General features: G+C 35.9%; 1 protein-coding gene across 2 annotated transcripts; it reads left to right on the top strand.

Annotated features, from left to right (window-relative positions):
* The first annotated feature begins 66,682 nt into the window (after positions 1–66,682).
* Positions 66,683–131,699, top strand: svp (COUP transcription factor 2). Of its 2 annotated transcripts, none has more exons than XM_090164066.1 (4): positions 66,683–67,078; positions 67,233–68,015; positions 70,249–70,776; positions 128,274–131,699. In XM_090164066.1, the coding sequence occupies exons 2-4, from the start codon at positions 67,646–67,648 to the stop codon at positions 128,546–128,548; spliced, it is 1,173 nt and encodes a 390-aa protein (XP_090020192.1). In that variant the 5' UTR covers positions 66,683–67,078; positions 67,233–67,645; the 3' UTR covers positions 128,549–131,699. The 2 variants fall into 2 exon arrangements, with proteins under 2 accessions (XP_090020192.1, XP_090020191.1); XM_090164065.1 differs by having other exon boundaries at positions 67,233–68,027.
* Positions 131,700–144,179: the final 12,480 nt, after the last annotated feature.

Here is a 144,179-nt window from a genome sequence, read left to right as displayed (position 1 = left end):
GCAAGAGATTCCTCTGTCGCTAGAGATTCCTCTGTGGCAAGAGGTCCCTCTGTTGCAAGAGATTCCTCTGTCGCTAGAGATTCCTCTGTGGCAAGAGGTCCCTCTGTTGCAAGAGATTCCTCTGTCGCTAGAGATTCCTCTGTGGCAAGAGGTCCCTCTGTTGCAAGAGATTCCTCTGTCGCTAGAGATTCCTCTGTGGCAAGAGGTCCCTCTGTTGCAAGAGATTCCTCTGTCGCTAGAGATTCCTCTGTGGCAAGAGGTCCCTCTGTTGCAAGAGATTCCTCTGTCACTAGAGATTCCTCTGTTGCAAGAGGTCCCTCTGTTGCAAGAGATCCCTCTGTCGCTAGAGATTCCTCTGTGGCAAGAGGTCCCTCTGTTGCAAGAGATTCCTCTGTCGCTAGAGATTCCTCTGTTGCAAGAGGTCCCTCTGTTGCAAGAGATCCCTCTGTCGCTAGAGATTCCTCTGTTGCAAGAGGTCCCTCTGTTGCAAGAGATTCCTCTGTCGCTAGAGATTCCTCTGTTGCAAGAGGTCCCTCTGTTGCAAGAGATTCCTCTGTCGCTAGAGATTCCTCTGTTGCAAGAGGTCCCTCTGTCGAAAGAGATCCCTCTGTCACCAAAAAACACTCTGCCGCAAGATATACCTCTGTCGCTAGAGATTCCTCGGACGTAAGAGATACATCTGCCACAAGAGATACCTCAGTCGCAAGAGATACTTCTGTCGCAAGAGATACCTCAGTCGCAAAAGATACTTCTGTCGCAAGAGATAACTCTGCCACCAGAGATTCCTTAGTCGCAAGAGATACCTCTGTTGCAAGAGATACCTCTGTTACAAGAGATACCTCTGTTACAAGAGATACCTCTGTTACAAGAGATACCTCTGTTACAAGATATACCTCTGTTACAAGAGATACCTCTGTTACAAGAGATACCTCTGTTGCAAGAGATAATACCTCTGTCGCTCCTTTCGTAAGAGGTACTTCTCTCGAAAGAGATTATACGATATATACTTTTGATAAGGCAGACAAATACATGTAATCAGCAAACCCTTAATACGTTCACGGCGAATATCAAAGACATATTGGGCCAGACGGGGATCGCCAATTTTTGATTAACACCGGGGGTTGGGGGGGGGGCACTTTAGAGCCGAAAAATAAATAATTACGATCGGGAGGTGTTGTGTGAAATGTCCATTAACATTTGCTGTGACCGGTTCTAGTACGAACGGAGGAAGTCAAGTCAATTTAAATGATGAGCCGAACCAGTGAATTTTTTTTCATTTATAATTTTCATAAAAATAAAAAAACAAGATGGTTATGCGTAAATATGGAGAGATTTAAACCCTCGCAATTTAACTTGTGGCGTAGACATCTTGTTCATAAAGGGAGTGCATTCTTCATCGAAGAACGTCTGCTTAGACGGACTAACTTGTTTTACCGTAAATTGCGCCATCTACTCCAAGTTTCTGCTAAACCTTGTGAGATAAATTTTAAATTCGTTAACGCAAAATAAATATGAATCTTTATACTTCCTTATCTTGTTCCACGCCGCCATTTTTTTCATCGATACCCTGACAAGTTTTATCTGGCAGAAGCGAGCCTCAATAAGTCGGGAACAGTCCGTGAATGGCGTCAACTACCATCTGAGTCACGGGTTCGATGCAATTGTCTAGACTCTACCTAATTTATTGACTTTTGCACTTATATATGCATTTTTATAGTACCTTTCTTCAATAAACTATAGTTATAAATCGAAATCGGCGATACATAATGAACATTTGAATTATTTTATTGATATATTTTCAAATAGACCCGGTGTTTTAAGTTTAGTACAAGACATCGAGCGCAACGGTTTGGTTAAACTGTTAAACATTTATAGCTATAGCCAATCCCAAAGGGCCCCAAAGGGTGCCAATACTGCTGTTTCTAAATGAAGAAATTTATTTAAGCCTGGGATCTAAGCTTTGAACTTTCGATTGATGGATCTCGGCCAGCAGCCGTTGCCTCCAAAAAATTAAAACTGACGACGTAGACTCATAACATCAACACACCAGAACATCCATAAGAAACCCCACAAGAATTTTATCATTAACGTTTAATTTAAAATTGTATTCACGACAGATAGTTAGAAAAAGAGAAAAATATGTATTAATTTGAGCCAAGTCTAAATACCTCGCTCCCTGTGAAACCAGGGCGATTACCTTATAAGCTCAATCCCAAAACAAACTTCTGTCGAAGGCTACAAGACCCTTGTCCGTGTAATCTTTTAATTTTATATAAATTTGATTACAAGGGCGTCAATTTACATAATAAAGGTAGACATAGTCGCCTCAAACATTTATTTTTTTTGTAAGGGAATAGTGTTTTGACGTATCGAGCGGAACAAGTGTGAACTTCGTGTGGTTTTGCCAAGAATGTATATATTTTTGCTTAGGCAGAATGACTTGGTTGAGATGATTTTTATCGGTGCCCCAAATCCCCCCTTCACTTTCTAACAGGTGGGTTGGCAGAGTGGTTAGCACTTTACTCTCGCCGCCAGAGGAACCATGTTTGATTCCAGATTTTAGCACTGGGTGTAAACTCAAAACTCCGCGTAGAGTTTGCAAAGTTTTCTCCCCACTGGTAAAAGCGGTTTTTCCGAGTTCTTCGGTTCTTCCTTTCCATAGCAACTTGTAAAGGTTAGCGGTTATAGTTAGTGTAGGGAGCTTTTGGCTCACGTGGCATGGAGAGCTGGCCACCACCCTCCTACGAATTGTAACCCGGACACCTGAATTAATGACCATAAAAGTCGTTAGATGACTTGGGCCTTGGCGGGTGCCTAGCTGATTTTTAAACTTATGCGGAAAAAATCAAATCATAGCTTCGGAAAATCATTCGCCTTTTTGGGCCGGAGTAGAATTGGCCAAGAAACCGACGAGTTGTAAGCGTCAAGTTGAGAGCGCCCAAGTACGAGGGGCCGCCTAATAAAAAGTTTTCACGAGTTGGCCACCAGGGGGCGGGTTCGTCACGTTCTAGCGTCTCTTTAATTATTTGGCGCGCTAAAATAGAAGAGCACGCCGGGATTAGGGACTAATTTCCTTTGACTGATCGACTACCAGTAATCTTCCCAATCGACCCACTAGAGGGAGCCACTTACGGAATTTCCCCGATCGAAAACGGTTAGAAAAACGTACTTGGCGCCCCCTTTAAACTACCTAAAAAATATAATCTTCATCTACGGTCAATTTAATCACCTCGTCTATTAACTTATTTTAATTTCTTAATTTTTAACATTAAGTAATTTATAAAAAAAAATGATTGAATTCTTTATGAAAGGCCCCTATTTTGATTGAGCATTTTAAGCATAAAAAAAAACACATTTCGTAGGTACTATGATATTAATGGTTGAAAGTGTGATGTGTTTAGAGAGGTAATCAGTTTACGTCAAAGAAATGGGTACCGCTGAAATTTTCGCATTTGTTAATTACATTTTTTAATTCCTTTTTTAAAGCCGTGAAACTGATGTTGGAAATTCCTCAATCAATATTCTTTGATCTTAAAACGATATCAATCAACATTAAATATTAATTTTAAAAATTATTTAAACCGTATCGACTAAATAAACAAACTATTTTAAAAAATACATTATAAAAAGATCTATTAAATAATAAAAATTGAAAAATAAAAATTATATTAAACAGCATCGAAAAAATAAACAAACTAAATTAAAAATATTTGGAAAAACAATAAAACAAAATAAAAAATATGAGACGATATTTCAAACGCATCTTTAAAATACACTATGTTAAAAATATATTAAGAAAAATAATGTTGAGACGACAAAATAAACAAACTAAATAAAAAATATATGGAAAGATAAATAAACAAAATAAAAAATATGAGACTATATTTAAAACTCATCCTTAAAATACACTATATTAAAAATATATTAAGAAAAAAATCTTGAGACGACAAAATAAACAAACTAAGTTAAAAAAATATATTAAGAAAATAAAAAATAATAAAATTAATGAGAAGATTCCAACCGCATCAATAATCTATAATAATTAAGAAGTTCATCAGTTCAACGCTCGTTGTCAATTAAACTAGGATACCTAATTGAAAAATTATTAATGATAAGACATCATTAAACTAGCAGTTTTACGGGAGGAAGTATCACGCTTATCCGGTTTGACTATAATCTCTTTTAAATGAAACTTCTAACAAGAATTTTCAATTTCATCAAACAACCATAAGGCACGAGAATAAAATAAGGTGATTAGCCGCAGTTCACACGATTTAAATTAGCTGCGGTGATACTAAAAATTATATGGCCGTGAAATTAAAAAATACGCTGTTAGCCCTTTCGTTTAAGTTATTAATCACAGCATTAAAATAAATTAATTACGAAGAACAACGCTGTTTTCCAATTTATAAAATTTTATATCCCGGAACTGTTTTATCGGAATGATTAATTGATAATTTTCTTCTAACGTATATTTAATTTCATTTAGGTGTTTCTTGTCATTTAAAATATTATGATTTGAATTGGTAATGCAATATAAACTATATGGATCACATACATAACTTCAATATATTATTTAACTTAAGATAATAAACATTATTTAACTTATGATAATAAAAATTATTTAACTTATGATAATAAAAAATTATTTGACTTATGATAATAAAAATTATTTAACTAATGATAATAAAAATTATTTAACTTATGATAATAAAAATAATTTAACTTATGATAGTAAAAATTATTTAACTTATGATAATAAAAATAATTTAACTTATGATAATAAAAATTATTTAACTTATGATAATAAAAATAATTTAACTTATGATAATAAAAATTATTGTTTATAATTATAATTTGTAAATATTTATTTATTTTAATTAAAATTTTTATTTTTATAATTATAATATTTAATTATCTATTTAATTGTAAAATTGAAATTGAAATTGAATTGAAATACATTTTTACAATATTTGTAAATATTTTTTTACAATAATGGTAAATGTATTTTTACAATAATTGTAAATATGTTTTTACATTATTTGTGAATATGTTGTTACATTAACTGTAAATATGTATTTAAATTAATTGAAAATGTGTTTTACATTAATTGAAATTGTGTTTGACATTAATTGCAAATGCGTTTTACATTAATTGCAAATGCGTTTTACATTAATTGAAAACATGTGTTTTACATTAATTGAAAATGTGTTTTACATTAATTGCAAATTTGTTTTACATTAATTGAATATATGTGTTTTACATTAATTGAATATATGTGTTTTACATTAATTGCAAGTATGTGTTTTACATTAATTGCAAGTATGTGTTTTACGTTAATTGCAAGTATTTGTTTTACATTAAATATAATTTTTTACATTAATTTTACATGTTGTACATCAATTATAAGTGTTTTACATCAATTATAAAAGTTTTACAATAATTATAAATATTTTACATTATTTTTAAATGTTTTAGATTAATTATAAATGTTTTACATTAATTATAATTGTTTTACATCAATCATAAACGTTTTACATTAATTATAAATGTTTAACACTAATTTTACATGTTATCATAAATGATTTACATCAATTATAAATGTTTTACATCAATTATAAATGTTTTACATCAATTATAAATGTTTTACATCAATTATAAATGTTTTACATCAATTATAAATGTTTTACATTAATTGTGAATAGGTTTTTTACTATGTTGAAAAAAATCAAGTGTTAAATATTGAAACATAAAAAATGAACTATTCTCCTGCTTCAAGGATACTAACACATGTCATTATTAATTATTTCTTTCATGTGGCGTTTCTCGCTTGATTTAAATCGAAGTACTAAATCAAATTGGCTTAAATTAAACAAGGCGGAACCGAAGTGGTTTTGTATTATGTAATCACAGGGACACAATTTCTAGAATTATTTCGTGAAAAAAATGCATTCAAACGCAAAGTAAGAACAAGAATCATAAATATCATACGAAAGCGTTATAACTAGCCATTTCAACTGAAATAAATCGCAGCTTATGAATAGAGCCAGGTTTGTCCGTCAATATTATAAACAAGGCTAGTATTAAATTAATAACACAATAGAGTCCCACACGGGTGAAATTGGGCACAGTTGAGTGGACACTAGCCCAAAACTTGTCCATTAGGCCCGTATATTAAAAATAAGAAACAAGCTCGTCTAAAACCCAAGAAAGCGGAAAAAAGGTCGATTCGGTCGGACGATTTCCGGACTTTTAAAACAGAGAATGATGTTTTTAAACAATGGCAAAAAAGGGGTGTCCGTAATTAGTAGGGGCCGCGCGACGTCAATGACATAAGCCCAACCGATTATATAGCCTCGTCGTGGGTCCCGCGTGACCCTGATCTTGAAAAAAAATACTGAAAGAGACCGACAAATTTAAAAAGCCTAAACATTAAATCATTTTTTCCCTTAAAGGAAACAGGTGATAGAAGAAAACTGGTTGTTTTTTTCTATGGTGGGGCATTATTCGTACTTGATTATATTAAAAGCCAAGAAGAAAAGATTCTTATGATTAAAACGAAAGAAAAACTAAACTATGAGAAATTTTTCGAGGAAAAATTACGGACGTCGGAAAATAGGGGGTAGGCCTAGGGTGCAATTTTAGAAACGCGCGTGAATTTCATTTTCGAACGTGGACTTTTCGACTTTATGCCGCAACTTTTCTTGGCGGGGATTACTTTCGAGGAGACATCCCGATTTTTGTCAAACTCGGGGGTTAAGTAGACCTTCATGTACCTTGAAAATCACTGATTGAAAGGTTCTCCACACCCCATTTACCATTTAAAAAAAATAAATTTTGGGTAAAATTGATAAAATTGGGTAAAATCGAAAAAAATGTGCCAAATCAAAAAAATTCGGTAAAATTATAAAGGTTTAGAATCCGTTATTTTTCCATGTTACTTTACGTAGAGAAAGTTTAAAATTGAGTTGTGAAAAACATTTTTGGTTGCCATGGCAAAACGAATAGCCATTGAAACTTTTGCCTTTAGCCGCTTTCAAGGTACATGAAGGGCTACTTAACCCCCGAGTTTGAATAAAATCGAGGAGTAACACCTCGGGATGTCTCCTTGTTAGTTTACATGGATGTAAGTCATACAGAACTAATTTAATAATAAAAAAATATATATTTTAATACAGAAAGACGCTAAATTAACCTTTTTTAAAAAGCTTTAATATAATATTCGAAACGGTACATAATTGAATAAAACAAATTTGTGATCAAATTTTGATTGGTTACGCCAGTGATTATAAAGTATGCTTTGGTTGGTACAGTTTCGGAGTGCGTGTCAATTTAACTAAGACTCCTAGTCAGAGCCTTCCCACTTGGGACATTTAAAAATTTGTTGATTCCCTTGCTAAATCTTTGGATAAGCCACCGGGGGCACGGGTCTTAAAGTTCTTTGTAGAAGAGGTATGGGATCTTAAACAAACGACGAAGAATCTTATTATTAAATATAAAAAATATTTTATACGAAGTCATATATTTTTTAGTGATGTCTATCTTCGCATTATTTTAAGTTTTATTTCAGTTCTCCAAAAAATATAATATACTAAGAAAAGTTGATGTAGCGCTATCATTTCCACCTTTTTGGAGAAATCTACCTTTAGCAATCAAAAACGCAAAAACGATTGGCAAGGCGTATTCTCTATGGCAAAAAAATAAGTTACAATCTGACAATGCAGCGTCAAAGACGTTTAAGAGGCACCCATTGCATTAGTCTACACATACAATTTTCCATAAAATCTTCAGAACACAGTTGGCAGAAAAAATTTCATTAATAAAAGTCCGGCGAACACGTATTTGAAATAACTTTCCGTTTCATCAATTTTTCTCTCGAACCCCGTCGCCATTACCCGCGCAAGGCTCTCATTTTTTTTTCAAATTGAAGTTATATTTTCCCCCGCGCATGATCTTCGCGCGCAATTTTCCGTTGAAGAAAAAAAGGCGACGCGTAGCCGGCTCGTGACGCACGTGACGCCACTCGGCCACGCCTCTCGCCGCCGCGCGTGACACCGTGTAAAATCTTTCGAGTAGTTTCCGAAGGTAGCTAGTCTCTCTTTCCGAAAGGAAAACCTTTGAAGACTCGCGTAATAGTTTTGCCCTTATAATAAGTAATAAGTAAAGTTTAAAAGAATGAAAAAAAAAGTAAAAACGTAAGGGAAATAGCTGTCTCGCTAACCCGGACCCAGGTTTGACCTTGGACGCGCCTTTTAAAGTATAGAGTCGGGAAAATTGACATACGGGGTGGTCGGGCTTGCCGCCTAAAACTCTCCAAATGCGCGATAGAAAGCAACAACGGAACCTTTTTTTATCGTTAGAGGGATCCAAAAGTTACGAAGTCATAGGAGCTGTACTGTCGGATGGGCGGTCGTTTCTCAATATTTAGTATTAGTTCCGTTACACTTTTCAGAAATATTCTTAGGAACCAAAATGGTTAAAGAGTTTATAAATATTTTTTCAAACCGAATATTAGAATATAGAATTTGTAAGAATGCTTTGGAGGTAATTTTCAATAAGAATTAAAAATGGAAGCTTCTTTAAAACTTTTATTAAAATTACAGTTTAGAAGGTAAAAAAATTGCGATTTATAGATTAACGTTATTTATATTAAATTAATGTAATTTATATTAAATTTATCTAATTTATATTAAATTAAGGTAATTTATATTAAATTAAGGTAATTTATATTAAATTAAGGTAATTTATATAAAATTAAGGTAATTTATATTAAATTAAGGTAATTTATATTAAATTAAGGTAGTTTTGTTTGTATTATACGAACTAGTTTAACTTATATTAAATTTATATTAAATAAATAGTATTTTATCGCTATTTTAAGTAAACTTCACGTTACGCTCGAAAAATCAAAATACAAGCTCATTTATGATTCGCAAAGTATAACGTAGCTTGCCCACCTTTTTTCCTTAATATCTGCCCCTTAGTAATATAATAGAAACTGTATTATATTTTGTAATGGTATAGTCGCAACTTTGACGATCATTGCAACCCCAGCACCTCGCCGTAGCGCCGTCGGTGCGGTATCGTCCCAGGTACGGTACGAAGTTGCCACGGGCTACTGTCTTTTAGAATAATGGCGGGCTACAACGTCGTGAACAACAGTTTGTTTATGAAGTTATCAAAAAACCATTACACGCGGGGAAAGGTAAACAGCGCGCAGATTTCCCGGCGGAGTCGCTTTCCAAGCTAAGCTTATAATTAAGGCGGGAAAGTCTATTTACAGGAGTTGACTTTAAGCTTTTTTTCTCGCGGGTAAAGCTTCGAAGTAATGCATTTTCACGTAGGGTGGTCGCTCTCGTCGCTTTAAACTTCGCCATCCGATTTAATGTTAATAATCAACGCCTGGTGTAATGTTTCTATCTCGCAGAGGACAATGATTTAAACCGGCGCGCGGACAATTTCCTTTTGGGACGTTATTGAAAATTGTTTTACGGTCAGTTCTGATTAAACGGTTTGATTAATGTTTTGATCGGTATTTAATTTGTTTTGGAAAATAATTATATATTATAGAAAAGTTTTATTTAGCGGGGAAAAAATCAGATGAGACCAAATTTCATGCATCCAAATTTACCAGAATTTTACCCTAAATATTTTTTTGGGAAAATTTTGTCTCCCAAATTTTTAACAAATTTTGATATTAATTTGAAAATATTTTAAAATTTCAATTTATTTAGAGGACAAAGGAAAGCAGTAAACTTAATTTCTCAAAATTAAATTTTTTTCCAAGATATTCTGTAATAATTAAAAGGTTTTGGTAAATCAATCTAATGACCGGAATTTAATAGAACCTTCTTACTAGTACAATTTTTATAGAATTATAATTTCTATCAAGAAATTGGACTATGTTATTTTCGAAACAATAATTTACGAAGGAACATCTTCAGAAGTAAATGCTATCTTTAAATCCAGCGTGTTGTCCGAGAAAATCGTTTCGAACGTTGTTAAATCCAGTCATTTCTCTCGGTGACAACACGCTGAAAAATAAATGATCTTTCTGTCAGTCGGTCCCCTCATATCGGCTCTAAGGACACCTCCTCCCATAATAATCATTCGTCTGTCGACGCGCTATAAGCTTCGTCCAAAAAGAAGATGACAAAAAAATGTCGTTAAAATCAAAAAAGTGAGTTCGCCATCAAGTCAAACACTTTGACCGTTCCGATCCGGGCGACTGACCCGAGCCCGACTATTCCATTCGAACCCTCCCGGACATTCGATGGAACCCTACTTGATACCCTGCAGGGTGCATCTTCTATTAAAGGGGGTGGAAGGGGCTACGTGAGCGAGCCAGATACGTTATTTAGGAGCTGGTCGAGTCTTCAATGAAGGACATAAGACTTCCACTCGGCCGTGTCGACGTTCATTTATTTTCTTATCAATGAAGGTGCCCAATGAGTCGCTTCGCTACGCCCAGAGATTCGAGAGTCCAGTTCTTCGGGTGTACTATTTCCGGCCGCGTTAATGAACTCCGTTCAATTTGACTGCGTTTAAGAAATGAATTTATGACTTTGTAATACGCGTTGGACATTTTAACGACCTTGTTCACACTTAACAGACTCGTTTGAATTATTCATTCTTTTCATTTACGGAAGAACGTCGATTTGTAAAGTGTCTTTTTTATATTGTGATTTTATACGCAAACTGGAAAAAGTATAAAAAATAAAAACCATACAATTAAGATTGGAATTTACTTTTCAACCTTCTTTAGGGTTTTTTAAATGACTTTAAGAAAAATTATTCGGTCGCCTCAAATTTTGTATCGTCCAAAATCTTTGAACAGTTTGTTTTGTTGAAATTATTTAGGTGAAAAATATACTTTTTCGACAACAGAAACATATTTTCTTAATTTGTCATTATAAATGCTCTACTAAAGCACAAAATAATAAAAATAAATTTTTTAATATTTTTAAATTTAAAAAATACTTTTATATACACACTGAATAGATTTTGAAGAAAACGTCTGGTAGAACAAATTTACGCGATCGTGTCAAAACAAATTGAGATACGAATGGAATTATTTGAAAAGTAAGGAATCTACGAGCGTAGAATCGCATTCCAGAGTGAAAATGATGCGCGAATATCCAGCGGAGACAATGAATTATGGCGATTAACGCGCGTGTTTTCACGTTTGGTCTCCAAAATACAAGAGTGTGTTTTGTTCGACAAGCGAGCTTAACGAACAAGCCACAAAACGCTCTTTGGCATTTTTATAACAAATTTGCTCTTTAAAAAAATCCCTAGAGGGGGAGCTGTTTTTTTACACATTACGGAGGTCAGTGGAGCTTACGATTGGTCGATCTGGTCGACTGAACGCCAAAATCTGTTGCCCCTGAGCGTGAACACGAAGACGGAGCGATCCGGCGGATACAGTAGAGAACGCGACGATGGAAAAATTTATACCCAAGGTTGCCAAAAAACGTAACTACGCGAGAATGCTAGAGGAGTAAATAGAAAAAAAAAGAGAAATATATTTCTTATCTTAGAAAGATTTACTTTGATATGTCAAAGACGGGGAGAAATTTTCGGAAGATTTCTCAATAAAACGTTCGCTACACAAAGAAACCTTGGACTTGAAAATGGGAATTCCTTTCCCCGTCACTAAGAGGGGCGGGGACGTAAGCCTCGGAACCGTAAGTAGGTAGAGAGGGCATTCCGTAGAAATGAACTACTTCGTCTTTAATCTTTCATAATCTGAAATGATTGTTCCACTGTTAACGGGTACGTCGCCACAGTGCTCCCAGGGACGAATCAAAAAAAGGTTATCACGACTTTAAAGGGAAATTTGTTCTCCAATATATTACAGTGTGTTCCAAGCTTTGTTTCGCAGCTAGTGCGAAAAATATACTACACTTTGATCTTAGACAAATGATGATGAAGCTGGTTATTATTATAGAAGTTTCTTTTAAACCAAGGATTACTTCTGCGCCATGAATCCATACCAGAGTGACTGAGAAAAATCCTATCACTTCGGGCAGGTTTTTGAACCTACAGCCTTTGGGTTACCGTCCTAACACCACTACCATTATATGTATATATAATAATCTCATTAACCTTATTATTAATTTAACAAATATTTAATTTTTTGTGCAAAATATAATATTTTTCGCCGAAAAATATCAATTTACTTTCTTAATATTTTGGCGGAATACGAAAATGTGTATAGTGCTCGGCATTCGATTAATTTTTATCCATGAATAAAATAAGCTCGGCGATATTTAAATAATATTTAGTTAAATAACCAATAGCTGAATAAAAATTGTAAAATGTTTAAATAATCGAAAGTTAATAAGCATATTATTTAAATAAAACAAATAATTATTTAAATAAATACCACTTTCATTCAAATAAATGCTTGGTTGCGTAAAAACATAATTAAATATGTTAAAATGATATTCTTTTTACCAACGTTTTTTAAATAAATCGGAAATTTTGTGGATAATGAATAAACAATTCCGAGCACTAAAAATGGGCCATTTTCGGTGTATTTCAAACAAAATAATATGAATCTGACAACAGTGCTATCTTTTTGTCTGGATTTGTATTTGGTTCGCCGGGCAGCGCTGCCTTCACCGAAAACGGTGGACGTTTGCGCCGCCGAAATATTATCATAAGCTGAGCGGCTTTTTTCGACCTATATTTTGAATTATCGACTGTTGACGTATTTCTAAAATTTCTACATTTTTGGTGAATTTCGCGTCCGGACAAAACAAAAAAGATTTCAAGTCTACTAATTATCCTCGCTCACTCGGTCAATTAACTAGGATAATTATATTTCATTTTGTCGCGGGTAACAGCATAAGCATATAATATACCTCGTACAGAGAAGTATTAATCGGTCTATATGGCTAATCTTATTAGATTGAAACATGCACCTTCAAAGGTTCTATTTGAAAAAATAAACACTTACATAAACTAGAGACTAGTATTTAGCACACCATGATATCCGCCCCGGGTGTCACCCATGCTAGCTACACCACTGTGCTTCCGCGCTCATTAAGAGAAAATTTTAGTCCATTGAAAAGGTACATGCTTTATCTAACAAAACGAATCGGAATGCAGTGGCGTAGCTGGGGGGGGGCATTTTGGGGGTGACACCCGACCGTTAAAAAAATAAAAATTTACACAAACTAGAGAAATTCTAAAAAACGTTTTTTACACGTTTTGACTAGTAAGTAGCACACTATAATTACCGCACCGGGTATCACCCATGGTAGCTACGCCACTGAAGAATGTTAATATTACATACCTTATTTAAAAGAAATTGACATATATTGTCTTAGAAAAGGTATTTATATAAAACTTGTTGAGGTTAACGGTAATAGTTAGTGTAGGGAGCTGTTGGCTCGCGTGGCATGAAGGGCTTGCCACCACCCTCCTATGCATTGTAACCCGGCCACCTGAATTAATGGCTTTAAAAGTCGCTTGATGACTTGGGCCTAGGGTGATGCCTTGGTTATTACCCTAGCTGATTATTATTATTATTATTATTTATTAATGACTTAGAGTAATTTTCTAACCCGGTTAATTCGTGAAATCTCAGGGCCATCAACAGTGGGCTCGGGTTAAGTAAAATTGTAATTCCGGGCCCCAAGAGAGCCTCTTCTACTGGACATAGCTTTACTTCATCGAGGAGAAACCTGGGATAAGTATAGCTCGTTTGTTCAAACCTGGGCCCTTAGGCTGCAAGGGCCCCTAGGCTGCAAGGGCCCCTAGGCTGCTCGGGCCCCGGTAATTTGTACTGCCCCCCCTCTCTTGCAGAAAACTTCTTGAAGCGTATGGATGAAAACGCAAACTTGTTTTGCTAAATCTATACTCAGCAAAAAATTTAAACACAAATGTTGGTTGACAAGAACAGACTTTAATGGTCAGTACCTCCACCAAAGCTTCAATTTCCGGCGTCTGCTTATATCGAGGATGTTGAGACACGGCTTCCACGATCACCCAGTACAGGGGAGACGTCTTAGGACGAAAGTCCTTTAAGACGAGCTAAAGAAAGGAGGATGACGAAGATGTGAAATGGTAATTGGTCGTTTCCTGGCCCGGAGGCACGCGGAGGCCAGTCACCTTCCCGCCCCTCCGCGACTTCCAGCTCGCACCAGCGCGCCAAGTACCATTAGCGACCAACGATTGTCCGCTGGTGGCGTAACAGCTCGCGGGAAATGGTGAATACTACACACGAAACCCCTTTTTTCTTCTTATACCGTCACCGTGGTTTACGAGATAATGTTTGCCATTAAAAGCTAAATGTTGATTCACATCCTATCTTCTTAATTAGAGTAATTATGGATTTTTAGAACATACGTTGATCATTAAAAGAGTTTGCGATTAACTGGGTCTTTGGTTCGGATATCCGCGAGATTTAATTGGATACATTTTCGAGCGAGGAAGACCCTTTAATAAATACGTAATGAGATAAATAGCGTTTGAGGTGGTGTTTTTTCGTGGGAAAAAGGATGGCCACTTTATAACTTGATTGCGCGAATGTAGATGGCGCTGGAGAATTAAGAAGACAGTGTTTTATTGTGGGAATTCCACTTTCATTAGGTTGGTCTTTGGTGAACGTTTCGCCGGGGCAGATTTGCCAGCATCCGGAAAATTATCGTACAGGGTTCAGAAAATTAACAATACGCCTGAAAATTCTTGGTTCATTTAAAGTTTTAAATTTGTGGAACCCTATCGAAGTTATATTGATGATAAATAAAAAAAATATTAACTCTTAAATCGAGTTGAACATATTGGAAATTGTTTTGACTAAAATAGAACAACTAAAACAGTTTTAACATGATTTCTTTCAAATTTAAATATTATAGTAAATCATGGAACGCTGAAGTCGAATTTATTGAAAATAGGGGAAATTATCGTACTGAACAAAAATTATCGTACGATTGGCAGTGCTGGGTTTGTGTGAAAAGGTGTTTACATTTATTTAAAAGATTTGTAACACAAACCCGAGAAAAATTTGCAATTTCCAGTGAAATTCTTGAAGAAAGGAATTGTCAATATATTTATACATAATAATATTAATCAGCTAAGCTAATACTCAATGCACAACCTTAGGCCACAATCATCTAGCGACTTTTAAAGCCATTAATTCGGGTTACCGGGTTACAATGTGTAGGAGGGTGGTTACAAGCCCTTCATGCCACGTGAGTCAACAGCTCCCTACACTAACTATTAACAATGACTCCGAAATGGACATGGTATTCCTTGTCTTCACTAGCTGAAGTGAAAAGCTTGGAAATTGTGAAATTTAAATTTTAGCAGACAACAATGCAGAATTTCACAAATACGCAAGGGAGAGTTCTATATGGGTTAGGTTTATGAAAACCAATTACCATTTAACCATGAAACTTAATATTATTGCTAATTAGAGTTGTAAGTCGGAAAATTTTCCAGAAAAAAAGGCCTCGGTCATTTTCCAGAAAAATTACCTACTTAGGTATTTTTCGAAAAAAATAAAAAAAGTTTTAATTAGACTAATATTGTTTGCAAATTTAAATAAAGCGGTATTTTCGCCTAATTTTTTCGAATCTAGAAGGAAAAGACTAGGTATAAACTGATTAACAATGTAGCACTATTAATGTTTCGTAGTATGTTTTCTCTTATTAGTTATTTTATATCGATAAAAACATTAAAAAGTAATTTATGTTTCAATTTTAAATTTTCGGGAAATTTTTCCGCATTTTATTTTATCGGAAAATTAACAACTTTATTGCAAATATTTTTTGAAGATTTATAAATTGATATTATTTTATAGACACACTTTATTTAAGCAAACAATTATTTTGAAATTGAAACTAGAATTTTAATGGTGAACTAATGCGACAAAATACTACACATTGATCTTAGACAAACGATATAAAATATAAAATTAATATATAAAGAAATTGTTTTGTACAATTAATTTTTTAAAAAGAGTGTTACAAAATTACACTAAAAACTAGACTTTGTTTAGTGTCAAATGTGAGGTGACCATTTTTTTGTACAATATTTTTTCAGAATATAGCTTTGTTATAAATGTAATATTAACACAACATTGAGATGTTGATTTTTTTATCGTGTACAAAAAATTGTTATAAATTTGTCTTCGGTAAATGAGTGCAGTTTGATTCTCATATTTAAAATCGGGTCAAACCATTTGGGCCTTTCATACTCAAAAGGAAACATTCTTAAAAGTGAGAAATCACTTAGCCTAGCTGATTATTATTATTAGATCTATTAGAATCCTGCAGGGGTACTATAGGAACGTGAGATAAATTTTCCAAAATCAGCACCTACCAGTATAGTCTTATAGTCGATAGCTACGCCGCAAAATTTTCGCTTTGAAAACGAAAACATTTGAGAGAGTTGGCCGTTTTCGGTCTATCGAAATCTGGCAGCCTTGCCTGCCTTTCGGCCTGTATCTCCATACCGAAAATGGCCGACGATTACGCCGCCGAAAATATTTTACTAAACTGATAGGCGGCGTTTTTGACCGTTATTTTGAATTATCGACTAAGACTATTGCTAAAATTTCAACCGTTTTTGGAGAAATAGTTTTAGGGTCAGGTTAAAACACGCAAACACAACAAAGATTTCGAGTTGACTAATAGTCCTAGCTAGCTGTTCCAATTAGCAACGTTAATTTTCCCCCGTGAGCTTTAAAAGCAAGTATTTCGAAATTCTCGTAACAAACACGAACCCAATTACCCACACGCACCGAGAGAAATCATCTATTTGAAATATGATGTTTGCGAAAGGATGGGGTCAGATAGGGGTCAAACTTCCAAATCAAATCGGCGGTGACTGAGTATGTCCCGCCAAAACTAGAACAGGGGCTCGAAACGTCGAAATACCGGCAAATCTTTCATCTTCGAATCAAGCGAATTACGACGGGGTGTGATTAGACGAAAGGGGAGCTCGACCCGCGCATCGGGGGTGCACCGGGGGCGCGCGGTGGTTCCGAGTAACACGGGGCAAAAAAGGGAGAGATTTGGGCGCTAATGAAGGTTACCTCACTCTCCTAATATCGGCATTCTTTCCCCTTTCGTGAATACGGCCACGGCTATAATATGTTTGCCCGCTTTTTCCCCGCGAAATGACCTTTGACCCGCGACGCGATGCGTCATTGTCGGACGGCCGTATTCTACGCTGCCAGCGCGGACTACTTTTTCGGGAGGTTGAGGAACTTTTTCCGAGAGCGGTCCGCTTTCCTTTGAAGCCCGCCTTCCCTCGAACAGACGGCCAAAATATTACCCGGGACACTGGACTAGGGCTAACAGCCAAAACAACCTAAGTCCAAATAAACACATTTACTAATCAATTAAAGGGTCATAAAAACATTTATTAATAAATTAAAGGTCAATAAATCATTAATCAATAAATTAAAGGGTCTTATAGCATTTATTAATCAATTAAAGGGTATTAAAACATTTATTAAACAATTAAAGGATCATGAAAGCTTTTATTAATCAGTTAAAGGTCCTTATACAAAATTTATTAAACAATTAAAGGATCATGAAAGCTTTTATTAATCAGTTAAAGGTCCTTATACAAAATTTATTAAACAATTAAAGGATCATGAAAGCTTTTATTAATCAGTTAAAGGTCCTTATACCAAATTTATTAATCAACTAAAAGGTATTAAACCTTTTATTAATCAATTAAATTGTATTCAAATATATATTAAACAATTAAAGGATTATGGAAACTTTTATTAATCAAATAAAGTCCTTATAATCAAATACACGGTCATAAGCACATTTATTAACTAAATAAATTGCCTTAAACAAATTTATTTATTAAATAAATTGCCACAAACAAATTTATTTACTAAATAAATTGCCACAGACAAATTTATTTATTAAATAAATTGCCATAAACACATTTATTTATTTTATTAAATAAAAGGCCATAAACACATTTATTTATTAAATAAAAGGCCATAAAACATTCATCAATTAATTAAAAACCACAAAAGCATTTTTGGATCAAATAAAGGCCCATAAAATATTTTTTAATCAATTAAAGGACTACAAAGTTTGAATATTGGGGACGGGGCTAAATAATAACAGACATAGGGGTGGAGCCCCTTAAATTCGGACAAAAAATTTCAAACAATTCTGTGGCTTTGTAATTTATTAATTATCGTGATAATGAAACGAATATATTTTATTTAAAAATAAAATGTTATTTTCGGAGTTCGTATTTGAATCTAATGACTCCCAAGAGCGTACGCTTTAAAGGCCACGCCAAGAATTAAAACGCTATTAATTACAAAAACCACAGTTAAATGCGTAAACAACTTTAGTCCAAAAATGCATTAATTAATTATCACAATGACACATTAATTTAAAAGTAAAAATATTATTTCCGTAGTCAGAAATTGAACCCGAGACCCAGAATAACAGCAAAATATTTAAACGTTATTAATTCAAAAAGTATAAAGTGAAATTAAACATAATTTTATTCAGAAAATGACCGTATATTTATTAGTCTATGTTTAAAATTTCAAGCATTTCTAGCGTTAGTTATGGTGACAAGAATCACACACGAGCGATAACGAAAAAGAGCCCAAAAACTGACATAGTACATTGTTGCTATCAAGCAGAGACTAGTTAGCCGAATGTCCAGGAGAGTCCCGACAAGGCTCCGTCTCCCGTACGATAAAGGAAAAGTGATTTTGTCCGCACGGTACCGGATATGGGATAAGTATTAAGCAGCGTGAATAGACTGGGTTAGAAGAGTGGGCGGTGATTGTGATGGGTCCTAGTGACGTAATGAGGCTGACCACGGGAGAAGGCGCATTAGAGAGCGCCGCGTCGTCAAAAGGTAATTAGCCAACGCCACTGGGGGACGTCGGGGGCTGACCGACCCCTTATATTCTTGGGGCCACGCTGCATTGGCGTCAACTTCTCCCAAACTACCATCAAACTTCTCGAGAATTGAGATCAAGCCCCCGTGAAAAGTTCTCTTCCCCCCGTCACCATTATTCTTCAATTTATCTTGAGAGCATTATCCAATAGATGGCGCGCTAGACTTTGAAGAAAATATGGGTTGCTATCTAAGACACTAGCGTAAATTGTTGGATATAGAGTTGCCAATTGTTTTAATATTTCGAAATAAAAATTTATCATTTGGTAGTTCTAGACCGGCTGGTTGCAATTTTTAAAAAAAATTGTAGTTTTTCCAATTAATCAAAATAAAATTAAGGATAATTCGCACATTGGTTTTCGATTTAAAAATATTACATATATAATAACTAAATCCAAAGAACTAAATCTAAGAAAAACAATAGTGCAGAGAGTTCATGAAATATCATAATCTGAGATTTATAGTGCAGTGTTTAAAATTAAAATGTGTAACAGAAAAACGAAGCTATATTTAAATAACTTTGATATACAGTGGTGTATAGTAGTCCTAGAAAAAAAAACCGCGGCGCTACCTTGGTACAGCCAACTTCGATTACGCGTGAAATCGAAGTTGGCTGTACCGGCACGCTATAAATGTACAGCCAACTTCGATTTTTAGAGTGATCGAAGCTGGCCGTACCAAGGTAATACCGTAATTTCGGAGTAATAACTTTAATGCTGTGGTATATATTTCCTGGAAGATACTACACACTACACCTACCTACATAAATAGCTTATTCAATTCAAAAATGTTTTATAACAGTGGTAAAATCCAAATAATCAGAAAATAAAATAAAACATTTTTGTTTTACAAAAATAACGCCATTACTAAAACGATAACGATCCTTGTCGAAAGAAAATAAAAAGCATGAAACCACGTAAAATCGTCATAATTTCATGAAAAATGAAAACCCTTAATAAATAATGGTCAATAATGGCCGTAAATCGCTAGCTTTAAAAGCGCGTTTCGTCCAACATCGTTGGAGGTCCCGTGTTCCAACTCCAACCGCACCGAGATGGTCTTTGAATCCTAAAATAGGACCGTACCTCTTACCTGTTGGTTCCCTTTCATAATTATTTCTCTCCATCGGATGTACAAGATTAATTTCATCACCTAAGACTAGAGGGCGTGTCCTCGACGTGTTCTCTACCATACCAGAGTTGGATTTAGAAATACAGATTTGAGAACAAGATGGGCAAGACGCAATACGCTTTTGAAAAGCTTACGATTTTTTATTTGGGTGTTTAATAGTAAAAAGAGTAAAATAGTAAAAAGAGTAAAGAGTAAAAAAGGAGCTAAAATGTTTTATTTTTCTTTACTCTTACCGTTTAACATCATTCTAAATCTCCAAAATTTATTTCACATAAAACTGTGTCTAATAATATCTTTCACGATAGTCTTAAGATTATTCTATTACAGGATATAATATTAATCAAGATTATAAATGTAATAAAATGTGTTCATTTTTTAACAATTTTTATTGCTACAGCTTAGATTTTAATCATATTAAATCGTGATTTAATTATAATTGAATCATACGAGAATATCCCAATTGAATCATACGAGAATATCCTGATTGAGTCATACGAGAATATCCTGATTGAGTCATACGAGAATATTCAAATTAAATCATACGAAAATATCCCAATTAAATCATACGAGAATATCCATCTTTAATCATACGAGAATATCCCAATTGAATCATACGGGAATATCCCAATTGAATCATACGAGAATATCCTGATTGAGTCATACGAGAATATCCTGATTGAGTCATACGAGAATATTCAAATTAAATCATACGAGAATATCCCAATTGAATCATACGAGAATATCCATCTTTAATCATACGAGAATATCCATCTTTAATAATACTAGATAATCCCAACTGAATCATACGATAATAGCCATCTTTAAAAATACGATAATATCCTAATTTAACCATACGAGAATCTCCCAATTTAATCATACGAGAATATCCATCTTTAATCATACGATAATATCCATCTTTAATCATACGAGAATATCCATCTTTAATCATACGAGAATATCCATCTTTAATCATACGAGAATATCCATCTTTAATCATACGAGAATATCCATCTTTAATTATACGAGAATATCCATCTTTAATCATACGAGAATATCCTAATTGAATAATTCGATAATATCCTAATTTAATCATACGAGAATATCCATCTTTAATCATACGAGAATATCCATCTTTAATCATACGAGAATATCCATCTTTAATCAAACGAGAATATCCTAATTGAATAATTCGATAATATCCTAATTTAACCATACAAGAATATCATAATTTGCAAATTAAAGGATATTGCATTTAATACGCTAAAATAACTTTAACAATTGATTTTTCTAAACCATGAATTTTAAATTCTGGCATTAGATTAGCAAAAGTACAACAGAGAAAACAAGTAGTCAAGACCTGATATTTATACGCTGACTCTCTAGCAATTATATTGAAATTATTAAAAATATATTGCCAACTCTAGGCCATATCCTTTATTGTCTAGGTCACTATTTTGTACCTGTAAATTTACACTTAAAAACACTGCATAACAAAATCACTTAAGAGGCTAATATTATTGACGTTTTCTCTAAGCGTATGTAATTGACACGGACCACGGCCAACTTTGATATTGTGCCATAGCGGCCAACCCATTCGTTGAAGATTCTTTGTTAACCTACGAGCAAAAGATATCTGTATGAGTTGAGCGATCTCAACGGAATAATATTTTTAGAATAGTTTTGGCATTGAAGCTAATATAAAAAACTGTATGAGTTGCTCACGAAATTTCGCCGAATGGGTTGGCCACTTTATAGCGCGAGATCAAAGTAAGCCAGCCAGCCAGCCGTTCCTTTCATCAGACTACATCAGAGTATTAGTTTATAAATCCACGACTACATTTGAAAGTAAAAAAAGGTGCATATCCCCGTGGATCCCTACACCTTGAAATGCACAATCTACTGTAAATTAAGTCGTAGCGCGTCCGCCCCTGCGTAATGTAATAATTTTTTATCAGCCCTTGGCTCTGCTTGGGGCTCCCATGGCGTACATATATTTTCCGATCCGCTCGTAAGTCCGATTTTTCAAAACTTTTCTTTTGTAGAGAAACAGGCGCGCGAAGAACCGTGCTTACGCCCACTCAAAAAGTAGACTGAATATCGCGGTACCGGCTGCATCCGGGATATTTTTTACCTCCTTTCATTTTCTATAGATATATAATGAGTAGTTTTCCCGGCTTTTAAAAAGTAAATTTTCAAGGGGGTTTCGTATACGTTAAATAAAATCGTGTTATTATAGTGTCTCCCCCCATAGGCCACCATCAGAGACTAACAAAACTATTTAACTCCACCTATTGTCCGAAGCAATAAGTTATTTTTATTATTTCACGTTGGTTGTAGCCTTGAAATGGTTGTGGGATCGTATTTGGAAAAGTGGAAAATTCTAATATATTTTTTTCTATGAGGGTATTCAATTTTAATTAATTAAATTGCACGTAGGAAAATATTAAAATTAGGTTTCCGGAATACGATTCTGCCCCACAAGAAATCACTGTAAGAAATATTTGTCCCATAAGAAAGATTTGTCCCATAAGAAAGATTTACCCCATAAGAAAGATTTGTTCCATAAGAAATATTTGTCCCATAAAAAATATATGTCTCACAAGAAATATTTGTCCCATAAGAAATATATGTCCCATAAGAAAGATTTGTCCAATACGAAAGATTTGTTCCATAAGAAATATTTGTTCCATAAGAAATATTTGTCCCATAAAAATATATGTCTCACAAGAAATATTTGTCCCATAAGAAATATATGTCCCATAAGAAAGATTTGTCCCATATGACAGATTTGTCCCTTAAGAAAAATTTGTCCCGTAAGAAATATATGTCCCGTAAGAAAGATTTGTCCTATAAGAAAGATATATGTTCCATAAGGAAAAAAATATTTTTCAGAAGGAAGAAATAATCCTCCATAAGAAAGATATTATTCCTCGCAAGAAACAAGAAATCTCCCATAACAAAGAAATTATGTCCTAGAAGGAAGATATTCGCGATAAAAGAGAAAAGGCCCCATAAGAAACAAGCTACACCACTCGAGGAAGACGATATTCCCTACAAGAATGGGAATTTTGTTCCACAACAAAATGTCCCACCAAAATATTTATGTATTAAGAAAAAAATACGTAGTGAGGAAGGAAATAAGCCACAAGAAAAACGCACGAGAATTTATCATCAAATCAAAATCTGACATAAATTAAATAATGATCTTAAACAGAATGGATGTGAGAAAAACATTCCCTTATATGAATCCATATATATTTCATTCCATTTGCGCTATGTATTAAGATTTGAGATTGACCTCTTCTGATCGAACACAGTCCATTAGTTCCACCCCTCCACTATAAACCCAACTAACCCCAAGGTCATCCCTATTAACTATCAATGAATTTTAATTGAAATTTAATTAAGCAATTTCATAATTATGCTAAAATATAAAAGAGTTAAATCACTTCGGTGTTAGTTTTTTCAAGTGCCTTATGGTGTGGTAGAAATTAAGCGTCCTTTTGCGCAGCTGCTAACTGACTCCCGAAAAATGGGTCATTGGCGATTAGTAGTAAGAAATGAGAAAAGGGGTGGAAGCCGGGAGGACCAGTTTGGAGCGATAATCAGTCATCTGTTACCAACGACTTTCCCAAAAAAGGAACCTTCGCCGCCCCCACCTCGCGTCATCCATCCCTTCAAGCTCCTCATCATCTCCTTATTTAAGACGGCCACTTTGACGCTTCACTAACTTGAAACGCGCACCATGAGGTCCTCGAGCTTCCATTGAATCCATTCTGAGCGCCACAAAAAAGGATGTTTTTGTCTCCGCTGATCTGGAACGATTTCGCGGACTCCCCAAAAAAAGAGAAACGCAATCGCTAATCGTTGAGCAAACGTTGGAATTCGCTGTTCCTTCACAATTGCTCGAGACAGATTCCTGGATTCATTGTTACGCGTAACACGTGTTACTTTCGAGATTCATTCGGTTCGTTTTTGAAAGCGAACGGTTTTAATTACCAGGAGCCTTTCAATTGGCACCTGGTTGAAGGTGTACCTTTACGATTTGTCGCTTTGTGTCTTGATCAAGAGCTCGTTTGAATTATTACTTTCCATTGAAAACAGGATATTCCCGTTTTGCTAATGCGAGCTCTCAATGGAATTTATTTTATAACTTTCAAAAGCGATATTTGTCCTTTAGATTTTCATTAATTAAAGTAGTTCAACACGGTCTTAAACTATGTTACCAGTCAGTTCTCAAGCGGTAGTTTCAAACCGCTCTCCAAAAAAGGTACTAGTCAGCTCTCAAACGATAGATCTAAATTGGTCTCAAACTATGGTACTACTCAGTTCTCTAACCATTTTTTGAAACTGTCTCAAACAATGTACCAACCATTTTACAGAGTGGTCTCAAACGATGGTACCAGTCGTTTCACAAAGTGGTCTCAAACAATGGTAGCGGTCAGTTCTCAAACGAGTGATTCAAATTATGGTAACAGTCAGTTATAAAACGACAGTTTCAAAATGGCTCAAACGATGGTACCAGTCAGTTATAAAACGACAATTTCAAAATGGCTCAAATGATGGTACCAGTCCGTTCTCAAACGATGGTACCAGTCCGTGATAAAACGACAGTTTCAGAATGGCTCAAATGATGGTACCAGTCAGTTCTCAAACGACAGTTTCAAATTGGTCTCAAGCGATGGTACCAGTCAGGCATGAGATCTCAAACGATGGTACCAATCTCGTGTCAAATGACAGTTCCAAACTGGTTGAGTCGTATTCGAATTTTTGGTTCTCTTATTGCCTTCACATGTCTATCAACGGAAATGAATAAAAGTTTTTACCCAGTTCTGCTATCAATTATATTTTAGTAAATTTTTGGAAAATTAATTTCTTAGTAATATTGACACATAAAATATAACTTTTTTATCAATCAACTAGTTAGTGGTTAAACTGAAATTTCAAACGCGCGCGCAAGGATAAATAGGGGATTTTCGTCTCTAGATGGGGTTGGGAAGAAAAAGGTTAATATGTGGCGTCCTCAATTTCATTGGGAAGTGAGAGAAGGCATCGCCTCCAACAGCGCCAATCAAGGATGGGGTTGAAGATGGCTTCAATTTGCCAGAGAGAGGAGGCTCGGGAGGAGATGGAGACGAAAGGAATGAAACCCCCCCCCCCCCTTGGCTTCAATGAGAGGCGGGAGAAACTGCCAACAGGAGAGACTCAAAACCGAAGGGCGAAAAGGGAAAAAGAATAAGTGGGGACGGACTCGCGAAGAAGCAAGAAGAAAAACCTTTTAGTCTAAATCGCGGTCGTAAGTCTGATAAAGAGACTTGTGGTCGCGAGCTCAATATAATGCGTCGTACGACCGTAAAGAAGATCTGGCCCCATTTACGAGGCGCCTTTATTAGGAAAAGGCGCACAATAGGCGACAAATTCCAAAATTGGACGAGATCAACGACGAAAACAAATCAAAAACGAATTACTATCTCTTGATCTATTATTACCTGACCGTGTAAAATAAATTTAACTGTAATTTTCATAACTATAATATAATCAGGAAACTATATGGGTATACACTTGGAATGTCTAAGGAAGATTTTTACGGCCGTGATGAAGCTCGTAGAAACGGGCGTGTCCTAAAGCGGGAAAACTTACGAGAAAAAGTCTCGCGCCTCGCTACCCTAATTCGATGAAAACTCGTCATTAAGCCTAGTCATGGTTATTATACTATTAGCTTACCTGATTATCTCTTTTATAACCATACAAATACCTGAAATTAGGTATCACTACACTTCTTTCGCGTAGAACATTATAATTACTTCAAAATATTAAGTACGATAACAAATTGAAGTTTTTAAATCCATTGTTTTATAAGCCTATTTAGCGCGGGAAGATCGCCTATTTGTTACAATGACGACGCATTCTTTTCGCGTCAAACCTCGATCCAATGAATTTGAAATGTCATGTTACGTCATACACTTGACGTAGTTAAGCCCCACCTTTTTCTCGACGCACTTTCGTATCACCGTCCCAATGGAACCTTAGACATTCCAAGTGTATACCTCTATAGTTTCCTGATATAATATAATATAATATAATAAAAATCTTTTGTGGGACGATAGATGAAATCAACGATATCGCGATAAATTGTAAAGTGTGTTGGTTTAGTTCGTTAAACCATCACGAAAACAATATCTTGTGGCGTTTAATGTATAGCTTCGTTATAACTCCGAAATTGGCTTTCAAACTATATGACCTTAGTCCCGCTTTTTCCTTCTGTGCTGAAACATTTGTTTTTTGGTTGCGAAACAGCCCAATTGTTCTTGAGGAAAGTTGAAACTGTGATAAAGACTTACAATAAAAACTTTGATTTGACCAATATTGTATACTGGCTGTATAATGTAAATAGCCAACCATTTTGTAACGTGACTAATATTATCCTCGCTATAAGTAAGCTCGCTATATATTTCTCTTACAATAAGAAAATGAACGACTGCTTAGACAATAGTTCAAAATTAATAGAAAACCACTTTGTAACAAGACTGTGCACTTTTGTGGAGATGTATAAAATTTTAAGTTTAATAATAAACTTCTTCGTCGTTTGGCTAAGATTGAAATGTAGCCAAGTCCTACATAAAATTTGTATCGATCTACGCGATATATACTCCACTCGGTCCAATAGTTGGATGGTAGATCCAACTAAATCTTAATGTTAATCAGAAGAGTCTTTTTGAGAAAAAAGAGATCCATTTGAGTACATAAGTCTCAAGATGACCGATATACTTTTAAGTTATTAGGGTTATCGTAAAAGCCTTTTTTAAAGGATATCTGTCTTGCCTTCGCTTGAAGATGCACTAAATTCCCAATAAGTTCTAATTCCCACTTCTCCTTTAAAGAAAGAGAATGATCAGCGCCACGTCTTTGAATTGAAGCTGGGGCTCTCGCCCACCCAACTAGATCAGCCCCTTTTTTGGGAAGGTTTCTCCAACTCTCGCTCATTACCCGTAATGAGATTTGCGTCCGCTAGGTGGCGTCCCCAATCGACGCGGTAAGGCTTTCCTTCTTCTTTCGCTTCTGTAAAAAGCGCCCTCTACCGCTCTTTCTCTCGCACTTTCGACATCTGTTTTTAATGGCAGCTTCGTTTCAAAGCGCGATGCTTCTTCCCAATTTGAATACTCCCCCAGTTAAGCCTCTTCGCTGATCGCAACAGCATCAACCATTTTTTGCTTCCCATTTATATTAAAATAGATTTCGGGGGGAATTGATTCGTCGCCTGAAAGCGAAAAGTACGTAAAATTAATTACGTGCTTTTTGCTTTAATGAGTTAGGTCAATTCTATAATGAATTATGATTCCAATTAAATACAAATACACTATGCCAAACTCAAATATTTCAAGCAATATTTTTCAAAATTTATATCTAGTAGAAAAATATTAAGTTTAATGTACGGTTGAGCTTTTAAAAATTAAAAAGAATCAATATAATTGATTAATTTATTTCCCCCTCTAATTTTTTAGCAACTTAATTAAATGTTTATTAAATTAAAATATTTATTGGTTGCTATTTCTTAATTGTTTGGAATAGAATTACCACAAACCGATATTTTAAGTTTTTCATTTATAAATGTTAAACTAATAGTATATATGTTTTTCAAAAACGATCACAGGATTTAACCCAGGCTAGATTTTAAAGGGCTACACAAGTGTTTACAAAAATCTGAGTGAAAATCGAGTAGCTCCTCCTCTTTTATGCCTCGTGATAGCTGATCCAGCCAATCATATTGTGACACTTTTCCGGTCCTATTTCAGGATATTAGAACGTGTAACTAATGTAATTCAAACAATTATGTGGCCTTGAATTTCAATACGTTGTTAGAATTTCACAAAGTGGTTCCCAATTTTTTCGCTTTGGATCCCTAAATTATATACTTAATTCGGGTGGAACCCCAACTAATGTTTTTACTTATCTTAAAAGACTCTTAACACAAACAAAGATGGCCGCGCTACGGATACTTGGAACCCCTGTGACCCTTCCACAGAACCCCAGGGTTCCGCGGTACACCTTTTGGGAACCACTGGTCTAGCAGAATGCTCTCCCTGGAAATCAATCTTTATGGAAAAGTCCTTCAATTTTTCAAATAACCCTGTACAGTGGCGCCAAACATTTCTAAAGCCAAAGGTAAGAGCGGCCAAAACTGCAAACGTTGTTGTTCCACACCAAATATCTGAGGTTATATTCCCTTTAAGCGTCAATTTAATTCCCAAATCTGACTTGTCTTCCGACGCCATTGAAGCGCAAGCCGGTGTCGTTTTCCCTTCCCCCTCTCGTGGCGGGGGAAAATTATTTCATGGTGCCCGGGAATTGTCTTTCCATAAATAACAGAAAATTGCGCGGTCCGTTTCTAGGGCAAACGGGGGAAATGATCACCGAAGATTATGATTAAAAACAACGTTTCTAAAAATGAGGTAATTTGTAAGAGTAAACGCGTCTGTGAAAATGAGGCCCATTAGCCTAAAAACCATATCCCTTCATCGATGGGTAATTTCTTCTCGGAAGCTAATGACAAAGAAGCCTACAATGAACTGCTCCTCGTAATAGCAACGGCGATCCTCCCCTGATAACCAGCCTAATACGCGCCCACTAATAACAGTATCCCTGTTCCTGAAAAAAAACGAGAAGGCGCTAGACTATAGGTGCTTAATAAGAGGTATAATTAACTCCGTGTTTAACCATCGAAGCTTTAATAGGTCTTTATCTTTTAGCTAAAAACAAAAGCAATATTACTTTATACACCGTGTACTTAATGGTGGCAACAAGGCAAACCAAAAAAAAACCCAAGCGTCAGGTGCTTCAAAACTGACTCAAGATGGACGAGTTGGTTTTTCTAAATTAAAAATTAAGTATCTTGCTTTCACGAATCACTAGCGACACCTGCTTTGGCTATTTATAAACTTTTAAGTTATTAAGAATTGTAAACTCAATCAAGACTTTTGTTTCGTCATTATTTTTTCTAAGGTAATAAGCGATTTTTAATTAAATTTTTGTTAAATATCACATTGTAGGCGGTAAAAATGTCTCACAATTAATCTTTTTAAACCGACAACAGTTGAGAAAGCTGTGCGTTATATTATTTCTTTGAAAATAGTTTATTCCGTAGAAAGTGGTTTAAATGGAAAAGCCTTCCACCAGAAAATAATGGTTTAAATTGAAAAGCCTTCCACCAAAAAATGGTTTAAATGGAAAAGCCTTTCACCAAAAAATGGTTTAAATGGAAAAGCCTTTCACCAAAAAATGGTTTAAATGGAAAAGCCTTTCACCAAAAAATGGTTTGAATGGAAAACCTTCCAACAGAAAAATGGTTTAAATGGAAAAGATTTCCACCAAAAAATGCTTTTAATGAAAAAGCCTTCCACCAAAAAATGGTTTAAATGGAAAACCTTCCAACAGAAAAATGGTTTAAATGGAAAAGCCTTTCCCCAGAAAAAATTATTTGAATGGAAAAGCCTTCCACCAAAAAATTATTTGAATGGAAAAGCCTTCCACCAAAAAATGCTTTAAATGGAAAAGCCTTCCACCAAAAAATGATTTAAATGGAAAAACCTTCCAACCGAAAAATGGTTTAAATGGAAAAGCCTTCCCCCAGAAAAAATTATTTGAATGGAAAAGCCTTCCACCAAAAAATTATTTGAATGGAAAAGCCTTCCACCAAAAAATGCTTTTAATGAAAAAGCCTTCCACCAAAAAATGGTTTAAATAGAAAAACCTTCCACCAAATATTATTTGAATTTAAAAGCCTTCCACCAAAAAATGCTTTAAATGGAAAAGCCTTCCACCATAAAATTATTTGAATGGAAAAGCCTTCCACCAAAAAATGGTTTAAATGGAAAAGCCTTCCACCAAAAAATGATTTAAATGGAAAAACCTTCCAACAGAAAAATGGTTTAAAAGGAATAGCCTTCCCCCAGAAAATAATTATTTGAATGGAAAAGCCTTCCACCAAAAAATTATTTGAATGGAAAAACCTTCCACCAGAAAAAAATTGGTTTGCATGGAAAAGCTTTCCACCAAAAAAATTGTGGAAATGGAAAAGCTTTCCAGCAGAAAAAATTGTTCAAATGGAAAAGCTTTCCAGCAGAAAAAAAATGATTTTAATTTAAAAGTCTTCCACCAGAAAAAATGGTTTAAATGGAAAAGCCTTCCACCAGGAAATGATTCCATTGAAAATGTATTTCACGAGATTTCAGAAAGTATGTTTCAAAATAAAAAGCCTTCCACCAGAGGTAATTCAAATGGAGAAGAATACTTCCATCAGAAAAAGTATAATTATTAACTGACCTAATTAATTAATGAAAAAGTTTAAATTTGGAAAATCTTAAAAAGCAATCTAGCCAATAAAACTTCAGGCCAAATTTAAAATGAAATCATTCCATAACGAATTTCAAAAGCTTTCAAATTAAAAAGAATTATGAAAACTAGTAATATATTCACTTCCGTATTAAAGGTATTTAACGCGTAAAACCTCAACAACATAAAAATTAATTACCAAAATGAACTTTAATAATAATAACTTAAATTTGGATAATGCCTTTTGCTGCGATTTGAAAACAATGCCGTGAACTGATAATGATCATCCAAATTACGATCAAACGCGTATGATACAAATGGACCGGCAGGAATGAAGTAATTAACAGGGCGACCCTCGCAGTCACCTCATGGGTCTATTATGTCTCGATCACGGCCATAAATGGGTTAAAGAATAGAGAGTATTTTACACCCTGATACAACCGGAAACTAATGCGGTCGCGCTTAGTCATTATTTTATCAAAAAAACTAATAATTACGGAAGATTATTACAGTGGAAACAATGGTGGAAAAAAAGATACAAAAATTGTCCAAACTGAACAATAACGTCAACTTTTTGAGATATTTGACCCGCGCGCGGCAAACCATAATGGGTGACTGAACTCACGCTATAACTTCGTTTTTAGGAGTTTGCCTTCAAATTTCCGAATTATCTCTTCGAGTTCAACTGCCATTGTTTCTATTGAGTTCACGTATTTTGTTCCGCTTATAAATTAAATTAAAAATTAAAAGATATAATCAGAGGACTTAGGGTAGAAAAATTGAACTCTGATAATAATAAAATTTAAAATGCGAAAAAATTAAATTAAAGTCAGCGTTTAGTTTTGATATAATATTACGATTAAAAGATTTCAGAGATATTAAACAAAAAGTGAAAACGTTTTCCAATGTTCTAAATAATTTTTTATTAGTTGAATTTAGTTAAGGGCTTGTACTATTTTAATTGTAATTGTTTTACTGTTATAGTTATAGTTATTTTCCTTTTCTTAACAATATACTTCCAATGTTTATCATTTGAGTCTTATTTAAAAATTTCAAACTCTTTCAGAGTAAAACCGAACTCTTACTTTGGCCAAACAATTTAAAATTATTGATTTGGAACAGGCATACCTCTAGAAATAAATGTTTTCCGAATTTGAGATATAAGTTCGTTTGGAGAAACATCAACCCACATTTTTGAAGTGTATTCTTATTGGTAAAATTTCAATTAGGCTGACGAATAGAAGAAAATTAAGAAACCCACAAGAGTTACTAATTTGTCAATTACCAAGAAAGTTAGTAGTATTATTTTGTTACTTATGTTTTAAAGTATTCGTTCCTAAAACGAGAATGAGGAAAAAAATTATAATAATTTGAATGCAGGTAACAATTGAGAGATTTGACACTCAAATTGAGGCCTATTAAAATTGGGGTTTTGCTCGACTCTAAAACGTCTGTGAGGAAGTCACGAAGAAAGACATTTTTTGGGAAGAAGACATTCCTCGCCTCAGACGAATTGATAAACTGTCGTCCCAAAAGTCAACAATCTTCAACCTATTACGGTGTCCAAAAGAGCGTAGCGAGCCCAGATTGAACCGGAGTATGGTCTCAAAATCCGGGAGAAAACGATTTGACGACGAATAGCGATAGGAAACAATACGGCCTTAGATCAAAATAACGTTTGGTGTTCGAAAAGGTATTAAAATGTTTAAATAGTCGATTGATACGATCCCAAGCGTATAACAGTGAATTAACAAATTTTCAATTTAAGTCCTATTCCTTTCTAGAAGATAATTAAATCAATATTTAAACAAAGTTTTATAACTTTGGTAAGGTATTTTTAGTTAATATACACACATGGACTAATTGTAATTTATTAGTGACATTGTTAATTTTCCGGAAAAATAAAATGCGGAAAATTTAAAAAAATAAAAAATTGTAACATAAATTACTTTTTACGAGTTTTTTAAGTTTGTAACTTTTTATCGGTATAAAATGTCTACTATCAGTAAATATACTACAAAACATTTATAGTGTTTTAATCAGCTTAAACTAATCTAGAGGTTTATCTTATTTTTAGATTCAAAACAGTGAGGGGAAAATTCCGCTTTATTTAAATTTGCAAACAATATTAGACTAATCATGGAATGAAATCCTTTTTATTTTTTCAGAAAAATGTGGAAAATATTCCGGAAAAAAGTCCTCGGTCATTTTTCGGAAAATTTTCCGACTTACAACACTATAATTTATTAATAAATATTTACATACATACACATATATTTGCTCGGGTGTGAAAAATTTGAGTAATCTTCGTTTGTTCACTTTTTATTAGTAAATCATATTTCTAAAGACTAATTTCTTGTTAAAATTTTTATTAAATGGAGATGATATGGCAGAAACCAAAAAGATAATTCATAATTAGCATGGCGATCGTTTTTAGCCGGACTATAACTTGTTGCAGCACTTGATGGCACTACGCGTACCAAATAGACGGCGTGTATGAGAGAGAGAGAGAGAGGACGAGGAAGATTTAGAAAATGGAGTAGCCTGGGGGAAGGATTCATCCTCTTTATTAAAAAAAGGGAGTAAGAGGTCCTTGGTTCATACATTTTTCTCGTCTATTATTTTCCATTGAAAAAAGTTGGTAAGGCATAAGCAAATGCAAAACGCAACTATTTGAGTGACACTTGCACCTCATTTACACGCCCACAGATTCGCAAAAAGTGCCGTGGCTTTTTTCAATGATCTAATAAACTGAGTCGAGAAGTTCAGTCATCCAAATCTACGCACTTGAAAAAGAAAATTGCTCGGGATCGTTGAAAAGATTCAATCATATCTTGAAAGATAAAAACGTATATTGATTCTACGTTCGTTTTGCCGCCTAAAATAGGATATTTGCAGTTTAAGGATATTTTCAATAAACGGTTTAAGATAAACAGCAATTTCTCCTGGTTTCGTTTTTGGATTTGAAAAGTCAAGTGAGGATTTTCACCAAGTTCAAATAAATGAAATTTAACACAATTTGTAGTTTGTATCCCTGCTATTTTCACACGACCGAAACATTTTCTGTAGTAAACTGTGCTGATCTTTACCATAATTCCAATTATTTCATCATAAGGATTATATGAAAGGTAGTATAAAGTAATTGTGGATTATCTGATTTAAATTTTCTAGCACCAGCTTTATGAAATACTGCAGAGTAGTTTCAATTTCACTAGTTTTCCATTTAGCCTCCGAAAATTGCTCCAGGAAATACCAGAATTGATTACGAGGTACGGATGAAGAAGAAATACTTATGATTCAGCTTGATTTTTTCAAATGACATTGTGGCCCTTTAAGAGAATAAGAATGCAGTAGCCAGATTTTCTCAGGCTGCGATTACGGACATTTCTTTTTACGGATGTCCCAATTCATTTTATTTGTTCATTGACAAGGCAGTTCAAACATCTGTGAGAAACCATTTACTGAACTTTGTACAACGTTTCAACCTCTCTATTACATACTTCGTGCATAGTTGTGACCGAGTTTTAAATTGAATGTTGAAAAGATTAAAACTGTCTGTACAACAACTGAACGGTTCAGTAATAAGCACGTGTACAAATTGTAGGCTAAAGGAATTCACTAAAGAAACTCACCGGAAATCAGAAAACAACTGTGAGAAATACATGGAAATCACAGAGCAATTGTGAGATATCAAGGAAAGTCATAGACAACTTGTGATAAATTGAAAGTCGGAGATAAATGGGTGTTTCTATAAAATAAAACAATAAAAATTAGAAGTATAAAATGTTTTTATCTGCGTCACGAGCGTTAGTTATTTAAGTGCTTTACTTGCACGCGAGTTTTGCACGCGGGTTTCACATTCCGAAGGGTCTCACGACGGCAGCGTGAGCTATCTACCTTCAAAATTTACAGCTTAGTGACGTAGACAAAACATTGCCACATGACCTCCAGTATGTTATAGAAGCACCTATATTGTAAGAAATCAGTGTAAATCACCGACAAAGGGTGATAATGCATTGGTAACCCCCGAAATGTTTTCGAAATTAAATAAGTCGTCAAGTGTACAAAATGATTCCCTTATGATGATAAGTTTAACTAGCTTGAGTGACTCGTAACAGAACTTTTTGTAATCATGGATTTCTCCAACCTAAATTTAACTTATTAAAACGAAAAAAAAAGCGTCCGGAATAGAAATTTATTTTCAAATCAATTTCCGCACCTCTGGTAAGTCACGAGGGCGAATAAGATACGGCGTTCCTAGGCGACAGAAGCCTTTTAGAAAATATCACCCCAAAATCCGAGACGCGTTTTAAACAGGTCGGCGGCGCAATTCCTCGAGGAATTACCATTAGCGGGGAACTGGCACTGTGGAGACACAATAACAGAGAGAATCGGGATCGAGGCTGCAATGATAGCGACGAAAAACCAACTTCCAGGAGGCGGTGGTTGCAGCCCCTCCGCGGGGTATCGTGGTTGGAAAATAGATAGAAACCGTTAGCACGCTGTTTGCGCCAAGCATACAGCACCGAGTCGACTTTTTAAAAAGATGGAAAGGCCCGGACGAGCAGAAGCTAAAGCAGAAGAGAGTGAGAGGAAAAAAATCGGAAAATCGCGCCCCTGGAGGACCTTTTTAGAAAACGAGAAAAATACTTTCTTTTTGAAAGGGCGGAAGCTGGGTCCTGGCTTTTGAATAGAGGCGAACACCATGCTTGACTCACGTACGGTCGCTCTAGTCAATCTCAATTGACCGGCCGATAGACCCGAAGCGATGGGCGACTCCGTTACAACGCGTCCTGAAAAGTCGCCTAGTCCGCGCCGTAACACCCCGGTTATCCCGGAGAGTCACTACGGGCATCGCCCGAAGTCACTCTTTAGCGCGGAATACAATGATAAAACTCATCCTTCGACGCGATGAAGGCCCGACGCAAAAATTATGTTTGGGGATTTTTTGGCGGGAGCTCGCGACGCCGAGGAAAAAAATTATCGCGATGAAAAGAGTTCATTTTTGTAGGTAAATAAAAATATGACTTTTGGGGTTTTGGGGCCTTCGAACGTCGTCCGCGCAAAAACGGGTCTTGGCGTCAACTGGGAGTTTACAAGCCACGGTCCGGAACCACGCAACGCGTCTCGGGAGCCAGGAAATTTTTGCGTGTTTGTTTTTCCGTCGCGCTGTGCGCTACGCCTTGGCAAATATTATCAATTTTTGGACGCGCGTCGGCGTCAAAAATTGAGTTCCTCGCTTTTTAGCTTTTCAAAAAGAAATGCACTCGAGATTTGCGTAAAACTTACATTAAAAGGATTTAAATTTTTTTCTAATATCCGCACCCTCTCGACGCGTAATTTCAATGGGTTGGCGCGCTGAATTAAAAAGCTTGAAAAGCGGTGTGTATTAAGCAGGGATAAACATACCCAAACGCCATCTATCCGCGATCAGCGAAACGGGTAAATGGCGGATAACGCGCCGTGTATTTCGGATAAAAATTGATTCAAATTTATAAACCGAGACCGCTTTCGGATGAACGGATCGGGTTAAAAGCGTTTCTCCGTTCGAGAAAAAAAAATTATAAATTAACTGTAGAATAATATACCTATTGAAATAAATTTTAATTTCATATTAGCAAGTAAACTTTATGAAGTGCATGGGAATTGAATCATTTGGGGTTCGAAAAAAGACTATTTTTTGTCCCATGGGCCATAGCGTTCATTTGATACAAAAACAGATTATTAAATGACTTCGATTTTTTTCCATTTCCTCTAAAAACTGCATTTCCTTAAATAGCCCATTGATATTTTCCATTTCACCCAAACATTTTTGACTTAACCCAAACGACCTGGAACATTCCCTTTATCCCCAACTACTTCCCGTTTACCCATACAAGTCATGGAAATTTTCCTTATACCCACACGATCCATAGAAATGTTTCATTTCCAAAAGACTTAAAGGAAGTTAACATTTTAGCCAAACGACCAATAGAAATGTTATCTATACACCCAGAAATGTATAAATATTTCACATTTTAGATATTCCCCGAATAGCTCATATAAATTTATAATTATCCATTTATTTTTACAGAACGACCCATAAGAATTTATATTTTCCCTCTTATATCCCCATAACGACCCATACTAATATATATTTTCCCTCGCATTTCCCCAGAGTGACCCGTACGAATTTAAATTTTCCCTCGTATTTCCCCAGAACGACCCGTACAAATTTATCCTTCATGTACGAAAATGGAAAATAAAAAATTTTCCTTTTATTTCTCCAGAACGACCCGTAGAAATTTATCTTTTTCCTCGTATTTCCTCAGAGCGACCCGTACAAATGAATAATTTCCCTCTTATATCCCCAGAACGACCCACACGAATCTATATTTTCCCTATTATTTCCCCAGAGCGACCCGTACAAATTTATATTTTCCATCGTATTTCCTCAGAGCGACCCGTACGAATTTATATTTCCCTCGTATTCTCCCGGAACAACCCATACGAATTTATAATTTCCCTATTATTTCCCAAGAACGACCGTACAAATTTATATTTTCCCTCGTTTTTCTCCAGAGCGGCCCGTACAAATTTATAATTTCCCTTGTATTTCCCCAGAACGACCCGTACAAATTTATATTTTCCCGCGTATTTCCCCAGAGCAACCCGTACAAATTTATATTTTCCCTCGATTTTCTCCAGAGCGACCCTTACAAATTTATAATTTCCCTCGTATTTCCCCAGAACGACCCGTACAAATTTATATTTTCCCGCGTATTTCCCCAGAGCGACCCGTACAAATTTATATTTTCCCTCGTTTTTCTCCAGAGCGACCCTTACAAATTCATAATTTCCCTCGTATTTCCCCAGAACGACCCATGCGAATATATTTTCCCTTGTTTTTCTCCAGAGCGACCCGTACAAATTTATAATTTCCCTCGTATTTCCCCAGAACGACCCGTACGAATTTATATTTCCCTCGTATTCCCCCAGAACGACCCATGCGAATATATTTTCCCTCGTTTTTCTCCAGAGCGACCCGTACAAATTTATAATTTCCCTCGTATTTCCCCAGAACGACCCGTACGAATTTATATTTCCCTCGAATTCCCCCAGAACGACCCATGCGAATATATTTTCCCTCGTATTTCCTCAGAGCAACCCGTAAGAATTTATATTTTCCCTCGTACTTCCCCAAAGTGACCCGTACGAATTTATATTTTCCCTCGTACTTCCCCAAAGTGACCCGTACGAATTAAAATTTTCCCTCGTACTTCCCCAAAGTGACCCGTACGAATTTATATTTCCCTCGTATTCCCCCAGAACGACCCATGCGAATATATTTTCCCTCGTATTCCCCCAGAACGGCCCATGCGAATATATTTTCCCTCGTATTTCCTCAGAGCGACCCGTACAAATTTATAATTTCTATCGTATTTCCCCAGAACGACCCGTACGAATTTATATTTCCCTTGTATTCCCCCAGAACGACCCATGCGAATATATTTTCCCTCGTTTTTCTCCAGAGCGACCGTACAAATTTATAATTTCCCTCGTATTTCCCCAGAACGACCCGTACGAATTTATATTTCGATTGTATTCCCCCAGAACGACCCATGCGAATATATTTTCCCTCGTTTTTCTCCAGAGCGACCGTACACATTTATAATTTCCCTCGTATTTCCCCAGAACGACCCGTACGAATTTATATTTCCTTTGTATTCCCCCAGAACGACCCATGCGAATATATTTTCCCTCGTTTTTCTCCAGAGCGACCGTACAAATTTATAATTTTCCTCGTATTTCCCCCGAACGACATGTACGAATTTATATTTCCCTTGTATTCCCCCAGAACGACCCATGCGAATATATTTTCCCTCGTTTTTCTCCAGAGCGACCGTACAAATTTATAATTTCCCTCGTATTTCCCCAGAACGACCCGTACGAATTTATATTTCTCTCGTATTCCCCCAGAACGACCCATGCGAATATATTTTCCCTCGTTTTTCTCCAGAGCGACCGTATAAATTTATAATTTCCCTCGTATTTCCCCAGAACGACCCGTACGAATTTATATTTCCCTCGTATTCCCCCAGAACGACCCATGTGAATATATTTTCCCTCGTAGTTCCTCAGAGCGACCCGTAAGAATTTATATTTTCCCTCGTACTTCCCCAAAGTGACCCGTACGAATTTATATTTTCCCTCGTACTTCCCCAAAGTGACCCGTACGAATTTATATTTTCCCTCGTACTTCCCCAAAGTGACCCGTACGAATTTATATTTTCCCTCGTACTTCCCCAGAGTGACCCGTACGAATTTATATTTCCCTCGTATTCCCCCAGAACGAAACATGCGAATATATTTTCCCTCGTATTCCCCCAGAACGACCCATGCGAATTTATTTTCCCTCGTATTTCCTCAGAGCGACCCGTACAAATTTATAATTTCTATCGTATTTCCCCAGAACGACCCGTACGAATTTATATTTCCCTTGTATTCCCCCAGAACGACCCATGCGAATATATTTTCCCTCGTTTTTCTCCAGAGCGACCGTACAAATTTATAATTTCCCTCGTATTTCCCCAGAACGACCCGTACGAATTTATATTTCCCTCGTATTCCCCCAGAACGACCCATGCGAATATATTTTCCCTCGTATTTCCTCAGAGCGACCCGTAAGAATTTATATTTTCCCTCGTACTTCCCCAGAGCGACCCGTACGAATTTATATTTCCCTCGTATTCCCCCAGAACGACCCATGCGAATATATTTTCCCTCGTATTTCCTCAGAGCGACCCGTACAAATTTATAATTTCCCTCGTATTTCCCCAGAACGACCCGTACGAATTTATATTTCCCTCATATTCCCCCAGAACGACCCATGCGAATATATTTTCCCTCGTTTTTCTCCAGAGCGACCGTACAAATTTATAATTTCCCTCGTATTTCCCCAGAACGACCCGTACGAATTTATATTTCCCTTGTATTCCCCCAGAACGACCCATGCGAATATATTTTCCCTCGTTTTTCTCCAGAGCGACCGTACAAATTTATAATTTCCCTCGTATTTCCCCAGAACGACCCGTACGAATTTATATTTCCCTCGTATTCCCCCAGAACGACCCATGCGAATATATTTTCCCTCGTATTTCCTCAGAGCGACCCGTAAGAATTTATATTTTCCCTCGTACTTCCCCAAAGTGACCCGTACGAATTTATATTTTCCCTCGTACTTCCCCAGAGCGACCCGTACGAATTTATATTTCCCTCGTATTCCCCCAGAACGACCCATGCGAATATATTTTCCCTCGTATTCCCCCAGAACGACCCATGCGAATTTTCCCTCGTATTTCCTCAGAGCGACCCGTACAAATTTATAATTTCCCTCGTATTTCCCCAGAACGACCCGTACGAATTTATATTTCCCTCATATTCCCCCAGAACGACCCATGCGAATATATTTTCCCTCGTTTTTCTCCAGAGCGACCGTACAAATTTATAATTTCCCTCGTATTTCCCCAGAACGACCCGTACGAATTTATATTTCCCTTGTATTCCCCCAGAACGACCCATGCGAATATATTTTCCCTCGTTTTTCTCCAGAGTGACCGTACAAATTTATAATTTCCCTCGTATTTCCCCAGAACGACCCGTACGAATTTATATTTTCCCCGTACTTCTCCAGAACGACCCGTACAAATATATATTTTCCCTCTTATTTCTCCAGAACGACCCATAAAAATTAATATTTTCCCTTTTATTTCTCCAGTACGACCAGTACAAATTTATCCTTCATGTACGAAAATGGAAAATAAAAATTTTTCCTTTTATTTCTCCAGACGGACCAATAGAAATTTAGCCCTTTACAATGAGTAAAATTATTATAAATTTATCTTTATATGGAAAACCGTGAAACTGAACGTTTGATTTATTTAAAGAGAATTGGTAATAAACAGATAATCGAACTAAAACCAATCTGGTATGAGATTCTGCAAATCCAATAAATTATCGAAAGATAATAAAATTGCTTATTTGTCACTAGCGCATTCGAGCGAGCCAAGTCATTTTCGAAATTCCAATGACATAAGCTCAAAATATGTTCATCCGTCTGTAGACAGACCAGTAGATTCCCCTTCCACTTGGACTACGAAGAGAGTCGGGTCACGATCGCCTATTCAAGGGTGCATCATCCCGTGGCTGATTGCCACCACCCTCGCCATTAAGGAACTCGGCGACCCCTCTAAGCGCGTTTTCGTTACTTTGAACATTCAATTCGACAACCCGGCGAGAGCTTTTAAAACGAACGAGGAAAAGAAATAGCAGACGCCCTTTCGACCTTTACACTCGGCCAGAAGATGAAGACGAACTCGTGACGATTCGGATATGATTTCTCGTAATTTGAAAAGAACGGGATGATTGACCTTGCCATACGCGGAGAGAGATACGAATCGTGTCTTTGGCGTTTGCCGTGTGGCTGTGGCTACCTTTTCCGTCGGCGTCGTGCCGCTCTGAATGCTTTTGCGGGTTAAAGGGAAGTTTATCTACCAATTTTATGAAATTATAGCCGTTTTGTTCCGACAGAGCGCGCTATAGTCGTTATACTTTTACATACTGTCCGTCGAGTTTGGCCGTTTCAAAGCGAGAGGGAAAAATTACAGTGTTTGGTTGGAACAGAAACATTAGAGTACATTCGGAAAATACCCGTGTATCAAGAGCTCTGTGAAACTGACGTTTTATCGAAGCGTTTTGCTTCAGTTGATTGAAGGTCGTGATCGTATTGACGTTTCAGTTACATTTGACCTCACGACACGTTGCTCTTCGTGACGTACTCTGTGGTCGATAATCCGACATTCCCTTCGCAAGTTGGTCATTGAAAATTGGCCAACGCCACTTTTGACTGGAACTTTCCAACGAACGTGAAGTTATTAATGTTAAATGGAAAAAGTAAGTCCAACATCTCGAAAACGTCTAATGGACATAGGTTCACGGGACCACCAAAGGTATTTACCCATAAACCAGCATAATTTATCTTGGACCGTCGTGATGAAAGTGTTGTTATTATTGAATAACAGTCAACCCTATGTCAATTAATATGTTCCTTAAGTGTATCAGCTATAGTAGAACTAGTTATTTCTATACGCGAAACACCAGAACGAAAACAACGATAACACTCGATGAAAACGAAACATTTATTGAAATAATTTTAAATTGTACGTTCGATAAACGTGTAAGATAACATTAAGTTATTATTTAGACTAGTGTTGCTAATTTTCCGGAAAAATAAAATGCGGAAAAATTTCCAGAAAATTTTCCGCAAATCGGAAAAATAAAACATTGGAACTTAAATTACTTTTTGAGGGTTTTTAATATTTTTAACTTTTTATCGATATAAAATGTCTAATATCAGTAAACATACTACAAAACATTAATGGTGTTACATTATTAATCAGTTTAAGTTAGTCTATATGTTTAGTTTTACTTTAATATTCGAAAAAATTAGGCGAAAATGCCGCTTTGTTTAAATTTACAAACAATATATTAGACTAGTGATTTTTAATTGATAAATGGAAAGTGCCACTAGCGATAAAAATAAGCGACTTAACAAATGATCACGGGCCGGTCCAACACCTCAACAGGACCACTACGACGGCGAGTCAAAGGGTACCTATTAAACCTTATAACTAATTGTGTGGTCATTCTACAAATGGCCTCTGTTAAAATTTAACATGAATTTAAGGAACTGACAGACTTATATTGAATATAATGATGAGCGTATGAGCCAATCAAACGCAGGCGCAGTCTGTTCAATTTTTTTTAACTCTAGCCTCATCCTGGGAGCACTGAAGTACTCGGAGCAAACGGAGCTTGAGTCAAATTGGAATGCCACATGCGGGGAATTTTTCCCTTTTCCGGGATTTTCAACCAAAAGGGATTACTGGTCTACTTTAATTGTATATTAATCCATGGATATGTTATGAGTCACAGATGTAAAAATATATTTTCAATAGTAATAAAATTCATGATCTAAATATCCATTTGCGACTTTTGAGGATATATTTTTGCAAAATTATTCAAATGTAAGTAATTTTGTAATAAATAAAATCTTATATTTGAAATTATTTTCAGAATTAAACTTAATATTTAAGCAAATCAGTATTTAAAACTCCAAAATATAGCGAGGGATAAAAATGGGAATTTCCAAGTCAAAAAAGGGATAAAAGTGATTTTTCTTTATAGAAATTATCGCAAGAGGGAAATTTTAGGTATCAAATGTGCAAGCCCTGCCAGCAGCCCAATCCTTCTTCACCAAGTCGCATTTCCTGGGAAGGGAAACTGGGAAGGGAAATCGATAAAAAAGATGATTGTTTAATTGTAAGCGAATTAAATCTATGGCCCCATCAAGCGTCTTCGAATGATTTCTTTTTTTGGGGCCGTCAGAAGTTGGTAATGAGCGGGCATCAGTTACGAGAGAAAAATAGGCGTTTCTGGGACGAGATGCCGATTTCGATCCGACTCGGGGCTGCTCACCTTGCCTATAGCAACGCCATCTGTTAGCGCGGAGAGACGAAGGGTCAGCGCATCGGGAAGATCGAAAGTGGGAACCCCCGTCCTCCCAGGAGAAGAGAAATTAGCACCTCGTTTTGGGCCCTAACACTCGTTGAGAACAGGAAGAAATGGCCAGTCGCTTTCCTTTATATTTAGAAATCAAAAGTATTATGCGCGAAAGTCATAGTCTGATATGGATTGGTAAGACGGATGGACGGAAAGCTCAGTTTGGCCGAATTATTTTTCGCATTTTTTTTTCTATTTTGTTCTGAGTAGGGACCATTCGCACCATACCGTAATAACTTTAATTGGTCTTAAAAATCCCAACATTAACTTCTGAAAATTACCTACAACCTTTTATCAATTTATCCAATATTTTCAAATGTAAAAACCATACATGCTTAACTTATGAGTTCGTTTAAAGTAATTGGTGTCTCTAAGAAAAACACTTTGGAAGCTTTTCCGGTTTACACCGAATACATTCGGTAGCACTAAATATTTTATTTTATGTTACACAACGGGAAGCTGCGACTATTTTTAAGTTTAACCGCACAAGAAAATTACTCTGAATTCTTTAAAAAATCAGATAGGGTAATACCGTTGGCACCACCTTAGGTCAAAGTCAGCTAGCGACAGTGACTTTTAATGCCTTTAAACAGGCGGCCGGGTTACAATGCGTAGGAGGGTGGTGGCAAGCCCTTCATGCAACGCGAGCCAACAGCTCCCTACACTCACTATTACCGCAAGCCTCAACAGGTTCTTATGGAAAGGTTAAACTGAAGAACACAAATCTCTGTTCATAAAAAATTGCATAGTTGATTACTTTCCAACTTATTGTTGTTTAATAAAAAATAAATTTATTCCAATTTACGAAAATTGGGCGCTAAGCTTGAAAACTTGGTTTGGCTTAAAACATGATTAACGCAAATTGAAATTTTTTCAAAATAGAAGAGCCGCAATTGTTAATTCTAATACTAATTTTTTTCAGACACAATGTTGATTATTATTTAATTACGTACTAATTTAAATACTGACAGAAAAATTTCATAAAAGGTTATCGGTTAAAATTAAGACATTTGGGTAATATTAAAGACTCCAAAGCGTAATTTGTCTTGTTCATCTTGTTTTTATTTTTCTCTTTTTGCTAGCCTCGTAAAGAGTGGGGGGGGGGGAGACGGGGGGAAATCCGCAAGATCAGGGCGAGAGTGATCTCTGCTCGCAGGACCAAAAGGGGGCCAAAGAGTTCAGGTCCGCGCAGGGGCCAGTCATTAAGGTCACCTCCCCCCCCCTCTTCGATAAATCATGCCTTTCTTACTAACAATGTAAGAACGAAGAATATCCAAACCGCAAAAAATATCTCCCTCGCGGGTCTATAATGTTCAGAGGCAAATATTGAAAGTGACAGTGTATTATGCGGTTCGATTGAACTGGACTCGCGTGCATTTCGGATCATCAATGAGTATATAACTATAATAACAAGTTGGCAGGCCAAAATATACCTCTCCTCGGAAGCATTGTCCCTAGTGGTATTAATCCCTTTAGTTAACCCTTAAAGATATATATCCGCAATTTAGAGTTATTTATTAAAAACGTAATACCGGTTCAATCCCGCACGGTATAAAATTTAATTATAATTAAAATAATTGAGACGAAACAACCGAGTTTAATTTATTCAGAATATTATAAATTAAGTAGTTACAACAGTGAGTTAGACGAACTAGAACAACGCACAATTGAATTTAACCCTATTTACAAAACAATTTTATCAGTTAAATGTAATACGAAGCAAATTTTAATGAAAGAAATATCTACAGAGGGTATTTTTATTTTTCTCGCTTACGAAATAACACAGAAAACCTTCTTTAAACCACTTCACACGAAAAAATGATAATTAAAAGTTAACAATACTGCCCAAAAGCTCAACACAATCAAAAAATTAAAATACAACTAGCGGTATTAATTTATCGAGATGACCCTCAGAGTTATATCTCCCCAATTCAGAGTTATTTACTAAAAACGTAATCCCGGTTCAATCCCGCAGGGTATCAAATTTTAATTTGAATTAAAATAATTGAGACGAAACAACCGAGTTTAATTTATTCAGAATAATATAAATTAAGTAGTTTCAACAGCGAGTTAGACGTACTAAAACAATGCACAATTGAATTTAACCCTATTTACGGTACAAGTTTAGCAGTTAAATATAATACGAAGCCAATTTTAATGAAAGAAATATCTACAGAGGGTATTTGTATTTACCGCATAGTTAACGCTCATTTTATTTCAACGATGAAGATACCATAGATATCTGGTAGTGGACGACTCGTAGACTGTCGTAGCCATCCTGTTGACGTTGTGACCAAAACCGTCCAATTTCCAATATCATATAATGACTCGCACACCCAGGATATCAATGACTGCATTAGGAATCGTAGATATCCAAATATCCACACCAACAAAAAACTTATTGACAAGAAGCGAAAAACTTACCATTCACAAAGCACAGAAAGCCACTTGACTAAACGTATATCAATAAATGACCGTAGAGGGAATAGTTAGGGTTCTTTATAAATAAACACAAACGAACCCAATTGATGAACTGCATTAAACATCTTAATCAGTCGAGAAAACGTTTAAAATAAATTACGACCGAGTTGAAAACCAGACCAACTCGATATTTTGTTAATAAATGAATTATTAAGCTTGAAAACAAATACGCTAAACCCAATAGATAAGAATATACGACTGAAAAAAACTAAATAAATTACAAAAAACTAACGGGTTCTACCCTTTATCTTATCTGCTGACTGCGCTAAAACAAGATTTGAACTTTAAATTTTCATACGTAAAATATGTAGACTTTAAAAACAAAATAAAAATCTACGTAAGGTGTTTATAATCTTCCCACCCAAATAAATATTACGTTTATTTTTATCCCGGTTTTACTAGTATTTAAACTTTAGAAACGTAAACGTCAATGGCTCATCGGTAAAACGTCCGCGTTCTAAGAATGTGCCCCGGGTTCGATTCCTGACGACGATCGTATTTAACTACAAATTGAACAATTTCCACAACTGAAAATTTTATACATATCAAAAAAATAAAATGGTACAGGGAAAATTAACGTTAATAACTTTATAACAGCGTAAAGGACTATCGCTTAGCTGTTTTTGAAAAACACCGAAGCTTAACAAGCGTCGGTGGCTGAGGTGTTAGAGTAAATCTCTCCACGCAGCAGACCCGGGTTCGATTCCCGGCCGGCGCCAATAAATCGCAAATAGACACTAAGACGAATACCGTGAACAATTGGTGGAAACCCTAGCATTGGAAGTTGAGTGGTTGTTAAACACTCAGCGTTCGGTCCGTCCCAAAAGTCAACAAGAAGAAGTTGGAGAGAAAATGCACGTACACACAACCAACACAAACATAACACAACCAACACAAACATAACACAACCAACACTAACATAACACAACCAACACTAACACAACACACTCAACACCCACAACCGTCATAGCACATACTAAACTTACACACCCTACACATAAACATTAAAATAATGTAATATCCAATCAAACTGCATCCACACTGTCGCGACGGTGAGCGTAAAACCATCAAAACCAAACCCAACCGCATTGTCATCCGTTAACGCTCACCGTCAAACGGTGGTTTTGCCATCCGTTAGACTTCGCTCCCTAATTCCTAGCAACTGCGAACGCGGTGATTTCAACACAAAGCGTACGCAGTGATTACACTTTGCCCCGAAAATGCGCACGCGTTCGCAGGACACACACACCCACACACACACCCACCCACAGACACGGTGATTGTATAACCCCTCCAGGGTACAAAGTACCCTCGGAGAGGTAAAAACAATGCTTATGAAATTATAGAAAATTTTTAGTGATTGTAATAAAATTAAAAAAATAATGTTAAAAGGAATACACTTCGGACAGATTCAGATAATGATAAAATTTTATAATGAAACTTTCAGAAAACGCCATGAAGTGACTGAGAGGTAACTCAAACATATGATATTGTCTATTATCAAATAATTAAACTTAAATATGAATTTAGAAAATGCTTTACATATTTTATTTTATTTTATTTTAATTAATAATTTCTGAAAAACGTTTTTTCTTTCAAAAGCAAGTAGCAGGGATATGCGAACCTTAAGGTTTGGGTTCGTGTGATAGGGAAAAAAGAACTTTGTAACAAATCGAGGTAACCAGCGTAAAAAGGTAACTTAAAAAGTATTTAAAGTCCCTGCTGCTTGGTTTTGCGCTTGTTGCAGCCTACTTCAGAAGCTAGTAGACCACACTTTGAAGCTCTCTGGCGCTCTTTTAACTCATCCTAGGAAAATGGGGAAAAAACAGACCTACTTCTCAACCCACCCCCTACAACTCCTTCAAATTTTGCATAACCTTTTCAAACACCCTGTATATTAAGAAAAATTATCAAATAATAATGATATTATTGTTTTTCCTGAATCTAAATCATTGATTCAGAAAAGATTTAATAAGCATAGATAAGCGTATCTTTAAAAAAAATGGAAGTCAACCATACACGGAAAACGATCGAAAACGGATTGTATAACTTTAAACCAACTTCCGACCAAAATTACCAGCGCATTCCCAAATGAGACACTGATGCATTGTTTCATTAGAAGCGTTATCTGATCCGACCTTGACCTCAGCCCTACGGTAACCAAGAGGTCGACTTTTATCCATAAAAATCACCTCTCAAGCATTCAACAAACATTTTTATATCAAAAGGGGGGGGCGTAAATGGAGGGGGGGGCGAAGTTCAAACCGGTCTGACAAGATCGCACGTGCACTCGACATGGTTGTCGTTCTTCTTCGCGCCGCAAATTCTTCGCACGAGGGGGCGCGTCGAACTATACAGCGCTCGGCGTGTCTTTTAAAAATCCCCGGAATTTGGTACAAGGGTCTTCCTTTGTAAGGTTTCAACTATAATAAAACTCCAGAGACGGACCATGTTGAATAATATGAAATGCGGGATAAAAAACTGGGAACAGCACCCCCCAGTCTATTGTTAAATGAAGAAAATACAGGTGTTAAAGTATGAAAACACGTGCAAACATTTCTAAATTTTTTATTCTTCGTCTCGATCGTAAGGGGGCGTTACGAACGGACAAAAAACATTCCTACAATCAGCGCTACTTGACGCTGCGTATACGATTGTGCAAGAGCGTTTAGATCTTTAATTTATGGATCACATACCCAGGGATCAACTACCCAGGGATCAAGAACGTTACACTTGGAATTGTATCGATTTTTTTTCTTCAAACCAAATCACGGGTATAGTGCTTTTGGAGTACACTGAACTATTTATAGAATATATAGAGAAGTGACATAATCTCTCCCGGAATGGACAGCTCTGTTTTGTGTTGATGGAAACGCGTGAATATGGACAATTTAAATTTTTTGGACACGGTAAATTTTGAGATTTTTTCCACATTTTAGAGAAGGGATTTTTTTTGTGGTAACATTGTGTCGTAAGTCTAGGGAATTGATATTATTTGACAAGTTCTTTTTCACATATTATTCATACTCAAATGAACAAATGCGCACCAAAATGTTTAGAGTATTCAAATACCCTGTCGAAAGTAATTTGAAAAGCTTAAACGTTTTTTTATACTACTCGATGTAGTTTTGCCTCAAATATTTGTACAATTATTCTGCTTGAAAATTTTTAAAATTATTGTGTTGAGGAAAATTATCGTGTTGAAAATTTTAAAAATCATCGTGCTTGAAAATTTAAAAAATCATCGTGCTTGAAAATTTTAAAAATCACCGTGCTTGAAAATTTGGAAAACTATTAGATTCGAAAATTAGTAAAACTGTTAGATTAAAAAAGTTCGAAAACCATAAAATTGGAATTTTTTTTAAAATACAAGATGAAATCTTTTTTCATCTGTTCGTTCATGAATAAACCAATTATGATTTGTAATCTGCAGCCCGTCAACATTTTTCGAAATTAAATATGTAATATGACGAAGATACTAACAAGGAGACATGGGAAAATTTAAATTTGTTGTTGTCAAAAACATTTTTCGTTGCCATGGCAAAACGGTTGCCCATTGAATAAATTCCCTTTAGGATTTTTCAAGTTACATGAAGGTCTACCAATCCCCCGAGTTTGAACCAAATCGGTGGGTTACACTTCGGGATGTCTCCTTGTAAGTAATTGAAGAATAAATTAAAAACGCAATGGCTAAGAAATTATAGAACAATCAACCCTTCAAGACACGTGTTTGAGTTCGCCGTTTTTTAAGCGCAGCGCAATCTTTAAGATGATCTGCGCTTTCTTAAAAAAGGGGCCTTCTACACCTTAATTTATTCTATTAACGGCGGCCATTTTTCGAGAAAGTGAACAATACTTTAGTAGGTGGCGCTGCTTGATGGAGCGGTGCACGCCTATTAAGGCAACGCCGTTTCCAACGAATCCATTATCAAAATTTAATCCGATCCCAAATCTCGGAAACATCACACCCTATAATTTCCCGGCATCTCGCGAAGATAATCGTTTCAGATCCATCTCAAAACTCGCGAAGTTTTTCGCAAATTCCATCCGAAAACATTAGTGTAAAATTCATATATTAAGATTTCAAAATTTTTGCGTGAAAGATGACAATAATGAAAAATATTTGAATTGCATAAAAATTGTTTCAAAGTAATCAATACGAATTTTAAAACCGTTTTACGAAATTTCTACACCCATTTCTAATTTTTTTAATTTTGATTTTGATAAATAATTAGTTCAAATAGAGACAGGTAGCGAGATTTTGAAATTGGTTTAAAAAATTTACTAAATATTGTACGATATTTAGAATAATTCCGAACTATTTCTAAAATTTTTATTAATAAATGAAAAATATATTTTTCTGAAATTATTAGCACGGCTTTCTAACTTTCTAGAATAAATTTTAGGTAAAGTTGATTTTAAATTTTTATAAATGATTTTGAGGTGTTCAAAACAATTCATAAATTAAAACTACATTTTAAGAATTTTTTCCAGACCATTTCTAGTTTTGCTTTTGAGATTTTGGAGACTTTTAAAGACCGTAATTCGAAATTTTCAAGATGATTTGAAAAATGTGTACAAAATCCATTTCTCCAGGAAGTGTACCTAAATGTTTGGGACAAAGTGCGAGCGAGTGGAATAAGTGAAATGAAAAGTTTCTTAAATCCATCTTATTCACCAAGCGCGTCTGGCGTATAGTACAGCTATCTATAACTTAAATCACCATAAACTCGCGTTAAAAAAAATACTGGGTGTGTTTTTAAACATTTTGACCCTTCTGATGAGCGCGATGGGGGAATAAGAAATATTACCCCTCGAAAAATAAAAGATAGAAGAGCCGCAATACCTTCAGCATTTTAAACACCTTTACATCCATAATTCATTTGCCAAATTCCCATTCATAAAGTCTATATGGCTAGCAGAAATAAAAAAAACTTGTTTCATAAAGTTGGTAGAGCTCGGTAGAGATTTTTTCCTCGATCCGACACCTTTCGCGGATCTAAAAAGCAGAAATTTTAATCAACGTACATCTATCAAACACCACAGAAAGTAAACGCTTATAATGCATGTTAGCGAGGTGAGCTAATATTAAAAACTAGTTACTTATTTAACAATTATTATAATATATGAAAGCCTTTCTCGTTTAGGTGTATTTCAAAGAGCATTTATGTCATTTGCGAAAAAAAAGTACGGTAATTTTCAATAGCGTCTTCGTTGATTTCAATTTACGGGAAATTTAAAAAAAAATCTAAGCATGACGTCAACAAAAGTAAATAAGAAAGTCTTAAATTCCAGGGTCCACTATTTTTCATTTATGCTCATACCGTTTAACAGAGATTTTATCAAAAATAGCTCGCTTATTATTGAAGGGTAACTCAATATGAAATCACCTGTGCACCTGATTACTAATTACTGAATAATTCCGTTGATGTCCTTATGCATTTTACTGATTACCACTATCACTCGCTTTGTAACTTATTTTCCATAGGAATTAAATGGTTTTATTGAGCACCTGTATCTTTGATTCTGTTTCGATTTCCTGCGATTTCTCTTAAATGTCAGTGATTGGTTTATCATTTAATTGAATACTGCTGCTGATTTCATAATTAAAAAATTGAAAACTGACGATTTTAATTTGACTACTATTTGAATACCACGTGGGTATGCTGAATATCAGTGATTTCCTGTGATTACTATTTGAATAACACGTTTGCTGATTACATATGATTTCCTGTGATTACTATTTGAATAACGCGTATGCTGATTACAAATGATTTCCTGTGATTACTATTTGAATAACACGTATGCTGATTACAAATGATTTCCTGTGATTACTATTTGAATAACGCGTATGCTGATTACAAATGATTTCCTGTGATTACTATTTGAATAACGCGTATGCTGATTACAAATGATTTCCTGTGATTACTATTTGAATAACGCGTATGCTGATTACAAATGATTTCCTGTGATTACTATTTGAATAACGCGTATGCTGATTACAAATGATTTCCTGTGATTACTATTTGAATAACACGTTTGCTGATTACATATGATTTCCTGTGATTACTATTTGAATAACGCGTATGCTGATTACAAATGATTTCCTGTGATTACTATTTGAATAACGCGTATGCTGATTACAAATGATTTCCTGTGATTACTATTTGAATAACGCGTATGCTGATTACAAATGATTTCCTGTGATTACTATTTGAATAACGCGTATGCTGATTACAAATGATTTCCTGTGATTACTATTTGAATAACACGTTTGCTGATTACATATGATTTCCTGTGATTACTATTTGAATAACGCGTATGCTGATTACAAATGATTTCCTGTGATTACTATTTGAATAACACGTATGCTGATTACAAATGATTTCCTGTGATTACTATTTGAATAACGCGTATGCTGATTACAAATGATTTCCTGTGATTACTATTTGAATAACACGTATGCTGATTACAAATGATTTCCTGTGATTACTATTTGAATAACACGTATGCTGATTACAAATGATTTCCTGTGATTAATATTTGAATAACACGTATGCTGATTACAAATGATTTCCTGTGATTACTTTTTGAATAACACGTATGCTGATTACAAATGATTTCCTGTGATTACTATTTGAATAACACGTATGCTGATTACAAATGATTTCCTGTGATTAATATTTGAATAACACGTATGCTGATTACAAATGATTTCCTGTGATTACTATTTGAATAACACGTATGCTGATTACAAATGATTTCCTGTGATTACTATTTGAATAACGCGTATGCTGATTACAAATGATTTCCTGTGATTACTATTTGAATAACGCGTATGCTGATTACAAATGATTTCCTGTGATTACTATTTGAATAACACGTTTGCTGATTACATATGATTTCCTGTGATTACTATTTGAATAACACGTATGCTGATTACAAATGATTTCCTGTGATTAATATTTGAATAACACGTATGCTGATTACAAATGATTTCCTGTGATTACTATTTGAATAACACGTATGCTGATTACAAATGATTTCCTGTGATTACTATTTGAATAACGCGTATGCTGATTACAAATGATTTCCTGTGATTACTATTTGAATAACGCGTATGCTGATTACAAATGATTTCCTGTGATTACTATTTGAATAACGCGTATGCTGATTACAAATGATTTCCTGTGATTACTATTTGAATAACACGTATGCTGATTACAAATGATTTCCTGTGATTACTATTTGAATAACGCGTATGCTGATTACAAATGATTTCCTGTGATTACTATTTGAATAACGCGTATGCTGATTACAAATGATTTCCTGTGATTACTATTTGAATAACACGTATGCTGATTACAAATGATTTCCTGTGATTACTATTTGAATAACACGTATGATGATTACAAATGATTTCCTGTGATTACTATTTGAATAACACGTTTGCTGATTACATATGATTTCCTGTGATTACTATTTGAATAACACGTATGCTGATTACAAATGATTTCCTGTGATTAATATTTGAATAACACGTATGCTGATTACAAATGATTTCCTGTGATTACTATTTGAATAACACGTATGCTGATTACAAATGATTTCCTGTGATTACTATTTGAATAACGCGTATGCTGATTACAAATGATTTCCTGTGATTACTATTTGAAAAACGCGTATGCTGATTACAAATGATTTCCTGTGATTACTATTTGAATAACGCGTATGCTGATTACAAATGATTTCCTGTGATTACTATTTGAATAACGCGTATGCTGATTACAAATGATTTCCTGTGATTACTATTTGAATAACGCGTATGCTGATTACAAATGATTTCCTGTGATTACTATTTGAATAACGCGTATGCTGATTACAAATGATTTCCTGTGATTACTATTTGAATAACACGTATGCTGATTACAAATGATTTCCTGTGATTACTATTTGAATAACACGTATGCTGATTACAAATGATTTCCTGTGATTACTATTGGAATAACGCGTATGCTGATTACAAATGATTTCCTGTGATTACTATTTGAATAACGCGTATGCTGATTACAAATGATTTCCTGTGATTACTATTTGAATAACACGTTTGCTGATTACATATGATTTCCTGTGATTACTATTTGAATAACACGTATGCTGATTACAAATGATTTCCTGTGATTAATATTTGAATAACACGTATGCTGATTACAAATGATTTCCTGTGATTACTATTTGAATAACACGTATGCTGATTACAAATGATTTCCTGTGATTACTATTTGAATAACGCGTATGCTGATTACAAATGATTTCCTGTGATTACTATTTGAAAAACGCGTATGCTGATTACAAATGATTTCCTGTGATTACTATTTGAATAACGCGTATGCTGATTACAAATGATTTCCTGTGATTACTATTTGAATAACGCGTATGCTGATTACAAATGATTTCCTGTGATTACTATTTGAATAACGCGTATGCTGATTACAAATGATTTCCTGTGATTACTATTTGAATAACACGTATGCTGATTACAAATGATTTCCTGTGATTACTATTTGAATAACACGTATGCTGATTACAAATGATTTCCTGTGATTACTATTTGAATAACGCGTATGCTGATTACAAATGATTTCCTGTGATTACTATTTGAATAACGCGTATGCTGATTACAAATGATTTCCTGTGATTACTATTTGAAAAACGCGTATGCTGATTACAAATGATTTCCTGTGATTACTATTTGAATAACGCGTATGCTGATTACAAATGATTTCCTGTGATTACTATTTGAATAACGCGTATGCTGATTACAAATGATTTCCTGTGATTACTATTTGAATAACGCGTATGCTGATTACAAATGATTTCCTGTGATTACTATTTGAATAACACGTATGCTGATTACAAATGATTTCCTGTGATTACTATTTGAATAACACGTATGCTGATTACAAATGATTTCCTGTGATTACTATTTGAATAACGCGTATGCTGATTACAAATGATTTCCTGTGATTACTATTTGAATAACGCGTATGCTGATTACAAATGATTTCCTGTGATTACTATTTGAATAACACGTTTGCTGATTACATATGATTTCCTGTGATTACTATTTGAATAACACGTATGCTGATTACAAATGATTTCCTGTGATTAATATTTGAATAACACGTATGCTGATTACAAATGATTTCCTGTGATTACTATTTGAATAACACGTATGCTGATTACAAATGATTTCCTGTGATTACTATTTGAATAACGCGTATGCTGATTACAAATGATTTCCTGTGATTACTATTTGAAAAACGCGTATGCTGATTACAAATGATTTCCTGTGATTACTATTTGAATAACGCGTATGCTGATTACAAATGATTTCCTGTGATTACTATTTGAATAACACGTATGCTGATTACAAATGATTTACTGTGATTACTATTTGTTACCACTTCATTTTGACATTTTTACCATAAAAATTAACCCATCACAAAACCGGATAAAATACCCTATTGGAAATATCTTCGATCATGACCTTTAATCTTCGTAAACACATAAACAAGGCTCCAGTTCGAGTTCACGACCTCAGCCATTGAAGTAACGCGTAAGAGGGTATCTCGCCAAACATTCGTGTACCAACTGGGGGTTATTTACTTACAATAGCGCATCGAGTAAAGGATGTAAGAGGAACCAAGGCCCCCCGCCATTGACCGCGCTTTATTGAAAAAAGGTCGAATTCATTCCTTTTAACCGTAGCTCGAACGAAAGCTCGGGGTCAAATGGCAAAAAGAAGAACGGAGGTCTGGAGGGGGAAAGGGGTAAAGCGGGACCCGCAACGGGTTGACCGGAGCGGAAAAGAGCGAACTCACCCTCCCGCAACTGGCGATTGAAAAGGCAACGCAGCCGTGAAGAACCCGGATCGCATTCCCCGAAATACTTCTCCCAGAAAACCTCCGAACGGGAAGTGGCCGGCTAAGGGGGTCAGCGGACACTCCGTACTCTACGCGCAGTCCATCATCGGGGCGTATAAAGGGTGTAAACTGAAACCGCGAGGTCCCGAACCCCCAAAACCCCCTCCTTAGACGGCCTAAAAGGGTGCAAGGCTGAGAAGGTTCAGCTTGTTACTCTTCACGGAGATGGCGCTAGATATTTTTCAATCACCGCGATAAGCAGAATGCTAGTCCCTCGAAGTCATACCAACCAAATTACACACGTTCAAAATATAGTTAGATCAGTAACAATACAAGACTTTAAATTTGTTTACCAAAAGATTGCTAAGAAATTACCTAGGCTTTTGAAAATAGCACCACTTTCGAAGCTAACCATTTAAGAAAAATTTTTTAGTTATTGGTTATTATTTTAGACTGTTGTGTATTGTTTCTCCAAATAAACGCTTGGTTTATACCCTATTTTCGCATTTTTTCTGTTGATTTTTTACTTTCTTTGACTTATTTTCGAGTTGTTTTTTACTGTTGAACATTCTTTGACTTAGTTTAGAGTTTTTTTTCCAATGTTGAACTTTCTTTGACTTAGCTTCGAGTTGTTTTTTACTGTTGAACATTCTTTGACTTAAATTCGTGTTTTTTTCCCCAATTTTGGTGAATTTTGGTCTTTCTTTTACTAAGCTTCGCGTTTTTTCCCTAAATGTTGGTCTTTTTAACGTAGCCTCATGTTTTATAATAGCTTCACATTTTTTTCTAATATTGGTCTTTTTAGTTAGTTTAACATTTTTTCTAATGTTGGTCTTTTTTTTTACTTAGCTTCGCTTTTTTTTCAAATGTTATAAGTACAAAATTCCCTCTTAAATTTTGTTTTAAACATTTTATAAGTATACAAATTGAAAGTAAAATATTTAAATTGTCAAATCAACAAATTTTTCTTATATATAACAATTAAATACAAAAGAAACTAATTTCAACAATTTATCGCGAGCATATTCAATAATTTATTGGTATTTCTTTTTCTAGAAAATTGGCTTAGTTAAAACAAAAGTTACGGAATGAGTAAAAATTTAAAGCAGTATATTTATCTTAAATATAATAATTTATTACAATATAAACTAACTTTAAACGACTAACGGCTACGTTAATAAAAAAAACAGCGCAAATCAAGTTAATAGCTACAAGACAATACCGTTGAGAAGGTCATGATAGGGATCAGGTGGAAGAAAGCAATCATTAGACCCGAGCAATATGAATAAGAGAGTAAATTGGATCATTTTTATGTAAACTGCCTTCGTACGAAGGTTCTTAAAGCCCGGTCGAAACGAGTTTCAACAATTTCGTTTAAAACTTTGCGGAATATCGTCGAGAGGGGGCGTCGCTGCGCAAATAAAACCAGAGCAAGGTCAAAGACACTATTGTCAGGCAGAATTGAAATACGTTAGCCCTCCCCCAACGGTAGATTCCGCCGCGAGAGCCTTGACTACTATATGTCCTCGTTTTTATGGAAAGCGTACACGAAGTTTTATTTTTTTAATTTTTATATTGGCAAGACCCAGTTTGTAATATAGCTAATACCGCGGGAATGTAAATTGATGAAACGTAGAGCGCGTGAGAATTCATCAAAAGATTGACCAGGAAAATGTTCCCAACCCTTCAAATTGGCAGTCGAGGATTACGCGGTTTCGGGTTTGGTCGAGCGTAACTTGATAAATCAAGATTAGGACTTCACGAACGAATTCCGAATAAAGTAAAGAAGAATTTAAGCCGTGAAATGAAGATAGTAAAACGCGTAAAATCTTTAACGCTTTCTATATACTCTAGTTATGACCTTATAGCGAAAAATTGCACTAACGATAAATAAATTGTTTTTCTCTATTTGAAGACCTTTGCTTTAAATTTAAATCTTAATTATATTTGCTTTTTACACTCGATAACTAATTTTTATCTCTAGATTCAACTTTTCTTTAGTGTGTGTAATATACAGCAAAACTAGCTTTCGTTTATGACATTGTATCTCATTAATTCGACCTATTATCTAAAATATTTTAAGCTCATTTTTTAAGGATAAAGATAATTTACCTTTTTAAGCTAAATATAATTTAACTTTTTTAAGCTAAATATAATTTAACTTTTTAAAGCTAAGCATAATTTACCTTTTTAAAGTAAACATAATTTACGCTTTCTAAGCTAATTATAATTTACCTTTTTAAAGTAAACATAATTTACCTTTTTAAAGTAAACATAATTTACGCTTTCTAAGCTAATTATAATTTACCTTTTTAAAGCTAAGCATAATTTACCTTTTTAAAGTAAACATAATTTACGCTTGCTAAGCTAAATATAATTTACCTTTTTAAAGCTAGGCATAATTTACCTTTTTAAAGTAAACGTAATTTACGCTTTCTAAGCTAATTATAATTTACCTTTTTAAAGCTAAGCATAATTTACCTTTTTAAAGTAAACATAATTTACGCTTGCTAAGCTAAATATAATTTACCTTTTTAAAGTAAACATAATTTACCCTTGCTAAGCTAAACATAAATTTACCCTATTAAGCTAAACATAAATTTACCTTATTAATCTAAATATAAGGTAATCTTTCAAGCTTAACATAATTTATATTTTCAAATTATACATAATTAACCTTCTTTAAGCTGAACATAATTAACCTTCTTTAAGCTGAACATAATTAACCTTCTTTAAGCTGAACATAATTAACCTTCTTTAAGCTGAACTTAATTAACCTTTTTTAAGCTGAACATAATCAACATTATTTAAGCTGAACATAATCAACCTTCTTTAAGCTGAACATAATTAACCTTCTTTAAGCTGAACATAATCAACATTCTTTAAATTAAGCATAGTTTACCATTTCTGAGCTGAGCATAATTAACTTTCTTTAAGCAAATCATAATTAACCTTCTTTAAGCAAATCATAATTAACCTTCTTTAAGCAAATCATAATTTACCTTTCTGAGCGGAACATAATTTACCTTTCTGAGCAAATGATAATTTACCTTTCTGAGCTGAACATAATTTACTTTCTTTGAGCTAAACATAATTAGCTTTCTTTAAGTAAACATAATTTACTTTCTTTAATGTAAACATAATTTACTTTCTTTAAGCTAAACATTATTTACTTTCTTTAAGATAAACATAATTTACTCTTTCAAAGAGAAACATAATTTACCTATTTTAGCTGTTGTTATTGTGACTTCGTTAATTTATATATTAAAATGATTAATTTATCTGATTAATCCTGAAGTTACTGCAAATTTTACGATATTGGGTTCATACAATTACTATTACCAATGAAATAAATGAAAACCAACATTTTAATAAAAGCTCGGAACAATGATAAATGGCCCCAACTAACAATAGCAGCATTTTGCCATATTAATCGACTTTGTTAGTCAAACAAAATGTCCGTCATAACAAAAAGGCGGCAGAGTAACTTGAAATTCCAGCTCAACCTCTATTATTTCTTCGATAATGCCAAAGAAAGACTTTTCATAAATTCGTCTTAACATTTATCGCGCATACGTTCGTAGTCGCATTCTGGGATTTTTGGCATGCGAGGCCAACTCCGATTCAGGTAAAAACCATTTTTGCAGGTAACGGGAGGGGGGGGGGGACTTCGATTCCCAGCGGGATTCCGCGGACCCTAAACCATTCCTCGTAGCCTTCCAACAACAAGAGACACGATGCATTATCGAAAAAACTTCGACGTACAGAGAAACGTTCCTCAAAAATAAAAACTCAAAAAAATAAAACCGAAAATTCTTCGCGTAATAATAAAAAAATGAATTGGCGGACACGAAGTGGTCATGTCCAAAAAACCAGTTTGAGACGGTTTTCTTGTTTCGCTCGTAAGAATGGGAAACTTTATGGTTTATTTTGGTCCCATTTCTTCCCTGACTTCATAATAGGGGAGCGTAACTCTGTCCTTTCCCAAAATATGTTACCGAGACAATCGACTAGGTAGCGTATTTGTTTGGAAGACACTAACCTGTCTCAAGTCGGTTGAAAAACGTCTTTGTATACATCCTATACGCGAAGGAAAATAAATTATTATATTTTATTTTACGGATATTGGACGGATTCGAATTTCGTGAAATCGATTTCTTAAATGGCGGCTACCGTCGCGAAGGTAGCGACATCTGAAGACGGAGAATAGCGACATAGATTTCCCGAGTTTCGATGCGTAGCTTTGTTACCTTTAGAATTTTAGAATTTTTAGTTTTTTTTTAAATTAAGTATAAATAATTATTATATTGATAACTTAAAAAAATATTTTTTGCGGAAAATTTTACAAAATTTATATATTCTGAAAGGAAATTACGTAAAATTTAAAACGGTGCAGAATCGGCGCAAAAACAAATTTTATTTTAATTATTAATTTTTTCGTCCGATAATTTAATTTAAGTTTTTCTAGTGAAGAATTTAAAATTACCTAAATAGTTAAATTTTAGTTGTTAAAACCATTATCAAATACGTATATTATTGTTATAAAAAACCCTATTGGTCTTTTAACAGCAAAGGTTAAATTTTTATTTTCTACAATCGTAAATTTCCCAATTTACTGTCATTTCGGAAAGCAAGCCTCCAGTGTTAACAAATACAATTTACGTACTAAAATCCTCGTTTGGAGAAACAATACGGTTGATTAAATCAGTTACTTCGGCCCGGACGGCAAGAAAATTCAATATTAACCCGGCTAGAATAAAGAGCTAGTGTAGTGGAACCCGCGACGATTTCGAAAAGCGCTATATCCACGTGGACGTATATAACATTCTGTCTATTTAGATGTAAATTTCACGTGGCATCAGATGTTAGTTTCGTTTTAGACATCGGCGGCCCATAATGCGCTTCGAGACGGGGCTAGGGAAGGGGAGGGGGGCGTAGGCCCTAGTGACTTCTAGCGCCCCCTATATTCCAGTATATCTAATACTGACGGACTCGCGACGCGGGCACTGTTTCCAATTATTGTAAGGAAGGCGACCGCCGAACCCCATTCTAGCTAACTGTCAACAATTTTCGCGCGACGCCTACAATGTTTCCTATCTGGGATATAGAATTACCTCCCCGATATTCAAGCGAGCGGTGGCTTCTTGCGGCCACCCCGCACCCCCCGCACCCCCGAACTTCGCATTAGCTTATTACAAAAGGGAGGGGTTACCCGGGGGGGGCGAAGAAGCGGTTATGGAAGTTATATACGGAATACGCGCGGCCGATATCTCGAAGGCCCCTTTTTGGTTCCCTTTAGGGTTTGCTTTCCTGACACACACACAGAGACGTGTCACGCGGTAGAAACCGCGACGGGCCGCGCTATATTAGCACGCGCTGTATGGTCGGGTTTCCTCCGCAGGGGGGCACCCGAGTAGCTCGTGACGAGATCGCTTAACAACGACAGATAAAAATGAAAATACTTAGTGCAATATTGCGTCGCATATTGGACAAGTCGCCGGTGCTTTCGTCGACGAAGGTTTGTCACCAAATAAAACGTTGTCTTAAACTTTAATTATTTACCAATGAAACAAAAAAAACTTGTTGAGGTTAACGGTAATGGTTACTGTAGGGAGCTGTTGGCTCGCGTGGCACGAAGGGCTTGCCACCTCCCTCCTACGCATTGTAACCCGGCCACCTGAATTAATGACTTTAAAAGTCGCTTGATGACTTAGACCTAAGGTGGTGCCTTGGATATTAGCCTAGCTGATTATTATTAAATATGGTCTTGAAATTTACTGGAAAATCCAGAAATATGACCTAAAATCGGTACTACAATATAGGTGGTTCCTTTTCGCCTGTTCTCGGACTAAAAGTGTTATCTTTTTACTCTAAAACGTTTTATTCGCCTATTCCGGGGATAAGAATTATTCCGGCCCATAAACTATTCGCTTGCTCCGGAGTATTAGGGCTACTCTTTTTACTCCTTCTGAAAAGGAGGTGTAAAGGGGTAAATCGGATTTTGTCGTCTGCTAGCCAGAATTTATCCGCTAAAAAGGCCACAGGCAACCATTTTGGAACAACATTTTTACTCCGACTCAAATTATTTTCCCACCACAGAATCAGAGTAAAATGACGTCATAGATTAACTCTTCTTACCCTACTCCGAAATCCCGGAACAAGCGAAACGAAACCACCTATAATAGAAATCACAATTAGTAAATCAGTCACCGGCGCGTGCTTTAATTGCGTCGGTAGATGTCAGTTTGAAGGGAACCAATGAGATTCTGGACTGATTTGATTGTTTTATGGGAGAAGGAGGTTACTCTTCAAGCATGAGGGCAACTGGGAACAACGCTACAGCATACTCATTCTACCTAAGTTGAAATAAACGCATTCTTGGCATTACCAAAGCCGGTAACAGTTGCATAAGCCTTTAGCTTAGACTACATTAAAGTGATTAATTATCTGATTGCAGATTTAGCCCGTACTAAGTTTCGTATGCTTATAATCATTGTACAAGATTTCACTGAACTAAAGTAATTACTTAACTTATTGAAGATTAGTACCACCAAAGTCTGTATTCAGTTTAGTATGCTTGTAATCGTTGTACAAGATTTCACTGAACTAAAGTAATTACTTAACTTATTGAAGATTAGTACCACCAAAGTCTGTATTCAGTTTAGTATGCTTGTAATCGTTGTACAAGATTTCACTGAACTAAAGTAATTACTTAACTGATTGCAGATTTGTACCACCAAAGTCTGTATTCAGTTTAGTATGCTTGTAATCGTTGTACAAGCATGTACTTAGCTAGATATGAACTAACTGATTGAAAATTAGCACCACAAAAGTTTGTATTCAGTTTATTATGCTTGTAGTCGGTGTACAAGCATTTAGCTTTGACTGTACTTAGCTAGGTATGAATTAAACGATTGCAAATTAGCACCACAAAAGTTGGTATTCAGTTTATTATGCTGGTAGTCGGTGTACAAGCATGTAGCTTTGATTGTACTTAGCTAGGTATGAACTAACTGATTACAGATTAGCACTACAAAAGTTTGTACTCACGACGTCAGTTTCGTACGCCTGAAATCGTTGTACAAGCATGTAGCTTTGACTGTACTTAGCTAGGTATGAACTAACTAATGGCAGATTAGCACCACAAAAGTTTGTTATCAGTTTCGTAAGCCTGTCCTCCAATTATTACTCAACTGATTGCTGACTTAGCATTACCAAAGCTGTGACTCAGTGTGCAAGCATGTAGCTATAACTGCACTAAATTGATTTCGTTACTGATTACAGATTCCGCATTACCAAATCATAGGTTTGTAATCCTTGAACAGATTTTTAGCGAGTGTTTAGCTCATTCATTTCGATTTCGTAGTAGCCTTAAAGTAAAACTTATAAAGTCATATCTAGACGCGCGTCACTAAAACATTCCAAATTTAATTGATAGCGTCGTCGGTTGAAAGGAAAGAGAATTATTGGCCTCATTCCATTTAGAACGTCGGGGAGAAGCCCAACGCTTAGGAGACAGGAGGGGAACGTCGAAGGAGGATGAGCTTATAACTCCATGACTCATCGGAGCGGGGAAGGGGAGACACTTTTGTTCCTCATAACGCCACCCCCGTTCATAGAGGGCGCTCATCTACCGCCACCGCGAAATATTTTTAAAGACCTTTTTACCGACCGCCGCTTATAATCTGTTTAGCGGGGCGAAAACCGACCGCACTGTGTCGTGTGGGTTTTAAGAGGCGCCCCTGGCAAAGTCTCTCACCCTGCTAGCTCGTCTTTTCAAAATTGCGGAGGTCCGTATCTCGTGGCAAACAGCCATATTCCACCCTCGAGCTGTTTTATGTTTCCTGCAGGGGCTCTTAGCGGCCATACACACTGGCGGGTCGTCGAGAGCGCCCCGACCCTTCTCCTCTGGCCCCTATTCGTTTGGGCACGCTCCGACAGACACTTCTTAATTGTCGTAAAGTCTTTACAAACACTCATTTTAGATAGATAAAAAAGTTGATCTGAAATCGAGTTTGAAATGTTTGTGATGATTTCGCCAACATTGCGAAGATTATAATAAATATAACTATGACAATAGTCCATTAAATAAAAGATAATGGGGTGGCGGAGTGGTTAGCGTTTTCACGTCGCAGCAAGAGGTTCAATCCCAACTTGTTCGTTTAGTTATCAAGTTTTCTCCCCTCAGGTTTAAAGGGTTTTCCCGAGCTCTTCGGTTTCCCCTTCCATAACAACTTGCTGAGGTTAACGGTAATAGTTAGTGTAAGGAGCTGTTGGCTCGCGTGGCATGAAGGGCTTGCCACCACCCTCCTACGCATTGTAACCCGGCCACCTGTTTAAAGGAATTAAAAGTCGCAAGATGACTTAGCCTAGCTGATTATTATTATTCATAGTCAATTATAGAGTTTGTGGTGCTGCGACTGGACATATAACGTGTTTGTCTATTATTTCTTTTTATCCTGCCAAAGCTGAGAATTTTCTGTCCATAGATCTGGTTGCATTTTTCATTAGGGGGCAAGACAGTCAGAGACGGGTTTATTTAACCGCCTATTAAGAAAAACTATTACCGAACTGATTTTCAGAGATTTTGGACCATTTATTTCAGCAAAGACTTCCCTAATGTCTAAAATATGTCAACTAACTTGGATTGTAGTACAACTGAATTAAAAGGCAATAAAATTCGTTAGATGACTTGGGCCTATTGTGGTGAATTGGGTATAAGCCTAGATTATTATTATTTTCATAACTTATTTCTCGGCGGAACAGATAAAACAATAGGAAGAGTCACACTTCTGCTGTTACTTATGTAAAGCCGTAATAAAAGTTCGGCTGCATCCATTATTTGGTCATAGTGAAAATTTTTAAGTTGGATCGGATCCCAAATAAACAACACATTATGGTTTTATTGCTTTTTAGCTTAGAATTGTTTTGGGATTCAGTTGCAATTGTCACAAAAGAATGTCGTGTGGTTTCATTGCTTTATGAGGGCGTGTAAAGTTTTACACATTTCCATAATCCAAGGGTTTGTCACTTAAATAATCAGGTACATAAATGATAAGTAATTATGGGAAATCACCTAAGAAAATAACTAGAAATCTGCCAAAAAAGTGTGAAAAATAACAGGAAATTAGCGAAAGGCGTGATGAATAACTGGAAATCAGCGAAACATTATGAGAAATTGATCATTAAAATCAGAAAATTACTGTGAGAAAGCAATGCAAAGCATTGGAAATCAGCGATAATATGATAATTCTTCGCGAAGAAGTCTAATAATTAACTAGAAATCAGAAAAATATTGTGAGAAATCATTGGAAATCTAAAAATATTATGAAAAAGCACCGGATATTAGAAAAATATTGCGAGAAAGTATGACAAATCAATGAAATCAGCGAAAAATTATTATAAATCACAGGACGTCCGCGAAAAATTATTATAAATCACAGGACGTCAGCGAAAAATTATAATAAATCACTGAATATCACAGATTATATTTAAACAATCAATAAAAAGTTACACAAAATATCTAAGATTGAATACCTCTCACTATTAACGTACGAAAGTAGACTCAGAACATTTAATTCGTCGTATTTTGATAAGCAGCTTTATCATCAGAGCGGTCCTACGCAGGCACCAAACTCTGGGGTTACAATTCAATAGAAAATTTATTAAGACCCACCAAATCCGGAATCACGCTTTCACGAAATGTTTTCCAAACAACATGCCGTTTCCAAACGTAGTCGAAAGTTGTCCAATGAACAACAACTTCCGGTGTCTGCGACGGCGCTTACGTTGGGCGGTGAAACAAAATAATTATATATTTGATAGAAATTGAACACTGTTAGAGAGCTGGCCACAACCTACGCCATCCGTCCGAAATAAGAAAAAATAACAGATTTTTAAGGGATTAAACTTAATACGCGATTCGAAAAAGGCGCGCGAGCCTCTGACAGATATCAGAGCTCAGAAACGGGGCAAGGCATAATTATTTTATTTTGTCCCCCCCCCCCTATTTCCTTGACCGAAAAGGTAAGGCTGGAGGAAGTAGAATATGAGACGTAAATGGGGGGGGGGAGTAGAAAACATCAAGCACGCGCCCTAGGGCGTCGTCCAATGAGAAATCGTCCGCGCGCCCTGCCCCCCGCGCCACTTTCGCCGGCGCAGACCTATAGGGGGCGCGACCGCCTCACCGGGATGCGGATTATCGGCCGCTAATAGGCTTCTTGAACTTTAATGACACGTTTTTCGCGCCCTCGTACCGCTCACGCGGGAGACACGGGCACACACAGACAACGCGGGAGAGAGTTATCCCTTTCAGAGAGAGACACTGAGTAGCTCCGTTGCCATGCCAACCGTTTCGGTCTGAGCGGCGATCCACCGGTTAGAAGCGCCACCGTCGCGCGCCGTGTCAAGAGTTCAAGCGAAGGAACGGAGTCGAGGAGCGCAAAGAGGGCTCTTTTTAGCCTTCGGAACTCCGCCGCTCCCCGGGTTCAAAGAGCGCTTCGCCCAGGGCCTCGCTGTTTGACCCGGGAGCGCGCCAACTTCGAAAATGACGGAGCACGTGACCGATCCTAAAAAATCGGCGTTCCTTGAAAGTAAAGACACGTTGTGGAGTAAATAAATTCAAAGTGACCGGTATTAAACAAAAAGACGACGCTCAAAGGCGATGTTAGTAGTTAACAAGGTTTTGGGAAGTAAATAATCACTTTATTTATAAGATTATTTTATATTATTATGATTTATGACGGAATGGAAATAAGCAAAGAAATTGTATTTTTGAAAAATATTTATTTACCATTTCGTAAAAGGAAAAAGTCTGATAGGCCTAAGATCTCCAACGCGAGGGACGCGATGACGCGATACTTATCGGGAACGAGTCGGAGCCGGACTGGGAATCCGCGGTGGCGCGCTGCATCCGTGCCTCGTGGCGGACGGAGAGGAAAAGGCGAGGATGGCAAGAGGGCAAACTGAACAACGGCGGGCGAGTGTGCGCGCGAAACCCGCGCTCGAGAAGTGGTGCCGTAGTTCAGCCTCTCTCCGCGAACGCCCGCGCGCGACGCTCCTCACCCCCACCGCCGCCCCGAGGCGAAGCTAGCGGTTCAAGTTTGGGTGTCTTTCCCTCCTCGCTGAAGGGCGGGGAGGGCGGAAAAGAGCGCGCAAAAAAATCATGGAGAAGAGTGAGATGGGGCCACGGTTAAGCGCGACCACTAGTAGGAAGGGGTAGTTACGGAGTTATAAGGTTTTTGCCAGCTCAAAGGAGGGGGATTAGAAGTCAAGCCCCCCGCGACCGTTCGCACCCCTCCCGCGGCATCGGCGGCGGCGCTGGTGCGTGCGGAGAGAGATCTCGGGCCGAGGACTCGTCGCCTGGATAATGAACCGTCCAACGTGGCAAAAGAAGCCAGCGACGTTGGTGTTTGCCCCGTTAGTCGGCTAGCTCGACCCTACGACTCAGTGCGGTCGCGGTCTTCGGTCCGTGAGGTACGATCGGTTCTGGTGGTGCGCCCTCGCCTTCGCGCTACCTCCAGGCGCGCGCTCGCGGGTCGACCCCTCGTCGACCCTAGTTTGTAAAAACGTTTCGATAGATAGATATACGTACCGCATTTACGCAACACGCCGCGTCGTATTTTCGCTCAACGCGATTCGGAAGGCCTTTCCTTGACACCAAAAACATTTCTTCAATGTTTCATTTCACACGATCAACCAGGGTATTTTATTTTTATTTTTTCACATACTTTTACGTTATAACAGGCCGACTAGATTTTTTTCTTCACCCAAAGTTTAACCGCCTTAGCTTTATACGTAACCTTATTAGCGGGTCACGTAATTACTCTTTTTTAAATGTTTTCATTTTTTTTGCAGTGACAACACGTTCCAAAATACGGACGAAAAGGACATACGTTTTAAAACCGACCAAGAGTGCTTCTTAGTGATAAGCGAATTAAATTATCAGTACCTCGAGAAGTGATTAAAAGTCAGTAACGAACGATAACGGGAGAATCTCTATGTAGGTTTTTATTTGTCAGTCCGCGTCTCGTAAACATCCGCGCGCCAGAAGCGGCGACCAAACATCCGAGCCGGAAAAGAAAAAAGAGCACGCGTAAAATCGTCGAGGCGTTCCGCGAAACCTTCGCGTCCGCGTTTCGGCATCTCGGGTTCGTTTCTTTCGGTCGCGGGTTCGCAGACAGACCGCAGCCGTGTTCTTCTCGCTCGAATCGCGCGACGCCGCGGCCGCTCGCGCCCTGACGCTGCGCCGACCTCCGCCGCCGCCGCCCATGGCCCTCGCGGTGGCGCCCTGGCGGGACCCGACGGCGCAGAGCGCGCTGGCGGCGGGCGCCGACCCGGATATGTCGACGCCGCCGGGGGCGCCGCCCCACCAGCCGCCCCAGTCGAGCACGCCGTCGCAGGGCTCCGACAAGAACGCTCAACACATCGAGTGCGTGGTCTGCGGCGACAAAAGCAGCGGCAAACACTACGGCCAGTTCACCTGCGAAGGATGCAAGTCCTTCTTCAAGAGGAGCGTCCGCCGCAACCTGACCTACACGTGCCGGGGCAACCGGAACTGCCCCATCGACCAACACCATCGGAACCAGTGCCAGTATTGCAGGCTCAAGAAATGCCTCAAGATGGGCATGAGGAGGGAGGGTAGGTGCCAAGGTCAGGTGATTTCTATACAAAAGAGTGGCCCATCCCAGACGCCCAACCCACCGGGGTTTGACAACGACACTCCTCGAAATATTGTCGTAATTTTTGTCCCCTTCGTTTAATTTTTAGCGATCATTTTCGTGAGAAAAACCAAGGTAGGCTGTCTCGTTCAAAATTGCATCCCGTCTCATTTTATTTCTAGTTAAATATCACTTCATAGGATAACATTTGCTTCATTTACTTTTCATAAAACGCTGAAGATAGTTCACGCGTCTAGTTAGTTTTCTAGGGAATGTTAAACGTGAAACCGTAAAACAATCAAGATATTAGTTGTAATTTAGAGCAATTTCAATATAAAAGCGAAATTAATTGCATGTCATTCACTTACTAGGTAATTTAAAAAAGTAATTAGTAACATTGAAAATGGTCCGTTAGAACATGCTACAGATGGTTTGTTTTTAGTTTGTCCAGTGTAGAAATCAGTTTTAGAAAATTCAATAAATATACCATTATAAGGTGGAGTTAATGTGCATTATATTATAAAGTAATGGTTTGCATGTGTGTATTTGACACATTTTACTGTTAAAATATTCGGCAACAAGAAAGGTTTCCAATAGAAAGATGATTTTTTACTAAATCAACGATAATATAGTCAAGAATGTATTTAGGGTACTAAGAACATGCGTGTTTAGAGAACCAAAACTTTACTACCTAGGCCTGAGTAAAAATGGCTGTACAAACTGTACTAGTAACGCCATCTGTTAAATACTCGTTTTAAAATATTTTATTTTGACACCAAAATTTACTATCTACCAACTATTTTATTACTTATGATGAATTAAAAAATTATCGTTAAATTCAGCTGTAATTAAATTAAACTAACTCCATAGTTTAATTTAACGATTTATAGGCGATTTTCAAAAGATAAAGGAAAACGTTTTTACGACTGATACTAGATGGCGTGAGGCAATTAGGAAAAGTTTTAAAATTGAGATATTAACTTTGGGCCTGACTCGTAGGGTTTCAGTAACCTAAATACGTTCTTGTTATAATACATACAAGCGTATGATATTAAATAATATGAAATTGCACAAAGTTACGCATGTTTTTGGAAATAATGCTCTCAAATTATGTAAATTTCGATTAAATATGAGTTTTGCGATGATATTAAGATGGTGCATGTTAAAATTTTACTGTGATAATATGCTGAACGTTGATATGATATAATTTCTACTTTTCGTTACTAATTTCACACTAATCTTATAATTAAACATAACTTGGGACCCCCCAAAAAAACCCCTATGACCAAATAAATAAAAACACATTTCATGACCGAAATGACCAAGTTGAAGTTCCCAAAAGCGATTAGTCTAGAAAAAGGTTCCCCGTGTGTTTTTTTCCGGCGTGATGTTTTTGTTCTGGCATTCGGGGCTTCTTTTGCCCCCCCCCCCCCCCTCTGTGGGGCTTTTGTCGCGCTTGTTACGAGGCATTTTTGGCTCGAAAATCGACAGGAGGCGTACCATTTTTTATCGGTCGTGGGAGGGGTCGATTTTTGGTTTTTTAAAAAATAGCGCGCGTCGCTGTGGAGGCGCGCGCGGGAAAAGAGAGGAGAGAGTGTCGCCGCACTCCTGACGAACAAACGCAGCGTCGGCTGAATTTCGCCGGCGCAGTCCTGGCAGGATCGCGAGTTGGGCTTCTCCTCGCGGCGCGGCCCTATCGAGCGTCCTCTCTCTCTTCGGCCAGAGCAGGGAAGATACAACAGCCCGGAGATCCAGGTCCCCAGCACTGCTAGACGCGGCCCTCGCTCCAGCCACGACGCCGATCATCAGGGCCTAAAGGGACCCTCACACTATATAACGCTTGACCCCCTTTTCCCTAATTAAGGTCCCCCGTCACTTACACCGCATCGAGTCAGCGAATGTTGATAGTGTCGTTGTCTAATGGGCGCCCGGTCGAGTTGAACCCTTAAAGAACGACGCTTATTAAAAAAGACTAATTTCTTTAGTTATTTAGTAAATGTAAATTGAAAGAATAGAGAAGGCAGTCACGATGATAATGTCGGCTTTTTACAACGCGCAATGCCGTTGTCCCACTGTCCCGTGTCCGGGCAGCGGCTTTTGTCCTCTGACCCCGACCCTAAGTAGCGTTCGGATAGATTTAATGACGCCGGCTTCTAATAACTTTCGTTTTTCTTCCAACTCTTCTTCGCCCTCGTCCTTCGTCGCCGCATCAGCCGTGCAAAGGGGAAGGGTACCTCCCAGCCAGCACGCGCTGCCCGGCCAGATGGCCTTGACCAACGGGGAGACGCTGAACGGACACACGTACCTGTCCAGCTTCATCTCGCTGCTGTTGAGAGCCGAGCCGTACCCGCCTTCCAGGTACGCCCAGTGCATGCAGCCCAACAACATCATGGGCATCGACAACATCTGCGAGTTGGCAGCGAGACTGCTCTTCAGCGCCGTCGAGTGGGCGCGCAACATTCCTTTCTTCCCCGACCTCCAAGTGACCGACCAAGTGGCCCTGCTCAGGCTGGTCTGGAGCGAACTGTTCGTCCTCAACGCTAGCCAGTGTTCCATGCCCTTGCACGTGGCCCCTTTACTGGCGGCCGCCGGACTGCACGCGTCCCCCATGGCCGCGGACAGAGTGGTGGCCTTTATGGACCATATACGGATTTTCCAGGAACAGGTGGAAAAGCTCAAAGCGTTGCACGTCGACGCCGCCGAATATAGCTGCCTCAAAGCCATCGTGCTCTTCACGACGGGTGAGTCCATCTTTCGCAATATTTACACCATCTTATCAGACATTTGTTCGCAATGTCAATGCCGTGTATTTTGTCTTCTTTTAGAATAATATTCGTAAGAGCCTAGTTACGTTAGTATGGGTTGGTTAATGTAAGGTTAGGTTCCGGGTTCCATTAGTTAAGCGATTAGCAACGCCCGCAAGAAGAACAAGCTAAATGTTTGGACATTTAATTTATAGTAACATTTGTAGTTCGAAACATCCATTGAAAATACTGAAAGTAATGCACCGTATTCAACTGATTCTAGCTTAGCAAAACTAAAACTAAGTAAATCAAATTCTTGACTTTAATCTCTATTAGGCCTTAAGGTCGATTACCATTATCGTGAAGTAAGCTACAGTGAGAAACATATGTAAGCGTGAAATAATTATAGTAGCTTGCTCCTTCAAAAAATAAGCTTTGGTTCGCGCCTTATTTCAAAACAAGTTGCGGTACATTGATGTGAAGACGCAAATTGTTAACAAATATACAAATGAAGCAAAATTTTCAGGATAGAAAATTGTATCTCTAAGTATTTAAGTCTTCTTGAAAACTGTCGGTCACAAAAGAAATTGTCGACCTAAATTTACTCTACACGGGCTAATTAATTCCAACTTAGTATCATATTTCTACAATAAACGCACTAGTTTACATTTAACCCCATCAGTAAAGGTCATTGACTACATTGTTATTAAATTGACCAAAAAAAGGCTCAATATAAATTCAAATTAATAATATTTGAAAAATATCTTTTAATACAAGACGTCGAATTATTGATATGTACGCGTGAATGACGTTACGAAGGGAGCGGCATAATGAATACCCCATTAAAGTATCGATTGGGACGCGTGAATCGTCACAGATAAAATAAAATAACACTCTACCAAATTCCTCTGTCCACGAGATGTGATCATATTCATTTATAAACGAGTTGGTAATATCGGCTCGTAAATAAAGAATCGTCACTCGTCACGGTCCTACTACTCCTTATAGGGTCTAAAATCATCGGGGGTACCCCGGGCCTTACGGTGTAGAACCCCCCTCCGTTTTCGTAAAAAATCCAGCTCACGTAGGGTGCACACTTTCTCCACAATGGGCAGGCATTGAAAGATCGCGCATTAACCTAAAATTGCTCTTCTCGGTGGTAGTTTCCGCCTTCCACGAACCTTCTTTTTTAATCAGATGGGGCGTACATAATTTTCGGCGCTTGACCGCGGGCTAAATCGAATGGCATTAAATAGCTGATTTGCACTCTCAATCTCGGCTCTTTAAAAACACTAATGGCACATCTACGGCGCAACTTCTTTCGGAGAGACATTATTAACTGTTTTTATTACGTTGTCAAATTCGGGGGATCGGAATTATAAAATGATAAATGTTTCTTGTCGTCGCGTTATTGTAATTGAAACGGTTGCCCAGGTTATTTTACGGTTGTTATACGTTGATTTATAGCGCTTACGCTATATCCGTATGGTTTTTGAAAAGGTACTTTCGATATAAGTGAAGAGATATGGTATCAATTTCATTCATTAGATATGATATAATCATAATTCTGTAAATAATTATAAACCTTTTTATCAATTGAAATTGAGGTACTTATTACGTTTCTTCGTAGATATCTATGTATTGTAGCATAAATTATATTCCTTCATGTAATATTACGTAGATTGTATTCCTTCGAATAATTAACTGCGTAGATTGTATTCCTTCAAATAATTAACTGCGTAGATTGTATTCCTTCGAATAATTAACTGCGTAGATTGTATTCCTTCGAATAATTAACTGCGTAGATTGTATTCCTTCGAATAATTAACTGCGTAGATTGTATTCCTTCGAATAATTAACTGCGTAGATTGTATTCCTCCGTAGAATTAACTGCGTAGATTATATTCCTTCGTAGATTTAAATGCGTATATTATATTCCTCCGTAGAATTAACTGCGTAGATTATATTCCTTCGTAGAACTAAAAGCGTAGATTATATTCCTTCGTAGAATTAAAAGCGTAGATTGCATTCCTTCGTAGAATTAACCGCGTAGATTATATTCCTTCGTAGAATTAAAAGGGTAGATTGTATTCCTTCTTTTAATTAAATTCATAGATTGCATTCTTTCACATAATTATATCCATATTATATCCCTTCATAGAATTAAATTCATAGATTGTATTGCTTTGTAGGATTATACACATAGATTATATTCCTTTGTAGTATTAAATGCATATATTATATTCCTTTATCGAGTTATATGCATAGATTATATCCCTTTATCGAGTTATATGTATAGATTATATTCCATTATCGAGTTATATGCATAGATTATATCCCTTTATCGAGTTATATGCATAGATTATATCCCTTTATCGAGTTATATGCATAGATTATATCCCTTTATCGAGTTATATGCATAGATTATATTCCTTTATCGAGTTATATGCATAGATTATATTCCTTTATCGAGTTATATGCATAGATTATATCCCTTTATCGAGATATATACATAGATTATATCCCTTTATCGAGTTATATGCATAGATTTTATCCCTTTATCGAGTTATATGCATAGATTATATCCCTTTATCGAATTATATGCATAGATTTTATCCCTTTATCGAGTTATATGCATAGAATATATTCCATTATCGAGTTATATGCATAGAATATATTCCATTATCGAGTTATATGCATAGAATATATTCCATTAACGAGTTATATGCATAGAATATATTCCATTATCGAGTTATATGCATAGATTATGTTTCTATACTCATACACAGAATACCTTACAGGCCTAGAAATAAACTAAGGTGTTATAATATTTATGATATAAAAAATCATTAACGGACGAAAATCCATCATTTTGTTCATGACATTTTAAAATTTGAATTATTAAATCGTTGATTAAAATTTATTATATGATATTAATTGAAAGGTTAAAATATATCATTCAAATGGAAGGAATACATATTAATTCATATTGATAGAGTAAATAGGATCGATAATATGTACGCTTAGATTATTATAGAATTTAAAAATCAATAACATTGACACAGAATTATAAATATCAATTTCTTCACTCATAGAATTCGTAGGACATAGAAAACATTCACCTGCTAAAATTCATCCATAGAATAAAATGAACAGGCGCGTTTACTAGTTCAAGGGTTAATAATTTAACAGCGAACCTTCTTTGAAAAGAGGGCAGTGTAACCGTTGGTCCGTGTTAAAATCCTTCGAAACGAAACCTTTCGCACTCTATTTATAAACCATTTTACTAGGTTCAACGCGTCCTAGCGGAATTTAACGGAGGGTGAAATTGTAGGCATAGCGAATATAAAAAATTGACGCTGGCTAGATTGTAAGTAAGGGTCTAAATTTTCCTTAACCGGGCGTAGAAGATCGTAGGTCGAATCAAACGAGCAACCGAGGCCTGGCAGCGATTTAGCGCGGCTTCCATTTCTGGCTGGGAGGGTGGCGCGCTGAAACGGGGCGAAGACGAGCGACTTTTGGTCCCTGTGGGGTGAGAGGAACCAAAAAGCGCCGAAGTTTGTCGCTAGTGGAAGCTTCGCCCTCGGGGGGCCAAGGGTCATCGACCCCAGACCCGCAGAAGCATTTTTTGGGACATTGAGGAACTGCGAGATCTCATTGAGAACCCCCCACACACTCCTTGCCCTCTTCGCTATCTTCAACTTAAGGTCTTCGCCAAAATCCCCCCTCGCTACCCACCCGATCCATCCTCAAACTCTTAATTCGTATCTCATCTCGGGCCAAAGAGATAAAAGGGTGAGGATTAGTCACATCACCAGCGCCGCTCCTCGTTCACGAGCTAAGCGCGGGAGCTACGTCCGATACTCATCTAGTTTGTTTTGGAGCCTAATTTTGGGGTACTTCGCGGTAAACAATGGACGTAACAACCACCCTTCGAGCTCGCTTCTCGGAATATACGAGGTTTGGTCCGAACGTCCGTCTCGTAAACACCATATTTTGTTTTTATTTTTATAAATTCGCCTTCCAAAATACGTACTTAATACCTTAAAGGGGTTAATAAACTAACGGGTTTTTTTTTGTGGTATCAACACCGAGCGAACTGATATTTCGATAATTTTTTTTATCAACATTGTATTTACCGAACTCTCTGGATTTCCGTATTACAAAAATTTGATGATACTATATACGGGTACAGATAAAAATACTGGCTTGATATTACGGAAATGTGGATAGGGATTTCACTTATTTAACTCTACCATTTTTTCGTTTATTTGATATACTAATAATCTTCTCGAACCATTATCACAACCAGAAGTATATAATATGGCCTAGAGATAAGTATCAGGCTGTAAGATTAATTTCCTTAGTTTGAAACATCATAGTGTTGTCCTAAAGAAACGATAAATATCCAATCACCATAAACAGAGTCATTGTCACTTCGTTAAGCGTTGTAAAATTAGGCGCTGTAAAATTAAATGGATGCTTTTTATTTTTAGAATAAATAGAAATTATATTTTTTACAGAACCATTTTTTAAAACTAACGATTTAACACCGACTTGTCCGAAATATTTAAGTTAAAATAACCTCTATCATGAAATAGAACTTTTAGTGGCAGGGATATTAGTGCGAATGGAAAAAATATCAGCGCAGGCTAAATATGTTTCAACGACAAAATGAAACATTACATTTTAGTTAACTTATCTAAATAAAAAACCTTATTTAGTACAACACGAAGAAATAATCGGAAATTCAAAACCATGTTTTCAGTAGTCAAGCCGAAGACAAACAACGCCATTACAGAGCTGAAGATTAAGTTTATAGTCAAACGCAAACATAAAAACCGTCCGTCGTCAGTCCAGCATCACCATCCGATCTCAACATCACGACATTATTTAAGGCATGTCCTTATTAGTGAACTAAACCCCATCATAAATAGAAAATAAACAACACCACTACAGAGTACAGATAACCAAGGCTATAGTCAAACCCAGACATAAAAACCGTCCGTCGTCAGTCCCACTTCACCCATCGATCTCCTCATCACGACACCACGCCATTCTTTAAGGCATGTCCTTATTAGTGAACTAAACCCCATCACAAATAGAAAATAAACAACGCCACTACAGATTATCAAGGCTTAGGTCAAACATAAAAACCTTCCGTCGTCAGTCCAACTTCACCCGGCGATCTCCCCCATCACGACAGCGAAACCAGCCATTCTTCACGCTTTGATTATTATTAATAAATTCCGAGGAAGCTTTTATAAATGAGGGTGTAAAAGTAAAAGGTTAAGCGGCGAACAAGAGAAGAGAGTAGGGTGCCACCGAGGAGAGAGATTCTTGTTGTTCCCTATTTAAGGGGGGTGACGCGGGAGGGGGCTGGCGGGCATTGAGTGAACCCGCGGGTTTCCTGAATCGAGGCGTCGATGAATGGACTCGTAGGAAACAATAGGGACGTCCCAAAAGCGGACGTTATTGAACTCGGAACTGCGACCGTCATTAGGCGGCTAGGTCTGGATAGACCGCGCGCTCGTATATTATTAATTTGGGGGAGAAAGACGGACCTGGCCCGGGCGAAGGGTCTCTGACACCGAGGCGCGAGTGCCAAAATATCTCCCTCCTTCCTCTCGTTCGGAGAAACTCGGGAGGGGGGAAAACTCGAAATTTGCTCGACCGAGCGTGGCAAAACCTGCTCCCTTTCGGTCTATTCGTCTATCATCCCTATCTTTAACTCGCGGCACCGACTGCATCGAGAAAAAAATGATCCACGTGTTGGCCGTTTTCATTGCCACGACGATGCGCAGACCCGAATCCACTAAATAGAGCGATAACGAACTGCCGCTTTTTTCATTTCTTTCATTAATTTTTTATATCTTTCGTTTCCAAACGACGAAAATGTATAATATAATATAAACGATTTTGCAATTAGTTTTATCGCGGGTTCAACTGCACTCGGATTTATCAACTGTTTTAGCTCTCAACAGATAAACCGTTATCTTTCTCTATAAATAATTAAGAATGACAACTATGAAAGATCCTTTCGTTAAATAACTTCACGCGTACCCATATTTCGACACACACACACACACACAGACAGGCATATACTCAAACATGTTTTTAATTAAAATCTATTTGCATGTCTTACATCTAGTGTTGTTAATTTTCCGGAAAATTTCCAAAAAATATTCCGGAAAATTTTCAGCAAATCGGAAAAAATAAAATATTGAAACATAAATTACTTTTTAAGGGTTTTTAATGTTTTTTACTTTTTATCGATATAAAATGTCTAATAACAGTAAACATACTACAAAACAATAATAGTGTTACATTGTTAATCAGTTTAAACTAGTCTAGAGGTTTAGTTTTACTTTTAGATTCGAAAAAATGAGGCGATAATGCCGCTTTATTTAAATTTGCAAATAATATATTAGACTAATCATGGAATGAAAACTTTTTTATTTATTCCGGAAAAATACGGAAATTTTCCGGAAAAAAAGGCCTCGGTCATTTACCGACTTACAACACTATTTTGATCCATTACACGGCCAACTAACCTTCATTTAAATTACATTTTCGGCTTTGGTTATTTTCATCAGTTGATATCTAATTCCGGTTGCAAATTAAAAAGATTAAGTAATAATTAAAAATTATAATACGAAACAGGATTTCACCTCTAAACTCATTAGGCGTAAAATCCGGCGATAAGGATCACGCACCGACCCGGTTACTTCGCGCGCTTCCCCAAATATTATAGTATCCTTTAATAAAAAAGCGCCCCCTTTAAGGAAACCAATACAGGCGTCACACACAACATTCCATCCCTTCGTCGGCGCACTTACTTTACCCAGAAAAATCTAAACCATTAATCTCTGAAGCGTAAAGTAGAGGGCGCCCTAATCGGAGTATACTTTCACTCTCGGCTTAACACCCGCTGATGAAAAAAAAAGGAACAATGCTCGGCTCTTCGCGGGTCCTACTTCAGGTGTAAAAAAACAGGGTAGAGATTTACCCGGATTACAACAGAAAAATAGCGAATAAAAGAGGCATTGTATTGACGGCGCGGTTTGACGTTTCGGGTCCCGGTTCGATTACCCTCACGTGAAATCTGGCGATAGCGTGTTGGCTACAGTCACTTTACGTAAGTTGGCCTTTTCGGGAAACGACGGGAGGAGGGGGAGATGGTGTCAGAGGGGGGGGGGATGCCTCTGATTAAGCGCGTAGTTCGTGGCTCATTATATGTCGCCCTCTCGCGAGTGGGTCCGGGGTCGACGAACCGTGACACCCGACCGCCACCTCATCACCCCGACGCGTTTTGCCAAAAATGTTCGGTCCCTGTCAGGGCCAAACTAAAGATAACATCGCCCCCTCCCGCCACTGACTGCAACCTTCATCCTTCAACCGAAAACTGGCCCGGGAAAAATTCCTCCCGTTCGAGCATTTTTGGGACTTTAGCGTGGCTGAACAACCTTTCTCGGGGACATCCGGACACCTGCAAAATGTTTCACCTGATACTGAAGTTGTATCGTGTATAAACAAGATGGCACCGTTACTTATTAACTGTCACTCCTGAGATTTTTCCTAGTGTTTTAAATTTGCCGGAAAAAGAAAATAAAAATTTCTAGAATATTATCCGGAAAATATTCCGAATTGCGGAAAATTTTCTGCAAATCGGAAAAATAAAAAATTGATACATAAATTACTTTTTAATAACTTCACACGTATCCATATTTCGACACACACAGACTGGAATATAATCAAACGTGCTTTTCATTAAAATCTTTAGGCATGTCTTACATTTTTATCTATTGTTGTTAATTTTCCTGAAAAATTTTAAAAACATTTCCGCAAATCGGAAAAATAAAAAATGAAACATAAATTACTTTTTAAGGGTGTTTAATGTTTTTAACTTTTTATCGATATAAAATGTCTAATAACAGTAAACATACTACAAAACATTAATACTCTTACATTGTTAATTAGTTTAAACTAGTCTAGAGGTTTAGTTTTACTTTTAGATTCGAAAAAATGAGGCGAACATGTCGCTTTATTTAAATTTGCAAATAATATATTAGACTTATCATGGAATGAAAACTTTTTTTTTCCGGAAAAACACGGAAAACTTCCCAGAAAAATACCTTGGTCATTTTCCGACTTACAACGCTACTTTTTCCTTGTAAAACTGACCGCTACATTTTGATTTAAAATCTGTACTGTCGTGGTAATCGCTGTAGTAACCCCTTATAAAAATATATTATGAAAATATATTATAGAAAGTCTATAGAAAATGTTCGTAAGAGACTCGTCTGAATTGCTAAATTACTTGAAATTTATTTCGGTTACTCAAAATATTTTTGAAAGTAGAATATAAAATTGAAAATCAAAGCAAATTTTGAAGTATGTTAGGTTAATATTCATTTTTTATTACCGCAATTCACAGTAAGGCTTTTAAGAGTAAAAAGTATAAAATCACAGACGAAATTTCTGGTCAATTTTTCAAAGAGCTTGTCAACAATTTGAAGCAGAATATCAAGTTCTAATGATTATAATAATAGTAACTGTTTTGTTTTAATATTTTAGACATGACAAAGGTTTCAAAATCCAAAAACATAGTCAATTTAACTAACCGTAATTTGAAATAATTTGAACCTGAATTAATGACTTTAAAAGTTGCTTGATGATTAAGGCCTAAGGTGGTGCCTTGGGTATTAGCCTAGCTGATTATTATTATTAATATTATTTATTATTATTAAATTATTGGACATAAAATCGCTAAAGTGCTACAATAGACGTAAATTTAAAAAAACTAAAACAAATTCATTACTATTTTTAAATCGCAATATATATATATATATATATATATATCTCAACAATTGCTTATACTACATCAGGTAGCGAAACTAGTACATTCGTAGGGCCCATTTGAGGCAATTCTGAAAAGGGATTTTCAAAGCATTAGGCAGCTATCCCTGATAAAGTGTCAGGTTGGCTTAAGGTCCGAGTTGTATTAAAAGCTTTATTGGTGGCTAACCTTTTGGCCGGCGGTGATAGCAGGAAGGGGTGTTGGTATCCGTGTCTTCCAGAACGGAAATTCGTTCGTCTTTTAATTCAGGATGCATCTTTTGACGAGTGGAAGTCACGCAGACACTAAAGACATACTGCAAAGAGACGGGAAAAGTCATTATGGATAATTGAAATTCATTTACAAGCTTATTTGACTATACATTTTACAAAATTCGTTAATTCCGAAATACGTATATAGATTAATAACATAACTAAATTAATTTTAAATAAATAATATTTTTTGCCTTTAAAACTATAAGTTTGAAAAATTATAAAAAACACTTTAAATGAAGTCATTTAAAGATAAAAATTAAAATTTAATTTAATTTAATTAAGTATTTACACATATAAATTTAATTAATAAATAAAATAATAATAATAATAAGCTAGGCTAATAATACCCAAGTCAAAACCTTATGCCCAAGTCATCTAGCGATTTTTTATGCATAAAAAACTAAATTTAATTAAGAATTTAAACGTATAAATTTAAATAAATTTAGTTTAAATAAGTATTTAAACGTTTAAATTTAAATGCGTTTTATTTAATTAAGTATTTAATCGTATAAATTTAAATACGTTTTATTTAATTAAGTATTTACACGTATAAATTTAAATACGTTTTATTTAATTAAGTATTTACACGTATAAATTTAAATACATTTAATTTAAATAATGATTAAGTATTTAAACATAATTATTATTTAAATTAAATTTATTTAAATTTAAGTATTTAAACAAATTTAAATAAATTAAATTTATTTAAATTTAAGTATTTAAACAAATTTAAATAAATTAAATTTAATGAAGTATTTAAATAAATTAAATTTAATGAAGTATTTAAACAAATTTAAATAAATTAAATTTAATGAAGTATTTAAACAAATTTAATTAAGTATTCAAAGATTTAAATTTATTTCAACATAAACTAATTAATTCAATTTCATTCATTAAGTATTTAAAGATATAAATTTTCATTAAGTATTTAAACAAATTTAAATTAAATAAATTCAAAATTAATTAAATATAATTATTATTATATTATTATTATTATTAAATATAATAATAAAACATATATTAAGAATATTAAAATATGTCCCCAACAATTTGTTAATATTTTTAGTAGAATTTAGTTGTTGATCAACCACAGTATAAATGGACAATTTTATTAGTAGAAAAGTTGAAGTTAAAATTCCAAAAACATAACAGGAATAATCGGCTATGTAAGTTACGCGAATTGAAGTTACACTTTGTACCTTTGGGGAGGAAAAAAATCGAGAGGTCGTCTATTTGTTTGTATTATAATGGTTTTCGCGGTACCGGTTTTACATAGCGCATGACGAACTTCAAACTTTCGTTTTGTACGTATGAAGATCACGCTCCTTATATTAATAGAGTTGAGCGAAATCCATTTGGTGCCCTTTAGAACCTAGACTCGTAGAATTTCGGCGCAAGCATTTAACCTTTGCCATTATACATTATTTATGTACTCTTTTCAAACAATAATAATATACACACGATGAGAAGTGTTTCACATCCGTTCATAGTTCTCGGAAATCAAAGGTTTTAAATTATGTTCAATAAAATTGTAGGGCTTTATTTAAAAACAACAAGTTATCTGAAATAGAAGCTACGAAACTTTAGTTCGGAATGTTGAAACTGCAAATGTAATTGAATTTAAATAAATTAAATGTATAGTAATCTACGTTATCGAAATTTTGATAGGATAAGGCCCATATGGCGTTCTGTGATTTCATAGTTAAATAAATTTTAAAAAAAAGTTCGGGTTTCGGCACCATAAAATTCTTAAAATCACGGTTTTAACTAAATTAAACAGGGAAATCATGGAAAATTCAAGGAATTTAACAATGGGCCCAAAAAGTCAGGGAAAGGTCAGGGAATTTTAAGAATTTGTAAAAAGTCAGGGAATTCAATTTTATCTTGCCACTTTTTGAAGGTAATTTTTACTCTATAGTTATCTGCCAAATTCTATGATTATTATTTAGTTCCTTGAAAGTTTTTCTAATTTTTTTTAACATAGCAATAGTACTTTTGTACTGAAATGTAGGTTGATTTCAATTTATAAACTTCTGATAAAAGTGAAATATAAAGCAAAAAATTGTCTAATTTTGGTTTTAAAAAGTCAGGGAAAATCTCTTAAAATGGTCAGGGAATAGTCAGGGAATTTGAATCTGAAATTATTGTGGCAACCCAGTTAAAGCTATTAAATTTCCGCTTGTTATAACTAAAGAAAATACTATAGCTTTTTCTCTTTTTACAAAACATTTCATTTAAAATCCTTATTTTAAACACTTTATTGCATAAATTAAATCCTGGGTTTCGACACCCAAAAATAGCCACCGATTACTGAAAACATGAAATGTTCCGAATGAAAAATCTGCATCCAGCGTGAAAACGCAATATCCGCGAATATAATTCCGGGACTTTAAGAAGAATACAAAGCCATAAAAAGTGCTATAACTGGTTAATTATAGGCTTTGCACTCCTGGAAATAATTACGTCAAATAATATTTCATTAAACTACTTAACGTAAGCAGAGGCGTAGAAAAAAATATGAAAGGGCCTTCTCTCATCGTAGCTATAAATTGGTGGCTCATATAAGCGCTGATACACCGCGAACTGTATATATTTTTTAATTATTTAAGTCTCCTAACCGAAATTAATGATAATGAATACTTAGCGGTGGTCCGCGGTAATTAATAACTATTCAGAGTAAATTGTGGCCAAGCAGGAAATGCGGGGCTCATTTATCAGGACAGAAAAGTATTGTATGAAACGCCACCTTGCGGGAGAACAGAGTCCGTATAAACAAAATTCAAAAACAAAGGAAATTGCGCTGTCACTATAATTTTATTTTGGTGGTTTAGAGTCTAGAACTAGGAGAGAACGCAAGCGCTATTTAAATTATAACAAAGACAAATCTTGGGAGGAAATTAAAATATTAAGTCGAAATCTTAACCAACGTTCTCATCGAACTTGATTTACGTTTATTTTAATTTTTCGAACAATTTACCTGGCATATAATGTTTAAAAGATTCGTTTTAATTAAATTACATTTCAACCGAGTACCAATTCAATTATTCGAGTAAAGCAATTTTATTCCGATTAAATACAGTTTTGATTAAATTAAAATCTAATATTACGAATGTACTCGTTTCCACCATCGGGATCTTGCGCGGCCGTTGTCTTTCTGGGTATTACCTAATCACTTAAACCAATCAGGAGGCAACTTCATTGTGCATAGAGTTGTTACTTTTCCGGAAAAATAAAATGCGGAAAAATTTCCGGAAAAATAAAAATTGAAACATAAAACACTTTTTATGGTTTTTTAAACAAAACATTAATAGTGTTACATTGTTAAATCAGTTTAAAGCTAGTCTAGAGGTTTAGTTTTATTTTTAGTTTCGAAGAAATGAGGCGAAAATGCCACTTTATTTAAATTTGCAAACAATATTAGACTTATCATGGAATGAAAACGCTTTTTTATTTTTTTCGGAAAAATACGGAAAATTTTCCGGAAAAAAGGCCTCGGTCATTTTCCGGAAAATTTTCCGACTTACAACACTAATTGCGTATTTTATCCAGTGAATATAATTACGTCTAATTTAAAAAATCTATACATTATTATAAATAAAGGTATTATTTTTGTTCAGTCTAAAAAATTATAATACGATATGGAACTTGGCCTTAAGCCTTGCCCGCGAAATTAATCTAAGTCTTAAAACGTTGTCCATCAAAACTTTATCGACTGGCAACGCCTAACACACGTCATAAGAAGCCCCTCCAAGTTCTAAGACTGACTAACTAATTACTAATAAGTTGATAACCCTTTTTTTTTTAAGTTTCTTAAAGGCCGACTCCATAGTTATTCGTTTTACTCTGTCTATCACTGGAAGTTGGCTGCTTGCATAGCTTATTTGTCTTGCAGCGAGCCAACTTCCAGTGAAAGACAGAGTAAGTCGAATACCTATGTAGTCGGCCTTTAAATAAATTAACAGACAAGGTAGGCAAACAAAACTATTCTTTGAAATTTGAAATCAGTATTTTTTTTAAATATATTGCCAAACCTGTTTTATCAAGTTAATTACTGCGCATAATGTAAATACTTCATTTCAAACATTAATTTCGAAAGGTTATATTTTATTTTTATACACAATATATGTGACATTTACAGTTCCCATTGTACAATTCATATCTTTATAATGACAGTTGTAAAGATGATCCGTCCTGCCACGCGAAATTACTCAATAACTTTAACTCCCAAAGTGAAAAATAATAGCTTTATTACGTACGACGTTAGAATAAATACATATCTTTTAATAGTTCAGTTGTTAATTTGGGGCAAATATTGTGAATATTACGGCTGCCATTCTAACTCTTAGAGACCAGATTTGGCGACAAGGGTATACTATGGCGAGACATGTATATTCTAGGAAATTGTGAACTTAACACTCGACTGCTAAATACAAAGGAGGAACATTTATAAAAATCAAGTTCAACCGGTACCTCCTGCCACTTTCACACGTACAAAATACAAAAGCCAAATCATCCGAAAACGCTGCGATCGGCTAAAATTTGTTTCCGTGGCCGCGAGAAATTTGTTCTGGATCACGAAAAAAAATAACGCTCAAGAACTAAAGACAAGCGGGCGTGACTTCAACTCTAAAGTCTTCGAGAAAAGCGAACCCAGTTTATATTTATTATTTCTTTGACCTTTGCTATCGGAATGGGTCGTCGACCTTTAGGGGTCTCCGATTTGGCCCCCAGGGGATGCCCCCTTCTTAGTTATAGCCTTTTTCGCCTAGTTATCCCCTTATTATAGGCCCTTTTAGAAGACATCACCCAGATGCCCCGCCAAAATGGCCCTATCCCTGTGTTTAAGGGGAAGATTTCGCGTCGAACTGGAATGCGATTTTCCGTAGCATGGGGGGGGGGGGGGGACACAGAAACTGACGCTTAGGTCTTGGTAGAATCGGGGAGGAGAGGCGACCAAATAAGTACGGTTGTAAACTGTCCAATATAGTAGTGGGGGTTGTGGCTGGTCTTTTGATGTTTTAACGACCGTTCTCATTGTTTCCAATTTTCCGAGACCCTCGAGCCAAAATCCTACGTAAAAAAGAACACTGTTGGAATTCTTATACAGAAGGGCCGATAATTCGATAGTTACTTGCCATCTTAGTAGCGGCCGAAACCTACGCCTTCGACTCGGCTTATAACGTTTCCCGGAGCAATCAGGTGACGTCCCTCGTACCTACGGAACAACCCCCTACAGTTTACGATGTATTATTGCCTTAGGAAATTCGCCGTAAAGAAGGGACGGGTACTTTCGTCTTCACACGGTACGAGGCGCGGCTCCGAAGCGAGGGAAAACCTAGTTAAGGTGGTAGCGTGGAAAGGACCAGGAGAAGCGATGGTCTAATCTAAAGTCAAAACTGACCATTGTATTTATCAGCGGGAATGCACCTTGTAGAGAGATTTTTAACAAAACACGGGGCCCGTAATACCCCCGTCATTGTCGAGGCGATTCAAAAACACCCCTGTTATGGCCTCCGCTTGACAACAATGCCAACGCTTCGAAAATTTCATCCTTTTGTACATTCGCGCTGTAAATAACGTGCCCTTGAGGCCTTTGACCCCTTTGACAGCTTTCAAAGGCCGCCCTTTTTCAGATCTAAGGGCGTGATGAGATACGCAAAAACACGCTCAATTGGACTTATGGTTTTATTAAATTGCCGTTACATGAGCAACACAAAAACATGCTCAATTGGACTTATGATTTTATTAAATTGCCGTTACACGAGCAACACAAAAACATGCTCAATTGGACTTATGATTTTACTAAATTGCCGTTACATGAGCAACACAAAAACATGCTCAATTGGACTTATGATTTTACTAAATTGCCGTTACATGAGCAACACAAAAGCATGCTCAATTGGACTTATGGTTTTACTAAATTGCCGTTACATGAGCAACACAAAAACATGCTCAATTGGACTTATGATTTTATTAAATTGCCGTTACATGAGCAACACAAAAACATGCTCAATTGGACTTATGGTTTTATTAAATTGCCGTTACATGAGCAACACAAAACATTCTGAACTCTACTTTTTGAGTTTTTAAGTACTCGTTACTTGAATAACACATAAATATTCTGAATTGTACTGTTTTCTTATTAAGTTATCGTTCCACGAGAAACACAGAAACCTTCTGATTTTGGTTTAAATATTCTTTCCATGCGAGGCACAACTAACATTCTGAATTGTACTTTTCGACTGTTTAAATATTCTTTCCATGCGAAGCGCAACAAACATTCTGAATTGTACTTTTCGTCTGTTCCAATATTATTTCTATGCGAGGCACAACAAACATTCTGAATTGCACTTTTCGTCGGTTTAAATATTCTTTCCATGCAAAGCGCAACAAACATTCTGAATTGTACGTTTCGTCTGTTCCAATACTATTTCTATGCGAGGCACAACAAACATTCTGAATTGCACTTTTCGTCGGTATAAATATTCTTTCTATGCGAGGCACAACAAACATTCTGAATTGCACTTTTGGTCGGTTTCAATATTATTTCCATTCGAGGCACAATAACATTCTAGATTGTACTTTTCGTCATATTAAATTGTCATTCCACGAGAAACACAGAAACATTCTTAATTGTACTTCTAGTCATACTAAATTGTCATTCCACGTGAAACACAGAAACATTCTTAACTGTACTTCTAGTCATACTAAATTGTCATTCCACGCGAAACACAGAAACATTCTTAATTGTACTTTTGGTCATATTAATTTGCAATTCTACGAGAAACACAGAAACATGATTAATTGTACCTTTTGTCTTATTAAATTATCGTTCCATGCGATACCATTTTTAATAGAACTTATATACATATTAAGTAGTCTTTGCATAAGAAACACATAAACATGTTGTGCTGGTGTTACCGAATTTAATATTTTGAAAATTGTGTAATGAGAGTATCGTTGTAGTAGTAGTTAAGATACCGAGAAAATATGGATTTTGGCGTTAGTTTCGACGTCGTGTACCCTGCTCTATCTCATGACAATAAAGTGCAGCCAACAATTTCAATAGACATATAACGTTCTAACAGCTAGGTGTCAAACGATTCTGAGAATTAAACTTCCCGTTTGAAACGTTTCGCAAACGTTAGTAATATGAAATTTCAGCCAGAGATTCCAACAGTAGACCGGTTTCGCCGTTTGGTTGCTCATCAGTACTGTGTAGGAACTCTGTCCTTTTTCTGGAAAATGCCGATATCGGTAAATCTAATATACATCTATGATTATCTTAACGTTGGATTTCAACGGAAGCCCGAGCGTAAATGATTAACGTAGGTTTTTCTAAGATGTCTGCTGTATAGCGACCGTCATGCAATAATTGGTGAAATTTTCACTTTAAATTGCAATTAATGGACTGCTCACATATAGGGCACCCTACATTTTGGAACTAACAAGAACCAAAATTCTAAAAATGACCACAGACCACGTGGGTGACGCGGAACTGTTAAAAATGAAAACAGAAATTCAAAAACTTAGCGCGCAGAAGCGAAATGGCCAAGAAGGCTTGTTCTATTATACGCAGCGCAAATAACAAAAGTCAGGATAAAACACGACGGGGCGTATACGAGTGGGTAAAAGCTACTCATCTTTCTAAACAGCTAAAATAATGAAAATCTTGTTTTTCTTCGGCCCCTTCTTCGAAAGTAAAGAAAAATACGAAGACTGGTTGAAAAAAATTATAAAAAAATTCAACAATTTATTCGCGGTTTTTGGTTCCCACAATAGCTTCTCAAACCGGCGTCCGTACTTTGTTATGCTAATCATTAAAAAAAATATAATATCCCCTTTTTTACGCATTCTTTCATTTTACTTATGGCAAATCGTGATTTTGGTAAAGTTCAATGAATTCTTGGCCAAAACGGAATAGCGTTTATTACGCGTGAAATTAAAACCCATAGTCCTCCGCGGCCTCGGGCACAACCGTCTTCTTTAATGGACCACGGTATAAATTTAAAAATATAAATTGCGACTGAAGAAAGAACAGTATTGTAACCGACGCGTTCGTTGTCTTAAGAAGCTGCCTAATTAAAGATTATATCGTTAAAAATACGTTCGAGGAAAAAACGTTATTAAAACTTATTGCTTATGTTCATTTATTCGCCGCGAGCTGAATATTTTCACATCCGTGAGATAGTTGCTGGTTCACGATTCATATAAATAAATACCATTATTACAATAACCGAGTATGTATTCTGGTTAGAGGATAATATGAAGTTCTAACTTCAGCGTCGGTTTTTATGATTTCAGGAAGATATTCCACGCCTACACGGAGAGACTGTAGTGCCTTCCCCCGGTGTGGAGGGGGACGACACTGTCTTCCCCCTCCACACCGGGAGAACGGGGTTAACATTATACGATAGAAGGCGTGGTTTTCCTTTCGGCCATCACGAGCCGAACCGGGTTCTACCTACATATTCTACCTTAATACGAATACATTATTATTCTAACTAACGCGTGACTTTTATATTTCTTCGGCTCTCAGTTGCGATAAAATGTTTTAATCCCGCGTGGTTTACATAAATAAAACAACGTTTAAGAATATATCATAGCTTTTGTATTTCGTATGACCAAAATATAGGATTTTTAAAGGACGTAGACGCGGGCAATATGCAGCTCGCACGCGATCCTACCACAGCAGCCCTTAATCTGTATTAGGACCACAAAGCGTATATGGAAATAAAAATGGTGTAAATATTACTACAAGTAGCTATAGTACTGTAAGCCTTGGCTATTTCATTTCTAGTTAAAACAATTTGAAAATGTCGTTCAAGCATTCTTAATTTACTGATGGATATAATACAAAACTTTGCGAAACAGGAAGTGAATGTATATCATGCAGTTAATAAATAGCAAATAACCTTGTCAGAAGTCTATAGTAATTACGTCATTGAGTATGTAAGCTCTAATAACCGCCATGTTAAAAATAGTAAACAGATTTTTGTCATAAACTAAGTTCTTGTCTTTTTTGAAAAACAATTACAACTTGTGAAAACTGGAAATTAAAACAATAAAACTCGTTATAATGTATATGAATATATTTTTAAATATAATCATGTTTTAAAACAAATCTAAAGTTTTAAAAAACGTTTAAAAAAACCAAAAATTTTTAATTCCAACAGACAAAATGTGTTCTTATTCGATTTTACTGTCATACTTCTCCACGAAAAGGGTTATTATAGACTTCCAATAAATCCTTTATTAAGATTTGACCCAATGTTTGCTGTTAGTAATCTAAACAAATATGATCAAATATTAACATTGAATAGGAAAAATCGAACGTTTATAAAAACTGAAAAATCTACCGTGTTGCTTCAGAAAGTGGCATTTGTTAAAAATATTAAAAAAAAAGATTACGTAAAAACGGGCTAAAAACCCCTCGATCAGATCTTTCGAAATATTCGCGAGTAACATCCTAAAAGAAGTGAAGCAACCTTAACCCTATTCAACATCGAAATAATATAAAAATCGCCGGAGTTTACAAAGTATAGTGGCACTCGCGATGGAGAAAAAAGACAAGCTTAATATTTCTTAACCGGGGACACCAGGGCCTCCGTGGTTTTAATACGTTCCAATTCGAACACCTTCACAACTCGAAATGAATGGGAAGACGTTGAAGCTTACAAAATATAAAGGAAATTTTGTAAGGGAGATCTCACACGGCGGGGGATGGTAAAAACCATAGATGTAAAAAGATGACATTGCCAATGATGTAGGAGGAATTAACAGGCAAGTGGGGGGATGGCAACCGAGAAACTAGAAATCGCGCCTACCAATACACCGACTGAAGTCCTTGGAAGAAGGGACCGTTACTTTAGATTTACAACTGAAACACAACCGCTGGTGGAGTTCACTGTTAACCGAGTTATTTTTAATTTATGTGGAAATTACACACTAAGGGTGACGTCAGCTTGCATTTCAAAGAATTATTTAAAGCAAATGTTTTAAACCAAAAATAAAACCATCTCTATTCGGCCAGTTAAAAGATAATCAAAAGCTTATTCTAAAATAATCATTAAAAGTGAACGATTGAAAAGGAGTTTCAGTAAGACGTTGTTGACAGAAAAATAGTTTCGTTTAAAGATATAGCGATAGAGAAGTAGATTTGGAAGAGTTAACGACCGAAATCTATTTTCGTTAAACGTTAACGACAATAAAAGGAATTTTTGGTAAGAGTTAACGACAGTAAAAGGAATTTTTGTTATGAGTTAATACTAGTTTCCTTTAGAGTTAACGATATAATGGTAGATTCTTTAAGACGTAAACGAGAGTAAAATAGTTTCGTAAAGAGCTATAACGATAATAAAATAGTTTCGTTAAGAGCTATAACGATAATAAAATAGTTTCGTTAAGAGCTATAACGATAATAAAATAGTTTCGTTAAGAGCTATAACGATAATAAAATAGTTTCGTTAAGAGCTATAACGATAATAAAATAGTTTCGTTAAGAGCTATAACGATAATAAAATAGTTTCGTTAGGAGCTATAACGATAATAAAATAGTTTCGTTAGGAGCTATAACGATAATAAAATAGTTTCGTTAGGAACTATAACGATTATAAAATAGTTTCGTTAAGAGCTATAACGATTATAAAATAGTTTCGTTAAGAGCTATAACGATAATAAAATAGTTTCGTTAAGAACTATAACGATAATAAAATAGTTTCGTTAAGAGCTGTAACGTTAGAAACGTAGTTTCATTTAGAAATGAACGACCACAGTTTTCCCATACCAATAAAATCAGATAACACATTAAGAATTGTCTATAAGACCTTGTCTGCTTTCTTATTACTGAATAACATATCTTTATTAAAAATGCCCAAATTAAATTTTTCTAATCCATTTTAACTCGAGATATTTTGAGTGCCGTCTAAACCCTTTGATTAACTTCATCTTCTAACAGCGACAACCGGGCTTTTTTAGAAGACCCCGTAAAAAACGAGAGGGTACGAGTGCAATCGGACTCGCGACGAGTTCAGCGAAAGAAGATGGAACAATGTTTATGAAAAAAACCATCACACTGAGCTGAGAGGCTATAGGAAGCCCCTATTGAAAAAAATTGGCATTATTATAGTGGTTTATAACTCTGCCTTTTTATAAATCGTCGATGCTGGTCGTTCAGGTCCGATAAGCACGTAACGGGTTCTATCTCAATACAACCTTATTCTCTCTCGACAAGCATCCAAGAAAAGAGCGAAAAAAATATTTTTCTCTATTTTCTCGTATCTTCATCCGGGATTCCTGTAGATTCCGTCCGTCGTATGGCCGCGCTCTGTGTTAAGGACTTAAGGTTACGCGTTTCGAAACCCCCCCTCGGTTCCTACGGCAGACCCCCTCCTACTCTGTACTTTATATTCTTTATCTTTTGCTTTAACGGGTATGTATAAGATTATAAATGGGATAATTCGCCTAGCACGAGGAACCAACGACCTTGCCCCAAAAACATTGGGATCCCGCCATTGAAACAAGAAGGGCCTTTTCTGCGGGTTACTTTATATTTGCAATTCCCCCTTTGACGCGCAATTGACAATACTTCTTTCGTACTACTTACGATACTAATTGCGAAATTGTAAACAATACTTCGTTTTGGAATGTAGACGAAAATAAGTGATCAAATTTAGACGAAACTAAGTGATCGAATTAAGACCAAACTAAGTGATATAATTAAGATAAAACTAAGTGATAGAATTTAGATAAAACTAAGTGATAGAATTTAGATAAAACTAAGTGATAGAATTTAGATAAAACTAAGTGATAGAATTTAGATAAAACTAAGTGATAGAATTTAGATAAAACTAAGTGATAGAATTTAGATAAAACTAAGTGATAGAATTTAGATAAAACTAAGTGATAGAATTTAGATAAAACTAAGTGATAGAATTTAGATAAAACTAAGTGATAGAATTTAGATAAAACTAAGTGATAGAATTTAGATAAAACTAAGTGATAGAATTTAGATAAAACTAAGTGATAGAATTTAGATAAAACTAAGTGATAGAATTTAGATAAAACTAAGTGATAGAATTTAGATAAAACTAAGTGATAGAATTTAGATAAAACTAAGTGATAGAATTTAGATAAAACTAAGTGATAGAATTTAGATAAAACTAAGTGATAGAATTTAGATAAAACTAACAAGGAGACGACCCGAGGTGTTACACACCGATTTTGTTCAAACTCGGGGGATTGGTAGACCTTCATGTAACTTGAAAAATCCTAAAGGGAATTTTTTCAATGGGCAACGGTTTTACTAAGGCAACGAAAAATGTTTTGACAACATAAAATGGAAATTTCCCATTGAAAATAACATGGGATTTGGACCGATACCCTGTGAAAGATTTTTAAAAAATTGAAAAGTTTTAAAATACCAAAATTATAATTTTTTTTTAAATTGACGAAAAAAATAAAAATAGATCACATTTTGATCAATTTGAACCAAATGGGTGAAAATTAACCGATATGGCTTAAATAGGAAAAATTTCAATTTTATGTTGTCAAAAACATTTTTCGTTGCCATGGCAAAACCGTTAACCATTGAATAAATTCCCTTTGGAATTTTTCAAGTTACATGAAGGTCTACCAATCCCCCGAGTTTAAACGAAATCGGTGTGTAACACCTCGGGTCGTCTCCTTATAAGTGATAGAATTTATATAAAACCAAGTGATAGAATTTAGATAGAACCAAGTGATAGAATTTAGATAGAACCAAGTGATAGAATTTAGATAAACCCAAGTGATAGAATTTATATAAAACCAAGTGATAGAATTTAGATAGAACCAAGTGATAGAATTTAGATAAAACCAAGTGATAGAATTTAGATAAAACCAAGTGAAAGAAATTAGATAAAACTAAGTGATATAATTTAGATAAAAGTAAATGAGAGAAAGAAAACAAATTGATACATTTTCGAAAAACTAAGTTTTTAAATGTTGAAAAACTCCAGGCTCTTAAATTTAGGAAAACGTTAGTTCTTGGAAAAATTAAGAGGTGTAATTTAATAATAATATTTCAGAAATACTAAATGATAAATTTTCGATTGAAAGAGCGTGTGCATTTATTGAACAACACATTTGTTTCCCCTTTAGTTTGGACCATACTGACAGTTGAATTTACGACCCTTCGAAATAAATATCCGTTAGAAAAGGGTGTTTTCTTAATTATTTATCGCGGCGAGAATTAGTTAAAAATCATTGTGGTTATAAATTTCCACCGTGGAAATAAGCTCTCTCATAAAAGAGTCGTTTTAGCTTCATTCTGGGAATTTATTTTGCTTTTCTTATGATTTGACTGAGTAGCTTTCTCGTTTCTTCGAAATGATAATAGACAGCCTTGACCCCCTTTCCCATCAGTTGAGAACACGCATAATGAAAAACGTTGCGAAGATATGCTTGTACAAGATCACGAGGAAATTAGCCATAAACTATTTGTTTAACTCGTGAATACTTCTACGAATTCATTTTTAAAATAAATCTTTTCGTAATCTACCCGCTGGAGGCGATACCTTTAAAGGGAATATAAAGGCTTTCAAATTTGGGGTTAAATAATTTTAGGGGGACAGTCAAAACTCATTCGAATATCGTAAATATCGATTCAATTTCAACGCTGAACGTGTTTATCATCTAATGCGAATATATACTCCACTTTGATCTTAGCCAACCTTAGACAGGGTTCGTACAGAACCTGGATATCCTGGAAAACCTGGATAAGTCAGTTATCTGTAAAATGGAGGGAAAATGTCAGGGATTTAAATAATTTCGTAGAAAGTCAGGGATAAGTCAGGGATTTTAGTTAGCCAACCAAACCACACATTAACAAAGAATTTTTGACTTAAAATAATAAAAAAAATGTCCAAAAATATATACCAAAAAGGTCAGGAATATTGGGGAAAAAGGGTTAGGGATAACCTGGAAAAGTCAGGGTTTTTAGATAAGAAATTTTCGTTGAACCCTGTTAGACACTTAATATTAAAATACTATTTTATTCGAAATCATCAATTTTGTACAAAACAAAATATTTTAGAGGTGTTTATTTACATCGAAATGTTTTTCGAAAGTTTGTTACAGAATTACACCAAATAAAATACAGTAAATAAACGTATATCAATTAGTCTTCTCAGTTTACGTGAAGCCACTAAAGAAATCTAAAGTTAGTAGCTTCGGAACCAAACACAAACAATTATTAGAAGTCCTCGTTTACTCGTTTAGTAATTTCGTTCTATTTTCCAACTATACTGAAGGCTTTAAATAATTGATCTATATCTCTATATGATGACGGGGGAGAGCTATAATTATTAATCAATCGCGAAAATTCCGAAAATGTCGATCTTTCAATAAACGAGTATTAAAATTGCAAATGCAGGCGAACCCCGAGCAATTAATCCGACGATTCTCATAATTAGTCGAAGTGCTTTCGTGTTATTTTACCAAGAACTACGTATTAGAGGCCCCCTACTGTTGAAAACAACTACAACGTGTCCTTTAATTAAAAAAGATAATTTCCCACACTGCCTAATTGCGCGTGTAAACGGTCACCGATTAAATAATTCCGAGCTGATGAAAAAGCGGACCCCCAAAAAACAACGCGTTTCTTTGAGTCGCCATTTTAGAACAGTATCGCCATCTGTTCATAGAGACTTGTTGAGAGGTTAGCGACCCGCGACTCAATCAAATAGCTATTCTAAACACCGTCCGTAGACAATACGTTTTAATTCACGATGTATAGAGAGATGATTGTATTGAAGTAGATTTTTATGAGTCATCAGTGACGCGTCAAAAAACAAGGTAATTAGTAAATTTTACAGCGCGCCTCTATGGTACCTTTAAATTATATAAATTTTTAATTAATAATTGTTTACTGATTAAATCCGCCCCTAATTAACTAACCCAAAAACACTATTTAAAAAAATTAAAGGTGGACGAATTTGATTTGAGAGGTCCCACGCTAAACGTGGGCACACCGGGCTCTTACTGTTTTGGTTTTTTTTAAATCTATTGTGTCTGTGGTTTATAATTAAAATATATACGAAAGTCATTCATAAGTAAAACTACGCGAGGTAAAAGTTTCTTTCATTCGGGTTTTCCCGCCGGTATATTTTTTATTTCTCTAAGTACGCTAATAATAGCGTATACACTTCCACAGGATTTTACGAATAGCGATTTAATCTAGAATAAAGATAGAGTAATTAGAGCCATCTCTTTTTTTTAAATTAAAATAGGAAATTGACGTTCATTAATAGTTGAGCGACCCTCCAAACTGGTCCGATGTCCCCTTACAGGTTTTCGGAGACCAGCTTCCTTTCGGAAACGAGTAGCTATGACAAAATGGCTACACAGCGCAAATTAAATTCGTCACTACGACGTAAAAAGTTAAGAATATGTATAAAAAAAATAGTAAGATAATTATGAATGAATTTGAGACTAGCGCCTGCGAAAATGAATGCGGAGCCTACAGCGTAAGGATTTTCTGTATAATGAAGGAAGTGAGGGGGGTTTGTGTTCTGTCCCATCCTTTAAACGGCCATAGTAATAACTGAGTTTAATGTTTGATTTGAGAATGTCGCTTCTTTAGTAGCGTCGGGAGTGCGGCTTCACCCGAGCGCAACGAATTGGAACGCGTACGAATTTTAGCTCTCCGACGGTTTGGGCCACGCTGCCATTTTTTCAGGTTGGTCTAAATACTCTTTTGTCGTCTATAATACGACGTGGTTATAGGGTCATGGTTCGTCACCTAATCTACTAAGTGTGACTGTGAACAAATACGGATGTTTACAACCGGACAACGTTTTAATAACTTAGTTAAGAAAGACGTTGCAACAATTTATTTATTGAAAACACCGAGTTATGAGAAATACATATTTTTGGGTAATCGGCGTTATGATTTTAATTAAATTTGCTTATAATTGTTTAAATCCAGTTAACGAAATTTATTATGTATTTATTTGTGATTAATTAGGTAAACTTTTTAAAAATATTTATCAATTTCATTTTAAAGCTACTTGCCTTGTTGCGTTGTTTATATAGCCTGCTAAGTAATATTTTGCGTTTAAAAAATTATAATTTAGCTAAGGCAATTTTCAATATTTGCGTTGTGCAAAGTCATTGCGTTATAAATTGGCACTTGCAATAAATTTGTGCTTAATTTTGTTCGAAATGTTATGTTTGCATTTTTTTAACAATGCAAGAATACTTTTAATATTTCGTAACATCTTTTGCTAATTTATGCTACAAACTTAACTACATATTGGCCTAAAAAACTGGATTTCATTTTAAATTTTATTCCAGTTTTGTGCCCGAAACTTACAAGGAGACATCCCGAAGTGTAACCCACCGATTTTGTTCAAATTCAGGGGATTGGTAGACCATCATGTCTCATGAAAAATCCTAAAGGGAATTTATTCAATGAGCAACCGTTTTGCCATGGCAACGAAAAATGTTTTTGACAACACAAAATATAAAATTTTACAATTGAAAATAACATGAGATTTTGACCTCAAATTGATCAAAAGTTGATCAATTTTTATATTATTTTTGTCAATTTTTATTATTTTGGTCAATTTTTATCAATTTTTTTTCTATTTTTAGCATTTTCGAAATTTCAATGAGAAAATTTCCATTTGTTGTTGTCAAAAACATTTTTCGTTGCCATGGCAAAACGGTTGCCCATTGAATAAATTCCCTTTAGGATTTTTCATGATACATGAAGGTCTTCCAATCCCCCGAGTTTGAACAAAATCGGTGGGTTACACTTCGGGATGTCTCCTTGTTAGTAAAGAAAACGAACTATTATCAAAAGCGTACGGCAGTTAAAATATAATAAAATTAAGAAAATAAACTCTTAACTTTGCTTTTTTATCGTAGTTAGTTTTACAGTAATTGATACTTAACTTTGCTTTTTTATCGTAGTTAGTTTTACAGTAATTGATACAGTATGTATCGCTAAATATAGGCGTGGAAATAGCATCTATATGGACGACCCCTTAAAGCGTTGGAAAATGGGCAAAAAATGAGTCTGAAAGTCAGTGTCTGGGACGCACGAGTGCTCGCGTTTAGACTGCAGCGTCGGGGCCTATAAAATTTCGTAGCTTCAGCCGCGCACGAAAAGATAATGCTCCGGCTGCGGCGGAGACCACGACGAGGGAAATAGCTAACACTCCATTACAATAGACTCGTCTATATCGAAAGGCAGAAAAAATACGTATAAAAATAAAAAAGAAATAGTAGATAGGGGGGAGGGGAATCCCGCAAGATGGGGTGGATGAAGTGCTAAAAAGGAAGAGCAATGTTATCATCACCTTGTTTGGGAGAACGGCGAGATGGCCCTAGAAAAGCAGTTATATGGAGATTTTCCTTTCTGGCGTACATCGATTGTGCCATTTTATTTTCGCTCGTTTTTACTCGATTCCTTTTTTATTTCGAGTGTTGCGATTGTGTATGAATTCTGCTGGGCTTTGCTTATTTTACGTAACGGTTTTTCAACGTTTCGACCGTCGACATCAACTAGTTGCCTGAATTGATTATGATATTGAATTTTTTGCCTATTGATTATTCTAATGGTATTTTAGGAGAGGTCTAGCTTGGTTTGGACTGTCGTCTATGTATCATTGAATGTTCGGTTTAGGAACTTTAGGTTTTAATGTAGATTTAGAATTGTCTAATGTTTAGGCAATTTGAGACAGTTTAGACAGTGCGTTATGGTTAGTTTGGTTCAATGTTTCAGAAATTTTATTTAGTTTAGTTCAACGTTCAAACAATTCGTTATACTTAGTTTTGTTCAAATTTTAGGCAGTTGGCAATATTGTAGTTCAACGATTTTTTGTTATAGATAGTTTATTTCAACGTTTAAGCAGTTCGTTATAGTAAGTTTAGTTCAAAGTAAAGACCATTCGTTATAGTTAGTTTAGTTCAAAATAAATATAAGTGAAACTGTCACCTTAGAAAAATATTCCCGCAAAATGGCCAAGTTTGAAAATGGCACTATTAATTTAGTAAAGGGTGTTTTACGATAATATTAGAGCAATTGGTAAATAGCTAACCCCTAGCAAATATTAAGTTTTGTAAGTAATTATCAGGTCCGAAAAAACTAGCTTAGGCAGTGTCGGAAGTTTAGCAGTAACTAAAATTCTAAATAAACGAATTCCAGATATATTTTATTTATATTATTTAACGGAGGTATTAACATTAACGTTCGCGTACAATAAGGGCGCAATTTATCCCTACACATTTCGTATCTCCGCGACCTTATTCTCTCTAATAGGAAATTAAATCGATGACAATTTTTAACGTCATTTAAAAATAAAGCAAATTATCCATGATACGTTATTAGAAAAGTGCTTTTGTTACACGTTATTTATCGAGTACGCATCGAGAAACAAATAAATAATGCAAATTTAAAATACGTCTTTCGACGGCGGTGGAAGTGTCCCCTTCTACCCATCTTCGTTCTAAATTTGATTTTAGAGACGCGTGACACGGATAAAGCGGGACTCGCGAAAACGGCGCGTCTAAACAAGGCGGGCTGGAGTAGACTTCAAAAGGCGCGTATACGTAGCCATAGCCGGTGGCGACTGGCGCTGAGACCAACCAAGCGTTAGAAAAGGGACGTAAATTAGGAAAGGAGCTCGGAAGAGGGGGGCCTAGTCACCGCGTAATAAATAAATCGCGTCTTCAAAATTCCGACGGCGGGCGCTCGCTTCGAAAACTTCCGATTTCGGGCATAAATTTGGGATTTAATTTCCGAGCGCCGCTTTCCTATTAAAATGTTCGCGTCTCGCAAAGGCCAATGGAGGTATTATAGACTCGACCTGGCCCAGGATGCTCTCTCCTTATATTAAGACCTTCTGTTTAATTGTCTTAGCGCGCTCTAGATCGAAATTCGACAATATTAAATTTCAGCCACTCGAGAGAAAAGCGAGTGCCGGGGGGGGGGGGGGGTAGTGCCCGGGCCAAAAGGCTAGATACTTATAAATCAAAATCCGTACGTTAATATCAAAGCGGTTCGCAACGCCACCTACATACGTATATATAAAGTGTAACGTTGCCGCGTCTGAGAAAATTATATAGTTGGATATTATATCTGCGGTTTGGAAACTCTCGGGCAACTGATCGTTCGGCCGACGCGCTCCACCGAGCTCCGAAGCGCTGAGCGAAACACCTTTTAATACCTTTAAAACAATAAACATAATTCCGACCAAATTACCGAATAGACATTTTTCGTCCCGATTGCGACGCTTCGCTGCAAACGGCCCCCGCTCAACAAATCCAATTTAATTACATCGATGCGTCCGACTAATTTACTAATGCGTAAATTTATATATTTGGGTTAAAGTTCTTTTAGCTCGCCTCGGAATATTATAATAAATATTAATAACGGATTGACAATATTGGTTTAGTTTATTAAATCGATTATTTTATATTTAACGTGTATGGGTTATCATTACGTCGTTTATGTATTAGTTTATTATTAACTCATTTGGTTTATAAATGTTATTTATCTCTACAAATATTAATTTAGTTTATTTAATTCTTCATTTTATATTTCAAGATTTTAGATAACCATTACATCGTTTTGTTAATAAAATTAAGATTAGTTTATTAACTCATTTAACCATTTACTTTATAAATATTAGTGATATTTATAAATAATAGTTTAGTTTAGTAAATCTTTTATTTATATTTACAGTTTATAGATTATCAGTACATCGTTTATTTTATATTTACAGTTTATAGATTATCAGTACATCGTTTATTTTATATTTACAGTTTATAGATTATCAGTTTAGTTTACATTATAAATTTAAGATTATTATTGACTCATTTTGGTTATATATATTAGGTAACCCAAATATTAAAACCATTAAAACCAAGTTCTAAAATGAGGTTGCACGCAAGCTTACGATGATTTTATCCATTTCTTTAATTTAATGATATACCCAAAACGTTTTACTTTGTAAACTTTATATTGGAAAATCAAGAAATTTTAAAATATTTATTTTATTGGATCTTTAAATATTTATCCTTAAATATTTTTTGACTTATAGGATAAAATAAATAAGTTTACGAAGAATAGTTTATTTTTATTTTTATCCTTAGTTAACGGGTTTATTCTTTATTTTATCCCATATATTTTAACCGTTAAAATTATTTAGTATGAACCTTTATAATTTTTGGACTTTGTAAGTCAAAATGTAATTAGAAAATTTTTCGATTTCTTAGTAAGAATAGTCATATTGTATATAAAAAATGGCACCGTGCATAGGTGATTTTGTAGCAACAGCCACATTGCGCGAAGACTCTTTTGGCGATGAACACTTTCGGGTTGACTTATGTCCCCAAATAGTCCTTTGTATAGTTAGTTTGTTGGGGTGGCGGATAGAAATGAGTAGATGAGAAGGGCGCGTATATACTGTTGAAATATGGTCCTATCTGTCTGCGACGCTACAGCACATGCGCAGATACGTTTCGCGGGAGGGATGATCATCTTAAAAGGGGCCGTTTGGCCCCGCGTCCCCTCCAGAATTGAGAAAGATTCCAAGGCCTCAGACCGACACCATCACAACCGCAGCCTCGGAAGGTGCGGAGAGAAATGGCTGATTGAAAGAGGTCTATAAAGGGGGCTATACCACGCGGGGGTGGTCAAGTCAGTGCCGTAATGGGGTGATGTATGATCCTCTTGTACCCCTCCGCCGAAGCATCCCTCGACGCGTCTAAACACACCCTGGTGATAAGAATTTCTATCAAAATGGTTGCCCGTGTCAAGTCCGAGAAGTACGCGATGACGACACAGAAAACGAAACTAAAATGGTAACACTGTCGTAATAAAAATCTCAAGACTAAATACGCGTTTATCATAAACTGAGATTTACTTAAATAAAGTTTTCATTTACTTTTTGAAGAAACTCATTCACGTAGTATGCAGCTATTTGTATAAGTTAAAGGTAATATGAATTTAAAGCTTTTTGGTCTGAAATAGTAAATATCGTCGTAAAGAAAAAGGATTAGATCTGAAATAGTAAATGTCGTCGTAAAGAAAAAGGATTAGGTTTGAAATAGTAAATATCGTCGTAAAGCCAAATTATTAGGTCTGGAATAGCAAATATTGTCATAAATCCAAATGATTACGACAATATTTGCTATTTCAGACCTAATCATTTGGCTACACGACAATATTTGCTATTTCAGACCTAATCATTTGGCTACACGACAATATTTGCTATTTCAGACCTAATCATTTGGCTTTACGACAATATTTGCTATTTCAGACCTAAAACCAAAGAATTTGACCAGAAATAGTCAATATTATGGTTAAGGCAATTCCGGCCTGGCATAGTAAATATTATGGTTAAGCCTGAAGTATTTAATACTGTCCTAACGGCAAATGACTACGCCTCATATAGTAAATATTGGCAATACTGGCCAAAGATTAGACCTTAAGGAGATCCTCTTAATGGAAGTGATCGAGCCTTATTAGAACCGCCATTAGGCCCGAGATTAGATGTAATTGAGGAAGTAATGCCGTAAATGGAAGCTAACCCATTTAGTAAACATTAGGATTAGTCGTAGAATTAAAATGACTGTATTCCAAGAATTGGCTTAGTGGAAAACCAATAACTATTGACGCTATGGAAGTCCAAACGAAAATCTTTCGACAAAACAAACGCGAGTGGATTCGCGCTAAGGCTAGGCGCCCACTGGCTCTCCGTTTCGTATCCGTCGTGCCTTCCACAAGAAGCGAAGGCTTGTGAAAGGTAGGACGGAGATGTTACGAAGAGCACTGAGTGGCTGGCTTTACTCGAGGCCATCCTCAAAAGGTAAATAAGTGGCATCGCGACCAGCGACAACCGAGTCTTTCACAAACAGCTCCGTGTCGCTACTGTGGCGTCAACAACGAACAACCTGTGCCTGTGCCTCGGCATGTCGCGCGGACAAAGACTTACATTTCTATAACGGCCACGTTGTGAATGGCTTCGCCGTTATTCGCCCATAACCTTAATATAGGATATGATGATAGTGGTTTCTTTCTAACTAGGAAAAGGATCCGTCGCGGGTCCCACCGCACTCCATTCCCGGCACCCCCTTTTTATGGTGTTTTTTTTTCTACTAAGATGGTAGCGGAGGGTCGGGGGGGTTGGAAATGAGTAGGGCGGCGTGAAGAGGGGGGCAGCGAAGGGGCAAAGGCTAGAAAGGTCATAAGGGATCGATTCTGAAGCGGCTAAAAGCGAGCCTAAAGTTAAAGTAGAAAGATGAAGAAGGGGGTGGAATTTAATGGGGAAAAGGGGGTCTAAATCGACTGCCGCGATCGGAGGTCGAGATATAAGATGCGCCTTTTCTCCTCCTCGCTTACCCCCGCTTTGCCCCCCCTTCACTGACGCGTTTGCACTTCTTCCCCCCCCCCCCTCCCCAGCGCGTCTTCATTTTTCAGATACACCCCAGACTGCACAATCCAACAGAGTCTAATATATGGACAAGCTAGAGTCTTTATATAAATCTTTTTAGAACCCCGTTCAGTCCGGTTAAATCCTAAAAAGGCCCGCGCTGGGCACGCTCCGCTCATTTTCAATCTGGGCCTCGGTACTCGCAATTTTGACTCATTTCGGTACATCAAGTCTAAATTCTATGGAAAGGTTGACGTCTTTTTTTAGAAATATTTATAAAGCAGGACTTAAGAAATTCTCCAAGGGCTGTTAAAACGCATAATAAGTCGCTAGATGACTTGGGCCTAAGGTGGTTCCTTGGGTATTAGCTTAGCCTAGCTTACAACGTTTACCAGGGCCGCATCAGCTGTTATCCGGGCCCTAGTAAAAGTATTCGAATCGGGCCCCCCATACTTTTTTTTTCAGATTATAGGACGTATTTCATTATAGTAGTAATTTAGTAATTTTACAAAATTCAAATGAGTTTATTTTTAACTTCAACAAATTTGTCGATGAAAATAAGCCTTCTTTGTGTGACTTGTGTCTATTTTTTCGACGCAGCCTTATCGATAGACAAAAAGGCACGATTTAGTATCGTTTAAACACCCTTTTTATTGTCATGTACCCTGGTTCACCTGAAATGTAAAAAAGGTGTTAATATTCTTTAGAAACCGTTCTTGTATGACCCGTTTGCTGTAGAACTGAAACCTGAAAGGATACTCAATAGAACTGAAACCTGAAAGGATACTCAATAGAACTGAAACCTGAAAGGATACTCAATAGATTTAAGATAAATTAACTGTAAACCTTTATATTATTTTAAAAATTTAACTGTGTAAGGAAAGTACGAAACCATCCATTCGAAACTTTATATCCTAGACTTTGCCTAGACGATTACGCTGACGAGGAGACAACCCGAGGTGATAATCACCGATTTTGTTGAAACGAAGTGGGTGTGTAGAACTTATGGAAATATGAAATTTCACCAAGGTAAAGTTGCAATGGGCATTAGTTTTGCCATGGCAACTGAAAATGTTTTTGACCACACAGTATGTATATTTTCCCATTGAAAATAACATGGGAATCTGAGCACTTCTAAGGGTCCCCCCCCCCCTGTAATAAATAATGATAATAATTCTAATTAGAATTGTTAATTTTGATCAAATTCAAACAACTTAATTCCATTTTATTAATTTCGATAAAATTCATTTATTATCCTCGATTCGGCGATTAGTTGGCAAATACAACTTTTTTATCTTCACATTTCGCTTTTCTCCATTTTAACCGATTCTGATCAATTTTTACATATTTTTATCAAATTGACCAAAATTCATCAAAATATCATCAAATTAATTTAATTTGTCAATTTTGATCTATTTTTTTTGTTGCTCAGATTCCCATGTTATTTTCAATGGGAAAATATACATACTGTGTTGTCAAAAACATTTTCGGTTGCCATGGCAAAACTAATGCCCATTGCAACTTTTCCCTTGGTGAAATTTTATGTTACCATAAGGTCGACATACCCAGCTAGTTTCAACCAAAACTGTGATTATCACCTCGGGTAGTCTCCTCGTGAGTGATCAGCTACTCGAAAATTCTTCTGAAAGATTTCGTGAAATTTCTGTATCAAAATGTGTATTAAGGGCTTAGACATTCAGACTAGAGGACTAGAGTAATTACCTTTTAATTTAGTGATTAATGATTGGGCTGATTGGGAAACTCGAGATTGACAGTTGGTTAAATAAACTCCGATGAGATGAGAGTCACTATCGGTTTGAAAGTGAGCTGACCATTCAGTAAGTGAGAGATACCTATCGAACCCAGTTTCTCAATATTTTGAGACGAGCCCGTGCTTAGATAGAAATATAGAAATTTTATGATAGCGAAAACAACTTAGATTATATATTTGTTTTACTTTTTCGAAAACCTATATTATCTTTTGAAAATAATTTTGCAGATTTTTTGAAACTTTAAACATCTTCAGTTCGTCATTGTATCTACTTTAATAATAGTTTCGTAAAATTCTCGGGCACTAGTGGCCACATCTGCCTTGATCTGAAAATTATAATTTAAGCTACTGAAATATTATCATTTAAAAATTTGTTTAGGAAACTTTAAAAAAAATATTGTCAGTGTCTACTTTTATAATAGCTTCGTGAAATGGTCGGGAGTGGCGACATCTGCCACGTGACCTTTCCTTTAAAATGACGTCGTCTTCTTTAAAACGATAGCAATTAAGACGGGATTGAATTTTATGAAAGGCGTCAATTTAATTCCACTTATCATTTTCTTAAGAATCCTTTCCAGGTGTTTAAAGTCATTAAAACCTTTGCATTTTTAAATTAAATCTTTTATACGCTTTATTAAAATTTAAAAGTAAAAAATATGCCATCTACAAAAACTTATTTTCATTATTTTGATAAATTTTTGCTCATTGTGCTCAAAATTAATTATAAAACCCTATGTTTTGTTGTTTACTAGGTTCAAAGTAAAAAATATAACTATGAAAACCATTCATTGTTTCAAGAAATGCGAATAAAGTGGGTTCATTAATGAAACACGTTCTGAGATTCTGAAACCATCAGATTTTTAAGGGAAAAATACCATTGGTTATAATTTACTATTTAATGAGATTTTGCCGAAAAATATCATGTGTTTATAATAGTTTCCAGTTAATTATTAGGTATGTCTCCGATACCATTATCGCGAGCCCCGCTACATCACTCGCTAACTTGTATTTTTTGTTAAAAAAAAACCCAATTAGTGCAATTCTTTTATTGTTAGAAGTTAATTTTTTGGTGTTCGTAGCTGAGTTTTTATAGGACACCAGAGTACAAAATTAAGCAGAACGGTGACGCCAGGGGGCGGGGGGTGCAGGGGCAGGGGGGTGGAAGACGGCCCACCCATTAAAACCGCGAACAGCTATTTGATTGGAGGACTATTGGCGAAACCCTTGAAACCAAGTCTGGACAAATTAATTCTAACGGAAAAAACTGACTTGGAAAATAACGTAATTAAAGGCTTTCGAATGGAAGTCATTAGGGCTATCAGCCAATCGTCCTCTTAGACGCGATTCGCGACTTGTATGTCTCCGAGCTATGCCTCTTTATTTTAAACATTATGCGAAACTTTAATTCGAAAAACCCTTTGGGCTATCGCTACGTAGTCTATATTAAGATTGGCGGGTTTTTTTTAATCTTAAATTGTATTTTTCTCAATAATTATACACCTACGTAGGCCATCTACAATGCTGCATAGACCAATTAATGTTATCCGTAATTAACGTTTTAATTATTTTTAATTTATTGCTAAAATTCCTTTATAACCAAATGACTATTTCTAAGGTTTTTCCAACTATAAAGATTTAAGATAAGATTGTTTTAGACAATAATTAAACTTAAATATTTTTTAAGTTAATATATTTGAAATACATATTATTATTTGTTAATATATAAATCGTTCGAATCGTTTTGAAAATATTCGAATTAATATACTATATATATGCGTTTTAATTTATTTACGAATGTCCGAATTTATTTCAAAAGGGTCAAATTAATTGAAAAAATTTCTAATTTATTTACGAATGCTGAATTTCCTTTTCAAAGGTTCAAATTTATTTCTTTATTTTCAAATGCTCGAATTTATTTTCAAATGCTCGAATTTATTTTCAAATGCTCGAATTTATTTTCAAATGCTCGAATTTATTTTCAAATGTTCGAATTTATTTTCAAATATTCGAATTTATTTTCAAATGTTCGAATTTATTTTCAAATACTCGAATTTATTTTCAAATGCTCGAATTTATTTTCAAATGCTCGAATTTATTTTCAAATGTTCGAATTTATTTTCAAATATTCGAATTTATTTTCAAATGCTCGAATTGATTTTCAAATGCTCCAATTTATTTTCAAATGCTCGAATTTATTTTCAAATGTTCGAATTTATTTTCAAATGTTTGAATTTATTTGCCAATTTCTGAATTTATTTGCCAATTTCTGAATTTATTTTCTAATTTTCGAATTTATTTTCCAATTTTCGAATTTATTTTCCAATTTTCGAATTTATTTACAAATATGCAAGTTTATTGACAAATTTTCGAATTTATTTACAAACGCTCGAATTCATTTTAACTAAAAATTAGTCAAATTATCAAATTTAACGAGGTACTCGTAGTATTTGTATGAATCTATAAATTTAACGTTTCATATAATAGTTTTTTTTATTTTGTTTGTAGTTTATTGAATGTAAAGTTAGGTTAGGTTAGGTTAATTCAGGTCTGGCGGTTTTAGCATACCAGCGTAATAAGTGACTTCATAATCACACTGACCACTTAGCGTTATTAACACAAAACAAACCACCCTAACAACCAATATTCATTCCACAATGTAACTAATATGACGAAGAGCTTCGAGCGCGATAGGTGTCGCAGTCGAAACAAAGGAATATATACAATCGGGAAACGTAAAACATTAAAGGTCAATTTTTCAAAACAGCGTTCTAAACAATTTGCGAGGCAAAGAGAATAACGAAAAAGGTCCTTTTTTGCTTTAAACCTCCCAACCAACGCGAAATCTATACCGTTAGGCCTCGGCCTTCTCTGCAGCGCTGCCAAAGACGTTCGGTTCGGGTACGGCCAACTCGTTTTAAGGCTCGAACAAAGTGTCAACCGGCTCTGGACTACAATTTAGCGTGTTGAATTTAAAAAGGGAGTGTGGGCGGGGGATAGGAAAGGGGGCCGCAGGCTTGAGCTTTCCCTGTAAAGCTTCGTCGATTTTGTCGACGAGAGCGAAGTCGAGCTTCGGTGAATTTCATTAAATTCCACGTCAGCCATACCCTCGCCTATTTGCCAGGGAACTGTTTCCATACCGTTAGCTACTCCCCCTGGCGGTGGTTCGCCTCACTCATCTCCCCCCCCCCCCCCGTGTTAGAGTTTAAAAGGCGAGCCACGAGAGAAAGATAAAGCTAGCGCGGGAAGAGGACATTGAAGGGGTCGTGGCACTGGCCGGGTCGATAGCGACGCGTAGCGACGACTAAAGTCCCTCTCCAACGCGAACCGGAGGGGGGCTGATATTAGGGGCAGGGCTAAAGGTTAGATCTACCTTTGGACGAGCAAAAATGACTTTTGTGTTATTACGCGAATCGTTCGCTACCCCCCCTTTACGTCTTTTAGCTCCCCCCGTCTCAGTCCGCCACGTGGTAGCTTTCTTGTTGACGCAACACTGCTCCCAGTACAGGTGAAGGTTAAAGCGACACGAAGGTTAGGGAGAGTGTAACATACACAGAGAGAGAAAAGGTTCTCCTTCCTAATTGCGTCGGCACATTCGTTTTCTAGATGAATTCACTAATAGCCCTTTCCAAGTTTGTCACGTTAAAATTGACGCCGCGCCGCCAAGTCTTTGCGTTTTTAATACCCGAAGAGAAAAAGGGCTCTGCGCTGACAGTTCAGACTTTTGCGGTTTGCCAGTTTGCGGTATACGCTTCGATATTATTTTTGGAAAGATTCTTTAAATAGTAGCGTCCTCTAGAATTATTATTAGAACGCGAAGGGTGCGTCAAGTTTACTTTTATGTTGCTTTACGAGTTGCGTTGAGTTCTGATTAACTCTAAACGCAGGTGCGGTCGTCGCGAGATCAGCCCTACTTTTGGATCAAAAGAAATAATTTTTTGGTATTGGAAAAATTCCTTTTGCAGTAGCCTCCTCTAGAATTTTTATTCGATTGCGAAGGGTGCGTCAAGTTTACTTTTACGCTGAGTTGAGTTCTGATTAACTCTAAACGCAAGTTTATTTTTTCGTGAGATCAGCCTCACTTTTAGATCAAAAAGAAATTATTTTACTAGTTACATACTACTCCAGAATTCACTGATAATTGGCGTTGAATTATAATTTAAATTTTTATACAAACGTAATTATATGTTTATAACTGAGTTATCATCGTAAGATCAGCTCAGCCTTTACACTAAGCTATAGTTACCCCTGTATATTAATAGCGTCATAGCTACTCCTTTAGATTAATAGCGTCATAGTTACTCCTTTAGATTAATAGCGTCATAGTTACTCCTTTAGATTAATAGCGTCAAAGTTACTCCTTTAGATTAATAGCGTCATAGTTACTCCTTTAGATTAATAGCGTCATAGTTACTCCTTTAGATTAATAGCGTCATAGTTACTCCTTTAGATTAATAGCGTCATAGTTACTTCTTTAGATTAATAGCGTCATAGTTACTCCTTTAGATTAATAGCGTCATAGTTACTCCTTTAGATTAATAGCGTCATAGTTACTCCTTTAGATTAATAGCGTCATAGTTACTCATGTATATATATAGTGTCATAGTTACTCCCGTATTTTAGTGTCAAAGTTATTCCTTAGAGCACCAACTTATATTAAAATGCCATAGTTGTATATTACGAATGTCATATAGTTACTATATCGCTGTATTTTAAAAATACCATAATTACTCTTTCAACCATTCTTCAACCATATACAAAAGTATCAGAAGTAAAATGCTGAAAAATCAAAAATTTCGAATAATCTCCTAGAAAAATTAATAACTCTTTTATATTAATGTACTTAAATTTAATTTGGTGAATAGCCAATAACGCCACAGCCGCGTGAAATTAAATATACGCTAAAAAGTTCAAAGCAGCGACAATCGATAAAACCTCAGATAAATCCTGGATATTTGAATATCTCTAAAATATATCAAATTGGCATCAGGCGCCAAGCACGTGCAACGATTTAATAAATAGTCTGAAAAGATGCGTTGGATTGAATTAAGTCGATAAAAGACTAGGAAATGTTATCGATTGAATTAAGCGTTTAGTCTCAACACGGGAAGTTAGTCGGGGCCAAAGGTCAAGTACAGCGTTTAAGATTCCCTCCTCGAAGCCCAACCCACCATTAGAAAAAACGCACGCTGATAAGACAAGCTCCATTGATAAGCAAAACCACAACGCTATTCGAAGTGGAAAGCCTTAAGCAAATACGCAAATATTATTATTATTATTCAGTTATTCCGTGTGCTAACTCCGCGTAGAACACATTTGAACCACCGTGGCTTAAAGGGAATGTTTTTATCGCGAAAATAGTTCTGTTATTTTTGCAGTCATTCAATTATTTTTGTAGTTGGAGATTGTTTGATTTATGTCTTACATTATTTTGATAGTTTACAACCAAATTAGTAAGTACGAATTAAACGTTGGAAGTTAATTTTGTACCAACGATTCAACATTGCGTGCATATTTGTAATTATAACTATTTTATATATGTTTACATACTGAGAGTACTTTCGAGAGAAAAAATGCTTAATAGAAATATAAATTTTACGTCTAACCATATAAATTATGACTAAAATGTTTCGTCTTTCTTCGGGAACTTCGCGTTACCCATGAGATTTTTTGAAATTAAGATTTCAATTAGCCATTACCAATTTCTAGTATTAAATAATTTTAACTTGTTTAAAATAAAGCCCAAATGGCGTTCGTTCAGAAATAACGCTCTTGGTCAGGATATTAGCATTACCAATAATATATTTTTCTACTTAATTAATTAATATCCGTAGTAAAAATATTATGGGGCACAATTAGAACATACATTTTAAAACCACACACGTTCGTCGCCTTCTTTACGTAACCACTAATACGAAATTCTCGTAAATCACATTTTTCTTTAAAGTAGGTTGGATTAAACCCGTGGGAAAAATAAATTAACGCACACCATGAATTGTTTGAAGCTATAGTCTAAAACAACGCATTTCGTCGCGATCTTAACGTTACAAATAATCAGAAATTTCACTTTTGTTTAATCTAAGGTCTTTAGAATTAAAACCATTTGAAATATATTTAGTTCACAATTTTCATAAAATAAATTTCATCTAAACCAAAAAAATAACAAACCGAGGGAAAAATATCCCTACATATTTAAAAAAATACTTTTTTTAAAGAAACTAGAAAAAGCATCGTATAGATCCGGAACTCCGTGAAGCGGTTACTTAACGGTCCTTCAGCCGTTTTCTCGGCCCATAACGCTTCCGTCAAAATGTATCTAAGCGTAGCCATGCATTTTACACCTATGCTCTCAATAGAAAACAGATCTCGCGTTTTCTCGTCCATGGCGAGAACATCCTAGACTATTACTCGCTCCTACGCCCATGCATGAGGCCGTTTAAGCCCCCCTCTCCTCCCAAAAAAAGCGCTCCTATTTGGCTAAGCTTCTCTTTATACGTTAAAAAAACGTATTCAACCTTTAAAGTCAAATCTGCATCCTAAAGGGGGGGCTAAAAAAATCGACTTTTTTTATTATTTACTCAGGTGCAAATTGTATGATTAGTTCACGGCGATGCGCGCGCCTGAATTTTATAAGCCGCGAATGTTTTCAAAGCCCTCAGCTGTTTGTCTGCATTTCTTTTTATTTATATACTATAAATATATAGGAAGAAATCCCGGTTCATGTTTGACTTCGCTTTTATATTTGTAATTCTTTTTCGGTGGGGCCCGAAACATAACAAAAGAGGCACGGAATAAACCGAACCCCTTTATGCTATTTGGGGAAAGCGAAAAATCCGCCGTTTTACGAACAGTTTAGGAGCATTTGTTTGTTTAAACGCGATTTAAACGCAAATAGTAGTTTTTTTGCTCGCTTTTGGATTGATATATTTCTATATATCTTTGGGCTATTTTAATTCACGTCAGATTTAAATGGAAATTTAATTATTTTTATAAAATACATACGTCACGGTACGGGAGTATAATCTAAATCGGTCAATTATATTTTCAGTATTTCAAATGTTAATTTTTAAATGAACGTATTTGGCAATTCCGGTTAGGAAATTAATTATTAATACTAAATAGTTATGGTTTTACGGTATGGTAGTATAGACTAAACCATATCAGTTTCTTCACGAATGGTGTTTCGTATATGAAATATATTTTCAAAAAACAAGATGCCAAATTTAAGAAATTTTAAAATAACGCTTATGAAAAATACGGGTATTAAATAATGTTATTAATACTATATGTTCCGGATAATTTGGTATAGTTTAAGATATGTTAGTACAGCTTAAACCATTATGAGTTTTTCGCGAGTTCGGATTTGTAATTTTAGAAAATATATTTAAAGTACCTGCACAAATGTTAAATGGATGGTTTTCAAATATGAAGTAAGCATTTAATTTGATATTTAACTTTATGATCTACTGACATAGCTTAATTAATAGACCATCTCCAAAGATTTTCCCTGACCATCTCCAAAGATTTTACCTGACTTTTTTTGCGCCAAGATTTTAGTAAAAGTTTCTTATTTTCAACCAAAATTAAATTCCCTGATATTTTCCTGATTTTTAGACAATTTTTTAAAATTCTCTGACTTTACCCTTATTTTTATACCCATATTCAAATTCCCAGACTTTTCCAGCAATTACAGGTTTTCCTGATACCGTGGCCACCCTGTGAACTAAATAATGGTTCATAGTCATACATTTTAGAAATTAAATCAAACTTTGTTAGATTACATCCATATGTGTCTAAGACTGTTTTGCGAGGCGGAAAAAAGGACGTGAAAATTTCCCGTCCTAGAAAATGATGTGTAATAATTCACCGGTTATTTCTCAATAAGGATGTAAACGGGAACCAGAGTGTAGATTTGGCCGCCACCGAAATCTTTTCAAGAAGACTCAATAGAGGTATGCGCAATAGGTGTTGAAACAGCTGTTTCCAGCCTTTCATTCATACATACATACATAAATACATAAAGATATAACCCAAAGTCCACTAAAGCCAGAGATTCGCGGTAGAATCCCAAGTTCTTAGATGTAATATTTGTTGTTATCAATCTTAGTATAATCTAAAGTGAAGGCCTTGCATCGCGAGCGTCGCGTTATCCATTAAATGACTTTCATTTATGGTAAAAAAGTAGATTTTTGTTTATTTCCTACATTTGAATTCCTCTTTAAACAATCTTCACTATAGTGATGTTCACAACATTATTATGTCATATTTATACACGGTATATTAGTAGAATCTAATACACGGATCACCATCGCAATCTCCACGTTACCCATAAAGCAAAAGCCTCACATCACGAGCTGAAATTTTCCTATTTAAACAGATTCAAACGAAGTATTTTTATATTCCCCGCGTTAAGATGCCTCTTAATACAATGATCACTATTGTGATGTTTACAATATTATCATATCATATTTATACTTGTTATATTAGTATAGTCTAAAATATAGATCAGTATCGCAATCGTAACGTTACCCATAACCCAACATTTCCGTTATTTTCGTGTAAAAACCCTTCAAAGTGTATATAAAAATGGAAAATCGGAAATGTTACGTTATAAAACAAGCTAAATCCTTTTAAATCTTCCTCTCGAGTATACTTTTAGAAGAAAAAATAAAAATCCTGTAAGAAAAGAGAAAAAGAAATTAACAGGCATTATAGACATACGCAGCTTATTCCCCCTCGAACCCCTCGAACCCCATCCCTCAGCGCTGCTTCATTCCATCTCTAAAGCAGAGGCGGGGGGAAAATGAGAATCGTAGAGACGGGGGGTCACATGGCGGGTCGCGTTTGAGGTCGCATACGTGTCATACACCTGGGAATCGATATCTTCAAAGGGGAAGGCTTTCCCTCCCCTCCCCCTTCACCCTCTGCCATTTTTTCTCGATCTATTGGACTCTGTTTCGATTTCAACATTCTCTCAAAAAAACCCCACTGGAACGACTATGGATTTGATCCTTTAATATTTTTTTTGTCGATTTGGCGAGGGTGGGGACTTACCCCGCCCCCTTACGTCTCTTCGGGACTATGGTTAAGGCTTACTTTTAGCCCCTCATATTTGGAAGAGTAACTCCGGGAAATTCCTACTATTTTTTGTCCTCCAAATCTCCCCGCCAAGAGGACAGTCGGAAGCTCGCTTTCCCCTCTTTTGTGGCTCGAGATTTGGCGGGTTGTCTGACCCCCCTTTGTTCCGCGCCCCTCCGTGAAAAATGGATTTGGTCAAGCGAAAATACTGGAGAGTACGGCTGACTTTTGGTCCCATTTCATCTCTGGCCTCTTTTGAGCCTTTTCTCATCCGAAGGCTCGTGGCGAAATCCTCTTGATAACCCGCGTTCTGTTTTTTGGGGAGAAAATTAAAATTTAAGGGTCGTCTTCTTTTCCCCGAAATTAGATTGTAAATATGGAATAGCGGCTTGTCAACATTCGGGGCTTCACTAAATTCTCTTCCGAGACAACAACTGTACGGACTCGTCATGTATCCAAAATTAGTTTCAAATCTTTACGAGGATTTTAAAAGAAAATAATAGTATAAACCGCTCACCTGAATTAACGGCATAAAAAGTCGCTAGCTAATTTGGTTATTATCTTAGCTGATTATCGTTATTATTATTAATATTATTATTATTATTATTATCCTATCTGATTATCGTTATTATTATTATCCTAGCTAATTATCGTTATTATTATTATTATTATTATCCTAGCTGATTTTCGTTATTATTATTATAATTATTATTATTTAAACTATGCCCGTGCAGGTCCTAGAAGGTGCCTATGTACTGTTGACGTGCACGTTAAATAAAACATTTCATTTCATTATTATTGAACCGTCCCAATATAGTAATTCTTAATAAGAACAAAAAATATGTTCTTGGTAAATAGCTTCTATCATCATTTAATAATCAGCTAGGCACCTAAGACACCACCTTAAATCTAAGTCATCAAGCTCCTCAAGCAACTTTTAAAACCATTAATTCAGGTGGCCGGGTTACAATGCGTAGGAGGGTGGTGGAAAGCCCTTCATGCCAACAGCTCCCTACACTAACTATTACCGTTAACATCAACAAGTTTTTATGGAAAGGGGAAATCAAAGAGCTCGGGGTAAAACCCCTCTAACCAGTGGGGAGATAACAGATAACTTACAAACTTAACGCGGAAGGAGTTGTTCCGAGTTTTCACCCAGTGCCACAAGCTGAGATCGAACCCGGCTCATCTATTGTTCCTTTAAAGGGAGTATACCGTTTCATATTTATGGTGGATCCTGACACTAGGTTTAACAGAAGCTAGAGATGATTATCGCTAATTACGTTAAATAGAAGTCGAATTTTGGATGAAGTTTCTACTCCCTTTTATGTAACGTTTTAGTTAAGCCTAAACGGTCAGACTTAACTAAATCCGTCGATCGCGAGAGCAGCTGTAGGCGCGATAGGTGAAAACCCTTCGGACGAATATCGGGGCGGGAAAGGAAGCGAGAAGAATCGATACAAAGGCTTAATCCTTTTAACACCCTCCGGAGCTCATCGACACCCTCCGGCCGGGAAAGCGATCTCCCCGAACTGTTCAACCTCCTTAACGGTCGGGCGTGCATGCTCTATCTCTGTCGGTAAATACAGGTGGTAGCGCCTCCGTCGGGTCGCGGTGTGTGTATCTTCACTCCCCCATGCTCACGCACGTCCAGCCACGCTCTCTCCAATAACCAACGATACAAACAGCGGAGAGACAGAGCGACTGTAAATAAAATCTAGGCAGAGGGGGCGAGGGTGGGCAGGAGCCGGTCTGGAGGGTGCAATCTGCTCGCTTGATTTAGTCCCTAAGATGGTTTACGGCTGCCGGAGACAGCGGGCGAGAGGGATTCCCTGTCATTGCTGGCTCCGGACGCCATCCTTACACTCCCCGCCGTACTCCATATTTCGTACTAGGTCAATTGACGTATAAGACGTCATAACGACGATGGACGTACAGGGTGATTGCGATACATCCGCTCAAAATGTAAAGTTCGGTTTAGTTGAAAACTTTATTAATAACGCCACGTTTAGATTTCGGGTCTGTCTATTTCCTTTAAATAAATAATACAAAAAATTTTCTTACATAAATTCTTGAGATGGTGCAGTCGAATTTATAGACGAATTCAGTAGCTCTCTTTAGTGGGAGAGCTGGGGAAGCATTGTAGAATTGAGAAGGCCACGATAATTTATAGAAAGGCCTATTAAGAGAATGGAAAATATTTTAAGTCTTCAATGTCAATGGTTTAACAGAAATATGGGCCTGCAAAAATTTCATCCCAAACCAACAAAATAACCAAAATGGTTATAACAAAACGTTTTCCTTTGGAAATTAGTTAAGTGTTAGGGCGTTTGCATTTTCACAATAAGCATTTCGGTCTCAATTTGATTCAAAGGACTTGAAGATAGAGATTTACCAGATTGATCAGAACATGTTTTGTCTTTAGTATTTTCGCTATATAATCCCGAACAAATTTACACAAATGACAGACCTCGAGAACGAGGTTATGTACGAATCTTTGACCCTGTACTAAAACTATCAGTGTCAGCATATAGACCAAGATTTCCCCTATGGTATGTGAATATTTTATACCGTTATTAGTCCGCAGTTATCGATTTTGATATAGTTTCAATCTCATTACTTTCGTTCGGACGAGCTTTGTCTTCGGAGCCAGGACAAATCGAGCGAGACTATAGCAGCGCTTTGAGCTGCCGAGGAGATCAGAGGGTGAAGGGGGACTCGCGAAGGATCTGACACGAATGCGCTGTGCGGAAAAGCAAAACCTCGGGAACGATTATCCGTGGTTATCCGGCCACCCACAACCCCCCTGCCACCCCCCTCGGGGGGAATCGAAAGGGAGGGGGCCAACGCGGGGGACCGGAAATCTGCGCGGGAGTCACCATCAATCACGAGCACTCTCTTGATCTTCCGAATTGCCTTTTGCCAGGACTAGTCGCGGGTTCAACCCCTCAAACCTCCCCCGAGCCCCAAACCACAAAAAGACCACAGATCATGGCCAGAAATATCTGTGGCACCTCTAAGCCACTATCTATATAAACGCTAAAAGGTACAAAAAAGCGGATTTACGTTTAGTACAGTCTATACTGTTTGTCTGCTATCGTCGCCGTTCTATTAACGATACTTAAATAAATACTAAAACCTTAGATTTCGATAATTTCAATATCTCTACGTAATTGCTTTTCTAATAAATTCAGTTACGATTAAGCATTTATGCCTTTTTTTTTAAGATCATATTTTGCTGATATCGCTAAGTAAAATATATATTCATCTTAAATTTAATATAATTACAACATTTAATTTCAATTATTTAAACTACCATAGCTACAGAATCGTTTTGTTTTTAGATAAATTCATTCGATAATACTATATGATTTAAATCAATCGGTATAATTAGCTATTAAATATTAAATAAAATAAAATAATTAAGTCGGACAGATTAACGTCAGTCAAACGTAAAACTTACAGCTCTTTTCAAATTTGTACTATCCCTTTTCCAACCCCATCGACAGCCGAAAATCTTTAACAAAAGAAATAATTTAAATAATAAATATATAATTTAATCTTTAAAGGAAGTTAACATCGCAAAATCGAGGGTCTATACTTAGGAACTCGACCAAGCATACCAAGTTAAATTCCTTTTAACTGTAGGAAAATGGGTTAATATTTTCGTAATGGTAAAAACGCAATAGAATTCAAAATGGTACTTTAAATAAATTATTATTAAAAGTTTCGCAATTTCACAATTACACGTTAAAAAAACACGTTATAAAACAAACCCGCTTCGTGTTAAAAGTTCGACAATGTCGAAAAACAAGTCACCCCCGACATTTGGACAGCAACGGGCCAATTAAATATCAATTGGAGTTCGGGAGGCGCGCGCCGACTACTCGAATAATAAGCGCTAATAAAAGGTCAGGGAGAGACTCGCCTTTTTTTTTCCTCCTCGGGAATTAGCTTATTAAAAAAAATTCAAAAAATAAGAAAGCGTTTGTGTGACCTCGAGAGATGATTTTTAAACTTGTTGAGTAATAAGCAAGCGACTCCTACACACAATTTGTAAGACCGCCTTCGTAAAACTCCCCAGCTTGCCCGTAAGCTTTAAACATAATTCTAAAACCTCCCCCCTCCCTCCTGCTTTAATTTCCCCTTCGTTCTTTTCTTGGAGTTGTTCGGAGCGAAAATATTCTATCCTCAAAAATTGAAATTTGGAAATATTTACAATTACGTAAAATAATTAAGTTGTCTTCGCGAAGATACGTTAGAATGTGTATTTTCGAATTTAAAATAGTAATTTTAAATGGGTGTGATCAATTATTACTATAGATAAATTAGAGGTCAGATTTAGGAAAATGTAAGAATTAAAAATTTTTGCTTTTTCTTTTATAAATTTTATGGAGTTTAAAAATTTTTGGATTTTTCTTTTATAAATTTTATGGAGTATAATTTCTATGAAAGTATTTTAAGTTTTTATAACTGTTTCATCATATCAAATGTATCTTCAAAATATAAGAAATATTTAAGAAAAAGGGTATCATAGCACCTGCGTATAATTCTTAAAATAAACTATACTAACTAAAATTATATAAACCCCTAATTTTGAATTTAAAGCGCAACAAAACGAACGTGAAAAGAACAAAAATTATAATAATAGTAAATATTATTGCTTATATTTCTAAAATACTGCAACCGTTCATCTGTTACAACGCGACGTTTGGAAGTTAAGACCTTTAGGCACTAACGACCCAAGTAATTTATTTGAGCTCCTCGCGAGTCCCGCGAAACCTTGCGCAACACAGTCGGCTCGATGCCTGACCTTCGAGGGACGAGTCCAAAACTTAATCCTTCTTTAAAAGAGGGGGGCGTTAACTTATTACGACCACGGCGCGGCGGCGGTAAAGGCTACTACGCTTACAGGGGTATGTCTTCCCTAATAAAAGGGGTATCGGTTTTGGGAAAAAGTAAAGAAAAAATGGCGGGGAGGGCTCCCAATGTTAATAAGATTGCTCCCTCCACCCCTGAGTTTCTCTTTTGACACGTGAAATTTTTTTGGCGCGAACTTTCCCCGAGATATCTTTTGTGCTGTCAAACGCGTCAAATCACGTGTGTTTTCGGGTAGATGAGCCATCCCCCCCCCCTTTCCCTTTTAGTTATTACACTCGGTCCCCCTCAGGTCCTGTCTATCCTTCGTCCCTCCAAAATTTCATCTAGATCACCAGGGCGAAGACTCATCTAAAATTTATTGCGTTTACCAGGTTTTCTTAAATTTGATTTAGACGCGAAACTGTTGGCTGAAAATTAGGATGTTTGTTTAGTGTATCTCTCATCAAAGAATTCACCGCTAAGTTCAAGTTTATAGTATGAAAATGGTAGTTGATATATCTCACGCAATGACAATTCGTACAAATCGCAATTGATGTTAAATTATTAGAATTGTTCTTGTTCTTTAAATTGCATTTGGGATATTTAGAACATTTCGGTTCATTTTCAGAGATCAGAAAACTGCTATTCCAAGTTTCCAACAATTGAAATTGGAATTAAAGATCCATTAGTTAATTTAAAAAACCTTATTTTGAAAAATAAGAGCGCAAATTTATTCAAAATATAACAATGTACTTTTGGCATTTGTTATGAAATTCGATATATAATATTTCCTAGTCCCTTTTATTCGCGTATATAAAATTTAAACGTTTATTCCTTACCACGAATTTTTCCTCATAGGTCGATATTGCACCTTTTTCTCCGCGAAATATTTGTCTCGCTTGTCCCCTTGGGAGGGAGGGATATAGCGCGTTAGGTATCTGCCACATTCTACAATGCTTAACGGTACTTCGTAGAACGTTGCCAGACTAGAGGGGGAAGGCAGTTGTGTTTTGGGGTGGGAGTCACTTTATATAGTCAACGACTTCGACCCGACCTCTCGCGGCCAAAAATGCAGATTCAGGCTTTTAAAATACAGAGAAATAGCAGGGTCATCATTTTCCCATCAACGAGAATCGGCGGGGTGAAGCCGAACACACGACGCTAGAGAGTTCAAAAGAGCAAAATCCATATAGATTGGACTAAATCGCGTTTTCAGACAAGATAGTTTTATATACAATCTAATGCTTTTACATAGCTTTAAAAACCTTATACCCTTAAGGCTTTCCTCCCGGTTTGGTGGTGGAGGAGGGTTAAAACCTTTATTTACGTACTCCCCGCAAGTTCAAAGAGTATCCCGACAAGGTTGCTTTTTCTTAATCTGTACGAGTTGACTAGGTTTCTCGAAGTCGCCGCGTGGAAGAAGGCAAAAAATCCGCCTTTCCTGATTTGTAGGAGAGAACAGCCCTCGGACGTTTCCATAGCAACCATTCTCACCGATTCTCTTACATAAAAGGCAATGTAGAGAGAAAACGCGCTAGTCTCTGGTATAATGCGTTAGTCCTCGCGTCGTCACACGCAGAAAGCTTCGTTTCGCCGACGATAGGGGGTGCTGCGGGCTCGGAATCGCAAAAATGGGCGGGGTCAACCACGCTTATGTCAAAGGAGTCGGACGGGGGGATGTAAAATGAAGGGGGGTTGCAGCAGCGCCCCCCCCTCGGTTAGAGAGCTAGATTAAAGGGAATGAGGGGGGTCGCGAGTGTATATAAAAGTAGAAATGAAAGGGGGAAAGGTTGCAGACTGGGGCTTGACCTCTAGCACTGGCGCGAGAGGTCGCTCTCTTCGTATCCCCCCCCTCTCGACGGTATTAAAGAGAGTAGGGGACGAAAGTGGTAAGCAAAGGCGACCCCTGGTAATTAATTTATGCAAAAGGAAGCTGCCAGGGAGCCTCGACTGCTTTCGCGGGGGTGGGGTTAAAAGGTCAAAGGCGGAGTTGCAATTTAAGGCCTTTTCACTCGTGTACACACTCGGCTTCGGAACCAACGAGGCTTATTTTATGCCCTCCCCCCTGACGCCTCGCCGCTGGGCTTTGTACTCTTCACATCCAGCGCGACGTCGGCCCCTCTTTCGCGAGTCGCTTTTATAAGTCGTCAGAGGGCGCTGGCTATTCTCTTTAGGGTGAGGCGCGCTGACTCGGGCGCCTTTTATCAAATTAAATCTTAGCTCCTTTGTTAGCCGCGATTAGGAGAACCACGCCATTGTTCATTTTTCGATTATTAGAAGGTTTCAACCCCAAAAACGTGAGAGCACTACGACCCCTGCCGCTACAAAGTTGAGTGGCCCGCTACTTTCGGTACACAACGAAAAATGACGCAAAAATTAAGAAAGATTCGAATGTTCGTTTTGTATGGGAGAGCGGATTGCATGCCGATTTGTCAGAATCACACCAGGCTTTCAAAACCCAGTTGATGTCGAGTTTTGGCAAATGAAATTAAAACCCACTTGTCAGTTATCACTAATAAAATGTGGAAATATTGCCATGAAAACTGATTTCAAGCGTTGGTGAGACAGTTACTTTCGAAAAACTGGTCATGAAAACTGATTTCAAGCGATGGTGAGACAGTAAATTTAGTGAAAGTCGTCATGAAAACTGCTTTCAAGCGGTGGTGTGACAATGAATTTATAGAAACTTTACATTGAAAAAGAATTCAAGCCATCGCTTGACCGTGGATAGAAATATATAGCGCTAGCCTAACTGATCTCACTATATTCTAACAAAAATAAGTCAAAGATATTTCTCGTGCTGACAATGTTTAGGAACTAAAATAACAGACGGCAATTTTTCATATATTGAATCTGTCCAAAAATTAGCTTATCGATAATTAAACCAAAAGTTTAAGATTTTTAAAAAGAGCAATTGAATTATTTTGTTTGAAAATACTAAAGGAAAACATTTCCAAGTGTGATTACATTATTTTAAATATATAATATATAAATATTACATTAAATAATGTGGCGCAATTTATAAATATATAATTCCTAGGAATATCGAACCAGTAAAGCTTATCGTCCTAATTGCTCGGGGTCATACGACAAAAATTCATTACCAAGTCATCTTCAAGGAAGCCCTTTTTTATTCCCGACAAAATCTAAGAAAAAAATCTGGCGTATAAAAAATCTGTAAAAAAGGCAGAAGAAGATATAGCTCGAAGGCATTGAGTGAAGTGATAAAAACGGGTAATCTTCCCCCAGAAAGAGAGAGAGGATTTTTATTATCTCTTTCGGAAAATAGATGTTTTTGACCTATGGCCACCATCGTAACGAGAGATAAGGAGACTGCGCCAGATAACAGTCCTCCTTTACTGCGGGCCCTACACGCCAACTTGTAATCGCAAATTTATTTCTACTATTATATGAAAGAATACAGAGCGCGGGACAGGGTGGACCGAGTATGGCTCAATCTCACGCACGCGAGCGAACCAAACAACGACGGCCTTGAAAGAGTTTGGTCTTTAGACACTTCCGGTTGAATACGATGGTTCACAGCGGATTGACTACAATTTATACAATCGATTTAACTTATTGAGTTTCGTCAGATGAATTAAATAAATACTATTATTAATAAGAGAAAAATCTTTTGAACATATACTACACTTTGAACTTAGCGAAAACGCCGAGAAATTAATACAGTTTTGTTCGAGGGGTCGGACATTTACCAAAATCCCGTACACTTTGTCTAAAATCGCAAAATCTTTTAACTCTCTCTATGGTAAATTAACATAGAAATCCCAAAATCACTTCAAAAAGTAATGATAAAATCGCCAAAATCTCTACGAAATCCCAAAATCCCGTACAAAAGAATGGCAAGTGTCCGACCCCTCGGTTTCGCCACACGTCAGGGAAAAGTCCCGGATATTAAAAAAGGGCCTAAACATTCAGGGAAAGGTCAGGGAATTTTAAGAATTTGTCAAAAGTCAGGGAAAGTCAAGGAATTTAAATTTATCTTGACACTTTTTGCAGGTAATTTTACTCTAGTTATCTAATAAATTTCATGACTATTAATTAGGTCCTTTTAAGTTTTGTTAATTTTTCACGTTGCTATGAAATGTAGGTTAATTTCAATTTATAAACTTCTGAAAAAACGTAAAACATAAAGCTAAAAATTGTCTAATTTTGGATTTAAAAAGTCAGGGAAAATCTCTATAAATGGTCAGGGAATAGTCGGGGAATTTGAATCTGAAAATTTTGTGGCAACCCTGTAATCGTTAAATACCATTTTAACTCTAGTCGCGAAATGGTTAACTTAAACAGGCCAATATAAATTACAAAATTACTTGTTACTCTTTATCAAATACGAGATACTTCATCTACGATATGTGCTACTTCAAATTGCTTAAAAAAGTACTATAAATATTTCGAAATGAAATCTCAAAATCACCATACAAGACTACAGTTATTAAAACTAGTAAGAAGATCAAGTTGGAACCTACTTAGAATTCGTTTAGAAAGGAGCTCAAAAAAGCGGGAAAAAACTATATTCAAAAACTGCGAAAGAAAAAAAATTAACGGTTTCCCTCAGACGATAACCTTTAACACGGGGTCTGTTTTATGTATTTGGAAAGAGCGGCAGAGGGGGGAGGGGGGCAGTCAGCGCGTAAATACCGAGGGTTATTGTAAAAAGAACAAATTCAAGCGCCAGAGAAGAATCGCAGCTCGAGAGGCAAAGAAAGGAAGAGGGGTTTTCTTCAGTCGATAAGAAAGTTCAGGAGGCTGCTCCGTTTCGAGGGGGACGGAATTCGCGCGCCCGTTATTAATAGAGTTGTTTGCGCCATCAGCATCTCTACGGGTCGAAGGTCACGCTTGATTGTGGCGAAGACAAAAACTAAGACCTCCTTCAAAGATTCTCCTTAATACTGTAATCATAAAACAAGGTGGTCTTGCCAAAGTATGCTTTTGAGATTAATTATCGGAGTTCTTTGTAAATCTCGGGAGAATGATAATTTTTAAAAAATGTGGCTTATTACTATATTGCCTTCTTTTAAAAATCAAACAATAGGCTTTATTTTATGGAAATGCGAAAAGTAGAGCAGAAAGTTTAAAAACCGTGGTTGATAACCTAATTGTATTATTTATTGGGTTAATATAAAGCGAATTCTGCTCATTTTTTGATCACCGAAAGATATTATAATCTTATGGAAAGTGGAATCTAAAACCCCCTTTAACCAGTGTAGAGATAACACTCAAACCAAACGCTGAAGGAGTTACTGTTAAGGTACTTAATAAAAGTGTCCATCCGCCTACCAATCTCCAACCTAGTACTTTTCATGACCATTATTGAAAGAAGCAAAAAGGATGATTAAATCGTCGATTCTCTTTTTTGTTTGAGTAAAGATGCAAGCTTCGTGATCCGTGAATGTTCGCCAAATTGAATCAGAATTATAGAGAGATTTGGCCCTATCGCTATTGTTTATATCGCGTTAATCCAAGGCCTAATAACACTCCAAAGCACTAATAACAAAAACTCTGTTTTGGAAGGAAAATGCCTCGATGAATAACAGTTATTAAAATTAGGTTTTAAGAACTAGTAAATGGCAACGGTATAGGCTGCTCTTTCGTTTGAAATGCCGACAGAAGAGCTTAGTATCGTACCTTTTAGGACAGTCTTAGCGCGGGAGATTTAATTTTTAGGTGCAGGAAGAGATTTTTACCTCAACTGCATAGAGAGAATTGAGGGGGTAAAATAATGGTAGTAATTAAAAATTATTCCAAGCGTAAAGCAGAATTATCTGGTTTTTAATTCTTAAAATCCCCACAATATTAGTAAATATTAAACGGAATTAATTCTTTGTATTTTATCAGACAAATCTAATTTAAATACTTCGTAAATTCTTTGATCAGCTTCCGGCAAGTTCCAAGTAATTTAACGAGAAATTTTAAAAAATATAAAAAAATTTGTAGACTCTTAAATATGTTGTCAAAGTAATGAGCCACGATGAAGAATCCACGTAGTTTGTAATTCTTAAATACCCCACAATATTATTAAATATTAAACCAAATAAATTCTTCCTAAATTCTTTGATCAACTTCCTGAAAATGCCGACTAATTTAACGATAAATTAAACAAAATCTTTTAAACTTTGCAACTTTTAAGATTTTGGTCAAAGTAATAAGTCACGATAAAGAACCCCCGTGGACTTAAACTACCAAAAAATCATTGGTGAAATTATTAGGGATGAAAAGGGAGCAAAATCACCTGCGGGAAGTAAAGGGGTGCACATTCTTTTGACGGTATTAGTTTCCACAAAAAGAGGGAGAGTGTTGGGCGTTTTGAAAAGGGGGACCCCGACCAGCCCTCTTAATTGAACGGGCTCTTTTGTTCTGGAGTTAAAAGTCGAATAACGAGACCGATCGAACAAGGGCATAATGGTAGTTGCCACAATTCCCCCTTTGCGAGCTTCCCCTAAATACAAATTTATAAAGACGGCTTATTTTAGACGCTATTTTCCGCTGCCATACCTCCCAACCGAGGTGACTGCGACGCGGTAACGGACCTTACACCCCCGCCCCCCGCTCCGTCTCCCGTTACAAGTTGGGCAAGCGATAATTTACTACTACTTAGAAACTGCTTTACAGATTGTGTTCAAATTTAATAAGAACAAACGAGATATCAGACATAACATACAGTACATTTTTTAAATTAATTGACATTGTGGCTTAGGCGCTAGGAGGATTCCATTGAAGCACATAATTGGTCCTGAACATTTCAAAAACTGCTTTACAGATTTGGTTCGAATTTGGTTACAACGAGTGTTATATTGGGCAGACGATACAATACATTTTTCAAATTAATGTATATTATGATTTAGCTTCTAGACGACGTTTAGTATCTCGTGATGTCATGATTCAGTTCAAGCATATAATTGGTGCTGATCATTTCAAAAACTGCTTTACAGATTTTGTTCAAATTTAATACGAATAAACAGTATAACAAATGAAGACTTAGTAAAATGGTTTAATCAATTGGTGTTATGGTTTAGCCTCTAGAGGATGTAAATATCTCGCAAAGCCAGGATTCCATTCAAGCACATAATTGAACCTGTACAATTCAAAAACTTATTTTGCGATTAATTGGTATTGTTGCATAGGCACTAGAGGGCGTTTAGTATGCCATTTTTGTAACTTTAAAATATCTTAAAAATCTTGTAATCTGTGCAAAAATCTCAAATTATTTTAGTATGAAAATCCCATCCATTCATTTGACCATAGTGGAAAAATAATTTTTCTTCGTGCGCGTAAAAGCGCGTAAAAGCGCGTATTCGGACGTTACGAAGATATGACTACGTTATTAAATCCGACGAAAGCTTTGGGACGCAGTAAAACCTACCGAGATGGAGGCAGGAAGGATGCGCTATAGGAGCGCAGTGGGCGCCTAAAGGTGTTTCAGCTCGGAGATACGGGAATACTATCCTATATAAAGGCATTTTTTTATAAACGGTGCCGAGACTTTCGCTTCTACTGTATATAAACTGCTTGTTGTGTTTCCCGAAAAATGAGGGAGGTTCCGCCAAGAAGAAAAAAGAGCGGGAGTGCCGTTAGGGGGCGTCAGGGAGGGTGTATTATGTGAGAAACGATGAAAGGATGCGAAAACGCCATCTGTTGGCTATCATCTCAAGACAATCTCCACACTTTAGTATATATAGGCGCTTTTCCATTCCATCCCCTCCCTAGTACCAAAACTCCCGTAATAAGGGCGATGGGGGTTTAATATAGAGCAGAACCTCCGAAGCAGCGAAGAAAAAACCTCGGATGCCCAGCCTATACTACGTGTATGGATACGGACGATGACTGAATGCCCCTCCTTTGTTTAAGACTCTGTTGCTTATAAGGCTTATAAAAGACAAAGTCTAGAAACGACTCTTCTTTTTTCTTCTCTGTCTTTCTTATTGCCAAGAATTTAATATGAAAAACCGCCGAGTTCAAGCGAAAATGAATGAATGACTTTCATGAAAGGATAAGTCGAGACCTTTCAGAAAACCTCTTCGGAAAAATCAATTACTATATTCCAAGGCTAGTCGTGTAAGTTAGGTCCTCTTTTACAGTCACTCTGGTCGATGGTAGCTTTAACTAATCGTTTCATTTGGCTTAATGCGTAGTCATTTGGAAATTAATATTTAGAGTTGTTAATTTTCCTGAAAAATAAAATTCGGAAAAATAAAAAATTGATACATAAATTCATTTTTAGGGTTTTTCATGTTTTTAACTTTTTATCGATATAAAATATCTAATAACGGTAAACAAACTACAAAACATTAATAGTGTTACGTTGTTAATCAACTTAAACTAGTCTAGAGGTTTAGTTTTACTTTTAGATTCGAAGAAATGAGGCGAAAATGTCGCTTTATTTAAATTTGCAACAATATTAGACTAATCATGGAATAAAAACTTATTTTTTCGGAAAAATCCGGAAAAAGGTCTCGGTCATTTTCTGAAAAATTTTCCGACTACAACTCAATTAATTTTATAAATTGCTAATTTTATCTGATATTCTGAGTAATAATATGTAACACGGGACTCACAATATAATTTCAACAAACTAGCAAAATCGACGCCAAATTGGACGAAAAATAATAAAATAGGTTCAGTTTTTAACCCAAAACTCAAATGTTTAATTTAATGAACAAAATTGGTTCAGTTTTCCTATTTTGAGACCTTAAAACTCAGATGATTATTGACTGATTATTTTTTATTAAAAGTTCTGTTTTCAAATTATGAGGCCTGAAAACTCAAATGTTTATTGACTGATTATTTTTTTAAAAAGAGGTTATATTACAAAAAATTTAGACCCTAAAACTCTAAAGTATATTGACTGTTTAATTGCTAAAAAGGTTCCATTTTAAAATTTTGGGACGGTTAATGTCAAAATTCTTTTAACCGATTCGGCGATTATTTCTTTAAAGTCCCATTTTAAAATTTTGACACCCTAAGAGTACCACTACTTAAATTGAAAGTTATTTTTCCCAATAAAAATTACTGTAAATTTTTTCACAAAAATTGAAGTTTGTCGGTAATACATAGTAAGAACCGTGAGAAAATATCTGAAGCCATAAAAAAAACTACCTAGTAAGCATATTTATCTCATTAGCAGTTTTCTGGAATCATTAATTTTAGTGATGAACGGATAACTCCGTAAAATATGAAACGTAGCTGACCAGAGGCGATCTCGGAACCCGGCTTCTAATATCGCGGATACGAGGGTGGGAAATTGAGCCAACACCTCAGTACGGTGCCGCGAAGAAAAAACCTCAAATAAGTTTGCCTCGCCCACTTTCCAAATATTTCACATTTCCCCCGCAAACACTACGAGTTGCGATTTTTATATTTTATAAAAATTTAATGACCGAAATAATAGACGATAAAAATATAAACCCGCTCTCGAGTTTTGATAACAGATGGCGGTAACTTCCAAGCCGGGAGGAGGGCATTGTAACTTAATACCAGCAAAGAGACGGGAATGCTTCGAAATTAGATAAAAATGATAGTAACCGACCGCTGTCTGGTCTAAATGTCTCCTTTTCGACGGAGTATCGCGTTGCTAAAATTATCAAGGTCTTTTTTTAGGATGTTTTGCAATAGCCCGTGACGTCATCGTACGTGGAGATTGTCCGCTGTATCGCGTGAGAGATACGGGACCCCTCAAAAATAATAGCGTGAAAATTAAAAGTAACCACGTCACTAAGGTTTACGATTTCTGGTTCTTGATTGTGTTGACATCTGATTACGCCACTTACATGTCGAGAGCAAAGATGAATATTCACGCATTTTGTCGACTCCGATTTCGTCAGAAAAAAATTCAGTGGATGCTTTTCGGACGTTTTAAAATGTGCATTTATAAACAGCCACTTATCACCAATCCTTATCATATTATTAGCCACTTACAACACCAAGTTAAAATATCAATTGTTTCACGTAATATCTGAACATCTAATTATGGATTAGTTAAATAGCTTCAATAGTTAATAACTCCCGTAAGAGTACAAAATACTGATAGCACGGGTATTTTTAAACATTAGATCAATAAGACAATTTTATTTGTTCTAATTAGGGTTTTCTAATTGATTTAACAATTTTTACATCAATTGTAACACTTTCACTAACGTAACTTTCTCTTTCTTTGTTCTTTTTCATGCGCCATCTTGGTCTGGAAATGGTGTTGTGTCTGGATCGCGCGCGTTCATTTCGGTGTTCCGATAAAGACGCCTGCGGTTTATCGGACGTGAACCACATCGAGTCTCTCCAGGAGAAATCTCAATGCGCCCTGGAAGAGTACTGCAGGACTCAGTACCCCAACCAGCCGACGCGTTTCGGTAAATTGCTCTTAAGGCTGCCCTCGCTGAGGACAGTCAGTTCGCAAGTCATCGAGCAACTCTTCTTCGTGCGTTTGGTCGGCAAGACGCCCATCGAGACTCTGATCCGGGACATGCTGCTCAGCGGCAGTTCGTTCAACTGGCCCTACATGCCGCTGCAGTGACCCGCGGCCGGCCCGGGGTTGTCCGTCGCTTCGTCAGTGACCCAATCTCCGGTGCCATCCTCGTCGTCGTCGTCCGGATCCTCTTTGACCGGTGCCTCGTACCCCGGACCACCCAACACGGCCGCGGTGGTCGCGGCGGCCGAATGCTGGGCCGAGAAACTCATGACGTCACCGTTGCAGCTCATGTGCCTCGGCACCAGTTAGTAGCGGACCGACATCTTCCAACCAACGGAAACACGCGACCCATCCCGAGATATATATCATATTTTTAAATATCCCGTCGAAAAACGCCCTGGTATGTGGTTACGAAAATATATACAAAACCCACCTAAACCTTAACAGCAAAACGGAATCGTAGCTACCATTCCTACACGTTTTAATTTGTATTTCGAATATCCCGCCAGTTCCTTACAGTAAAACCCCATCTATTAACAGTTTTTGTAAAGCAAACATTTTTATATTACGGAAAACCAAAATCGAACAAATTTGGAAGAAAAGAGAAGTGTGGTAAGATATGTAATAAATACACCAGTTCCCGCCCCCTTTTTTGGATAAATATAAAATATTTTACTGGGCCTACAAGGGTTTAAAAAAAGATTTACCCTCAAATCTCCACGACTACCTCCCAGAGTAAGTCTGCCACAATAGACTAAATTACGTTAAAAGATAATAATAGAAAGTAGATTTCAGTGAAGAACAAAATAAATAAATACCTGGATTTATTCCGAAAATATTTTGATTTTTAAAAGTGACGAAAAAACTAAAAATAAAAATATATAGCGTGTATGAAAGATGCGAAAAAAAGGTTGTAAATTAAATACCGTTTTGCGCGACTAAAAGTTAATAATAAACTGTGGTTTTTTTCTTTTGCGTTTATACAAAAAACCCAATAGCGATTGCGCAAAAACCCTGGGTGGTTTTTATATTTTATTTTCATTGTAAATACGCGTAACTTTCATTTTTACAAAAAAATAAAAAGTGAAAAAGAAAGGTATGATAAAAGTTAACACCCTAGTGTAATTAAATAGGTGTATAAAAACGTACCTTAAATCGTATTATTAAGACATATTATAGACCTTAATTATTATTATTAATATTATAGTATAAAAAACACTATACAGCGAAAAATGAAGTGAACTGAGAGCAGCAACATTTTCATTCGAATTGGGCCTTTTTATCAAACGGTTTCTCTGCTAGACGATCAAATATTCCGCCTAAAATAGTCTCTATTGCAAAAGTTTAACTGCCATAATTAGCTATTGATATAGTTTAGCCAATAAAAGTAAATAATCATTTAGTTTAACTAATAATAATCGAGTGACGTTTTAGTTTAATCAATTAGAAATTAGCGTCGTTTAAGTTAAGTCAATTTAAAAGAAGCTTCGTTTTATTTAAGCCAATAATAGAAAAGCGTCGTTTTAGCTAAGCCAATTAGAAAAAAGCTTCGTTTTAGTTAGACCAATTAGAAAAAGGCGTCGTTTTAGTTAAGCCAATTAGAAAGAAGTGTCATTTTAGTTTAGCCAATTAGAAAGAAGTGTCATTTTAGTTTAGCCAATTAGAAAAAAAAGCGCCGTTTTAGATTAGCCAATAAGGAAAAAACGTCGCTTTAGCTTAAGCAATCAGGAGAAAATGACCATTTAATTTAGACAATAATGAAAAGGCGTCGCTTTAGTACAGCCAAAACACAGTAAATCGAGCGCAACTGTATTAGGCGGAGTATTTCTTTGTCAAACACTCAATGAAAGTAGAAAATGCCAAATTAGAAACGTAGTTATTTAATTTAATTTAGTTAAATTACGATTTTAGTGCCACTCATTTTATATAATCAAAAAAATGTGCTACAAATAGGAGGGCCAATTTAGTAAATCATTTTTTTTTTCATGTACGACCACTAACAAGAAAACGACTCGCAACGAAATCACGTTTGGTTTTTAAACTAACACAAATCCGGTGAATTAAATAATAATGGGTAATAACTAATGCGAAATAATAAAGAAACCTATTAAATAGGTTCTTAAAAAAACTCAGCAATAAATTTATAACAACAAATTCTGAAAACGCTCACTGACATAATAAAATTGCCGATTCGTAATCCTTACTAAAATGAGCTCAGAAAAATGTATTTTAGTTTAGTTTGATCGCTTTAGTTTCTGTCGCTTCAAGCCGGTGAATTTAATATTTTTAACGGTAACAATTCGCTTACTGTATACGGACCTAAAACCCCGGTTATCTTTGTACAAAAAACTTTTTTTGTTTTTATTGTTATTTTTTATACAAAATTAACAGTTCAGTCCTGGTTATTTTTTTGTATATAAACTAGTTATTAAATTCAATCTTGATTTTATCTAATACAAAATATCGGGACTGTTCTGTTTATTCTTTTTTAAACTTATTAAAAATGTACAGTTTAAATATATTAAATTCAAAGATCTGTTTAATTAAAAAGGCCCACTAAGCATTTTCTCTTTGTTTTTATTAAACTTAATTTGAAAACGGAGGAATCGTTATAACCCTATACGATTAAAATTAAAACAAATTAGTAAAAAAATCTTTAAACATCGAATATTGAATTACGTTCCTATTATTTCATAAACCGATTTGCAATGGTGCAATTACAATAATTAAAAAATATGTGCGACTGTGTTTCTATTGAAATGAGAGGAGCTAGCGAGTGTACATGAAGGAAAATACCCGATATGAACCAAACCCGCTCTATTTACCGACGTAAACTCTAACGCTCCTCTCATTACGTTACCCACACGAATTTGCTCGAATATTTGCCCAAAAGTGCCATTTTGTTTTACAACAAAACAATGATACTCAAACGAAAACCGTACGTTACAGCGATTCCTCCTAGTCTGAAAAAATGTGTTAAAATCTGAATACTTAAGGTCGGAGATAAAGCCAAATAATAACCATAAACCGAAAACGTAATGTATAATAAACAAAAAACCGCCATTTTTAGAAGAGATAAACTACGCCAAATTTGAAGAGAGCTTAAAATCGGAAACAAATTTGAATAAGCAAAAAATTATCCACGTCAAATGGAGAGATACGGGAACGTGTTTCGAGACAAAACAAAACAATTGTCAAAACAAACAATAAAATGTGCTGTGTTGTATCTTTATTAAAAAGAAATAGAATCTATAAATGTGTTTGAAAAATATTTTTTTTGTTCCGACACCAGTCCTACCACACTTATAAAGTCTTCGGAAAGAACGTAACAAGATGGGGAAGCCACATTGTAATTTGAAATATAATTTTTTTGCCAATTAAATTATAGGGTACTTCAAACATTATAATTTTTGGGATCAAGTGTAGTAGATTCAACAAAACGTTCGCGTCTTTAAATTATGTTTATGTTTACTTTTTACGCTGGTTACCTCGATTTGTTTACAAAGTCCTTTTTCACCTATCACACAAACCCAAACCTTAATGTTCGCATTTCCCTGCTGCTTGGTTTTGCGCTTTTTGCAGCCTACTTCCAGGGGCTAGTAGGCCACACTTGGAAGCTCTCTGGCGCTCTTTTAACTCATCGTAGGAAAATGGGGAAAAAACAGGCATACTTCTCAACTCACCCCTTACAACTCTTTCAAATTTTTGCATAACCCTTTTGAAACACCCTGTATAATATTTATAATCACCGAAAAGATTAACAGCAAAATGTCTATTCCTCTCTTAATTTTACTTGAACTTTTAGATTATCCAAAAATCAGGCAACGTCAACACCTATAAACGGCCATCAACGTGTTATTTTTAAGTCGTATTCACCCATCCTGCCAAGCCATGTCAGACTATAGCTTTCAAGAAAAACGGCGCTTTTTTATTTCAAAGTAATAAAAGCAACGGGAACATTAAAATTTAAAAGAGCTTAAAAGAGCGAAACGCTTTTCGCTTAGATTTTCATTCCTCCGTTACCCGGGAGGGAAAAGTCGTAATGTACAAGGATCTAAGGCTGGTTTTCTCTTGTTTTTTGTTGGCGGGGTAACCTTTATTGATTTATCTGTCAGAGTCTGGCTTCCCCCCAAAACACACACAAAGGACTAAATCAGATACAGCCTAATGTTTTATCCCCGCGCTGTTTCTCGTTTGCCAATTTCTTTGTCAATACTTTGGGGAGACAACGCTGAGGTTATATTAAATTTATAAGCGACGGGAGTTAAGTTAAAAAATGCTTTGAAATAAAAATCATAAAACAAAAAAGGGTTTTTTAAAATGAGATTTGTTACGCGAGATGATAATGCTTGAAGTTATCTTTATACTAGTTGAAAGGAATTCCTTTTTCGGAAGAAAATAATTTTCCACTATCATCTTGCGTTGTCATCAACGAAATCTTTTTTTAACTTTAATGATTACAATTGGTTTTTGTTTCCGAAAGTAGAGAATTTTTAAGGGCGTGGAGAGGAAATATTTTTACACAAAATTGAACCTTATTAGTTCGACGAGACAATTAACGTTCTTATTAGAGTTGGATTTTTATAAAGAATTCGCAAACTAAGAAAATAATTGTAATTTAAAAAAAAAATTTAAAACTTAAAAAGTCAATTTCCACAGTGAGTTTTCACTGTAGCTAAAAACCAATTACAAATATTTAAATTATTCTTGTGGTAATTAAAGCATCTTTTAAATATTTAAAATTATATTTTAAATATTAAATAGTTAATTTTAGTCGAGCTGTCGCACATTTTTTTTAAATCCAGTATACTTTTGAGAATAAAATTTACGTAAATTATTTTTGTAGTTAGGAATCAATTTAAAAAATATTAATTTAATTTTAAACATTGTATAGTACACTTCAACTGAGTTGTCGGATATTCTTCAAACTCCCGTATACTGATGAAAACCAAAAATTAAATATTTAATAATTTTTAAATATTTTAAATTTTACTTGAAAAATTGAACAGTTAATTTTAACCGAATGATTGGACATTCTTCAAACTCCTGTACGCTCCAAAAAAATTACAAATCTTAATTTATCCCAAAAATCCTGAAGGTTGGCAAAAATCAGTCTCAAAAATTTAGTAATCACCCATAGAAAAACATAAAATTACAAATATTATGCTCCAAAATATCAAAAACTTAGTTTTCCAAAATTAAATTTAGAACGTTTAGTGGCCAAAATGTTTCCCCCAACTGGTTATTAAATTTTGCGTAACGCACCAATCATTTGCTCTTGAAGTTTTTATAACACGCCTTAGGAAAAATTGGCTCCAAGGTAAGTACTAGTTCATTAACCAATTCTCGGTAATTGTTTATGGAAAAGACCTCGCCTTCTTTGCTTTTGACAATTGCATTATCCAAATGACTCCAAATTTCCTCATTAACAAATAAGTACTATATTAGAGCATTAATAATCGCTAATTAAAAACGCGACTTCTAAGGTTATTGACTAAATAGTTCGTATACGACCCTGGGCCAAACAAGTTCGCAACAAATCATTTCAAGCGCGATACACCATTAATCGACGAAAAACACCAACAGATCAAAGTAGCGAGGGAGCTTTCGTCCTATTCAACTGGGCTCGTTGTAGGAATCTGGCCATACGAAGACTGTAATCTCATTGTTGGCTTGTTATTTTTTCCGCGCCATTAGCACGGTAGTCTAGGGAATAGTCTCCTCCAATTAATTGAAAAGGCTCGGGGTCGAATCCTATAACCTAAAACGAAGGGGGCTCTCACAGTGTCGGCCCCCGCAGTCCGCAGCAGCCAGTAATAAGACGAAAGATCGACTGAAGTCTGAAGGAGAAAGCCGGGACATAGTTGGGACGCGCGCGAAGTTGAGGGGTTTTGACGTAGATGGAGTAGGAGGCGTCCGACCTCTGACCTCTGGCGTTTCAGACTTCCTACGGGCATAATCTTTCCCTTTAGCCAAGGAAACTACGGTCCAAAGTGCCCTACAATACTCCCCCTCCCTCGGTGGCCGGGGTCGAACGCGTCTCCTAAAGACGATGCTTTCCCCCGTTGAGTCGTCCCTCATTCTAGTGTCTCTAGCACTCCCCAATTTCCAAAAACGTGGAATCGCCGCGCCAGACTGAAGTCAGGGGCCCCGCTGAGTTCGCCATAACATGCCTCCGAACTTTATATTTCTTAAACGGCCCTCCGCGTTGGCATATCTTTTAGTAACGAGATTTTTTTGGACATCCTATAGTCAAGATCTACTTTAACCAGTGACTACTAGCGAAGGCTAACGTTCGACCGTTCTAATGGTATTCTCGCTAACAGGTTAGGGAGGAACGTCGAACCCCTTAAAAAAAGGCCAGGAACGAAATCAGAGGCCACTGGCGCGCATTCGACTACTGCCAAATTGCCCGCTCAAATACGTCCGTGAATTTCCACAGAAACAGCTTCGCGGAAATTCTATGACAGATGATAATGCAACTTGTTCCTGGAATTCTCAGCTGAGCAAAGAGCAGATTGTGTCTGCGAAATTCCACCGCTCTTGAATATCACTTTCCAAATAACACTTACGTATAGTTATATACGTATATACTTATATTATATTATAGAACATATAATCCAAAACTACAGAATTCCATGGTTTACAGCTTATTTTAACTATTTAATTTGCCAGTTTCAATAACATTACCGCCATCTATCGGTTTCAAAAATTAAGCATTGAATAAGGCAGCGTGTTCTTAAAATTAGTCTCGCTAAAAAGTACCATCTTGGCCAATTGCGATATTATAAACGCACGTGACAAAACAATTGAAGTTTACTGTACTTGTGGTATTTTAAAATACCTTTACAATATTGAAACTGGCCATTAACGCACGGACACAACTAAATGTATGTATTAGTATTGTACAACGAAAACATCTGCGTCAGCGTTTCCGGGTTACCCATGGATTTACCGATTTAGTTAAGCGAGTGGTCAAAGCGAGGATATTTAGTAATTAGCGTACCGAAGGTTTTCGTTTTGAAATGACCTTAGCATATTGAATCCAGCGGGTTATCGAACTTCAAAGGGTGGCCGCTAGGTGGATAAGTTTCATATCCTTCTCTAAATGTACAAAGAATGAAAGCTGTGTAAGTTGATGAAGCCAGGTTCGTAATGAATTCTTACAATAACCAATCACAACTTAAAAAAAACTAATATGTTTTAAGAATATGATAAATTGGCCAATGCCAAAACGTTTTTCTCTGGAAAATCAATGTCTTAATTTTAGGAAATTAGCCCCAAACCCCTGGCGGCTTACGTTTGAAACCGGAAAACGAGCAGAAAAGCTTCGAAATCGTTTCAAGAGAAGTAGAATTTTTTCCTCCCACGTAACTGCATAGCGAAGCTGCTTGTAAATAATGAGTTTGAACTTTCAGCAATTTATAACTCGATGAAAAATAATTTAAGAGAATTGCAAGATCTGCAACTCTACGCTCCGTATGGGTTATGATTAATAGCGAGTATGTGAGGAAAATAATTACCCTTAATTTACCTTGTCTCCCCAAAAGGTATACACGAATTAAACCAGAAAAAGTTACAAAATATAATAGCTGAGTGAGGGAGGAATAATACTGGGTTTTAAAAACATAAAAAATTTTACTTAATTTTTTTCTGTAATTTTTTTTCTTAAATCCATATTTTTAATTAAATCAGAATTTTTTTATTTATTAATTAATTAATGATTTTTCATTGATTCTTAGATTGTATCGGTAATTCAAAGGAAATTAAATTTAATTCAAATTAATTTCTATACTGATAATTGGGTTTGCAAATTAAATAAAATGAACTAATTACAATTCAATCAGAATTTTTTAATTTATTGATTTTGATACAATTAATGATTATATCTTATACATGTTATATTTGATAGTTTTAAATTATATCGGAAATTCAAGTAAAATTGGATTTAATCCCTATTCAATTTGAATGTTATATTAATTATTGGGTTTGTAAGTTAATTAAAATTATCTAAATATATTTATTTATTAAATAAATTAAATAATTGTAATTTTTAAATAAAATTATTTATGTCGTGTCCATAATTTAGTCGTTGGAATACGTATGACATTTAAATAAATATTTTTATTTAAAAAAATACAAATCAAGACTTAATTCATGATTTAAGAACAGTATAAACATTTATTTTTTAATCATTTTAGGCGAAGGAAAGCCTACATTCCAGGCGAAGTATATTGAAGCACAGAAAACTTCCAGGGTGACGGGCTAACGTTTTTAGTTCCACATCAATATAGAGTGGCACTATTGCTATGACCGAAATGCAGTAGTAGTAGTTGTTGTTGTAGTAGTCGTCTTGTGCCGCTCACGAGCAAAGAGAGACATTTTTTATTGCGTTTTGGAACTCCCTCCTGTCTTACCTCCGTTGGTTTCTCAATGCGCTTGCGCGAAATCGCTGTAGAGGACAGCGTTGCCAGACGTACCAAAACTATCGTTCCTGTCGATAATATTGAACCGATTTTTCGTCTGTACTATGTTTTTGAAATTAGTTTTCAATATATTCTGCGACTTTATCATAGCCGGACACGTAAAGTGCAAGGACAATCAATATAAATAAGTACGCCTTTAAATATAAATGACTGCACCTCTTTCCCGGTTTGGAGGCACTGGCGATGGCTCTCGAGTTAGTTGCGGTGGTATAGGTCACCGTTGCTACCTTATTTCCAAAACCAGGTATCTCAAAAAATTCGGTTTACGTAAAAAATAATGTCAATTAATGCGTTTGCGTTTCGCTACCTAATTTCTAAAACCAAAAATCTAAAAAAATCGGTTTTATTAAAAATAATGAGAATTAACGCGTTCAAGTTTCGCTATCTAATTTCAAAACCAAGTATGTAAAACAATTCAGTTTAGGCAATGATCATATAAATTTAAAAACGATTCTATCCAGATACCCTCTGGGGCCCGTAATATTGGGCCTTTGATTTCTCGGCAACCACTGAGTTCACAAATATAAACGTTACGTAAATTTATGGGTGATTAAATTTTATCTCGATCGCGATACCCATTGGGCCTCGGGGGCCCTTAAATTTGGGAAATTGATTTCTTGGAAACCACTGCGACCAAATATGTAAATGATACGTCGATTCATGAGGTATCAAAAAAATATCAATAGCGATGCCCATTGAGACCCGTAGAGCCCCATTCATTTGGTCGATGTGAAACTAATAAAATGGGAGGGCCGACTTGTTCAAGTTTACTTTTCACAGTATATTTCAGATTTAACGGAAAGTTTTACTTTTCAAAATGTTCTTCGCTCTAACGAATGCATTAAAAATTCGTATTTGACTGTATGGCAAACCTAAAGTTCCAACGATATTAGAAGCACGTCTTGGAAGTCAATGGAATTACGTGGTTCGATTGACCAGTAATACTCTTCGGTCTTTGTACCGCTTAGAGTCAGCTCTATTTTGGCAGAAATCTGAGCAAACTATGAACGTGTTTGTTTCTCATGTTGGGGCATTGATGGGCAACGCTCTGCTCATTTGAGAGGTTGCGATTTTGAGCGAAATTGAGCGCTAAATTATCGTTTTCGAAAAGACCGAAACGAAAATAAAAATAAAAAAGATATCCCCCTCTCAAAGAAGAGCAAAAAAAGAGGAGCGCCCTTTCCCCCTCTCAAATTAAAACGAAAAGAGAGGAGTGCCGATTTCCCCTCTCAAAAAAGAGCAAAAAGAGAGAAGAGCTGATTTCCCCTTTCAAAGTCGAACGAAAATAGAGGAGCGCCAATTCTGTCTCTTAAACTAACGTTAATAGAGAGGAGCACCGATTTCCCTTCTCAAAGTCGAGAGAAAAGAGAGGAGAGCCGACTTCGCCTCTCAAAGTAGAGCGAAAAGAGAGGAGTGCCAAATTTCCCTCTCACCAAAGAGCAAAAAGAGAGAAGTGCTGATTTCCCCTATCAAAGTAGAGCGAAAAGAGAGGAGTGCCAAATTTCCCTCTCACCAAAGAGCAAAAAGAGAGAAGTGCTGATTTCCCGTATCAAAGTAGAGCGAAAAGAGAGGAGTGCCAAATTCCCCTCTCACCAAAGAGCAAAAAGAGAGAAGTGCTGATTTCCCCTATCAAAGTATAGCGAAAGAGAGGAGTGCCGGATTTCCCTCTCAAAGTAGAGAGAAAATAGAGGTGTGCCAATTCCGTCTATAAAAGTAGAGCGAAAAGAGTGGAGCGCCGACTTCCCCTCTCAAAGTAGTGCGAATTACATATCTCAAAACAACGCGCAAAGAGCGGAGCACCGATTTCCCTCTCAAACGAGCGGGAAAAGACACAACCACCAATATCGCTTCTGAAATAGAGACAATGTGGGTGTTGGATAAATGTAGCCAGAGCAATGACTAATTTAAACGAAATTAGCGTTTTAAAAAAAGTGAAACGGAAATGGAGGCAAAAAGAGATTAATGCCTCTCAAATGCACACGATATGAGAGGAGGGCGAGATTAACCTCTAATATTAGCATGTCGATTTCGCCTCACTAATACAGGAGCGCTGAATTCACTTCCCAAATTAGCGCGAGCGTGAGTGGATATCAATCGAGCGATGAGTGAGTCGAGAGGCTCTTTTATCAAAATGCCCATCACTTGGTTAGGTGGGGATTCTAGTCCCTGCGGATTCTCCAAAGCTAGCCCCTATCCCCCTGTGTAGTAGGGGAGGAATTTCCAAAAGGAGTATAACTTATAAATGATTTTCGATATCTATACGGCTCAAACACCATTCAGTCTTTATCTTCAGTTGCTTTTTCTGCCTATCGGGTCATGAGAATCAGTTAAAGGCCTAGGTTTTCTTCTGCCTGTCCCCCTTTAAATTAGGCCAACATGTTCAGTGGTTGGCCTACCACCAGGGTATTTGTGCTCCACTAAGTTAATTTAAAGGGTGACAGGCAGAAGAAAACCTAGGTCTTTAAAGATATTTCTGAAGCAGATAGCAAATCACGTGTGTGGTATAATTCTGTAAAAACCTATTTGGATGGTTGAGTTCGTATTAAACAATGTTTTTGAAATTTAATAATAAGCTTCTTCGTTGTTGAGCCGAGAAAAAGACTACAGAGTTAAATTGTCAAGTTAAAAAAAATCAGATTTAGAATAAATTCCAAATACAAATAATTATATGGTCAAGGGTGCCTATTGTGATAATAATATATAATAGGCGAAAGCTAGTTTCAAACCTACAGGTTAAACAATTTAGTTTGCAGTTATGTATTTAGACGTTCAAGAATTGCCACGAATATTTTCTATGGTCTTTCTCTAAGTTATCATATAAATATTAAGGAAATGTAAGGATTTGCGTTTCGTAAAAAGTGGTTTAATCGACGGGTTTAATAGAAAATTATTATAAATTTCTATTCTTATAGAAAAGAGAACCGAATTTCTAAAGCTTTTTTTATAAATTATTATATGAATATTTAGAAAGTTTAAGGCTTTGTTAATCCTTCAGAGTGTTCTATAATTATTTTTTATTAAAAAATACTTAAATGTTTCTATGGTTTTTGAATGTCTGTAGAATCATTCACAAAATTTCTATAGATTCTATAAATATTTGAAAATTTTTCTATAGAATTTTTAACGAATATTTTTAAAAGGTGTGGAATTTGATTATGTATATATCACCAATTTTAGTAATTTTTTCGTTAAATAAATATCTTTAACATTTATTACATCTTTGTGGGTCACGTGGTTCAAACCTCCACTAACAGGATGTCCGTTCAAACGCGTTCTCGTGGGCCAATTGCAGTCCAAATAAAAATGACAACGCCACCTCATATATCAATTAATTTCAAATTTAATTAAACCAGAAGTCAACTAAAAAGAATAACCTTGAAACGCCAATGAAATTAAGAAAAAAACTCGCTTTTAATCTACTGACGAAATAAAAAATTCTTAACCTTAAAAATTTTCGAGATTTACTCCGTGACCAATCGTTTCACGCACCACAAAATTAAAATTATTTAAAATAAAAGCTTAGCCCATGCATGGCGCCTATTAAAAAATGAATGATACAGGATATGCCAGATACACAAATTAAGAAAGTTCCCCTCTACCGCGGCCGTTATTAGTTTTCGAATATAAAATAATTTTTAATTTCAGGCAACAATTTTTCTAAAATCCCTCGGCGAAAGATGGATAATAAAAACAAAATTTTGTGCCCTCCATTATTACCACGTTTTGCATATTTATAAGCGGAATTTTTCAACTCAAAACAAACCACGAAGAGCCATCGATTTTCCAGCGCCACCGAGCATGGCACAGAGTATGAATACTAAATTAGCGGCCCCTGGATTTCCATAATTAACATTTCTAAGTGGCAGTAATGAAGCTGTAGGTGGCGGGGGGGGGGGCTAAAATTTAAGAGAGAGAGAGAGAGAGAGAGAGAGAGAGAGAGAGAGAGAGAGAGAGAGAGAGAGAGAGAGAGAAAGAAAAAGTTGCTGTTCTTCCGCGCGAGGATCAAAGATGCTTGGATCATCTTCAGCTTCCTCGTGTTACAAATGGAAGGAATATGAGGGTATCAGAGCCATCTATCGGGACTATATTTCAACATTGAGCGATTATTTCGGACGTGTGCAATCTGCACCGCGCCTTTGGCATTCGTTAACTTTACCGGGTCCAATAGTTTTGTTTTTGGTTTGTTTATCTATCTTCTTATCGCTGTTTGTTTATATTTTAAATTTGTTGTCTAATTCTGTATGATGCACATGGTGTGAAGGCCACCGCTGCCATATACACCAATAAAGTCTTTCTTATTTTTGAAAAAAAAAAGCATAGAAAAACTCAAGCGGCCTTGAAAAAAATTGCCCGCGAATATGTCCTATTTTGTATAAAAGTATATTAACCCTATAATTAAGATGTGATGCGATTTGGTGTTTACCTAAATTTCTTATTTGTTTTCATTTAAATTTTTTCTACTTTCTGTATCCAAAAACAATGTACAATAATTTCTAATTAATTCAATTTATAAAATTGTCTTGAACACGGGCTTAAAAGTCTTTTAAAGACCTAGCCCTGAACAAATTTTGTAACAAAACATGGCTACTAATAAAAACTTATTATTACTTATACTTATAACTCTTTTACTAGGTATGATTTCGTCCGCTGCACGCAACCATACGCTGTGACACTTAACTAATTAACTATAAAAACTTTTTGAGGTTAACGGTAATAGATAGTATATGGCGCTGTTGGTTCGTGTGGCATGAAGTGTTTGCCACCACCCACCTACGCATTTTAACCCGGACAAGACATCTGAATTAAGGGCTTTAAAAGTCGCTTGATGACTTAGGCCTACGGTGGTATTATTATTATTACCCTTTTGGTGCCACCCCTGATTTTCCTTAGCTAACGCAATTAAAGAGGTACTGTAGATTTCCACGAAATGAGTAAGCCTTACTGATCTAGATACAGTAGAACTACTGAGGAAGTATGAAATAGAAGTAACTTTTAGTAATCAAGACAGAGTGGAACTATGAATTACAAGTAGCTTGTAGTAATCAAGATATAGTGGAACTACCGAGAAGCTTTGAAATACAAGTAACTTCTAATAATCAAGATATTGGAACTACCGATGAGCTATGAAATACAAGTAACTTGTAATAATCAATATATAGTGGAACTACCGAGGAACTATGAAATACAAGTAACTTGTTATAATCAATATATAGTGGAACTACCGAGGAACTATGAAATACAATTAACTTGTAGTAATCAAGATATAGTGGAACTACCGAGAAACCTTGAAATACAAGTAACTTGTAGTAATCAAGAAATGGTGGAACTGCCGAGGAACTATGACGTACAAGTAACTTGTAGTGATCAAGATAGAAGAAATACCAGTAATTTGCAAATAAAGGTTTTCTTAATACAAATAACCTTCGATACGGAGGAACAAGCGACTGCCAGTAAATTCCAATTCGTCGGACTTGGGCTAAACTCATTTTCCGAATTCTCTTAAGCAAAACTAATTGAAGATAATTTTATTTTTAATCTTATATTCTTAGGTTATTTATGAAAGGGGCAGTTTATAATAGCGTACATGGTTATGGAAGATAAACATTTTGCGAAATTTCGAGCGTGATCCTCGAAAAATCGTGATTTGGGAATGAATGGGTTTCCGAGATCGAAAAACAATTTTCCGATTGGATGGAGAAACTTCGAGCAAAAAGGAACAGAATAAAGGTGGGTTCGCGACGGGGTTAAACGAAATGACGATTCGCTGGGAGCTCTATCTTGCGCGGCCCTAATGGTAGATCACGATCTTCATTTACAACCAGCTCTGTAGAGTATTGAGGGAAAATAATCATTTTTGTTACCGGAATAACTCTCCGTGCGCGCAATTACGTCAAGAGTTAGATATGCACCGGAGTTGGGATCGGTCGAACGAATAGTTGGCAGTTGGATTTTTTTAAGTATTCGCGTGCGTTATTTAAATTTTATGTAAACTAATATCAATCGTACCAAGTTACTCATGGTTTTATTGTAGAGAAAAACCGTACAAAATTGCGGTCATTAACATAAGCTACGTAGTTATAGCACTCTATTAGTAAACGGGTTAGAACTAGGATATCTTAAACAAAATCGATTCCGTATTGGTTTCGTAATATAGCGTCAAGAATATTAAATATATTTTGAGATGAAAAACGGATATTTTGAGTAGAAAAACTTATTTTGAGCTAAAAAAAATGTTTTGAGCTGAAAACATATTTTGAGGTTATAAATGATGTTTTGAGCTCCGAAATAATATTTTGAGCTGAAAAAAGTATGTTTTGAGCTCAATAGTAATATTTTGAGCTCAAAATAGATGTTTTGCGCTCAGAAATAATATTTCGATCTGATACAGATATATTTTGATATCAAAAATTAATTTTGAGTTTGAAAAAATATATTTTGAGTTTGAAAAATTATATTTTGAGTTTGAAAAACTATATTTTGAGTTTGAAAAATTATAGTTTGAGCTTAATAATTATATTTTGAGCTTAGTAATAATATATAGATCTTAATAATTATATTTTGAGCTTAATAATTATGTATCAAGCTTAATAATTATATTTTGAGCTTAATAATTATATTTCGGGCTTAATAATTATATTTTGAGCTTAATAATTATATTTTGAGCTTAATAATTATATTTTGAGCTTAATATTTATATTTTGAGCTTAATTATTTATTGAGTTGAACTTTAAATACGGCAGTAATAAATGGCAAATGAGCTCACTCGATCAAACTATAAAAAATCTTATCAATGATTTTCAATGGGCTTCCCGTTATAAATAAATTGAAAAATAAAATAATCTTCTCAATAACCTTAAGAAAATTAATTGCTTGTTAAGGACACGTAAAGTAAAATTAAATTTGAACTGTATTTAATTTATTTACCATTAATAATTCGGTTTGCTTGAATGGTCATTTATATATTAACTATTTGGTACATATCAGTAAATTCAAGACTTTTCTTTAAAAATTTGTCAACTTTCTTACTGACCAGAGATGAGCTAGGAGCGTACCTAAGTATTACCGATTTCACAATTTAGACATTAGACTTCAAACGAAAAGCTGGCGCTCTATTTCCACCACCACGTGCATATACTTCACCTTGATTGACCTTGAAATAATACCGAGTCTTTCAAATAGATGGGCTCTTTCGCGACACGAAACGCCATGGTACAATTTCAAAACGCGCTACAAAAGAACGGCAAATATCA

This window comes from Leiobunum rupestre, chromosome 11 (assembly GCF_980474605.1).
Source record: "Leiobunum rupestre chromosome 11, qqLeiRupe1.1.hap1, whole genome shotgun sequence".
Taxonomy (NCBI): Eukaryota; Metazoa; Arthropoda; class Arachnida; order Opiliones; family Sclerosomatidae; genus Leiobunum; species Leiobunum rupestre.
The sequence above is the reverse complement of the archived record's forward strand: the minus strand, read 5'-3'. Positions and strand labels throughout refer to the sequence as shown.

Coding starts and splice junctions, on each gene's coding strand:
- svp (XM_090164065.1), top strand. CDS start 67,646: ATGGCCCTCGCGGTGGCGCCCTGGCGGGACCCGACGGCGCAGAGCGCG. Junction 68,028..70,248: donor GAGGGAGGGTAGGTGCCAAG/GTCAGGTGATTT, acceptor TCGCCGCATCAG/CCGTGCAAAGGGGAAGGGTA. Junction 70,777..128,273: donor CATCGTGCTCTTCACGACGG/GTGAGTCCATCT, acceptor GTTCCGATAAAG/ACGCCTGCGGTTTATCGGAC.